Below are 144,179 nucleotides of genomic sequence, written 5' to 3'. Positions count from 1 at the left end.
CGAGTAGACATTTCCCAATCACCTGCTTCTTCCCCTCCCACCCCAGAAAAACAGCACATTTCAACACCCTAATGTAAGTAAGAGCCATAGCAACAGAGGACTTTCGTGTCTTACATACCAGTGTGAGTGCGAAGGTGGGCTTTGAGGTGGGAACTTTTGAAATAGGTTTTCTTGCACCCTGGAAAGTTGCAAACATAATTCCTCCGTCTAGAAAAGTCCATCTGGGGGGCACAGCTTTGACCAGAAGCTATAAACACAGGAGCAGGAGCAAGGGGCAGTAACTTGGTGCTCCCAACAGTCATTACTGTTTGTGGGCACTGTGGTGTCTGTGTGACAGCAGTCTGTGGAAGAACCAACATAACAGTCCCCTGAGGCACAGAAGGTCCCATGAGTACAGGCTGAGAAAGAGGAGTTGTCTGTGGTAAAATTGGTTTGACTGGAGTTGAAACTGTTGGAGCTGAAGGCTTGACATAGGCATTAATCATACTGCTTTGTCCATTTAAAGGGATCATTTGACAGAGAACTTGGGGGCTTGAAACAGGGACAGGTGTCCCTGAGGTAGCTCTTTTTTGCAAGTCGTTCTCACAATTCTTTGGTAAGTGGGTCTGTGGTGAAGCAGGCCGGACTGGTAGTTGTCCCTTATTGGTCACAATATCACTGGAGTCATGCACATAAGGTTGAGGTACTGGAGAGGTTTTGTTAATTAAACCATCAGCAGCATGCGTGTCCTGTGGCAGTCTGGAACATCTTCGGTCATCTGCTCCACACCAATCTTCGGAACTGCTGTAGCCTGAAGTTACCTTTGTCTTCTCTTGCACAGCAGGAATGTGTTGGTAAGCAGAACTGTCACCTGTGTGACGTATCACACTTGTCGCCATGGCCCTGCAAGGCTGAGGGGCAAAGGATTCAGATATCACTGGCTTCTGACTGCACTGTCTCTCCATGTTTATAACTGATGGCTTGGTTATGGGAGATGCACAGGTCGCAGATGTGACTGAACAGGCAGCTGTATTTGCCATGACAGTCCTCGGTTTGGAATAAGTGACTTGTGAGGAGAGGAGCATAGCAGCTGATATCTCAACAAAGTCAGGGCTGTGAGGAGGGGTCATACACTGCAAAAAAAGAAAATACCATTATACAACAGTGCAATGTTATAGGACAATTTTCCGCAACCTTACTGTGAAAATAAAACTATCCTCCTCAAGTTTCTGAAAGCCTGCATAGTGGAGAAACTATGATTAAAGCATACACTTCTCATCTGATGGCCATTCTGAACAGGTTCAAAACTCTACCAATAAAAGGAAGACAATGATGCAGATGTAAACCTGCATAAAACATTGCATGTCAACTCACTGTACAACAAGAAAACTCTCATTTCTTCTCCTCAGTAACGAGTGCAGCTTATTAAGATGCTACGACCTCTCTGCTGTTCACAGAAAATAAATTAGCAATACATAGCGATTTAAATTTCAAACTTCCATTGAGACCTAGATCTTTTATTAATGATTACCCAATGAACTGATGGCTACTGCTGAGATGAACACAACTGGAAATGCTCTCCCTTCTCTTATTTATCCATTTCTCTCTATGCTCTCTTGCTGCTACCACATCGCCTTCTTTCTTTGACACTGAAAATTCATGCCTATTTCCTATGCTGCTGGAGAGACAGTTCCAATACTAAGAGGCAGGAGCGTGACAAAAGAAGCCCATTAACCAGCTGTCATCCCATCTCAATTTTTTCCTCTACTCTCTCTTCTTCTTTTTCCTGACATACCTGTATACTAAAAGCCTACTGGTTGAAATAAGCATCGTAACCTTCTAAAGCCTGAATAGCATAAAGCCCTTTCTTAATATCTTCTTTTGTTGCACAAAAATTGCAACAAAAAAATGTGATTCAACTGACATTAGTCAGCAACAGTAGACCAATACTTTGGAGAAACAATAGACTACATGTAGAAACACATAGTACAAGTTACCATTATGAAATAGTAAAATTAGTTAGTTTTTATGATTTCTCATACAGCACTAAAGTGAAACCAAATGTCATCAAAAGTCTTCTTCTTATAGTCCTTGCAGGTAAATCAATGCCAAGTTGCTGAGGCTCATTCTGCCACTCTCTTACTCAAAGTACTCCAAGAAAATTATAATAACCATCCAAATAAGATTTCTTAGCACACTTGTCAAAGTGAATACCCTGGTGGTAAAAGCTTTCCCACTTAGACTTAACAAGAGATCAAAGCACTACATATGCTATTCAGGAGACAGCAGAAAAACCCAAACCCAACAATGGACACCTTAATATTCTATGTATTAACATACACACACAAACATACTGCTGGCTATACTGTACCTATTCCATACAGAAGCAAGACAAATGTTTTTTCCAGCTAAGTTAAAACATTGCAGGGATGTAATGTCAAAATGTCATACATATTTATTTGCATTCATGTTTTTCTTACCAGTGTAGATAAATAATCCTTTGGTAATTCAGACGTAGCTTCAGCGTGCATTGTGAAATCACCCGAATCTGAGAAGGGTGTAAGCGGTCTTATCTTTAATATGTCACCCTTCTGTGCTCTTTGACCCCAGGAGCTCATACAAACAAGCGCTTCAACGGCTTCAATGTCATTCTTCTCTAAGGTACTGCAGGTAGACCTTTCGCTGTCATGACGCTGTCTTTCCCGGATAGACTCATAGATATCAGCAATGTCAACCTAAAGGTAATCGGATTACTGGCTGTTAGGACAAGTCAGAAAACAAAGCTGACACCACCCACATACTGTCTGCTCATGATGAAGGTCATCTGAAATAGATCCTATGCCTGAGGCAAAACTTTTAACAATCAGCTCAACTCTCACCCTCACCCTCAACCAGAGCACGGCTTGTCTCCCCATCCCTGTTAGTCTTGTTAAAAAAAAAAAAAAAAAAAAGTGACTTGCAGGAAAGGAACTGATATACATAGCATGTAGTTCAGGTTTTCAGAGTTACTTCCCTGGATTACATTGCTGTGAATAAACACATCCCACACCCGCACACAAGCAGAAAGAAAAGAATCCCAACTTCCAACATGAAAAAGTGAAGTTTAAAACAAAGCTATTTCCTAGACCCAAAAGACTGTTATTTAGCAGTAATCTTATACTTGTAATAATTTAGAAAAATAAGTCTCAGCTGACAGTAAGGTGCTCTAAGGTCTGATCCCTGTTCTACCATTGATTCAGGGTACCACACTTTGCAAAGCATTTTAATCTTATTTTACCAATAGGGAAACTGGAGTGAGGGGGAAGGAAAAAAAGTCCCACTGCACTTTGAAGAATAATTATTTGTACTGTATCTTAAAACACAAAATACCACACAGGTGCTAGATATCCCTAAACGCACTATCAGTAACATGAAAACAAATTTAATCGTATTGATTTGTTTCCAAATTGGAACATCATAGAAAATTGGGGGGGGGGGGGAGGGTATGCATGTGCGTGCAAACCTCTTGACTTCTCTCTGAAAAGGGTTCCTGAACTTCACAAAGCCCTCACAGTGCATATGGCAGTGACCAAAAACTATGGTGTGTTGTTCGTTTATCACTCACATGCTAACTTCTATTTGCTTTCATCCCTCTTCAGTCTCAACTAAGCATCCAAACTTCCTCAGTCTTTACACACACAAAACTAGATGTAAAAGCTGGGATTCAGAAGCATGGACCAAGATTCTTGAACCCCATGCTGTTATACAGAGCGCTTATGTATTGCGGCAAAAGGGTTTTGATTATAAAAGCAGCAGTGAGCACCACCACACCATTATGGCCAAAAGCCCTACATGGAACTATGCTTGCTGGGTGACATCACTTACACACTGCAGTCAACAAGAGTTTTGTTACTGACATGAGGTAAGTGACAATGGATCAATCCTGGCCCAGCAGTGTCACAAAGATACACTACTATGGGACACTGCCTCCATTACAGAGATGTGCATTGGCAAATATTTTAAACACAATGAATCAAAAATGCTAGTATTGCATCCACAGAGGTCTTTCACCTAGAAGAGGTACCACATGTGAAAATGTCAGGACCGGGGGGAGCAAGGGGTTAAAGCATTCAAAAAAAAACAAAAAAAGGAATCTAAGAGATTAACTGCTCTGATAAAGACTTTTAAGCATTTTCATTGAAAAACAGTGAAAAGGGTAATGAGAGCAAAAAATTGTAGCCTGCAAGCCTAGACTGCCTATCAAATAGGAGCCATACGACGTGAGGTTCTGCACTGAAGCCAAACAGACTTTGAGAATCCCTTGACTGCAGACACCAAACCAATATATATTTTTTTAAAGTTCGCCTTTTAGGATATCAGTTTTCCCTAAAGAAATACGAACAAAATATATATGGGGGGGGAAGCAGGGAGAGAAGAAAGCCTTCTCAAAGCAAGCGTTCAAGCCCAGGCTCTCTCTGCTGCCAGGGAAATGGCTAACCACGCCTGACCGCCTGTCCTCAGATCACCCCGCCGGGTGCCGAGGCCGCAGCGGCTGTATGTGCCCGGGCACAGCGGGGGAGCTGGCTGGGGCGTGGATCCGCAGCCGGCGGACGGGAGATCCCCCACAGCGCTACAGTGCTCGGGCCTGGATCCTTTCCCCTTCCCCCCTTTATCCCTAGCTAGGAGGCGAATACATGAAGGCAGGAGGAGGCGAGGGGAAGCTCTCCTCGGCGGCCCCGCTTCCCCCGCGCCAAACCGCCGTTGGCTGCCGCAGAGGAAGCGCCACCCTCGGGAAAGGGCGGCGGGGCGTCCCCACATGCCCGCGCCGCGGCGGCCGCCCACTCCTCATGTCGCTCCGGGGCAGGCTGGCGGCCGCCGCGCCGCGGGAGGCCGGGCGGCGCGCCTCGCAGGGCGGGGATGGCGGGAAGGGGCCAGCCCCCGCCATGCCTCCCTCCCGCCTCCGCACGGCCGCGGAGCGACGGCCGCCGCCCGCTCCGGCAGGTGACCCGGGAAAACACCGACCTCCCGGCCCGCGCCCCTGTGGGGGCTCCCCTCGGACGGGTAGCGGGCCCAACGGACCCCCCCACACACCCCACCCCGGGAAAACAACGGTCCTAACGGACCCCCATCCCTCCACACCCCGGGCAGGCAACGGTCCTAACGGACCCCTTCCCCGGGCAGGCAACGAGCCCAATGGACGCCCATCCCCTCCCCCCCCCCGGCCAGGTAACGGTCCCAGCGGACCCCCACCTCCCCATCCCACCAGGCAACGGTCCCAACGGACCCTCCTCGGGCAGATTAACGGGCCCAGCGGACCCCCACCACCCCCCCCGGGCCGGTAACGGGCCCAGCGGACCCCCACTTCCCCATCCTACCAGGCAACAGTCCCCACGGACCCCCACCCCGGGCAGGTAACGGTCTCCACGGACCCCCCACGCCCTCTGCCCGCCCGCCGAGCGGGTAACGGTCCTACCGGACCAGCTGCCCCGTCGCGGGCGCCTCACGGCGCTGCCCTGCTCTGCCCGCCGCCCATCGCCGCGGCGCCGGAGCGCACGTGCCCGGCCTCGCCCCGCACTGCCCAGGCGCGGGGGGCGCCCACCCCTCTCGCCGCCCGTGCGGAGGCTCCGTGGAGCCAGGCGGCTCCGTGCCGCCGTTCGCGCAGCCCGGAGGTGCGGTGCTTACCGCGGGCGCATCTCCCATCTCCGAGCAGGGCGAGCCGTGCATGGTGCGGCTCCCGCAGACAGCAGCGATGTGACCGGGCTGCCAGGAACAGGAGCAGCAGCAGCAGCCGGCACCGCCTCCTCCCCTTCCCCCGCCCGCCCGCGGGGCCGGGAGCCGAGCGGCCCGCGCGCCGGGGGAAACACTCCGCAATACTCCATGCACCAGACAGCGCGGGCGGGGAGCGGGGGGAGAGCGGGAGGGGGGGGCCGCTCCCCCACCAATCACAGCGCGGCCCGGCCCGCGCCCGGCCAATGAGCGGCACCGGCCGGCGTGATCGCAGCGTGCCGCGGGGCTGCCAGCAGGAAAGGCGGCGCGTGGGCACGTTCCGCGGCGGCCCAGCCGGTGGCGGGCGGGAAAGGCGAGGGGCGGGGCGGGGCGGGGCGGGGCGGGGGGGGCGCGCCGCGCGCTGGAAACTAGGGGAAAGGTCGGCGCGGGGGGCGGGGCGGAGCGCGCGCCGCCGTGCCGGGCGGTGGCCGGCGGGGCAATGCCGGGCGGGCGGGGCGGGGCGAGTGCGTCCGCGTCCGCGCCCGCGTCCGCGCCGCGGGGAAGGCGGGAAAACGCCTCAGGGAGCCCCGGGGCCGTGACCGCGGAGGGAGACGGGGAACAGGCCGTATGGGGCGTGCGCTGCGGTCAGGACAGGGCGCAGAGGCCATCTTGAGAAGCCGGAGGAAAAAAAGGGCTGGGATTCAATTTAGGAGGGACGATAAACTAGGGCAGGCTGTGCTGTCTGCAGTACTTTTTTTGGAAACATCCTCTTCCCTGAGATTGCTACATTCCTTTAATTTTTTTTCGTTAAATAAATTGCTGGCTGCAGCGTGGAGCTCGGAAATGGGGCCTCACATCTGTCTGACTGTATAGACCCAGATCAGCAAACTGGACCAGTGAAGAGATCCAGGATTCAAAATAACCCTACCCCCCTCCCCAGAAAAAGGGGCATTAATATTTTTTTGCTCTTGATGGTGGATTCGGGAAAGGAAACTAGCCCACAGAGAAAGCACCCTGCCAGGTTAACATGCTGAGCCCAGCCCTGTGGGTCAGACGGGCACCGCAGCTAGCAGCGAGGAGAGGATGGGGCTGTGTGGCAGGGGCCTGCGGTCAGTTTAAACCACCTGCCGTGGTGCCATGCACTGGGGTCAGCGGCGCCTGACAGCTGGTTTCCAGGAGGGCTTGATGGCTGCGCAGGGCAGTAGGTGCATCTAATCCTGTCACCCCAATGACGGCAGTCATGTCCTCTGCTGGTCAGCCCGGGCGCCGGTGGTGAGCAGTGGTGTCTGGGTGACGCCATCGTCTCACGCCATCCTCGGCAATGCAAAACCGCTCTCCCCCATGGAGACAACTCAGCGTGCTGGGACCTCCTGTCAGTCCCCCACTCAGTCTGGCCCAACTGGACTTCTGCAATATGGGAAGATGAAAGCTTCGCTGTGCATGGGCAGTGGGGACTTGTTTGACATCTGTTCCGTTCCCTTTGCTTCTTGCATCTCCCGTGTTCCCCCAGGAGCTGCCTTGTTAGAGGAGCAGCGAGCGCCTGCTGGGATTCCCCACTTCGCGCCCCTCTCTGGCATTTTCCTGACCCACTTCTCTGAATTCACCTGAATACATCTGGATTTGGATTGTCCCCTTTCTGGCCTAACAGGAGCAGTCTTTAATTCTGGGCCAATGTCCCTCCACAGGGGGGTCCCTCCGGGAGGTCCCTGCCACAGTCATGTCATGGTGCTATTGCCAGCCATATTTTAGCAAATCTTCAAATTACAATGGCTCAAGAACTTACAAAATTAGAAGAAATGTGTGTTCTTTCTTTTTTTACTTTCTTGTCCCTAGCCCTTTCTTCCCTTTTTAATGGAAGCTGAAACTCATCAGTCACCAGTTGACAGCAAGATTTGGGGTTTTAATGAAAACACCAAATCCTCCACAAGGCTTCTGCAGACATTGCAAGGGCTGATAACTTTGCCACAGTGCAGAGGGTTTAGACTATCTCACCTGAGCTCCTGTCCCTGACAGTACTGGCCATCAAAGAGGGAAAGATCGATCTTCCCAGGACTGAAGTTCCTGCTGGGCTGATATCCCAAGTAATGTGCAGAGGGATGGAAAAAGTGATCGAGCTCGAGGGAGGAGGGGGGCTGCAAGGTAAAGCCCTTCAGCAAGCTCTAGCTGTCAGGAAGGTATCTCCAGACTTCTCTCTGAAGACACGGTGGTGCACATGCTCTGGTTTCTCACTTTCTTAAGGGGATATGTTTCATGGTAGGTGTTGAGAGAAGGCCAGGCCAGCAGCCCTCAAGCTAAAATGTGACAGAAGTGAGAAGATAAAACTCTGAAAAATGCCCCTCTAGGGACAGATAATTGCAGTGCACAGGCTAAATACACCTCCAGTTCAAAGGCTAGCTGTCTGCTTGGCAGAGCTGCTTCAAATTCCAGCTAACTGCCTTTTTCAGACATTTCTTCAAAAGTGCCCTGAAATAATTTATATGGTGCTGCTGCAAGCCTGCAGAGCATGCAAGCTGAGTCCTGGCGGGGAGGGCTGCAATGGTAGCATCCTAAACCGGAGCCCAGAGCCGCAGCAGCAAGCTGCAGTATGTCATCGAGGATGCGCAGTCCAAGTTTTAGACACACTGTTCATGATGCTAACCTTCTCCCAACCTGGTTGCCCTTGCGTCACCAGGGGGAGAGGGAGGCTATTATTATTATTATTATCATTATTATTATTATTATTATTATCTCTGGGTTTATTGCAAACAGATTTATTGAAGATGGCTATACAGTGTAGTCACAGCAAGCAAATCTTACTGCGCATTTGTTATTGCCTGAGTCTCAGTTTCTTACCCCTCCAACAGTTTCTTGTCAGAGGTTCTCTTAATTCCAGGAGAGCAACCTTGAGAGGCATCCCAGCTCAAGGGGAGATTCACCGCCGTGCAGCCCGCTGCCGTGCAGGAGAGCTCAATGGGCTCTAGGCTGCAGTGCTATTTATGGGCACGGAGTTGGACTCATGGTCATACAATATTTGGTGTGGAGATGTACCTTTTTTTGCTGATCGCATGCCATGTTGGGGAAAAGATACCCCTTTTTGCTGATCTCATGCCCATTTCTGGCCTCACCAGTTGCAACCAGTATCACCTAGTTCCTCCTGGTCAGCCCTGGGCGCTGTCAGTTATTTGCTGTCAGCTGGGGCCTGAGATGGGAGGGGTGGGGTAGTTGTGCTCCACCACACTTTGGGCCCAAGATGGGGGGGTGTAGTTGTGCTCTGCCACACTTCCACCCCATGACCATAGTCAAATCTCTGATGCTTTCACAGAGTGGTGGTGCGATCACTCTTGCCTCTGTGTCATAAATATATATGGTGGTTATTTCCTCTCTTACAGGTTTACTCTCCGGTAGAGCATTTTTCTCCAGTTCGGCTGGGGGAAGAGGCTGGTATGAGAGTGTGAGGACTTGTTTCACTATTACTGATTTCATACCTCTAATTGCTACTATTACAACAATAATGGTTATCAAAACAGTGAACAATAGTTGGAGTAGGCTTGCAAGCCATCCCGAAAGTCGGAAACCCATCAGTCTGAATATTTGATTTAGCCATGATGAGTGTATTGCATCCCGGATGCTTGCGGAGTTGACTGCTACTTGCCAGATTCGCGTAATTTGCAGGGACAGTGGCTGGGAGACGTTGGGAATGTGCATGCAACAGTTGTCACCGGAGATGTTCAAGAAGGCACAGACTCCTCCCTTCTTCAACAGCATGAGGTCCAGAGTAGTTTTCAATGGTAGTGTCATACGGGTGGTCGCATCTCCATGCTCATTTAGCAGAGCTAGGCTGTTCGCTGTGGCATTAGCCATTATTTCTACCTGATCAGTCAGTTGCACTAATTGCTCTTGGGTTTTAGCTGATGCAATTCCCCAGCCGAAATATCCTTCTAATCCCCAGAGCAAGCGCTTCCGAACCTTTTCTCCATGTGATAGGTCTCACCATAGAACTGACCTTTTAACTCATCCCCACTTTTGAGAGGAAGGGAGGCCTGGGTAATATGACTTAGGGCAGAGCAGTGGGATAGCTAATGAGCATTGTACCCCAACAAGCGTAGCAGGGAGCGGGGTATATAGCGTGCGATCCAAGCATGCCCAAACCATTCCCCTTGGGGCTGGCACAGTTGCCTTTTCACATTCGGCTACCCAGGTCCTTTTCCCGTCTGTGGGATAAAAATCATCTCTAAAGAGTTTCTCAGTGAAATTAGGTGCTGAGTTGTTGGCACAGAGACAACCTTGCATTAGCGCACGCCATAAGGGGGGAAAGGTCATGAGCAGATGGAATGAGGCATTACAGGGCAACGGGAGTGTGCACTTCCATTCAGGATTTTCGGGAGGGGGGTTGCGAGAGTGTTTGGGTCCTCTCCAAGCACACCCCCATAATGATCCTCTTCCTCCCCACTGACATGATTTTGGGCAAAGGGAGAATTTAGTCTGTTTTCCTTCTCTTAGCGTCCGCTGAGTTCCATCCCGACAGTACATCGGACACTTGTGTCCTTTGACTTTGGGTCGTACCGCACACCATGGGCAGGTTCTTCTAACCACTCCCATTTCAATGAGTGATCTTCTTAACTCCATTGGTCAAGAGCACAAGGGAGCCCCCATAGAGGGGTAGTGCATGGGATGGTGGTCTTCCTTCCCCATGCAGTACCATCTGGGTACACACCTTGGTCGGTGCAGGTTTTACCTTTTAGGCCCCAAAGCATTGAGGGCCAGCTATAATTGCGCCACAGTGGGTGCCTGGCTTCTGATTGGAAGACAAATGACCCTCCTTTAGCACAGCTATTATTTAAGTCTTCCTCTAAATTTGGGAAGTGGAGGCGGATGGGCAGTGGGTTCCCCTTGGTCGATACCAGGTTGTTTAAAGAAGCTTTAATCGAGGAGGTATTAATAAGGTGGCCAAAGAGTTGTATTTGTTTTAGGATTACATTGGATTCGAACTCCTCATTTTGTGGGGGTGTTCCTATACCATCAGTAACAAGTACAAGGGTTATCATTCCTCCCACTATCCTTATCATTTGGAATGAATTCATTTTACACAGGATTCCCTCCGGATGAATTTGACCTTTTTGGGGGTAGTACTTCCTCAGTTAGGGTTTAGCAATCTGGGAAAACGATAAGCAGTACTACCAGTTTCAGTCCTGCCAGTAGGATTCATAGTTTCAGGCCTCACTCACTGATCCTGTGAAAATAAGAACATTATGTCTTGGCGTGGTGAGTCCAGATGGGTTACCCCTTAATGACTGGGATATATCTGTCTTTAGTAAGCCAGAGATGACTTCTGCTCTGGCTAGGATATATTTCCACCCCGTGGCTGTACGAGGTAGGGGCCCCACGTAATCAATTTGCCAGGCGGACCACAGGGACTTCCCTGTTTTCAAGTGCAGCGCTGGTTGGAGAGCTGCACTTCCTGCTCTCAATCTTAATCTACGTTGTGGGCACTCAGTGCCTTCAGCTGCCACCTGGCTTCTTAACTGGCCACACTGGGGAGTTATATGGGGAATGGGTTTGGAGGATGATCCCTCTCTGTAATAGATCCTGTATTACGTTGTGGACCCCTCTCCTGGCTGCAGCAGATAGAGGGTATCAGGACACATGGGTGATTTTAGAATCTGGCAGAGGAGGAGCAATCCTCAGTAGCCTGACTTGGGTTGCCTTGCTGTCCTCCTCCCAGCCTGTCTGCTGGGGTCTCCCAAATGCCCAGGTACTACCATCTGGGAGCAACCACTGTCTGCCATTCAACACATCAAATCCCAAGACATTGTCCCTGCTCTCAGTGACAGCCAGCTGGCACAGGGTTGCTCGCTTCTCATCGGGGAGGCGCAGATAAGCTCTTGCTACCAGGCACACCTCGCTTCCGCTGGTGTATCCGAGTAGACGGACTTGGTGCCTCCCCACAGTGACCCCTGCCCTCTTTGCTGCCACCTTTGAGAGGGTGGACATCTGAGCCCCTGCATCAATAAGGAATTTGGTTGGGATTTGATGAGTCCCTAAAGGAAGGTAGATGTGGGGTCCCTCCACAGGATCCCGCTGGAAGGCCTCTATTCTCCGGACGGGGAGGCCCCAGTACCCATCCGGGGCCCACTGTTTTTTTGCTTCTACAGCCTTTAGCTCCTCCCAGAGACGGGAGAAGGGGTTATTGGCGCGCGGAGGTGCGGTGGGAGTAGTGCCCTCCTGTTTCCTTTCCCCTTTATCTAATCTTGTTTCCTGCCCTGCAGGGGACACATGCCAAAAGGCGTCTATTAGATTAGCAATTGTCCCTGTCGTTTGCAGCACTGTGTGCCATAGTTGATTTCTTCTTTCCCTTTCTGCCTGCAGGGTGGACTTTCCTTACCTCTCAACCGCAATTCTGACCACTTTCCTGACCACTTTCCTTATCTGGCAAGTGCCAGGGCCCTCCGGGGGCCAGGGCCTGGATGGTGGCATGGGCTCATCACATCCCATCCCATTTCCTGTCCATGGGTGACCACTTGGTGTAAGAGATCAGCCCACAGCCCATGTGGGAGGAGCCACGTGGGTATCTCCTCCCGCTGTTGAATTAAATACGCCTAAGTACGCCTTCAAGGTATGAGGCGATCCTCTTATCAAGGGCTTTAGATACGCCTGGTCCCCTGGGTCCCCATTCCCTGATCGCTTGTAGGCAGGTGGCCTCATTCACTGCTTCAGTCAATCCCATTAAGGTGTGGATGGGGACCACTAACGGCTCCCCCTGCTCATGGAGATTGATTCCTCCTGCCCAAAAGGCAACTCAGGAAGTCAGAGAAGGAAGGTGACCCTCCAGTTCTAACTGCTCGTAGTTGGCACTGACGTTCCTGGGGCCCAGTCCGAGGACTGGAGAGAGACCTGAAAGTGCTGGCAAAGTACTTACACAGCAGCCTTGAAAATAATGTGTTCTGCTCTTGTCTAAGTACTGAGGGTATCGCTTCTGGATGTATTGCTAACCCAATCAGCAGTGAGCCAGAAAGCTGTGGGCACAGTGGGGAAAGCTATTTGGTAGCTTTCACCGGCAATTCTGGATATTAATATCTTTTTTTACATGAGTTTGTCACCGTGAAAAGGTGATTCAAATGCACGATATAATATTAAGCAACCCACAGCCTCACCTGGAATGGCTAAGTGAAGTGATTTGCCGCTGGCTAGGCTGGTAGCACAGGGAGACCAGTGTCTGTCGGCTGACCACTGTTGTCTCAACATTTCCTTGTACTCACACCCTGGCCAGCCTGTATCTCTGCTTTGTGTCTTGTGTTATGCTTAGGCCGCAAGTTCTGTTTGGGTTTGCATGGTACCTACCATCATGGAGTTGTAATCCATGAGGCAGGGTCCTATGCATTGTGATAATATAAAAATAGTAATCATTCAAACCTCAAAGCCAGCTTTAACATTAGTTACAACCACAAAGGTAAACCAGTTGTGCAGCTGTGAGTGAAACAAACTCAGGAAAAATATCATCACTCAGTGACTAATAAGTGTGGTGGTGTTCAGAACAAAAAAGTGGGGGGTACAGGATACAGCCCTTCTTTAATATAAATTAGTGACTGTTCCTTGTAAGGCAATAGCCGCTCATACTCTCCCATATTGAGGAAAACATTAGGGAATTACAAAAGTATGAAAATACTTCACAGTTTTATTTTGCCTTTTTCTCAGCTCAGCTGTAGTTCAGAAGCAATTGTATTTGTCTCTTTTCTGCTTGTTGAAACACATGCAGTTTCTGCCTAAAACACTTGCATGTATAGCCTTAGTCATTTACAGCACAGATTTTTAGTTGAGTAATAGCATCTGAAAGAAATACAAAAAATTTGTCAGTGAAGAAACCATAGCAGGGAAGCAGATTGATTGTGAGGGGCTGTTACATCACTCCTCCTTGTGCCACATGCCTTTGGATGTTTTCCCATATAACATACCCCAGGCTGTGCTTACACATTCAGAGTCCCAAAGCACAAATTGCTAGACGAGGGGTCTTCTGTAGTCTATAGATGCAAGACGTTGCAGTTGAAAGAAGTGATGTTACAAGTCTGTACTCCTACTTGCACTATAGGGAAAACGTGGTTGACTGTTCCCTTTGCTGAGCTAAAAATGGCAACTTGTTCTACTGCTGCCTGCTAACGCGGTATTAGTGTACCAGTATTATAGATGGGGAAGGAGCATCTCCTTCACCCTCACGTTAGATGTCAATAACAGAGCATGGATCTGAACCCCACATAGTCCAAGTCCCCCAGCCATAACATCCTAGAACTTCTCATCTGTCCTGTCTTACTTCTTCCCCTTTTTCATTTCCTTTTCCTAGGCTGTACTCAGATGAACATTAATGCAGTTAATCTGATCTTGCTTTGTCATACTGCTGCTTGCATCCATGGACTTTCCTGTATGTTTCAACCACCAAATTCATGCAACAGCATAGTTTCCTAAGCAATATAATAGCTTGTTATTAGGTTAATCCACACTGGTGGAGGTTTCTCTCCTGAAGCTAACACCAGAGCTTCATAAAAGAGCACGCTTTTAAGCTGGTAAAGCTATTACTGAAATTTCTGTCATGATTATGTTTCTGAGTTGTCATTGATTCTGTCAATGATTATATCCTTAATCAATAGAAAGGGAATTAATGAAAAGTAACCTGGAACAAAACCCAAACATCCTTAATACTCATTTCGGAAAAGCTCAGGTGAGTCTACGCAAGTACATGCCTGAAAGGAAAGAGGGTGGCTGCAGGACCCTGGTACTCCTGCAATACCTAGCTGTGGCAGTGACCCCAGGTCCCAGCCCACTAGAGTTTTCCTCTGCCAGCCTGCCCTGCATATTCACTAATGCTCTGGTATCCTCAGGATTTGACCTTTTTGAGTACCATTTGGTTTTATAAAGGCCCATTTAACTCAAACCATTTGCAAACATTTCAGAGAAAAGCTTTCTTTGTCAAAGATAGACAGTGTCCTTGTTTTGATACAGGAATAGGCAGATGTAAGTTGCTTCAATGGAGGGTTGAGAAAGCTCTACTCCAGTTATCTTATCCTTTAGAAAGGCAGGGAAGACAACAGAAGAATCAAACATTGCATGCAAGTAGGAGGGAAAATATTTAAAACTATAATCTGAAAACAACCAAAGGACACATGGGCAGCTCTCCCCCATTCCCCTTTTGCAGATAACTATAAAGGGGAATACAATAAACAACACAAATCAAAAGAGAGTAGAAGAAGATTATGGGCTCAGACTCTACTCCTAATGTTTACCAGCAGTTAAAAATAGACCAAAGCAGTTGTCTTTGGTGTATCTTTAGGGTTAGAGAGTGCAATTTGGCAGCAGCATCTGGTCTGGCTGAATACAGCAGAAGGCTACTGTAGCAAATATATATAGCATAACTGATAAGGAGATTTAAATAGATACACATAATTACAGTCAGAATTCTCATGCAGCAGAGATAAGAAAATACATCAGGAGAAATGAAAGATTCGACATATGTGTGAATGTGTCTCTCCCACCATTTTCCCTCCTCCTTTACGTACTTTAGGGATGGAGCAACCTGAGAGCCAATGAGGCTCTGGATTGACGAGAAACACGCTTCATCACCTGAAATGGCAGCGAACGGAGAAGTCACCCACTGCTGAGCCAGTGAAACAGTCTGTCAGGTTGTGCGTGATATTAACTGATGGAAACAGCTGGTAGCAACCCTGACGGTGGGGAGGAGGACACCAGGGGATGAACACACCAGCCTCAGTGGAAACTGTAAAGTTATATAAGGCAGTTAGAGTTATAGAGTTATATAAGGGATATCCATGAAGATTAGGAGGGGGAAAGGGAAAAAAGAAGCAGATGGACCAACAGGAATAATTCTCATTAGAATAAAATCTGAATGCAAAATCAAATATAAATCCACAGGATTTTACACAGACTTTGGTCCAGCTTGATAGCTAGGGTCTGTGTGAACAACATTTTGACTGATTGTTTGCTTCCCTAGTGAGCTAACAGATGAAGCTGTACAGACCATTCAATATTCTCCTGTTGTTTAACTTTTCCTGTATTTATGGATATCACCATACCAGCAACAACACAGAGCTGAAGGGATGTGCTACCAATGTGCTGAAAGAGGCCAGTGAAGCACTAAGCAGTACATAAGAGAGAATAGGAATGCAAATAGACAGTCTGTCCTCACTGTCCTGCTGTATTTGGGACAGCTGCTGAAAGGGAGCCCTCGTTCATCACTGCGGGTTATCAAATAACACAGCAAATTCCCCTGCTGCCCACTGAGTGATGAGCCCTGGCCTGTATGAGCAAACTGTGTACATGGTCACTGGCAGAGACAGGCTGTGAAAGAGCAACCCTTGCCCAGAGACAGGATGAAGAAGCGCTGCCCCTTCCTCCATCCCAAACTAGCAAACGTAAAAAGTTTGTTTCTTCCTAGCCTGCATCTCTTGTAGCATAGAGTATTCAGTTTTGCAAACATTAAGCTTTAAGTACACAGATGAGTGGCTTGAGCACAGTGTCCAAGCAGTGGGGAAGCAGCCAGGATGTCATAAGGAAACACAGCCAGTTTACAGCAAAACAAAACTGTTAAAAGAAAGCAGTCACATAGACTGTTTCCCACTTTATTTTGGACCCTGGATGCTTACAGAATAAACACACACTACCAATTTCCAAAAACATGTTTCTACCTGAAAAAATATTGCCTGCATCAAACATTCCTGGCACCTGGCAGTACTACAAAGAGAAATCATCATTCAAGCAGATTTTTTTCAGAGTATGCGAAATATAATGTTTACTGAATTAAAAAAAAAATTCAAACTACAAATATTGATTACAGGTGAGGAGCCTCCAGAGACCCACCATAATAGAAATAATAAATTAAATGACAATAATAAGTATGACACAATAGAGCACCATCTGCTCACTCTAATGTACCATCTGTTTTTTCCATTGCTGTTATTTGTGCTCTGATCTTCTTTTGGTGACAATGGAAGATGGATTCAAATACACATTTCTTGAAGTTCAGCAAAAATAAAAATGGAATACTGTTTATTTATTGCTCTGAATAAATGCCTGGCTTCATCTTTTTCCCCTTACTATTGACCTATTACTGTTACCTAAACCCAAACATATTTTCTGACACACGGTATATTAAAGCATTAGCAACATTGACAGATGTTCCTCTCTTTTGGTCATCTCACAACTTGCTTGGGCATGTATCAAGCCTATGTGTAAAAATGTTTTTCATCATGAATCATCCTTCACATTTTGTTAACTCTGAAGTGTTTTTGTGCAGCACTGGGATGCTGGGAAGATGTCTTGTATGATTGGAGACAGACTTCTGCAACAGTGGACATTAACAGCTACAGGGGACCACAGACTTTTTACCAGACCTGCTGTAGGCAGGAGTGACCTTGCACATGGGATTTGTAATGCTATCCTAGCAGTCAGCATGAAGATCTTGTGGCACGAGCACTACCAGATCCTTTAGGACATTGTCCATATTCACCTGCATATTTGTACAGCACCAAAGCACAGCAGGGCTCCAAGCCCCAGTGAGGTTTAACCATATTTTGAGAGTCAAACAGTGCTGTAAGAAATGAAATAATGGAATCCTTTCCTCAACACCGCACTAGCCACTCAGTGGTGAGGGCAGGCATAGTCTCTCCCCCTCATCACCATGCAGGGCATTTAGGCGAGGTCACACTTACACATCTGAAACCTCAGGCTGCAACCCTTCCACTTATGGAGTGTGCATTCTCTCTGTGAGCCCTGGAAATGCTGCCTATGTGAGTGATGAGAAATATGGGTGTATATCAGGAGAACGTGTTTGTGGAACACAGCCTGGGTAAGCAGCATATCAATAGATCATGTCCTTGTAAAGGGAGCCAGCTAAGCCAATCTAATAGCATGCTGCCCATGAAAGAACTGGTCCTGCATCCTCCCATCCCATCTTACTTCCCTGGTTTCATTCATTTGGTGATTCATCCCACCATGGAATGAACTTCCCTCTCCATATGCCTGCTGCTCTCCAGCAATACAGGAAAAACTGAGGTCACTAGCTTATGTTTGGGCAACTTTTAGACCCCAGTGTTATCAGAGAGGAAAACCACCTTCAGTGTGTGTGAATCACAAGGCACCACTGAGGTATAAAGCGGCAGAGTGCCCCTGAGGACTCCTGCTGATGGGAGAGGTGAGCATGGCCCCTCATCTTTTATTACATGAGTGAATATTTCTCATTTCACTCCTGCCTAAAAGGTGAATGGGCTGATTTGTTTGATCACAGGCTTTCAGCTGTCTCAGTGTATTTCTTTAGTTATGTCTTCATTGGCTCTTGGCCAAGGCCCATGTGTGTTCAGAAGAAGTGGCTGATTCCTCCTGATGTATTCTGTCCATATGGCCACTGCAGCTCACAACAGGCCATTTGTCCTGACACCAAGTGGGGTTTGTTTAAGATCCTAGCATGTTCTGCTCCTTCTCATTTCTTGGAGGGCTTCTGGAATACTGAGCTGGTGTCAGACAAATCTTGTGCACAGGTCAAACATACAACTTTCTCCCCACATTGTGTTTGATAACCTGAGATAACAGTAGTGATCATATTCAAAGAACTCTCCCAACACTCTTTTTTGGGAATGGGCCGTTCTTATCTGTCTGACAAAGGCCATGGCATCCCAGCCCTTGCTCCCAAATGAATAGTTGCTGTCTCTTGGGTCATGTCTGTAACTCCAGCTGACCTTTAAACAAGCATCCATTTTGTTGCTTCCACTCTGCTGAGCTGGTGCCTTATTGGCATTTTTTTGCTACCCCCCCCCACTGACTCCTGCTCTAACCCTGCAGTATGTCCCAGCTCTGCTACTGATGTCTTCCTTCCTCTCCTGCTCACATATACTTCACTTCCTGCTGCTTTCCTTAGTCTCCCCACTGAACTAGTCTGTCCACACTTCCTCACTTTGCTTCCTCCTTCCTACAGCTTCTCCACTCTTCTCCCCCTCTTCTGCTTTCTCCACCCTTCCCTTCCCCAGCCCTGCAAAAAGAACTGTACTCTGTCTTCTCAGCCCTCTCCAGGCAAAACATTAAATATAAAGAAGATCCATGTAAAAAATAATGATCCTGGTTTGCGGTTAATGTCTGTCATTGAAAATGGGAAACACTAGGGGTCTGAGGAGATCCCTACATCCCAGGAGAGGCAGTAGGCCTGCAAGAGGATAGAAAAGAGAGCCATATTCAGCTGACTGATTGGGCACCAAACATCAAGTTAAGACTTCATTCTTGCTCTCCTGAATCCCGACATCCTAGTGGATACCTAGGATCAGTCCTGTTTGCCTTCAGACATTTCCTGAAGATAGTTCAGGAACATTGTTCTCCAAACTGCCAAGATGATAGGAGTGTGTGTCCTCTCCCACACTCACTGAGAAGAGACCTGGGATGCAGAGCAAGAGCAGAAAGCCAAAGGGAAAAGATGAGCTACCTATGCCTGTGCCCTACATACAGAATTTTGCTTGCTATTTCCTATTAGATGGTTTTCCTGACCAAGTTCCATCTGAGAACATGAGACTTGCTCTTGGTGAACTCAGGTCAGTTTTGACTGCCAGCCAATCCTGTTCCCTCCACGCAGGCATAAAATAAACTTGTTACAGCCACCGTGAATTTTGCTGTGTAAAGATCCTCCCCATGAAAGCCAGCTTTCATACTGCACTGACATCAGAACTCGGGTACGATCACTAATCTGTTACATTTACAAATAAATGCCTTACCACTATGGTGCCTGGCTGCGTTATCACTTTTTTCCAGTTTCTTTGCACTTTGCACTACACTGTTCCTGCTCCTATCTCTGCTCCTGGCATCTTGGCATATCTCTCCTGGTCTCCACCTGCACTCACCTGCCGCTTCTTACCTCTTTCAACTACCTAGGACTGTTTGGTGGGCAAAATAACAATGCTTTTAAAAACATACTGTTTCCAGATGAGCCAGCCCATGCTCCCTCAGAGGTTGTTGGGGTATGCGTTCACTCAATGTTGCCATCATGCCCAACTACCTGGGGTTTTCTGTGTCCCTTTATAACACCACCCTCTTCCTGTCAGGCTCTGACTAGGCCTGCACATCTCCTGGGTAAATCTGTGGCACCTCTCAAACAAGGACACGTCTCTGTTTAACAACAGCCAAAATAAAGGAAAGCACTAGCTGGGGATGAGATTGCTTGCAAATGGGGGCAGTAACTGGTCGCAAGATTTAAGGGACTTCCCAGAGGCCAGATAACAAACTCGAAGGCAGGGATGGATTTGGTCCGGGGATGTGTCTAGCTGGGAGGCAGGAGGAGTGCCGCTGGCTCATGTGGAGAAGGCAGCAAGGCAGGCAGAGCCAGCCTCAGAAGCACTTCTTGCTTGACCCTGACAACAAACTAAGGCAGATGGCTTCTGGGCAGAAAACTGGCTAAGGAAATGCTTGGGCCCATGGGGGAGGAAACTGTCCCCTGCTGGGAGATTCTCTCAGCCAGAGGTTTGCAATGTTGGTTTTGTTATTTGTATGCATGCTAACGGGCTTAACTATGAATCATGTTCCCAGAATGCTTGTACTTAAACCATGTGACTAATGATTATATTCCCATAGTGCCCTGCATATATATAACATTGAACTACTACAGTGCTCTAGGAATCAACTGTATATCAAGTGGATGCAATCAAGTATATGATTTTACAGCTGACAAACAAACATATTTTCCATTAAGAGCAGAATAAGCAAAAGCTGCCTATGTTCTTATGAGCCTTTAGGGGTTTTTTTGATGAAAGTGAGTAGCAACTGAGTCATTTAACAGTTTAAATCCGTGTTCTAGTCAACAGAGGCACCAGAAAGACAAATGTACAATCCTAGCTGGGGAAGGAGAAGGAAAAGGGGAAAAATCAACTGAGATGGGCAGAGATTATTTTCTAAGGTGGTGAGACCCGCAGGCTCTGTCCATCTTCTGTCTTGGACCAGCCAAGAAGCTGGAGCTGGCTGCCTGAGATAGAGGCAAGCTGAACGCAGCTCCCACCACCTCACAGGCACTATAGCTAATTGCCAGCTCAGCAAGTGACCTCTCCAAATGCTCCTGGTGCAAAACTGAAATTCCTATTCTTGTTATAAATTGCAAGTACCAGTACTGCTGGTCACAAATGACTCAGCCTGCTCCACCTCATTGCTCAGAAGCAGACATATCCCATACTTTTGGATAAAGTATCCCAGCATGCTGAGCTGGTGAATGTGACTTTCTGCTTTTTCTCATAACTTGTGGTTGCTTGCACTTACTTGCTGCTACAATGTTCCCTTTGTATGGAGGAGATCCTAATTCCCCCTTCAAAGGCACTTTCCCATGTAGTTTTATACTGTTTACATAACAAAAACAAGGAATCCCCATGTTTTTTCACATCATGGACACATCCCTACGTCAGAGAAAGACTTGGGCGTGCACTTCCACTCTGCTGCTATGGTACTTGAGGATGTTAAAAAATTGTAACAAGACGACTAATGTAAAGTAAACTCAGATTCTAATTCTGGGCTATGACTCTTTTGTTTTGTAGCTATGCTATTTCCTCTTCCCAAGTACAAGCAACGTTGTTTACACTGAATTTCTTTCCCCTGGAGTCTCGCAGTGCGCTGCTTTCCCCCAGACACTGGTCCTGTCTTGCCAGAGTTTTCATGAGAAATGTAAGTACGTGTGAATTCAGACAAACCTGCTCCTGCCCGGACGGCAAGTACAGCATGCCTGCCAGGTATGATCTAACACACCTTTGCTCAGCCCTCCTGGCTATGCTGTGATACTCTCACAGGCACATCCAGCTTGAGGCTCAGCCGGGGCTGGGAGCAGCTGCAGGCGAGGGAGCGCAGGGAGCAGCTCAGCCGCCCCAGGGAGCAAAGCTGTGGGCTTGCTTTACCTGCAGCTCTCCTGGCAGGAAGCACTGCCAGTTCGTCAGCTCCTCCATGCCACCTCATCTCTGCTTCCAGCTTTAGGAGCTCAGCACAGAGCCATCTCGTTGCTGGAGGCAAAGATTAGGCTGGCTGTGGCACAGGGAAAATCTCCTCCAAGAAATACCAGTTCCCAGCCTCATCCCTCCCACGGGCATGGATGCAGGAGCAATACGTGAAGCCTGCTTTCCGACTCTTCCTTCCCCAGCACCCCCTCTCCAGCCCCTTCCCCAAAACTGGATGTTTTGAACTAGCTCAGATCTCTCACATTGAATAGGGCCTGAGGTTAGAAGGGAAATGAGATCACATGCCAAGCTGGTTGCTCCACTGCAGATATTTGGATGTTGGCCAGGTGGAGCTCTGGGCTGGGGTACAAGGAACATGAAGGGTCACACTTGATTTACTGTGAGAGAGACGCAGCATGGGGCATCACCCAGGCATGCTCTGTGGCAACTGGCTGTAAATTGAACTGAGCCATCTGAACCTTCCTGGACCTGCTCCTGTGAGACTGGTGGGAATAAATAAGAGCAACTGCAGAAGGAAGATTGCAGTCCTGTTTGACTTTCCCATCTAGGAGTCCATGAAGACTGCCCAGAGCAAAAGGAGTTCACAGTGTTGTCAGAGGCACCTGAGAACCCAAGAGACAGAGAACCCCTATGGAAAATATTTAAAAAAATAACAGACTGGCTTTAGTTGAGAAGGAAAAGTGATCACAGTTCAGCCTCGTCCTGGCTGCGGATGTGCAGAACACATGATCTCTGTTAATGCCTCCAGGCCTTTTAAGTATATCTGAGCAGGAGTCTGTCCTCCCCCTTGCTCCAGGCTCATCATAGCATGGGAGAACAAAATATTTAAGGGGGAAGATTCTCTTGAGCACCTCACCCTTATCCCTGTTATGGGAGGCAGCAGGAGGTGCTTGAGGTAGGGCATTAGGGTTCAACATGTCCTCTGTGTCCATCAGACTCTGGTGCCAGCTCTGTAGTCTTTTTGGATGCATTTGATTTTCAAGAGAGAGTGAAATCACCGGGTGTCCTACCTGCTCTGACAACACAGCACAGAAATCAACCAAAGTTACACGTTGCAGAACTTTTTCACAGTGTGCGTTAAATGGTACCTTCTAGACCTTTTTCCAATCTTCCTAACAAAGGCCCGTCTTAGAAAGTCAATCCATATTTTGTCATTTCCTGCTAAACATTCAGAGTAGCTGGGTTTGTCCCAGCTGCAGGACAGTGAACATGTCTGCCCACACCGTGTGAATCAGGCTCCTAAAGTTCGCCAGAGGGCCTTCTCACTCCGGTCATAAGTTAGCTGTTTTTTCAGAACAACACATTTGAAACAATCCATTGCTTTACACATACAAATCTGATTACACTCATAATCTGACGATTATACTTACAATCATTATTAGAGTAATGCTTCCGTATTAATCGCCTTGACTCAGCTTCTTAATTTGTTTGGTTTATTAAATCTGGCCCTCAACAAGTGAGCAGTCTGTCTTAATAAAACAGCAATTCTTAATAAGAAATTCTCCTAGCACTGCACCAACTCTAGTCCTAGTCACCATCACTTGGCTTTTTACTTTGCTTTGTTACTTAAATGTACTTCCCTAAAGCCACCAAACAGCGCTTTCAAGAATGAGCCCTCTGTCTTCCTCAAACTTGCGCAAAACTTGTGCTGTGTTGTTCTGCAAGCAAGAGATCACATCTGCCAGCTGAACCAGGGAAAACACGGCTCTCCTGAATGCATGGCGTTGAGCAGCTCTGTCACCACCCAGCTAAGCTTTCCACATGCAGAGAGACGAAGGGAATTACAAATAAAGGAGCCAGAGGTCAGCCATGACATGCAATTCCTGTAAACACTACCAGAGTAAATCCAGTCCTTATACAACTCGAAACTGAGGAAAAGGTCAGCGCGAAGGAGGCAGCAGCTGCCAAGTGTAGGAGAACCTGGGAACAGCAGCTGTCTCATCAGGAAGGGGAGGCTGTTCCTGATGGCCAACAGGCTTCGGGCCTGGAGTCAACAGGCTGGGGATTCTCGGCCGTGCAGATATGTGTGACACTTGGCACGGCCATGTCCCAAGAAAGGGGTCAGGCCAGAAGTCACATTACCCTGTGCAGCATCTGCAGAGAGGCTCGGTCCAAACTTGATGCCAGATGAGTTCTACCTCAGGGACCTGGAAGGAGGCCAAGTCATTTCTGACCACTAAGAATTTAGTAGCAAATGAATATGAACTGTATTTTTCCAGTAATACTTTGAAATAGCTAGCTTTTCTGTTTGAGGGTTTGTTTTCCAAATCCTTTCCTTGTGCCAATAGTTTGTGGTATCAGATTGCAAGCAGATTCCTTCTGAAGCACTGTCAGCATCACGGGGTATCTTCTCAGCACTTACTGCCCTGGGCTGCCAGACCCGGACTCCCTGTTTAGCCCATGGAGAGCAACACTAGTGACCCACACTACACAGACTGAATTTCAATGCCATGACATCTTCTCTCCATTAACTTTGTAGGGCACTAAGGTCCATCAGCCCCAGAGAGAAACTAGTTCAGATGCTTCCTTGCTCTCACAAGCTCAGACACTGTGGTAGGAGGTCTGGGTACAGCCTCTGGATATAACTTACAGTGTAAGCGTAGCCTGATATAACCCATCAAGGTTTTTTCGGAGCTGCTCTGCCCTTCAGCTGGGGCACTCCAGGCTTACACAGAGCCAGACTAGACTCCTTCCTGCTCAAGGAGTGGGGAACCGCTGGTCAACATTGTGCAATATCACTGTGATAGAGCAAATTCACAACAGAGTACGGATCACCCACCACAGACAGGCAGGCGAATGCAGTCCACGTAACAGGGGCCACTTTTGACAGGTTAAGATTACCTTTGGGGGAATTACTGTGGCACAGCAACAAGGTCAGCAGGGAAGGGGCATATGTCAGTGGACTGCATGCGGGTCTTGCGACTGCAGAAACCTGTGCCTTCGCTTCTGCTGCCTTGGCTCGGGCTAGGTCAGCTCACTTGCTATCTTACAGCTGGAGACTACCATAGACACCTCAAGCCTTATCGAGGCTTATTCAGGCTCTCCAACACCCCTGACAAGGGTAGAGGCAGGGCATTAACTAATGCCAAAAGCTGCATTTCATAAACCTTGTGCATTTCAGTCCCAATATTCAAAACAGTCCAACTTTCTTCCTCTGTTAAACAGGTAAAGTATTTTACACATTCCTGCTACACTGAACTTTTGCAAGGCTTTATTCATTGATATTTTCACAATACTTTCAAGCTACAGAAGCAAACCCCTCCTTCAGTCATGTTCCTTCAGGGCCAGCAGAGTCGGTACGATGACAGGGTATAACTACCTGGCACAGCGCAACACAAACACTCAGTGTCACAGTCATTCCTGATGGCAGAGAGCAGGAAAAGGAAAGGCAAAAGAGGACTAAATAATAATTATCCTACGAGGCTCCTGCTGTCCTTACAAATAAGCAGTAATTAACAGCAAGAGCTTGCAGAGACCATGAGCTATGCAGAAAAAAACATTTGGGAACAAACCAAAGCTTTCTGCTGCTTTCAGCAGGTCTCTCAGGGGGCTGGGAAGTGTTTGGACAGGGAGAGGACCAACTGTCCATTTAACACAACATTTAACATGTTCATTTACAACGTCACAATATTTACAGTGTCTAGGACTTTGGCAGAGTCACCAAGCTGAACCCCCAGCAGCACCAAAGTTGGGTGAATATATAGGAGTGCACCTGGCTGGTACGCATGGCAAATGGGAGATATCCAGTGATCTCAAACTAACACATGGGATCTTACACTGAGGACTCTTTTTACTCTAGATTTTCTATCCCATCAGCTTGCACATTGTGTTTGTCTTTCTCTGTAAAATTTGATCATGCTTTTTGTTTAAAAGTACAATACAACTCCTGGGTACAGTAAAATCTCTTCACTGCACAATGGGTAACCCAGTCCTGCTGGGATGTTGCAAAAAGGAGAAAGTGCAATAACTTTGAAAGAGCTGCTAATCATGAAATAAGCTATTTCCCACTTGGTAGCTTTCTCCACTCCAGTTGCTTGGGCTATTTTGACTCCAGGATTGTTTTTTTCTCTTCCAGCTTCCTTAGTTTTGTTTTAATAAGATTTGCAAGTAAAACCAGTTAATATCATATTCAATACCAAGCCTTTTCTTAGCACTTTGCATTTTAGCCTAAGAAAGGGAAAGCTGGGAAGGGGAAAGTAGCATAAGTGACTTGTCCAGACCAAAACCCTGAGATCCAGGGTTCTTCTGACCTCCAGGAAAGCTTGACCTTGGATCCAAACTCTGTGGGTTGGACCCCATGTCTAGATAAAATTGATGGTGGCAGGAGCAGAAAAATTTTCATCTTACTGGGAGATGGCTGAGCTCCAGGATGTCAGCAAGGGGATGTCTTCTATCACTCAACAGAGATTTCTTTGGCTTAGTAAAGATGTATCAATGGGCTACACAAGAAATTATCCTCTGAGGCTGACTGGAAACTGCAAGTGTATGTGCGGAAATGAGGCTCTGGGGCTCACAGCGTGGCATCTGGACATTAAGCTGTAACACTTAGTGTAACTGTCCTGCTGCTGATCCTCTCTTTACATCCCATGTTCAAGTTCCTTGCCTCGTCTTCAAGGCAAGAGCACCCTTATTCATTCCCCATCTTTCCTCCCACTCAGGCTCAAGCCTCAATCCTAGTTGCTCTCTTCATCCCTTTCTGTGACTCTCCCCTTTGGGCTTTCTCAGTGCTGATCGCTAACCTTGGATGCCACCTCCTCCTTCTCAGTGCTCCTGCACCTTTCCAGCCCCCGAGCAGCCCCGTCCTTGCCCTGGTCAGTTCACCCCAGCAGCCACACCAGCTCCTGGAGCCCAGCTGCAATGGGGCAAGACCTGGGTCTTTGCTAAACCTTGCGCCCTTAATGCTCTACTGGAAACAACATACACAAAAGCAAACTACCAGAATGAACTTGCAGAGGGAAATGGTCAGGGACAGAGACACCTGGTTGCCAGTGGGGGAAAACAGTATCTTTTATTTATGTACTTACAACAAAATCACCACTCTGTCTCTCTGATCTCTTAGCACCGTTTCTTCAGGAAACCTACCAAATACCTCCACAAGAGCAGCCTGAGGACAAGCATTCGTAATTCTGCTAGATATGAAACCTTACAGACTCAGGAGAAACACTGTTACCACAACACCTTGAAGTCTTCCCCACTCACCATCCCAGAAGACTCCTCTGTGTTTCACATCTGATAATTACCAACCTTGTTATCGCTCCTATGTGGAATTAATCGCCTCCCTCCTTTGCTAACACCTCCTTCTGCTTCACAAGTGCCACCCCTCATTTTCTCTTAGCTGTCTAAGCGATTAACAGAATTTAGGTAAACTTTGAATAGCCTGTATGTAACCTGAAATTTCTTGCTTCTATTTCGGTGCTAAAGGAAGACTTGCCTGCTGAAAGCTTGCCTACTTTTTCCTAGCTTTATTAGTCCCAGAACAGATACTCCTTCTCCCTTCACCTATGCAAGAAATCCCAATCCCACTACAGCCAGCAGGTTTTCTGTGGCCTGTCGGTAGGGCTGGGGTTTCACACATTATCTCTGCATTTTATGGCATTCACATGGTCTGTTATGCTGTATTTTGTCTGCCTGAGCTCCGTTGTCAAGGAGCTTTCATATACATTTTTAAAGTTTTGAGATGTACCTTTGATTAACAACAGGGTAATAGATGTATGTAATACAGCATGAAGAAAACTTTGAAGATCTCAGAAATAGAATTTTCAAAGTATGGTGATTTGGAGAAATTTAAAAATTCTGTCAAGAAATTAAATATTGCAAAACTTGATAGTGTTGAACAGTATCATTAACCCCAAGCATTTAATAATTGGAAGACAGACCTGAAAAAAATTGCAAGGTGATGATCGTCTTCTAGAATAAAAAGTGCAGCAATTTTCTTCACTTAACTTCCTGTTGAGACATTTTCTGACTTTTCTCTGCAATCCTGAAGGGAGACTCAAAATTTTCATTTTAAAAAATGATAAAGGAGGCTTCAGTTCCCATGTAATTGTATGGACCTAGGAGATGAAGTTTCAAGACAAACGTTAAATGTGAACTCTTAGTAGTATCATGAGCACTTGCTACCTTTATACATATACTCAGTTTGCCCATTGCTGAAAAGTAGCCACCTCTGCAGTTAAATACTCTTTACTTTCACAGCATTCAAGAGAAGCCCAGGAAAATATTAAGGCAGGAAGAGGAGAATATTGACATAACAAGGAAAAAATATAGAATATAGGATTAAAAGGACTTTAGGGGTCATCTGACCACTTTCCCAGCCCAAAGCAGGGCCAGCTACACATAAGTCACTGCCAGCAGAGGTCTGTGAGCTGATTTCATCAGGGATGGAGATGCCACACATTCCCCAGTGGATGCCTAGCACTTCGCCCTCACCTTTCCAGCCCTGCTCTGGTCACGGGAATCAGCATATCCCTCCCTTTGCCCCTGCCTTTTCCACAGTCAAAGACTCCTCTCTCTTCCACCTTTTCCCACCACCCTCGTCTTCTCCAGACCAAACCAGAAAGTCTGCTTTGGATTTTGGCCCAGTACATCATGTCAACGTATCTCATTTCCCCCAGAGCTTCATGGGCCCTTAAATGACCTCCATCCTGTAGCCACTGTCTTGTTTGAGGGCCTTTTGCTGGGCAGCGGTCTGCGCTGAGGTGCTCCAGCAGTGCCAAAACGGCTCGCCGTGCCATGCCATGCCTTGCTGTGCTGGCACTGCAGGAGCCGCACCCCAGGCCCTGAGCTATGACCGACGCTCGCCAGCCCTTGAGGCGGCTGGCCCCGTGGGGCAGGAGTAGGTCCGGCCAGATGCTGCCCCAGTGGAGGCCACTGCAGGAGTAGACATCTGTGCGGCAAGCAAAACTCCCTCGCCAAAGTGGAAGGTGATACCAAGCAAGAGACATCAAGTTCTCAGAAGTTAGAAGATTGTCCAAATTAGGGTTTCCTCTGGAACCTAAACCAGTTTATTTTTATGTAGGTGTGAGATAGTCTCTAATGCTTTTCTAATGCTTTTTAAAAATATTTATTTTAATGCTGATCACATAGTATTTTTCCACTGGGCAGGTGCAAACTGAGATTTTTTAGAGTTGTAATGTGATGTAAGCATGGCTGGAATTGCATAGTGCAAGGCATTCGTGTGGCCTGTCCTCCCCAGACTATCAAGACTATTATCCAGAATAGAAGTAGAGCCTCTAAAAATATTTGAGAGACTTCTTTTTGTGTGTGTTTTTCCTGCTTTGGCTGAAACTGTCTCAAAAATTCATCCTAAGGAAAAGAAGCAGCATGGAAAAATTCAGCCCAGATATTTATTTTAAGCAATTGGGGGGAAAAAAAAAGTCTTATAAAACACATGTCCAGTAATTTGAATAAAAAGCACTCTTTTTTATTTACAGCAATAAGCACTTACTGCACTTCTGGGCTCTCTCTGAATTTATCACCTGCCTTCCTGAACAGTAACACAGTCTGGCTCTTCTTAAATTATCATTACTGGGTCACGTCCCGAAGTGCTATGACAAGAGCGCAACAGGGGTATTAAAGAAACTGTTTCAGAAGACAAACTTAAGGGAAAGAAGATGCTGCTTCACAGTATTAACGCTTTTTGCTTCTTTTCCTTGGATTAGCAGACTTTTTCTGAGAGAGACAGGCCAGAGGTTAGGTTGGGAGCATCCCCTGGAGCTGGCACGTTTGCCGATGGTTGGGAGCTGGGGGCAACCGCACCTGCTCAGCCCGAAGCATCTGCCCTACCTGGAAATACTGACTTTTACCTTGCAGTGGCTTCTGGAAGCGCCACACCGATTAGCCCGAAGCACCGCACAAACACACTGCGAAAGACAGCGCATCTGCCGCCAACGCGAATTCGCTGACCAGCCAAGGTGAGGGCAAGGAGCGGGGCACCGCGGTGGCTCCCCTCGCCCCGCACACGGCGACCCGTCCCCAGCATCCGCCGCCAGCGTGCCGGGAGCGGGGTGGGGACCGCGCAGGTTAAACGTAAGCTACTGGTGCTTTAGACTTCCTCCGAGGTAGGAGCAACAAAGGCTGTCGAGAGGCACCAGGAGATTGTTTCCTCGTGAAGACAAAGAGGAAATTATCATTTTTGCACCTTCAGCAGGAATTTCTTCTCCCTCCCCTCCTCCCAGCCCAGAGAGGCCAAATCTGTCTGCTCGGACGGACATGCACAGAACGGGGCTTTGGCAAGCGGGATTTGGCACACTGTAATTGCTGGCTCTCCCCAGTGCCAGGCTCTGCCTGGGGGCAGTCGCAATCAGGATCGCTTTCGTCTCACGCTGGGCACGTCTGCAAGTCCTACACCCTCCCTGCCAAATCCACGCGCAGGGTACAAAAGCAAAGAAAGCTGATCTGGGGCAGAAGGAAGAGGGACAATTTACCAGAGGGATTAGAAAAAAAGGATCAGGTTTCTCCACTGTTTTCCCACAGCAGTTTTTCCCGGGGCTTTCTGGCTCGGCAGGGCTCCACAGGAGACGGGCGGCTGTGCAGCACCCCTGCTCACGGCCGCGCGCAGCATCGCACGGGAGCAGAGGCACCGCTAGCGAGACCAAGGAGGAATATCCCGCACGCACAGCACCGACCGAAGCGGGCAAAGCATGGGAGAAAAATGCTTGTGAGCGCAGGCACGAGCACACGAGTGCTCCTGCAGGTGCTTCTGGCCGCGGCGAGGCTCACACGCGGCCCGCCCAGGTGAGGGAGCCGCTGGTGGACCCGCTCAGCCGCCACGCGCAGCCACCGCGCTCGCCTTGCAGGCGGCAAACGCTCGTGCTGCAGCCGCAATTGCTGCAGCCTCGGGGACGACGCATCCAGAGGCGCCGCTGCACCGCTGCCGAGCAAAAACCCAGCGTAGAGCAGCTGTAAATGTCTGAGCAACAGCAGCCCAACTGCGGTAATCACACGTCTCGTGATAGGCGCCCCGGCCGGCACCGGCCGTGCCGCGGCAAATTAAGAGCAAAGGCCGAAGCTCGTCAGAGCAAGGGTCAGCGCCGTGGTCACAGGACTGCTTGTTCGCCCGCGCAAAGGCGAGGGGAGGCCGGGGGCGACCCTGGCGGCGCCTGGCACCGGGGGAAAGCGGGGCCCGCGCTGGCTGCTCCCCCCCTGGCTGCGGCCCGGGAGGGAGGCAGAGGAGGCAGCTCCGCTTGAGACGAGGGGGAATCCTCGTGGCGCTGAGAAGATGACGACGCAGGAACCCCATCTCAGCGACAAAACCAAGCCAGCTAATGATAGCTCCCCAGGCCGGCGCCAGCCTGTGCTGAGCAGCCTGGCGGAAGGGATCGCACCGGGATCATGCCGCCTGTCGCCGGTGGGCAGTGGCACACAAGAGAAAAACCCCAAGGGACCAAACCGCATCCTCGGAGGAAAGCCAGATGGGCAAGCCTGCACGCAGCCCTCAGCCTCGCAACGCGGCCTGGCTTGGCGCCGGCTCTCCTCCGCGGCCGCGGCACCCCGCCGCCCCTCGCGCCGCTCCCTGGCCGGGCTGCACTGTGCACGGTGGGGAAGCAATCGTCCCCGAGCCCAGCCATGCCACGTCGTGCCGCATGCGAGCCCCAAGCCTGCAGCCGCAGCGCGGCACAGCTGGATGAGCAGGGGAGAGCTGGGTCACCTCAAACTGCACGTGCATTTAGGCCCTTCTCCTGCCGAAACCATCCCCCCTGTTCAGCCTCTTAAAATCCAAATACAAAAGTCACCCTGTTAATGTTTTCAGCCTCCGTGCTGCCCCTCGTGGAAAAACACGCAAGGTCAGGCTCCAATTTTCTTGCTGGCAAGACTCGGCAGCAGGACGGTAGGGAGCTGCTGTCCCATTAAGGGGGAGCAACCTGGCATCGCAAGAGGCAATTCAAAAAGCAATAGTTTTTACAATGTTTGCCCTCACCGCTTTTATGACTGTCTCCTTTTGTCCCACGCAATTAACCACGTTATCCTGACCTGAGGCTTTTTAAGTGGCGAGTCTCAACCAACCCTTTCTACAAGCTGCCAAGAGCTTGTTTTTAAGCACAAGGAGCAGAAGCGAGGGGGAGAAGGAGGCTTGGTTTTGGGATACGCCGGCAGCAGTCCGGGCAGGAGCAGGGCCTCGGCGGGTCGTGCCATCTCCTCGGCCCCGCGCTTGCAACACAGGCCTCAGCACCGCTGCTCCCTGGCGAGCTGTCACCGGCTGAAAGGCTTTCCTGGGCTCTTTAAAGCAAAGCTTTTCATGGAGAAGAGTCACAGAGCAACGACTGAGGAGACGTGACCTACAGAGCTGATCATGGAGCAATCCCTTTTACTTTATTTACTTATTAATGTTTGCAAAGCTCATGTAATTATTTACTTCAAAAGAAAAAATAAGCAAACTTCACCAGAACAAAATTAAAGTGCCATCGCACCAGCTCTTGGGAGAAAGCCGGCCATGCTGCCCGGCAGAGTGGCACTGGGCCACGCGCAGCCGGTGCCCGGCCACCACACTCCCACGGTCCCTGGGTGCTGTGGTGTGGAGACGGCACCCTGGAGCCACCCTGCCTTGGGTCCCCCCAAGCCCTCCTGCCCCCAGATACCGTCTGCAGAGTCTGGCCTCGCCGGGTTTCCAGGTCACTGCTCCAGAAAGAGAGGAGACGTGCTGGCTCCAGCGCTTGCAGCTTCCCAAGGGTTGCCAAATGGCTCTGCTCCTCACTTGAGGGAGAGACAGCTGGTCTCGACAAAACGTTCTCTCTGGCATTTCCCTGCTTCTTTCCTCTGCAACCCAAAAGCAACGTGGGCTGAGATCAGTCCTCCAGGGCACAGATCCTCTGGCTGCGGCTCATGGTTTCTCCTTTTCTCCCTGTGCTCCAGGCGACTTGCTGGTTATTGCAGCTGGTCCCATCATCGCACAGAGGCAGGCAGATGGGCAGGACAGCTAGTGCCAGACCTTCAAGGATCACAAACCAACCTCCAAAAAGTTTATAAACCTGTGTGTTGGCCCAAAATGCTGTATGATTTTTACACTGGGTGTTTGCTGACTGCCCCAGGCCCCAGGAGATGTCAGCCCGGCTGCAGGAGCTGCACTTCTGGGGCCTCACCAGTCCCGCAGTCACTCCCAGCTGTGGTTCCTGCCCTCCTGGCTGCCCTCTCCACATCTGACCATACTGAAGCTCATCCTCACAGGCCCCTTGTGTCTCCTCCTGCTCCCTCTGCCTCAGTTTCTCTCTCAAACCCCTCCTTGCCCTAACTCCCAGGTAAGCAGCTTTACTGAGCGCAGAGCAAGGCCCTGTCCCACAGGACGTGCCAGGGGCCAAACCACTGGGGTCTGCCCTGTTCCCACAGTGCGAGTCTCCCGCTGAAGCCCTGCCACAGCTTCACCTGTGAGCAGCAGTTTGGGCAACCGCGTCTCTCACCAGGGCATGGCCCCAACCACAACCAAATCCACGCAGCTCTCAGGAAAATAACATGGACGGAGCATCCCCCTGGGCGCTGGCACGGAGGAGCAACCAGCAGATTGGGACATCTGTGGCCAACTCGCGAGTGGTGACTGATGCTCCAAAACTGCTGCAACATGGCAGGTATCTGTGCAGGCATGAAGCTGCTCGCCTGTTGGCAGCTCTGGGCCAGCAGCCGGGCTCTGCCCGGAGCGGGCAAGCCAGCTCAGGCAGGGCCGCTGGCAGCAGGCAGCAGGGCTGCACCCGCTTCACCCCACTGCCGCCGGTGCAAGCTCAACGGCTTTATGAAGGCCAGGGCTCCTGCCACCTCCTCCCCTTGCCTGCCGGGGAGCACCCAGAAGCACCTTCGTGATGGAAGAGGTGCAAGGCTGCAGGTCCCATGGCATGGTGAGAAATAGTTCAGTGACCTGGAGCCAGAGCCCTCCCAGCTCCTGTCAGCTGCTGGAGTTCAACACTTGAGCATCTCCTCGGAAGTGATCCAACACACGGACTCAACACCATCGCTGGGGAAATGCTACACCCTGTTCACCTTCCTTTCCCCACATCATTCTACCCTCCAGATTTCACTCCAATTTCCACCAACCAACATGGCTGCAGCAGCAGTCCAGACACTGTGCTCCACCTCCCCCTGCCTTCACCCCTGGACCCTGTCCTCGTCCTCAGCTCCTGAGTCCTCCCAAGGCCAGCCCAGGGCTCTGCCACCCCGAGGGTGCAATCTCCCTCGTGGAGATCTCCCTCCCTTCCCTGCTCAGACAGCAGCTGCAACCAGGCAAACAGGGACCCAGTTTTGGCACTCGGACACCGGGGCACCTGCTGCCCAAAGCCTGCGCTCCTCCCTGGGTGTCACAGCCCCCAGTGGCCTGGGTGAGCTGCGAAGCTCTCCTTGGACCCTCAGGAAGGGTCTCTGCCCTGTGCATGCTTCTGACCAGCAAATGAAAGGCTGAGTTCACCGCTGTGCAGGCCATCGCCAGGCACCTCTATTTACTCAGGATGCTGCTCAAGACTACCAGCGATAGAGCAGGAGCACCGCAGTTCAATGCAGTTGACACTGGTCACCAGATTGTTTTCTCAGGTATATTTGTGCATGTATCTGAAGCCTGCAGGGTGGACACATTTGAGAGACTGCAAAATAAATAACACTTAATCCACCAGGCATGCCATCAATTCAGAGACTGTGTGGACAGGAGAATGGATCGATGGGATAATGGAATACAGCCCTGAACAAACACGAGACCATGAACTGTGACAGCAGCCCCACAGCTGCACCAGCCACAGCAGCTACTGAAACTATCCAAAAAGGAAAAAGCCAAAAAGCCTTCCACGGTACCGTGAACTATGCAAAGTCATCCGACCAAGGAATGAGCAGCACTAGGGGTAGTAAGTAAGGTAGTCCAAGAACAAAAAGCAAAACAAGTTGGTGGGGGAGACCTCATGCTTTATTAGACCAATTCATTTAGCTGAAGAAAAAATAAACACAAACCACACAGAGGGGCACATAAGCTCTCAAAGTCTTGAAGAAAAGCTCCTGCAATTCATTTTAATAGACAAAAGATCCATGAAGGAACTGAAGACTGCTGCAGAATTCAGATTTTCCCTATGAAAAGAGATGAAATCTTAAAAGCTCAGCCAACTGTTTGTTATATTAAAGCCTCAAATCATGCCCCAGGGATCCCAGATCTTCCTGCGAGGATGACTGGTTTGGGAGTTCAAAGTTGCATCTTTAGGAATTTACCTTTGATCCACTATGATTCTCCTCTGCAGATAAGAGCTACTTCAAACACACGTTTTCCTTTAATTCACTTGATGAATAAAAAAAAGGACTGATGGGGTGGCAGGCGGAAGAAGGCAAGATTGTGAAGCACACATGCACACACACAAGAGCTTTGGAGGAGGACGTTCTCAAGTGCCCAGGGAAGAGGCGGTAGCGCTGGCTGCTATTTCACAGCTGACAAGAAAGCACCTGCAATGGGTCCAGAGTCGTGCTGAAGTTTTCTGCAAGGCACCATCCTGCTACAGCAATCTGACTGTATGTAGGCTGAACACCACTCAACCATGGTACCTGTCAGAGGGTACCAATGCAGGAGGAGATGAACCACGCTGCATTGCTCAGCACTTTAGTGCATTGCCCTGTGCCTCACCCAGGGCTTCCAGGATTCACCCTTCAGAGCAGGGGAGATGACTAGAAGAGCTCGCCTGCCGCCTGGCTGACAACACGTTTGGGACTGGGTGAGGTCCTGCAGCATCTTGCTACACCTAGGAGACAAGCTCTGTGAGTGCAGCCCATCGCACAAAGAACTAAAATATTACATACATTTTCCTAGCCCAGTGAAAATTCTGCCACCCATGCTGTTTCACACCAAGCCCTGGGCATGCCTACACAAGCCCAGCTATTTGGAGGATGTCTGAGGAACAAAAGCTAGCCCAGTGGCAGTATCTTAAAATAACTGAAGGGGTGATGATACAGCTGGAGAATATATGGAGTTCAAAGGCTGTCACAGCTGCACTAAAACAAAAGGCTTGTTGAGACATTTTTCTGAACAGTGAACAACAGAGCAGTCAAATGCCTCTTCAGACACTAGAGCAATGGTAGCGATAGGATTATTCTCAAGAACTAGTTAGGACCTCATTCAAGTGGTCTCACCACTGTAAAGTCAATGTCTGCAACTTCGTAGGCGATGCCAAGTACTGCCCTGGCAGGAGAAGGGGTGTTGTTTTACCCACAGCTCCTCCCAGAAGGCACCAATCCTTCCTGCTGCATGAGCTGGCGATTACGGGAAGTAATATCAAACTGGTGGCAAGAGATGGAGGCTGTAATCACTGCAAGTGTCTCAAGGAGAGACCCGTAAAGGCTGCTGGCATGTTACATGACCTCTCAGTGCTGTTTGCTGCCCACATGCGGGCCGCAATCACAGGGACCCAACACAGGCATCCAGCCATGCACCCCGTCTGGCATTTGCTGCTCTCCCAGCCTGTTCACAACCTCCATCACCCGCAGCTCACCCTCCCCACGCAGCCGTCAGATACCTCGTCCGCTGCTGCACAAAAAGGCAGCGCCCCTGATGCTTTTATTTAACCTTTAACGGTCTGGCACTACAAACTCACTACACATTTGAGCTTACTCATGGGTTTCCTCTTTGGTGAGTTTTTCTTCCTCCCACTTTTTTTTATTTCAACACCAAAGGGAAGAATCCTACTGAAACCAAATGCCACACAGCTTCCACATACACACAAAAATTAAGTAGGTAGCTTGAAATCAAGCAGGGAACAAAAACAATCTGGCCCTAATTGTTTCTTATAAGGGAATAGCAGCCAGCCTGGTATTAGGAATGCTTCTGTACTTTGCATAAGAAAATTAGTGAACAAGATCACTGGGTTTTTGTTTTATAGATCCCCTGTCAGTCAGAGGAAAAAAAACAAAAGGGTGAAGGGAAAAATGTGTTTACTGTATAAAACTCATCATTAGAAATGAACATATAAAATTTAATAGCTTGGTTTAAAATACATTTTCAAATAAAAAACAGCAGGCAAAACCAAAAAAATCAGTTTCATAAAACATACATGACATTGCTGCTACTGTTATAAGACCCGTGTCCCAGAACATCTTATATTGGAAAACAATCGTCAAATTTAGTTCACATACTTCATTAAACAGTAAGAAGAAATAACGTTCATGTCAATTCTACCTCTATGGAGACTCTAAATCTACTTCCCTGACCCTAGACTGAGTTTCTGTAATAAAACTTCCATTTTCAATAAAAATGTGTAAATATATATATATGTATTTCTATGTATCACGTTTAAAAAATTCCCTTGCCATAGTAACATTATTCTCTGCAATTCATGAATGGAAGCCCAAATGGCAGGTTCATATCTGCTTGGTATATGTCCAGTTGCTGCTCTGCAGACCATGGATTGCTACATGGGATCGCATCTGTCTGCACAGTCTCTTCAGTGCTGTGCTACAGGCTCATTTCTCTCCTTAGGTTTCAAACCTACAGGCTCCTTCCATGAGCTCGCAGTCCCCACTGTAACCACCCAGCATTGCTCAATGCCAGCCCAGGGAGTTCATCACACAAACAGAAGAACACATGGTGCCCAGAACTCAGCAAACCTCGGAGCTGAACAATGAATGGAGAAGAGGGAAGGAGGGGGAATGAACTGGTGTATGAAAGCTCAGGACTGGTCCGAACACAAATCCCAGAATACTATATTTCATGCAAAAATCATTTTAAAAAGAGCAGGGAGGGATTTCAAGTGGACATCTAGTCTCAGCATCGAGGCAGAATCAGCTATACTTGCGACAGTCCAGAGATACGTTCATCCAGCCTGACACTAAGGACCTCCAGTGTTAAATTCCACAGTCTTTCTAGGCAACCTGATCTTGTTGCCGGGGGAGGGGGGAGAAAGAAAAAGGAAAAAAAGCTTTCCAATGTATAACCTGAATTTCTGCAATCTAAGCCCACTACTTCTATTTGCAATGGACTAGGAGAACATTTTCACCCATTTGAAGGCTTTGCTCTCCCCAACCTTTCCTTCTGAAGATGATCCATCACCACACAATTCATCCAATCCTTCCCTCATGGGCCATGTTCTCTAGAGTATCAAGCAGTCTGGCCACTCTCCTGGGATATCAGATAGGTCTGCACCCTGCTTGAAGGGCAGGGCTCAAAACTGGGTACAATACTCCAGCTGAGGTCTTATTAATGCCAAGTAGAGCAAAAGGCTGGTCTCATATTTCTTGCAGGCTATGCTCCTGTTTATACAACTCAGTGTGGCATGTGCCTTCCCTGCCCAAACAGCATCACACAAATGACTGACATTCGGTTACGATTCATTAACTTCCAGATCCTTTCCTACAGAACTGCAACCAAGGCAGTTGGTTTTCAGCATGCATTTGTGCCAATTGTTCCTTCCTGGAAGCAGGATTCCACACTTGTCCTTTTTGAATTGTATCCTACTTATCTGGACCATTTCTCCAGCCTATCCAGATCAACACTGACATCCTAGGCAATGTGGATGCAGCTCTTCCCAGCTCTGCATTGTCTGAAAATTTTATAAACCTCTTTCACTACCCAGATCACTGATGAAAACCTGAGTGATACCAGACCCAGCACTCATCCTTATCTGTGCATGTGATGGTCGCATTCCACCCTGTGATCCAGGTTTTGCCTTAGAGATGAGCTGCCATTTACTTCTTTATCTCTCCCTTGCTACTAATCAGAGGGTGCCTCTATTTCATAAGCACAAACACATGATGAGTAAATACTGTACAATCTACTGCACAGTGGCAGTTTTTGAGGTTTTCAGCAATGCCTGCTGCCAACTGGGACTATACTCAGGACTTCTGCTCCCAGCTGCCCTTTTCTGGTCTCTCCCCCTCAGCTTGATGCCTTGTGATGTACACCAGGAACTGTGCACTTGTCTGCTTGCAGCCCCCATTTCCCTGCTACTGCTTGGCCTACTGCACTGGGATGCGGCTTTCCGTTCTCAGAAGTCTTGCCTGTGCATGTGAAATTGCTGACATCCTAGAACCTTGCACATGGGAACAAACCCATAGGTTCACCTAGCCTGAGCTGCTGTGGCTGGCTGCATTCAGTGCCAGACTCCAGGGAAGGTATGCAGGAGCCTGAAATATGCTGCTACATAATAATTCACCCTCCAGGAGAGTTTCTTTATGACCCCCAGAATCTGAACTCAGGTCAGACCCAGTTTTCAAGTAACCTTGAGTACTGAGATTTCAAGGAAACTGGACGTGCTCCTCTTGGGACCAACCTCTCAGACCCGGACACCCAGATCACCTTTAAGAGTAGCAGTAACACAGCCATTGCAGAGCTCAAACTGGCAGTTCACAGCAGAAGCCAGAACTGCCACAACCTTGCTGTGCATAGGAAAACCCATGTTGAACAAGCAGGTCTCTGTGCATTCTATGAACATACAAGCGTGTGCTCACCTTTGGTGCATGTTAAGGGTTTGTCCGTTTTTAAATAACTACATTAAATATTGTTTTTCTCTGTATATGGCATCCTTTTAGATGGGCTTCATTGTATATAGTCACGGTATATACATGAACACCGTATTTTATATATATTATATATCACTTGTATGTACACATTTACAAACCTTCAAAAATATATTGCACTTATATACAATATAGCTTCATCTGATGAGTTCACACAGTTACTAATGCGAGTTCTTCATAAGCAAGGCAGTTTTACATTCCCCCCCAAATTAACCAAGTGATTTCAGTCTGCCCTGTTCAAGAGTAAACATTATAAAGTCTTTCTCCAACCTGCATGCAATTCCTACTAGTATCAATTAGTAGTTTTGCAGCTGTATCTAGCAGAAAATAGTCCAATACAATGTTATTAGCTGACAACAGGCTCAAACATGGATACGGAATAGATAAATAAGATATCACCACTCTAAAAGGCCACCATCCAGGGGTTTTCCCCCTCCTGTATTTACTAGTGTTTTATACGCGCTCTATTTAATTCCTGATCTTTGCTCTCTCATTTCAAGTGCAAATAAGGCCACGAGCATTACAGTGTTCCTTGGAAAGAACAGAAACAAATGTATTAAGCAAAAACACTGCTCTGATCCCCAGAAGAAGTCAACACCTGGCTATCTTCTGGAGAAGGTGATTAGTGTTTTACCCAACATACTAAATTATGGGAAAATGTTCACTTGAGACCTTCGTTCAAAATCCACAGAGGATCAATGATCTTAAATCTCAGTGAGAGTGAGCTTGTAAGATCCTCCAACTTCTTCAATCTGCAACTGGAAGGTATCTTCATTAGAATAGTGCTTCACAATGTTATCATCCATGTTGACCAGAATTCTAGAAAACAAAAATAAACCAAGAAAATACTAAAGTTCCAAATGTAAAAGTTTACAGGAGTACATTCAATCTCAGAGAACACTGACTTTCCGGAGGTAACTCAGGATCCCTGCTCACACATCTCTGACCCATTAGTTCCTAACAGATCTAGCTGATCTTATCCAAAGTAGCTATCAAGGCTTGCAGCTACTTTTATGATCTGATAGAAAGCATCAAGTCTAGCTCCTGGACCAGGGAGGGAGACTGAGCTCAGAACTGGCAGAAATCCTTTTGAAGCTGGAGGCACTCAGACAACCCTTGGAGCTCTGGTTTGTTTGACTGTTATAAATAATCAGCACAAATCCCTACAGAGTTTGCAGTGAAGCTGCTGATGCCCAGTCACTGCTTTTGCCAGAACAGTCAACACTTGTGTGTTTGTCTGCATATGCAATGTTCACATGGGTTCGCACCCCCCACCATCCCAAGACAAGCTCTCCTTATCTTAGTTAGAGGTTTAGTTAACACCAATTAAAAGCCTTTGCAGCTATTTGGCAATTCTGGCTTGCTAGTTCTGCTCTGAATGCACAGCTCTGCAAATTACATTCCAAAGCTGATTAAAGGACTTATTCCCCTGGCCAGAGGGGCTTCAGGGAAAGGGCTAAAAAACTGAAGTGAGTTCAGAGAACTGCCATGAAAATTAGTATGAGATTAAAAGGAAAACCAAAACCAGACATGTTCAGGAACTCAATCCATTTTCATTACCACAGAAAAGGTAACCAGGGGAGGATGGCCTCTGTGGGGAACAGGTATTTCCTAAGTAGAGTTCTTTCCAATTTATCAGACAAAAGAATAACCAGATCTAATAATTGTAGCCAAATGTAGACATAGTCAGTATAATCAACCATTGGAACAATTTAACAGAGGTTTTAACAGGGTTGAAGTAGGCGCCTTTAAACAAAGCTAACTCTTCCTCTCTCACAAGATCAACTCTGGTTCAAATAGCAATTAACTCAGAAGTCCTATGACCTGCATTTATACAGGGAGTCAGACTACTTATTTCTTTAGGACCTTTCCTGTCTTCTGCTCTATAAGTTACACTGGAACAGGATTAGTACATTTGTATACGCGTGTGTGCACACAATGACATTTGTGCATGTGGAGCATGCGGAGGGATTACAAAGCAGATTTGTCTTGAGGCTTGAAAAAAGGGGTTACATTCTCAGACAGTTGTTGTATAGGTACATACTCACCCTTTTTTACATTTTTTGAAGATTTTTCCTATTTTATCAAAAGGAACATCATACTTGTCAGATATCTAGAACAAAAGAAAGCATTTGTGAAACAAGGAGACTGCTGGCACTGTCTTTCACTATGTAAAGGAACAGTCAAAGGTCTGCAAATCAAAACTACTGCTCCACCCTAAGGCCAATACTAAATCCTGAACTATAACATGAGCACAGAGATGAGAACCCATCCTCTGTGGGGAGTTTGCCAACTTCAAGGCAAAAAAAAAAAAAAAAAAAAAAGTGTTCTAAACCTGGCCACTCACTTTTCATACTGCAAAATGGTCCTAAAAAGAAAAGAAGAAAACAAAAAACCCTACACTGATTCTCATTTTCTCTTGGTTCTCCATGCTCTTAGCTCATTGAAAACCATTTTTAAATTCAGTGTCAGAGAGATCATGTGCAAGCCAGTCATTACAGTGGCCAATACAGGAAAGAAAACAGCAAAGTAAAGAAAAGAACTCTGCTGGTAAACAGAAAAAGATCAGAAAGGCCTGCCTTGCCCAGCAGTCACCTCAGTGTGAAACCACAGCCACTACACGTGGCCCTTGACTGTACAAACCTCCATAATGTCATAAGGTCAGTGTCCTAGGTCTGATTTGCTTTGGCAAACTGCTCTGTCACACTGGCAACAAGCACCAAACCAATAGGCTGGTTCAGGATACAAAGGCACAGGGGGTTTCTCCAAACTACATTTGTGAGCTCTTGATTGCCTGCTTTAAGAAGTCAGAGTGAAACAATAAGCTGCAGCTTCACTTAAGGACCACAGGGAAAGGGAGGACTTCATGGCCTTCATTCCTTCCCCCCAGCAGCCCCCATCACAAGCCTTCCCGTGCTGACAAAGCCTTATGTCCCAGCACAAACAGAAACAGCTCGCAGCTGCTGGAGCTGTTCTCAGCAATTACACATCAATAAATTCTTCTTCTACCTCTTATTCCTCACCCAGGTTTTTTAGGAGAGCGTGATCAAAAAACTTTGTAATCCAAAGCCCCACACCTAGGAGAATCTCAGGTTACAGAGCCATCTCTGGGTCCCAAAGCTATCAACAATACCCAGCTGTACGGCCCTAAAGCCTCTGTCCTCCGAGCCGACAGGCATTAGTCACAGAAAGAGACAGCCAGAAACGTCAGTTTTGAACTTGCGCCAAACATTACACCATTCCTCAGAGTTAAGTTCTGTATTTCCTTTGCAGTCTTGTAGCAGCAGGGGTAGTGGAAGGCTATTTTGGAAGTCAAGTAGCAGAGAATAATTTCACGCACGTGTGCACAGATACATAAAACCCTTCAAGTACACTGAGAAACTGGGACTTAAGAAGAGCTCTTCATAAAAGAGCTCTGCAAGTTAAGAAGGGAGAGGGGTGGGTACCCAAACAAGGCTTGGAAAGACCAGAATAAACCCATGTCACTGAAGCCATTCTGGAAAGCATTCCATCTTCTAATTAAAATATTATCTCTGACATGAGGGATGTTCAAAGTACGAGTCTGCTAACTGTTTTTGACATAACTAGGAAGAGACCAACAAAGCTTCGTCTGCAATTTAGCCAAAAAAAAAACCCGCATGACAAGCAAGCCTAGAAGTCTATCTTTCCAGTATGGAAAGACATTCATTTTGGAGTAATTCAGGTATCCAGTACTCAAGCTTGATCCAAGCCTGGATTTTCAGGAAGCCTGAGAAACATCTTCCTATAAGCTCCTATGACTGCTTGGTGTATAAGGACTGAATAGCCAGGAATTACATAGTCACTGTTTCCCAAACCAGAGTCAAGGAATATAAAACAACCTTATTACTTACAGCTTCCATTAAACCTTTCAGAGACGGTGTCTTCAACATAAGTGCATCAAAGACTTCCTCTGACTCTTTTCGGACATATAGCAACACTGAAAAATAAATCAGAGAGAGGAATTTACTGCATAATGGCTCCTCAAAGATCAGCATACAATAGTGGCTAAGTACAGAGTAATATACATTAAAGATGTCACAGAAAACATGCATAGCTAAGCTAGCTCAAAACACACTTTTGCACATAGAAATACTGCATGTTCATGCATTGAACATCTTTATTTGCAGAACACTTTTGCATTTTTCTATATTTGTTATTTTCTCTATTATTTCATAAAAGGCTATATCTGAAGCACACAAGAAAGCAAAACACAGCGCTTTGAGCCTCTAGGGTCCACCATATGTCACAGGTCATCTGCCATAAGACTTTGCACAATAGAATAATCCAACAGATGCTATCACAGCGAGCAAAGCCAACCTGGCCACCTTCTCATTTCTTATCCTTTATTGGTATGCTCCCCCACTCCTCTTATGCTGTCCCATCTCTCTTCTTCCCCTTGTCATGTTTCAGTAATACTCATACCATCCCAGCTGACACACAACGCAGACTTAGTTTCCTGCTAGGAAGGGAACAAAAGAATAAGAAACCCAATCAGGTAAGCATCCCTAGCATTCTCAAGCTAGGCAAGAGTCACTGTACATAACCATCAGCCTTACTAACAACTGCATTAAGACTGAGGAATAAGTCAGAAGAGCAAGGAAGTTTGGATTTGAACAGCTTTGCTGTCCTTAATCCATCTAATGACTAGGTATTGCAACTTGGATTGTTTATGAGGGTTGATCAGCTACAACTTTGACACACCTGTGACATGAAACAATTATTGGGGTATCTAAGTCGAACAAGGTGAACTCAGGACAGTACAGCAACCTGATGAATCTCAGCTACTAGAGAAGGATTTGAGGGAGGACGACAGCACAAAGCCTCTCAGTTACAACACAGGTATGATGATACAGCAGCCAAAAGAGAGATAGTCCCATAGGTCTCATTTTACGGCTTGCTGCAGCAAGAGAAACCACAAGGTCTCATTTCCTTTTACAAAAACATGAAAAAACAACACACAACCCCAGAAAACCACCAACCCACAACCCTCTATCCTTCCTTATTGGTGTATCTAGATGCAGCCCATTAAGACTGGGCTTTCTAGTTCCAATTTTAGTCACAGGCACAAGTTTAATTCTTGGCTTGGCATTGTCCTTCCACGTGATTGTCACCAGGCAGGTAATCCTCTGCATAATCTCCAAAGGGACCTCATCTCCTTCCATGACACCATGGCAACATCCAATTTCATATCAAATTGCAAAGGCTGACAACACATTTAACAAACAAACAAGCCATTCAGTTTGGCTCTCAACTAGGAATAGCTCCTTTTCCAGCACCATGATAGATGCAATAGTTTTATACCTAGAACCAATTATTGGCATTAATCACTCGGAGTCCTACAGACTGCTTCCAAAGTACTTTGTACTGGATTAGGTGATTAATTTGCTCCCCCACTCTGCCAAGGAGACAGTGTAAAGAAAGAGACACAGAACAGGTAAGCAGTTTACCAAAGTTTAGAGACAATTAGTATCTGGGCTGGAAGAAAAACCCAAGAATTCTCACAAGACAAAAGATTTGTAGAATTTAACTACATCCTGATATACATGATCACTATTACTACTCAAAGCCAGGGGAAAAAAAAAAAAAAGCTAAACTATATTCCAAATTAAATGTAAATGACCCTTTTAAGTCTCACATCCATATCTCCATCATGATGGACCAACATTCCAACAATTCAGTCTTTGAATGAAAAAAAAATAATACCTCTTTTTGGTTCTTCTATTCTGGCCATCTTATTTGGAGTAGTAATAAAATCCTCTTCACCAATGTAAGCCCCTCTCTTCAGGTTGGAGCTGTCATTATTAGGGCAAAAAGTTAGCAGCAGTATAGTTATGGGGACTTAGTCCTCTGACTGGAAGCAAGACTTCAGCAGCCTGAAGTAGTACAGCTCTTACCTTTCACCCTCCAATTCTTCTGAAGCAACAGGAAGGACCTTTTAAAACAAAGAGGAGATTTTCTTGACATAGGCAGGAAAGTGAATGCTGATGACCTAGGTAGAACCTCACGTGGTATTCAGTCCTCTAAAAACATTAAAGAGGGCTCTAAGTTCTACAGAACTAAGTCGCATAACGCAACTGGGGTAGCACAGTCCTGCCAGCAATACTCTTCGATCCCTCTAGGCCCTACCTGTTAATAGCAGCTTAGCAACAGCTTTGTTTGCTTTAAAGATTCACTGGCATAGAACAGCAGCATCAAGTTGTTGTTAAGGGAGAGGGAACCTCTGAACCCATGACAGGAGCTGCGAGGGACAGATGGATGGTCCACCCACCTGACTAAACCATAAGTCCATTAATACATGAGATGGTGGGGAAAAAGAGGCTGTGAGGTAGAGAGCCAGCCAGGATTATAGTGCTAGAAGTTAAGATGCTTCTACCCAAACAATAGCATCATCTTTGTTTTAATAAGCAGATGATACTTTTGCTTAGCATTGTGAAAATTTTATCCAGAACTGGAATTCATTTCCTCTTATTATCTTTCAGCCCTATATCAAATGATACTGCCTCGACCTTCCAAAAGCCAGTAGGCATCATCATTACCTCCTTCCAAAAACAGAATCTAAAAGGGTCCAAAATGCCAAAGATAGAAAGCCAGTCAGCTCTTGTATGTTCCTATACAGGCTGGTACAGAGTCCTCTGACAGAGTCAGTAGTAAAACCTCCATAGACTCTACTATGGAACATACTGTGGATTTTCTCCACTATGAAACATGTGGTAAAGCTTGCCTTGAAGATACAAAGCTTATTCTCAATCCCTGTTAGGAGATTAGGCAATGCCCTTAAAAAAACTAAGATTTATATTATACTAGAGCATGCCAGAACTCTAGACGCAGGAAAGTTCAAGATTTTGAAATTTGTTTGCACTCTGATTTTTTTTCTCCCTTTCAGTTTCTGTCAGCTGGGACTTTCCAGGAATGCTGAGGCAGCCAATTACACAACTGACACACTTGCCAGTTCCATAGTATGGCTTTTCACTGCAGCAGCAGGTTGGAGAGCCCAAGGTCTACATTAGTTCACCAGAAAACTAACAGATTTTACAAGAGGAAACCAGTCTGTAGCTAAATCAAATTCTGAACTGGAGATGCTTTGGAAAATCATTTCAGGTTCAGGGAAATGGGAGCTTACAGGAAAACAGTTTCTTCAGAAAGTGTCCCCCAGCTAACACCAGCCAGTGCCTTTAGGAGAAATGTCTGTCACTCATTTGAGACTTAGCCTGTAACTGTTTACAGCACCACTGCAGACAGTCTGGCATTTCATACTTATACATACACACAGCACCCTAGACTTTTTACAAATACATTCCATTGCCCTCCTCATCCCCACACCCACAGGTTTACATACGTGGGCACCACGCTGAAGATTTGCAAAGTGAACGTCAGGAATGAAAAGGACTGGCTGAGTGTCTAGATCCATGAAGGGCTTGAAGACGGTGATGTCCGTACGCTTGTGTGAGGGAAGCATTGGCACTTTGACATCAGAAACTGGCAGGGGGAGACCAAAGATTGGAATACAGAATAGCAAAGACATTGACAGGGATGTGGCTTTCCTACATCATTTAAAAGGCACGTAACACTGTTGAACAAGGATACACCATGGTCCAGGTCAGAGGGAGAAGCCCCTGTGGTAGAGGAGGAGTTTGAACCTGGGTCTTCCACCAGGTGAGGGCCTGGACCCTGAGTAAACAGCTTGTGTTAGAAATAAGCGGGAGTTTGCTCCCTCTCTTTAACTGGGCTGCTTGACCTTATTTAAATATTAAATTCGGCTGGAGAATTGTCTGACCACTCACCCCAATACAGAATCCCAGGTCTTCCATGTACCAAGTGAATTTTCCAAACAGAGGGTAAAAACAAGTCCCCATCTCCCCCCTCTTCTCCCTATCCTTTCTCTAAAAGGGTCTCTGAATTTTCCAAATGAGAAAGGCAGAAAGACAACAAACAAGGAGAAAAACTGCATCCCGCCTAGTTCCAGTTGGGAGTCTCACAACAGACAGTATCACAAAAGCATCATCACATTAAAGAAATGGTAGTAAATACTGCATTTCTTGTAAGATGCAACATTTAGAGTTACATTTCAATTCCACCTTTTCAAGTTTTAGGTTTTTGTTTGTCTCATCATTCATCCAAGTCACCCCAAGCTGCTGCTAGACCCCAGTTCATCCCCACTAGCCCCATGAGGATGAGCGCCGGCTCCCATGACATGCAGGCTGAAGTGACAGAATGCATGAAGCTGACAGACTTCACCCATAAATCCCCATCTGGGAGGGAGGCAGAGATGCCCGAACTGCAGCTCCTACAGACCACTGTCACACTTCAAATGTGCTCATGTCAAACTGATCCCAGTTAAAGACCTCCATTAATTTCCACCAAGTGGAAACATTTAGATTTTGGGTTAAACCAACCGCAAACAAAACACTTCACTTCTAGTGTTCCCAGTGCAGCCAATTTTTCCTTGCAAAACTCTGATTTCACAAAGACCAATCGATCCCTGTAAAAATAATTTTGATTAAAAAAAAAAAAAAACCCACACACCCCAAAACCCACCAACTATTTCTACTACTAATCCACATGCACATGGTATTTTTGTTCCTGGAAGTGGGTTTAACAGCTTATGGCTTAAAACAATAAAAAATTCCCCCCCATGCAAGAGCTAAGCTGCATTGGACTGTACTTTCCAGGAAAACAAAGGTCACATCAGGCTAAGCCCAAGCCTAGGAAATTCACACTGGAAAGCAGCTTTTGTAAAACTGTAAGACTGGAAATCACTGTTGAAACTGTTTGCCCTTTTCAGGCATTACACAAAGTGCTGTGTGCAGTAATCTTTTGGGAGTCATTTGGGACTACTACGTTTGTGAAATGCTAACATTGTGCCAAACCCACCTTTTATGATGTATGGGGGCAGGGGGAGGGGGGACAGAAACCCAGCCCTTTCTGCAACTTTCCTTGAGCAAATTGGTTCCCTTATAGCATTATCTTCTTCTGAAGCTGCTCCAGCAGCTGGTACCTGCTGTGTCAGGAAAATCCTGCTCAGCAAGCTGTGAGGTGAATGCTTGCTGAACCAGTTGGACTGTTAATAGCACAGTTCTGACAAGCACACCAAGCAGAGCACGGGAGAGCACGCACCTGCCCCGTGCAAAGGGAGAACAGGGAGATGCACTTTCCTCTAAGCAACTCTGTTAATGAGTAACTAGTCATCAAAACACAGAATCTGTTGGAGTCAAAATACAAAAGCTTCATCCGCAGCAGCTACAGGAAAGATGCTTGAAACGAAGTAGCTCAACAGCCTTTATGACCTAAGAGTGCCGCAGCCTCCACATCACTTTGACACATCTAGAAACTATTTCTATTGAAATTATTTAATAAGGACCATTTTTCTCTAGAAGATTGAGCACAGGGCTGGGAGATGAGGGGCTCAGTCCAAAGTCTGCTGCAATCTTGCTGCACAGCTGTAATCACATTTTTAAATGAAGTTAAAACTAAAGTTTAGCATCAATCTGGAAACATTTGGAACAGTTCTAGTTCTTGCTGACACCCGAAGCTGGGGGGGCTTCAACAGTTCCCAAAAATCTCACCCTCACCATGTCACTTCAGCTGTTATAATACATACCCTAAATAAATAGGCAGCAGAACCCTGTTTTGGACAGAGAGAACTATGTAGAAGTGAATACTAAGTGACCCAGTATGTTGCAAAACACAATTTATGGCTCCATAAACAATGTCTTAAAGCAAAAATTATTCCATAGGGGGTAAAGATTGACTTATTTTTATGAGAGAGCTACTGCACAGACTATTTGTAACTGAGATAAAACATTTAAAATACTCATAGAATAATTTCTACTTACAGGCATTCAGTTGAGAGCTGGGGTCACTGCACTTGCCTTTTCTTTTGCTTTGTTTTCGTTCTTCATCCCTGATCTTCCTCTCTGCTCCCTGCCAGATGAGATTAAGGGAGAAGGAGAGAGAAGGTCTTTTCAGTTTGTTTTTTGGCTGTACAGACAAGAACAGCGATCCTTCCAGAGCCACATTCATGGAAGTCAGCTCCACGGCACCTGAGCTTCATGTTAGCCAGAAAAGCCATTACTGAGATCTGTCCAGTGTTTTTTGAAGTCTTGTCATGTAACAAAATCCAGCAACCATTTCCAAGATGCAACCACTGCTTTTCTTTCAAGCCAGGCAGGGATACGACAACAAAAGATACCCACAGCTTTAACAACTGTCCACACACGGGATAAAACATATCTGAAGTGTTTAAGTGTTTAAAACAATAAAAACCTGCAAGTTCTCTCTAATTAGAAAGTTCACTAAACAATCATTAAATCTTGATCTGTAAAAAATCAAGCCACACATGGACCACCTCTCCTCGTAAAGCTGCAAAATACTTACCTGCATGGTGCCGCTGGAGCCAGTGGAAGCTGTACTAGCCTTCACAGATCTAAAGCTATAGACATTTAAAGTAAGTAAGTTTAAAGTAAGCATTACTTTTTCTCCTTTTATCAGTGCCAGGCTCCTGTGGAATCCACAAATACCTAACTGGGTTCTTGCCTACATAGTTCCCAATCCTCCAAACCAAACAGCAATGGGGAGAGAGACATATTTTCTGCAAGGCACAGGCAGTTAATTATGATGGAGGGGAAGAGGGAAGAATGTTTTGTGTCTGGGGCAATGGATGGTAATTCCATATGCTGGAATCACACTTGTTCCTCCAGTTCTGCACAGGCCTCCTGTGTGACTCTGGGTCACATTGCCAGCTGCATGAGGTGATAAGCCCATAGTAGATCCCTACTTTGCAACCTCCCCTACCAGCAAGGCTGCAACATCTCAGCCTGACAGCAGAAGGAGGTGGCAGAAAGGCCAAGTTTAGCTGCAGCCCTATGTTTTCTATCTTTCACATGGAAAGAAGAAAATTCTGCCACTCAAACATTGTGCTACAGAACATCACCATCTTGGTAGTGGAGAATATACAAAACACCAACACTACACATTTCAGGAAAACCTCCTTGATCCTCCCATGCCACACAGTCAGAGTCTTGTTTTAAAGTCAACTTATTCCAGGTTACAGGGGCCTAGGGAAGAACATTTCAAATCTCACATGAAAAACAAAAGCCATGTTTTGATAATAGGCCTTTCTGCTACATCTAGCACAGTCAGCAGAGCCTAGCTTGTATCTGATCCTGACTCTGTCAGCGAGTTCACAATTACAGAAAAAAATAAGCTAATAAAAGTTTTCACAACTTCATCATCCAGAGGATGGTCTACAGCCTGGAATGCAAGATTTCACATTCTTGTCAGTATGTTAAATGCCGCAGGTGATTTTGTTTTTTGTTTTTGTTTTTTTTCCTCCCTCCACCCTCCCTCTCAAATCTCTGGTTCTGTAACAGATTCTTGGGCTGCAAAAGGGAAGCTGCAATCTGGAGAGCGCTGTCATTCCTCCCTCCCCCAGAGAAACCCAGCTTGATAAGCAGCAAGTACATGCAGAGATGGAGCAAAGCAGAGTCACAACAGCCAAAATGCACAGTCAGACCCAGGGTCTTCAGGGCACCGTGGGTTACCTGGCTTCATTACACACTGCCTAAGACAGACTTGCTCTGAAGATGGGAGAGCTGCTCTCAGGCCCTGCTTTACATTCACTTTGGCTACAGCTCTGGCACTCAGCCTGCAAACAACTGGGTGAGCAGTTGTGGTAGCCTTCCAGGTGGCCTGACTTGGAGGGCTCTTCTCAGCAAGCAGCTCACAGCATACCTGCAGCTGAGCCACCAGAAAGACTGCCAACAGGGCAGAATAGGAGAGCAGAGGCTTTTTGTCCTCCAGTGAAACAGCCGGACTGCCTGTCAGTGCGTTTGATGTCTCTACATTTGAGAAAACAGCCAGGGTGTTTAGCTGGCAGGGAAAAGTCACTGCAGGCAACTTCCACTCCTAATACTCTCCCATTCATGGAAACTAGGGCAAAGGGGCTTGAAGACGTGAGGGTGTCAGGGGACACCAAACCAAACAAGTCTAATTACAGCACAACACTATTGGAAGCAAGCTGAGCTCATGACCCACAGCGTGCAGGCTGCCCCAACACTGGTGGAGGCAGACGCTGAAAAAGCAATGCTTTTCACAGATCTGCAGGACTGCAGCCTTGAAGTCTTGTTTCTTCGCTGTTGGGTTCACTATGTAGGTCAGACAGGAAAAGGACTGCTGTAAGGGAAGCTGCTCTTTACAGAAGCTTTAGCAACTTCTAGGATACATTTACTGGGCTGAGGAAAGCAGGACAGAGGGATTTCCCTCCTCTCTTCCCCTCATCCCACTGGGGCAGTGTAGCATGCATTTTGCATCATGCAACAGAAGAGTCTACATTATTACGCATCAACTGCTGTCTCCAGCCACCTCACAAGACTTCTCTCCTCCCCGTAACGCCTCACTCTCCTGTTCTGACCATTTCCGAATACCTCCCAACAGCACTGTCTATTGCTGTAAAAATAAAGACAGGTCCTAGAGGAGAGGCACTAGCTGTGACCCATGAAACCCTGTATTCAATCCTCTCCTCCCTGCATGGTGCTTAGCTGAAACACCGCTTATACTAGAGAAGGAGGTCTCTCCCTGGGACAGGTCAGCCCCTTCTCTGCATCTCCCGGGTACTGTCAGGCCAAACCTGGACCAAGCTTGTGCTGTAACTTGCCAGACAACACTATTACACTCAGATCTCTTCCCAGGCCTCAAAACCACCTACAATTAGAGGAGAGACAATCCTCCTGGGCACAGGTAGACCCACTTCTATACAGAGAGTGAAGGGGAGAGAGAAACACACAAAAATACTTAGGCTCAGGGGCAGCAGCCAACAACCAGAAACAAGCAGTAGCAGTTCCCCTTCCCCAACTTAACCCAAGCATGGGAAAACTCTTCCTTCACTCCATTCCTACGCAAAGGCCACCACATAACATTAACCAAACTGTCTGACCTTCTGTTAGATACTTATTGATTTGTGCATAAAAGCATAGCCTGTAGAAGATTGTCTTCCAGTGTCCGGGTTCAAAGGCAGTTCAAGCATGCAGTGTAGAGCCAGCCTTAATAGACAAAAGATTAGAACGGGTCTGCACAGAGCTGTTGGATTTAGGTGGCCACAGTATGAGCATTTTGTGCTGTTTTTTCAAAACAGACCTCCACAGCATATAGACTTGGCTCCCTGTTAATAAAACAGGGATAAGCAGCACCTCTACAGAGAAGAGTGGCAACATGAGGACAAATATATTAAGGATTGCAATATGTGTGGATACTATAGTAACGATGGTCCTATAAGCATTCAAGATAAGCTGACTGATTATTTCAGATTCCAAGCCGGGCTGTTGCTGGAAAATGTCTGCTCTTTCTGAAATGCTAATACTCTTACACAAGTCTGAAGAGGAAAGCCACCATTAGGGTTTGTGGGTCAGTATCTGCAGTTGTAGGAACACAGGGCTGCTCACTGGAGCACTCCCCCAGTGCCAGACTGGGCACAGGGCATTTGCAAACAGAGCTTGATCCAACATGGTGACAAACAGCATTCAGCTTGTCAGCCTCTGTCCCTGGCCCCCACTGTCTGGTCCAGGCCGGATCTGAAAGGCCACAAACTTCCACACCATTTCTATAAAAACAATGGTGCAGAACCATCAGGCATCCACCTCATGTTGACTGCATGCTCACAGCATGCACAATAGGCAGATTAAATACACAAAAGTAATCTTCCCTTGCCCTCCCCTTCCAATTCAGGTCAAATTGGCAAAGTACCCTGGGGAATAGAGCAGGAAGAAAGGTAAAAATCCGAAAGGAAAATACGGGATACTGTGGCGTTACTGCTTCACTGAACTTGTTGAAACTTATGGTATAGATTCAAATAGTTTCCTTTAAGCTATGTACTGACTACACGTCTGCCCTTTTATTAACCAACTTGCCTTATTAGAAGTGGCACAAGCATGTTAGTAATTTTAGCACCATGTCAGAAATTGACTGGATAACTTATGAGTAAAAGACCCCCCCTCTTCCCCAAAGCAGGTCTACACTCACTAGTATTCTAATGAATAAAGTTTGATAACACATGCAAGACTCCAAGATAATCAAAGAGCTTTAGATGACACACACTGATCTCCAAGCTCACTTTAAGGGAGGGGAGTGGGGGGCAAGAGACCTACAAGACTTGGGCCTGAAGAACATCTGTGAGACCCAAGTCTTGTAAGCCTCTTTGTATTATAAAGAAAAGAAGAAGGAAAAGAAGGAAAAAAAAAAATCAAAACCCACCACACCACAGAAAGACTGGCAAGTCTTTAAGACTGGGCCTATCTACATGCAAGATAGGGGAGACACCATGACAGAAGAGCAACAGAGAAAGGACAGCAACTCGAGAAAAACATTCATAACACTCCAGTAAATTCCTGGTAGAATTCATCACAACAGGAGACTTCTCAGAAGACATGTGAAGGAAGATGACCAAGGAACTTTATACTGAAGACTACAGGCAGCTTCTCCCAGCCATGAAGGAAAGCAAAGAGACCTCTTTAAAAACATAAAGATGGACAATAAAACTTGGCAGAATGGGTCAATGGGATGCTAGAGCAGAGGCAAATTGGAGAGGGCTCCATTTTGGGATGTAAGCAGGGGCAGAGCAATGGCTTTGGGAGACTGACCTTTGCAGCAGTGTCCTGGGGGATGACACTGCACAGTAGGCGACCAGTGCAAAGCTAGCACAGGAATCAAGAGGGAAGGTGATAAGTCTGGCTGAGAGCTGCAGCTGCATGGAGGAGTATTAGAGATCTCACTTGTGAAGAGTCCTTTTAACAAAGACAGTCTGGATGCAAAGACTGAGAAGCCCTAATCAAATATGATGCCAGCAAAACAGGAAGCCCACATGGTTCCCAGAGATCAAAAGAGGGACTGGGGAAGTTGGGGGCAGTGGTCATCCCAGCTTAGAAAGATCTTGGTTGTTCTGGAAATAGCAACACTGCACATTAATTGCTCTGGTCCTTCAAAAGTCTGCTCAGATGGGAACAGGTTACAAAGGCTGGAAAAATAAGTGTCCTTTCTTTGCAAACCTAGTTAGGCTTCTACAACTGCTTCCAGCTCAGCTCCTGCTGTGCTTCTTTCACAGCATCAGGTGATCAGTATCTCTGGAAAAGGTGTCTGTTCTCTAGGTGCTAAACAGAGCAAAGCAGTCAAATTACAGCACCCACCTAGCCTATAAATGGGCTTCATTATACTACTTCTGTGTCTCACAGGGGCACAATGAAAACAGTAACATATTCCTGTTTGCAAGATGTGCAAAGCTTTTTTCTTTTGAAAATGAACATTGTAAGAACACACAAAGAAATATGAAAGGAGCCACACAATGTAGCTTGGGCAAAAATGAAAGTCTCCATTTGTTCAAATCAATTGCACTGATTTATCCGTCTGCTGAAGACTAACTCTGTAGAGTCTTCTGGTGTCTGGAGCACCAACATTCACTGTCTTCCTCCACTGACTGACCTTTCTCCAAAGTCAATGTTGACACGGTGCTCAGAAACGTTTCTCAGTGCTCCAACGTTTTGAGAGCATTAAATTTATCTGAGGTCATCTTAACATCTCCGAGTCAAACAGAAGGGGTTGAAATTTTTCCTTGCAAAGGCTGAACACACAGAGTTTTCAATGAGCCAAAACAGTAAGTGGCAGAACAAGAAAGGGGTAAAAGTCCTTTAAATTGGGGAACAACCTTTCCTAAAGTGTAATTGCAGACTGACCCCAACCTTACCTTGTCACAGAAGACTTTAATTTGGCAGTAGGCTCTGTGGACAGGTTTGTTACTTCTGTTATTGTAGCTGTAGGTGTCGATTTGAAGATTCAGGGGCAGACCTTTAACCCCCTTCTGAGAGGAAAAATCTGTGCTGAGGCAGTTCACAGAAATGAAGACCTGCAGAAGAGGAAACAGGTACCCATCAGCAGTGACACACAAACACCTGGCAGGCCACTGAGCAGCAGACTACTCAGCGCTGGGATCTAAATGCTGGTCTGCATCACTATAAGTAGGACCTCCTGAGCTATCAGACAAAATCCACAAAAAGCAGCACTACATTCTTAATTCTTTATATAAACCAGTCATTAGAGGGAACAAAAAACACTTTGCCAGAGTGAATTTAAACAAACTGCCACACTTCACAAAGACCTCCACCCAGCTTTCCTAGATACTTCTGCCCAAGAGATCTCATTTGTCACGATCAAACATTCAGCAACAGAAATCCTCCTACACCCAGGCTTCACTGGCCGGTGTTTTACCATCTTGCTATGAACACAACCAGACTTAGAACAATTTACATTAATCTGGACAGAGGAAAACAAACTTAGCTCTGTGAGTGCAGCTTAAGCTTGAAACTACTCATCTGGTCTTTTAAAAATAATATTAACAACTATTATATAATATTAGACAAGTACTAACTTTAAACACAGGAACAAGTCCATTACTTCAGTGGAAGAGCTCCTGGACTTTACAGTTAAAAACATGAACATCAACTTGAATATTCCTCAGTAAAACCTACAATATCCTGTTGATGTTCAGAATAAAAGGGAGAAAGTAATATTTTCATTATTCTAATAAAAAATTGAATTATGGAAAAAATTAATTAAGAGTGATTTTCAGCATGTATAATTTCATTTTCGTAATTGCCTGAAAACCCAGAGAACGAGTTTTGCACTGCTTAAGAGGGAAGAAATTTTCTGATGTGGATATGAACAGCTAGACCAGAATACTTTCTGTCCAGAACATGTACTTGCATTGTGTCAAGCTTTCTCCCGATGCAATGCACATTATAGGCATGTCTCAGAAGAAGCTGCAACAATTAATTACCAGGAATTTATGAGCTAAGCTCATCCCAAGACCTGCAATGGCTCCTCTCCTCTATGCCTCAAGAACAGAGGCTGGGAACTCATGCCTCAAAAAAGCGAAGCCTTGGGAGCCAGAAGTATCTTCTCAGAGATTTTGCAGGAATAATGTCCCATCACCTAACTGCTCACTTATTTTGCATTAAGCACCAGTTTGACAGTCACAGCAGTAAATCAGTGCCACCTTCTGGAACCCTTCTAGTATTACAGAGTCTCAAAGTAGATTTTGAAACGCTTACAGGTTTCATTTCGATTTGTGGTTTTGCCAAGCGCTTGTCATGGGCTTCTTTGCACAGGTTCTACAATGTCCTTTACACATTTTAACAAAAATGGGAAAATGGGAATTTAATAACATTCATCAGGTTAGTGATATAAGCTTTTCTTTTTCTTTTTTTTTTCTTTCCATACAGTATTATAAAAAGCAAAAAGAAAAAAAAGAGTGTTGTAAGATAGGCACCTTCCCTCTGAATGTTCAAGATTCATATGCAACTTGCAACCCCTCTGCGCATCACATACACCAAGTTTGCATTCCCAGTGCAGCTACCCAAGTCGGGAGCTGGTGTACACAAACAACTTCTCGCAGACCTGAAAACACCCCACTGTCCCACTTGAGCCCCACTTGAATGGAGATAAATTGAAACGTGTGAAATAATATCTAATAAAATGTCAGTACATCACACTGGCAGAAGCCTTCCCCCCCACAACCATGACTATCTGCATTTCAAGTTCTACAGCCCAAGATGTGAAACTGCATGAAAAGCAACCAGGGCTGAAGCAGTACCTAAGGTGAGCAATCGTTCAACACTCATTCTGCCCACTCGCCTTCCCGCTTGCGTGTCAACATCCTAAAAACCTTGTTGTTTTAAGGCAACGCCTCAACTTTTTTGAGACAAGTAAATACATCACAGTCACAGTCAGAAAAATTATTTTAAAATAAACTCAATCTTCAACAGACTAATCCAGATGAGTGCTTTGCCAACTTCTACTCACCCCCTCCCCTTTTTATTGCTTTCAATTTTAAAATGGCATTTTGCTTGCAGCACTGGCACACCTTAGGGGAAAGCTTCAAGGAGTCTGTGGAGCTGCTTTCACCCTTTTCAGAACTGTGTAATCAGATATGCACAGCCTGAATAATAGTGTTTCTTGAATAGGGGTTTTGTTTTTTTAAGAGCCTCAACTCTGATGTTTGCATGTTTTTACATTTTAAATTTTAATTTTAAATGTATTTACCCATAATGAATATTCACACACAGCCCTTATATCTGTATGAAAAAAACCCTCTGTTCTTTAAAACATGCATGAGCAGCCACTCCAAAAGGCTTAACACAGCCTCAGAATTTCTGAAAAGTGTCTTCACTGGAGTTTCACACCACTGTACTCCAGCATACTCAAAACAGCACATCAGTTATCAGTTCCCTAGGACACAGTGTCGCTTCTCTTTTGGAGAATTGAGGTCCAAGTTTTCAGCCTTCTCTACATCCTGGTGATAGCAAGGTTCCCTGCAGCCTAGGCGTACCAGCTATGCAAAGCATGTAGAGCACTCTAGGCTAAAGGTAGGCGCTTTGGTCTCAACATGAGATACATGCTATTACAGCAGAGCTGCATGGGTATCCCACGAGAATTTGGGATAGTCTGTCAGATGACAAAGATTATCCTCCTACTTTAAATTCTCCACATTTGATTAGTTCTGGCTTTAAACAGCTGACTTAATTTTAATTCTATTTTAAGTGTTCTGGATTCTAGGCAGGAGATGACAACTAAAACCTGATCACCTCTTGTGTACCTCTCTGAAGCAACAGAGACCCAGCCCGTCTTCACCCGTTCATACAAAGGCATTTCAGTTCAACAGATCATCTACTTCTCCCCATTCATCCTGTGACCCCATGTCCTTTTCTTGAGCGTGAAGTTGCCTCAAATTCTGCAAAAACAGAGTTTTAGAAAACAGCTTTTCCAGTTTGGGCTACAACAGTTTCTGCCAGGCGCTTTTCTTGAGGAAGATTTGATTTGTGTTCTTAAAGAAACGTAAGCCCAAGTTACTGAGCCAGCTACATCCCCACCCCAAAATTGCCAGAAGAAAGAGAAACGTAACCGCAGAAGTTGCTCTGCGTCTTCAGCCTGCTGAGCAAGATTCCTTTTCATGTGTCCAACCTATTTTTCTAAGGGCAGTTCCGCATTCTCAGCTATATTAAGATCTGTTGTTACTTTTAAAAAAAAAAAAATTTTTTTTTCATCTCGCCTCCCAAGATTCAGCATAAAGACAGCACTTAAAAATAGAGTTTTATCAAGCCCAAGCACCTAAATATGAGTCAAACTCTCAAAAGTTAGGGAGATTTTCTTTAAAATGGAGATTTTTTTAAAGGATTAGAAACCTATTCTTGAGTCATTTTGCTTGCTTGGCAGTTAAGCCTTTAGTCTGTATTTGAATCATATTTCCAGGCTTTTCTCCCCAGTCAAAGCCAGACTTTGGCGCTGTTTTCTCTCTCTCTATTTATTTTTTAATGAAAGCTGAGATTCTCATCAAGACAAATGGGTCCACAACAGCGGGGTTTGAGTTAAAACACCAAACAGTATAAAACCTGAGCTGGCAAGGGCTTGAGCACCCTGCTAAAGTCCCACAGCTAGCAGTATTCACCCCAGCACACTACAGATGCTTCTCCACCTAATAGTCTCCTGACACTACATTCAGTTTCCTGCAGCCTTTGGGGTAGGTAAGTAGCAACCCAGCTTTAAACAAAAGGAAGAAGTAAAGCAGAAGGATTGCCGTAACTCTTCTGAGATCATCATGGAAGCCATTGTGGGAAGAACCCAGACCTCATGACTTCTTGCTCCGAGTTTTAACCACCTGACCACTCACACCCCTCCGCTCATAACTCGAAAGAAACGCACTGTGCCTATGTTCAAATCTACAAGAAACAATCTTCAATTTTAATAATGCAGAAAAAATTAATCCGGCAGCTCTGCTGTATGCCCTCAAGGAAGGGCAGCAGAGACAGCCAAGTTCTTTCCACACAGCACCTTTTTCTAACAAGATCTGCCTTTCAAACAAACCAGGAAAAACAGGCATAATTAAAGGGCAATCAAAGCGCTGCAGGAACCTCGCTGTCAGCAAGATGAAAGATGCCTTTTTTAAATGAAGGCTTGCATACCCAAATCTCTCCTCCTCAGTTTATCTTGGACGCCATGCTCTTTTGTCACGCAAAGAGCGCCAGCAATTTTGATTTAGTCCAAAGGCTACGTATGCAGAAGCTTTAGATGAAACGTCACCTTGTACAGTCTCTTCTTACTCACTGAAAAGTAACGTTGAAAAGGAACCATGTGTAGGAACACATCAGCAATATCTGGGGTTGCCATAGGCAATGGCCAGGAACTCAGATGGGTATTAGCACACCATATTTCAAAGCCTTGGCCAGTCCCTGTCCAACAGAGGCACAAGTAAGACCTGAAGTAAAAGCCACTTAACAGATTGCCTTGTTATGCAGTACTTGAACATCCTTCTGCACCACTGTGATAAGTAAGACCCTGCACAGATGGTCTTTGGGACTATTTGAGTCCAACCATCTTTTCCTCATGGCTGTATTTTCAACAGAATACAGCTAAATTGAATTCACCTCTTTCCATATACCTCCACTGTATTTTTATACCCAGAGGACAAAGACACTACTCCATAATCCAAGTACATTTCTTATTTAGATAAAATTTCAGCTCTTTTCTAGTACTCCCAAGTAGGCAAAAAGCCCCTCATTTTAATGTTATAGTTAGCTTAAAATTGTCAGGATGATTTTGAATTGTTGTATTTGGACAGAACATGACGTTTGGAGTTCACAACACACCAGCCAGGAACAGATTAAACTGTGATGAGCTTCTTTTTAAGGAATGCAGTTAGATGCTGTTTTTCTTGACTTTGCCTAAGTAATTTCAATGTTCTGTCCAACAACACAATAGGCAAAGGGATTCCTGTGCATCCCAGGACTATTTCCGTAATACACGGACACAATCCCAGCCTGTGGACAGATTACCACACGCATATCCTACTCAGAGCCAGCCTGGAGCCTCATGTGGTCCTCATGCAACGGGATCCATTGGATCTATGGTGCACCTCCCTTTGCTCTCTCTAGGAGCAGCAAGCTCACGTCTGTGGTCTCTGGCCGGGAAAGGCAGCAGTCCTTGTACAGCTGACTTTATCTATGCGTTATTCTCACTTTTTGCAGGACATAAGGCCACAGAGCCCCTAAACTGAGCCAAACTAAAGCGGAGCCTTTAACACTTATCCACCAGATTAAAAACCAAGGGAACGCATCAGGGAAAGGACCTAGACCTAAGTAAAAGAGTTTGGGTATGGACTAGAGGACTCGAACCAGCTTCTCCTCTGCCTGCACCGATTCCCTCAGAAGACGGAGATGTGCACTGTCGAACATGACAGAGGTGGAAGCTAGACAGCTATCACCACCACATGCACAACCGTCACCCATCATAACGCAACTGAGCTGCCAAGAGGAATTCTGGGAATGTTAATGTAAAGCCCGACAGTTGCCGGTCTCCTGTAGATGCGTGCAATTCAGGGGTATGCCACCATTTGGTTACAGCCCTACTTGCTGGCTAGTTGAAGGAGCAGCTCCAGGCCCAAATTCCACACACAACTCATTTATCAGCCATCCACTAAAGAAAAATTACCCGGAAGCTCAAGGGTTGTTATTTGAATGCTGATGGCCCAAAGCATGTGGTTTGCTCTAAAGGCTTTGACAAATATAAACATAAAAGGGAAAAATAAAGGGTCTTCTCTAAAGATATGTCCACATGGATGCACACAAGATAGGCCTTAACACGCTTTGTCTGTGCTGCGAGCTGGCTGGATGCAAATCATCTCTCACCCAAAAGCCTTACAAAACTGTATCAGTGCCACTCCAAGCCCTTCTGAGAGGCAGGGCTGTCAGCTTGGGCACTGCATTGTGCTAACGCAGCTATGTGGCTTCCAGGATCAGAGCTGGGTCACGGCCAGGTAGCTTGGAGTGCAGACAGGGCAAGCACAGGTCTGCCTGCACACATCCACAAAGGCATGTCCTAAGAAAGCAGTGCTGGGAACACAGTTCTGTCAAAAAAAGAGCTTGGTACAGATCACCTGAGAGGTCACTAATCTTACTGCTCTCACATTCATTTCTTCACCTCCCACATGCACCACAGGTTTTGCATCAGTGGGAGGCAAGCCAGGAAACAGAGATAAAAATTGGGCAACTTATGCACCTGTGGGCTCCCCAGCCACCTCCTGCCTTTGGGATCGGACATTCCAAATAAGGCTTGTCTGCCAGATCTGTGATAGAGCTGCATCTGTTCCAGCTCCGTTCTGGGGGAGCCGAGCGCCATCCTGCTCAGAGTCTGTGGAATTAGTTTGCATTTAAACCTCCAAAGCTCAATTTGGGTGACTGACACAAAACACATCGCAGGTTCTACACCATGCCAAGGAATGCAGAGTGGGAAATATTACCCATTCCCAGATAAAAGAACATCCTCATAGCAAGTTCAGTCCATCAACAAAACAAAAATGAATGGTAATGAAAGGAAAATACATAGTCCTGCTCACAAAGAGCAATGCAGATTGTTATTCCAACATGTTCTGAGGCAAGGGAATACATGAATGTCTCTGTTCACAACACGTGGGAAACACAGGGACAGAGGTTCCCATTCCTAACAATGCTTTTTCCCCACCCCATGCTCCAATAAGATAAAGATGCAAGCCAGGTGTCAGCTTTTGTTGGTTTGGTTTCAAAGACAGTAAAAGCAACAGGTTGGCAAAGAAGCAGCAACATGGAAAAATAGTATTGAAAGACTTAAGTCTACAAGAGCACAAGAAGTGTCTGAAATTGAAGTTTTGCTATCAGGCTCAAGAGGAATTGAGAGGGGAAAAAAAATCTCCCAGTTTTCCCCATAGAAAAGATAACTTTAGGAAGATACCCTTTTTGTTTCTGTTTTAAAAATTATGCTACAAGTTCTGCAGTTGGCTGGAAGACCAGAAGGATGGCAGAGTTTAGGACACCAAGTCCAGAGGCGGGGGGGGGAAATCACATTAGCTGAAAAAAATGCTTCTAATTTGCAACATTCAAAAGCAAGGACAACATATGCTTGTCCTTAGAAAACCCAAGAGAGAGAATGGAAGGGTCTGTATTAGAGGCAGGTAAGCAATATTCGCTTTGACTTTCCTATGTCACTACTCCAAATGTTATATGTACTTGTGCCTCAAAGTACTTGTGGTCTGTAGTCTTGGCTTCAAACCAGTATCTTTCTTTTAAGTATGTTTGACTCATCACATTTCATAGTTTCATTTCCAACTAACCAAACCTGTACCTCCTTAATGCTGCTGAAGGTGGCAACACCTTATTTAATGAGACATATGACTGCTGTTTCATTACAATGGCATCCATGTAAATACATGCAATATTCATCAATCAAAAGCTAAAATTCTTCCTACAGTGAACACCAAACGCAGTTTATGCTAGAATAAACTCTTAAAATAAATCAGTGCTGTACAGCCCAGTCTCACTTTAAGTAATAGCAAGAGATACACCCTCTCTAAAAATTGAGCTCACCTGAATGACAAAATCCTGCCCAAGAACTGCAGTCAGTATGCATGAGAATCTGCCAAAAGACCACCTTCATTGGGCAATCTGCTATTTCAAAAGACCAACCCAAACTAGCCTCAGATTACCTTAATACAGGACTGTTTCATCTTTCTTGGACAAAAAAAAAAAAGCAATATTTAATTGCTCTGTCATTCAGGGTGTCACTTAGAGATGTTCCAGCACATTCTCTTCAGTAGAAAGAGCAAAAAGTTCTACCACAAGGTCCTCCATCTCTAAAGGCTACTGTTACACCCTCACTACATGTCCCTTTTGAGTAGAGTCTTTTCCACACACAGTGCTTCCAACACTCTTTTTTTTTTTTGGGGGGGGGGGGGTGAAGGAGTGGGAGAACACTAGAGCCCTTAATGTGCAGTGACATCATCTTTGGCTACAGTCCCACCAGCCAGCCTAAAGCGAGCAAGATAGACGACCTCCATGGGGCACTTCTCTGGGAGCTGCAGGAAGCAACACCATGTCTCAGAGGCAACCCAGGAGGAAGCATGGAAGCAGTGCTCCAGAACAACAGCAGGGTCCTTGCATTGTCAAAACTGCAAAACCTGGCAGAGGCACCTGTGATCACTGTAAAGATGATTTTTTGTGTTCTGCCCAATTTTTTTTGCCCAGTTGTGCCTCTCCTAGATCTTCAGCTGAAGAGAGAAGCAGTAGAGCTGCTGTCTAATACATGTAACCAACACCTGCCAGCCACTCCTGAGGAGGGGAGACCAGCACCAGAAAAATCATCCTGCACCTATCCAGCTTCATGTAGAACTGCTCCTAGGTGAACATATAAGCCTTTCTGCCTCTCACCTGGCATAAAAGCATGCTGGCTTGCCTTGTTCAGATACGAGGCCCTGGCTGAACCAGGGTCTCACAAGGCAGAAGCTCAGACAGGATTTGAGCAAAGCGGGATCCAGCAAAGCCAGTTATTCCTGGGGAAACTGATCTGTCCAGATTGTTCAACTGTCACTGACCTGAGAGCAGGTCATGTCCCCAGGCCAAAGTTAAGAGATAGAGAATTTGCTTCACAACCTAACCGGTAACACAATAGAGCTAACAGGACAAAGGCCAATGTTACGAATAGAGTAGCAGGCAACACTTAGGTGGAAGCGTACATTTACCACGCACATAGTGGCAATATTCATTAAACAGCCTTTATGGGTACTAACCAAGAGCAGGAAAACCAGGCATGCTGTACAGAACTGGTAAAAGATGCTTCTCAGTCTCAAAAACTCATGACCTGAACCTACAAACGCTTCTCCCAGGTGACATATGGAGATCAAAGGCACAAAACTGGGCCCACAAGGAGAAGATTCCTCTTCCCTAACTTAGGCAACTGACTTTAAAGATGGTCGAGCCTACTACAGTTGATGAGGAGAGGCAGGCACCTCCAGAGAGAGCTCCATTCCAGCCACAGACACCCCACCTCTACTGGAAGTAGTAGAAGTGGAAGATAATGAGCTTGGGTTCAGACATCTGAAAACTGTTAGTAGGAAAAGAATCCTACCTCAACTGTCTGCCCAGCATGGCAGAAGGCCGGGACAGGATGGGAAACTGTTTGAAGCCTCCACAAGCCTCAGGGTAACTCCAGCATTACCTGTTGCATGCAAGTGAGTGCATCAGCTACACATCTTTGTCAGACTCATCAGATCATGCTTGCACCCAACTAGGACTCCTCCTAACTTAGTAGTTGCACTGGCTTTCCTAAATACCCAACTCAACAATTCACCAGTTCACCACCACCCTCTTCCTCCTCACAAAGCATAATTCTCTCCTGTCCAATCCTTCCCCTTTACCTGGTCCCTCAGGTGGTAAAGTCAGACCTCACCTCTTAACATGGACCCCTGTAAGCCCATAAGAATCACCACTTTCCCACTCTGCAGCATTTCCTTTCAAGCCTTCTACTCCATCCTCAGGAAGAACACTTAGGGGCAGTCATTCCCCCCCCCCCAAGTCTGGCCTTCCTCCCCACCCTCAGCTCCCTTCACTGTCCAAGATCAAGGAGCATTTAGGCATTGATCACTTTTCCAGCTTGAACACACTCTTGCAGAGCTCAGAGAATACTTAATCCACCGCTTTTCCATAAGGTGGCCACATCTAACAACTCCTGTGTTGTCTCAAAGGAACAGAAGAGGGCAGAGAGGAGCTGCAGGAAAGTACACACCATTTGCTCTAAATCCCACAGACACTGTGGGATACTAGACTGAAAAATGCCTGCTGTGCGTGCATTACTCCTGTTTTTACACATACGTACTCACAAATAGTGCACAGACATAGCCACCTGCATGATGACTCCATTCACTCAGAGTAAGACCTGTCCACTGTGTCCTGCACACACAAAAAACACCCTGGAGTGGCACTCAGCTCTCCCAGCAAAACACAGCTGGGAGATACTGGATGCCGAAGGGAGCTCAAACTTCCTCCTTTCCCTCCCCAACTCTACAGCTGAAAAAAAGTCTGAAGTTTCCCTTTTATGGAGTGCAATGCAGCAATATTAACACCTGAAAAGAGTATTTTTTTCCACCAGAAATTGTATTTTATAAAATCCCCAAAGCGTCCCAACTGACTGGCAAAGCATTCCCTTGGGCAGGTGACATCCTTCAGAGCTGACAAAGCAGCAGAGGTCTGATACTCCCATACACCTCCACAACCAGGGCTAGGGCTAGTGCAAGAAAGGCAGGCAAGTATTTATAATTCATTGGTACCAGAGCTGCTATGGGCAGCTTGTGATAATATGCTATTTCTCCTTTAAGACATTTGACACACACCCAGAGCCCTGGGTGCCTGAATGAATAATTACATCAGAAATTCAGACACAGAGACTCATCGCCTCCCATTTCACACCATTATACTACACTGCACAGGACTAAATCATTACCACAGCAAACTGGAATCAAAAGCAAGAGGGGAAAGAGGAGAACCAGCAACCCCAGAAGAATCCTTCAGCTCTGGTCCTATTAACACCAGGGCTGGGAAAGCAAGTTTCTGATAATCAAGACTTGCTGGCTGGTTAAACATACAATCTATGCAACACTGCTGCTGTTATTAAATATAAACTGCATTTATTACTGTAGAGAACTTTCTGTAGCATCAGAAACTCAGCTCTCTCTTTATTCCCTGCTCAAGAGAGAGAAAGAAAGAGAGAGAATGCAAAGTAAATGAACCATGCAATAAAAATTGTTGAAATTGGCTCAGGCATCTCCTGATAAGATCATAGGCGTTGAGAAAGAATTGCAGCTCTGCTGATGAGAAATCCAATCACTGACAAATGCATCCACTCGGGGTGGGGGGGGGGGGGAGAGGGGGGAGAGAGAACAGAACTTAAATGGATACTTAAACATGCAGAGAACTTGCTACAAATGAGAATTCTTCAAACACTGAAGTCTAGAGTATTTTTTTCCTAGTATGATTCTGATATCAGGAGCCAAGTTTTGTACTTTGGTACCAAGAATGCCTCTTGGCAGCTTCATACCACCCAATACTCGAAGCACATGGATCTCTCAGAGTGAATCTGGAGGTAGTCTTGTCCGTGGCCACAAAACCAGTACAGGTCGTGTTTTCCTGCACCACCTCATCCCGTACAGCTCAGTCTTGACCCAAGATACCACTTTGAGAGTCTTTGGACATTTTCAGGCTGCTACTGGCAATTTTGCTATGGACCTGCAACCTCCAAGACCACTCATTCAGGTGAATGTAGAGCACCTGTGCAATAAGCAGCTATACCAGCTTCATACAGATACACGCAGGTTGGTCAGCCATCTCTTGAAGAAACTTTTCAAATGGTTTGGTTCATCTTTTGGAAGCCCTAGATAAATACTGCTTGCTCCACTAAAACCAGCCCCTCTGCCTTGACATGCCAAGGACAGTGCAGAGGGGCTGTCAAACAATTCAGTCCTCCAGCCCCAGAAGAGGTTCTCAACCTTTAGCATCCTTTGCCTGCTTTTTGCCCACTTAATTGCCGTGACTGCCTTCAGAAGTAAAAATTAGGAGAGTGGCTCTGGGCTCTGTCATCTGGCAGTGGGGTGGGGAGTAGCTTTCCTTGGGGCAGCCACTGGGTTCTCAGCAACAGCTCTCAGCCCTGCTCCTTGTTTAGAGGCCTGTCCCCACTGTGCAGGATGGCTGAGCCAGCAGAGAGGCAGCTGCTGAGCTGTCAGAGTTTCCAGGTCCTTAGGGACCTAAAACCATTACTGTCTCTGCAAGATCCGTCCCTGCGTTCAAGTCCAAAGCCTTTGAGTACCTCACAAACACAGACTACCCAAGTTCTTCAGACAGAACAACCTTAGCCTGGTTACAGCAGTTGGGTAGCATTCTGGGAACATATGCTGCCTCCTTTTGACAGCCTCTCTGAAGCCTTCTCTGTTCGTTCATACAACGAAGTGCTTCAGGCCTCAAAAAACGTCAGCCTTTTAATGTGCTTCAGCAGGTAAAGCCCCCTGCCATCATTCTTAGACTGACTTAAGCCAAACCCAAGTACTGAGTCTGGTGAACGGGGAAGCCCTGCATCCAACACCAGCTTCACAAGTGATATTGCACATGCTTCAAGGCAGCACTTTCTCTAGTCATGCAGCTCCTCACTGCTGTCTATCACACGCTCCAAACTTCTCCCACAGAGTTGAAATTCAGGGGAGTACCCAACACCAATGTCCATGCAACCTCCCCCTGTGTCTTTTCTCCAATGCTCTTTTGCAGCACAGAGCAAAGTTCATGACAGAAGGCTCTGTGCAGGGACACCATCCCTTGTGCCTCTTGCAGAGCACAGTGGCATGCAGAGCTGTAGAGAAGCACTTTTGCACACTCTGCTGAGAGTTCCTCTGTTCTTCTCCCCCAGCTAGGGCTCTCCCTGGGCATGGTGTTCTGCAGCCTTGTACCAGCATCAGTTTTCCTCTTGAAGCTGGTACAATGTACTAGCAAGGGAGCGGCCAGTCTCCAAAAATTAAAGGAAATAGTCCCCAGTTTTTAAAGAAAACCTAGTATCACCAGCCCTGGGGTAATCCTTGTTGAACTGACCAGTAGAGCCAGCCCAGGTACTATGGAAAACCTCCCAAGGGAACTGCAGCACTTCAACTCCAGCAACAAACTGATGGGAAATGCCTTTGGAGTGGGGGGTGACTCCATTCTTTCCAGCTTGCTATCCTGGTACCTGAAGATGCACAGGGCTTTTCCTAAAGCTGGAATGGCTTCAAACAGCTGCAGTTAACTACAGCTAGGAAATCTGCCCCTACTTAGGTACCTACTGTGGTGCCCAAAGTTCTGCAAAAGGATCAAATCAGAGTTCACCAGGGGGCTGCTCTGACTGAAATAGGTCACTGTGTGCTGCGATCTGTGGTTTCAGCAACACGTTCTTTGCTAGCTCAACAACAGCAGCTACTCCCTCTTCTGCTTAATACAATCCCATTGTCACAGTTTCAACTCCTGAGAAATTGCCCCCCACCTCCCACTGGGATACACCAAGAGACTGTGCTAACTGCCAAGCCCAACTACACTCAATCACATCTTCAGCACCAGCTCATCACTGCTCTGGGAAATGTTTGGCGCTTCCTTTTGTCAGTACTTGTCTGTCAGGCAGACAATTCTGCCAAGAATCTTAGAGCAGTTGCAAAGCTCTTCGCAGTTGCACATGCAATCCCTCTTAAGAAATAGCCAGAAGGTTTTGCCTAATACAAGGGTGTAAACAAACTTGTTACATGCTAATCACCAGGTAGGCCACACACCCTTCCCCTCCTCCCCCCATCTACTGAAAGGACAGGAAACATGATTGTGGTCACATACCTTTGCTTCCTCATTGATGTCCCAAGTGAAGGATATGGCATTGTATGCGATCTCTTCGATGTTACTGATGGTGTTGAAGCTCTCCTTGTAGTCAGCTATTAAAAAGAAGAGATGAGGGAGAGGAGAGACGATACCATCTGGACTTCTTAATCATACAAAGCAGCTAGCTAGCAACTGCGACTCCTCTTCAACCCCTTAGGGGTGAAGGGAGCTGAACTGTTTTAAGAGTGGATCATTAAAAAGGCCAGAAGTGGTTCTCACACACACACAAAACCCCACAAACAAAAAAATAAAAATAAAAAACAAGAGAGCCGAAAACAAGGGACTCAACAGAAAAGTCAAACTAGAAATTGCAATGAGAAGGGCAGACATCCCAGGTATTGCACATCTCTGTGCCATACCCTGCTATGTGCGGGAAACACTATCCTGTATGGCAAGGGTATAAGCTCTCAGTAAAACTCCTTCAATAACAATGATTTGCATGCGCGTCTGCTTTAAGTGCCAAGTGATTAATCCCTACTTTTATTCACAGAAGGAAGGGACTAGGACTATAACCCAGTCTTCAGTCAGAGAAGTCTGGAAGCCAGCCAGCCACAGCCTTGTCTGGAGGCAAGTGGAAATTTGCGGGGGGGGGGGGGTGTTTTGTTTTTTTAGTGAACCATAGACCAGTTGTGAGCAAAGCTGTGAGAAGGAAAATGATTACTATCAAGGCATTTCTACGAGGATCTTATCCTTTGAAGAAACACAATGCTTACGACAGCCACAGAGTCTAAGCTGCAATTTACCTACAACCACCAAGATATTCCAAAGCAACAGTGAATTTTAATTCCCACTCGAAGACCCTAAACCCAGCCTGTTCACCAGGCAAACAAAATCCTCCAAAAATCAGTCCCTTTAAGGAGTCCTAAAAGCTCAAAGCAATCAAAAGCTCTCTCTGGGCTTCCAGCAAAGCTATGGACAGCACAGAGAATGATCCAAAAGTTCCTAAAAATAACAAAGCATCAGCATAAAGCCAAACCTGGCCAAGAAATTAGGTTTGGAGTTTGACATCAGCAATCAAAACGTTTCTTACCTATGTCAATGCATCTTTGTTTGGCTGTGTGCTGCCTTGAGTGCCAGTATTTCCAGTGCCTGAGCTGATCTTCTCTTGTTTTGTCTTCAGCAAACACTACCATGATGACACTCTAAAAGAAGAGGGTGAGAAGATATATTTAAAAAACACAAACATGTGAAAGAGAAAAGGCCACAGACTGCATTTGTTTTGGAAGTTCTCCTTGGTATCGGAAAGCATTAGGCTTTTGAACTTAACAGACCCCAGGACACCTGGCACACTGCCACAGAACAGGAAGGCAGACAGCACTGCTTTCTGGGTTATAAACAGAGATGAGCAGAATTGCCCTCCTAACTGGAGTTCAAGGACCTCATTCCAGGTGTTGCATCATCTTTACACAAGTGCTGACACCACATCTTAACAAACTGAGCCAGGATGGGTTGGTCTGAAAGTAGGTGGACAGCAAAGGAACGAACACTGATGTAACAGCGTGGGTTAGCTGGCTTTAGTGCTGGTGCTATGGTTTAGGCTATTGCACTTTGGGGGATTTTAAGGCTACCAGTACACACACACACCCTCTTTCCCAAGAAACCATGAGAGCGTCACTTACTCGGACTTTACTGATGGGGTGATGGATTCCTTCACTGCTGCTGACTTCTTTCAGTGTGATTGGGTAAAATTGACCCTTATTTAGGTAAGTCATCGTGCTGTCCCCAGGCTTCTGTCGGAGGGACTTGGAGGCTTCCAGAGTGTATTCAAAGTTATTCCTATGAAGTGAAGAGGGCAGTGATTGCTAAGGCATTTTCCTGGAAAGCCGATTAAAAGATCTACATTTAATTTGGAGAAATTCCAAAGTTGTTAGTTGACTCACTAAGCCTTCAACAGGTGAGGAAGTGGGAAAACAGGATGAGCCCCTTTTTCAACCATTCCCTTCATGAATGAACGTTTAAGAGAAGTTCTTGGCAATCCCAAGACCTATCAGCAGGCAAGACTGGAAGCTCCCTATTCAGACTCAGAGCAACACGCTACTTTCTTTTAATATAGAAGTATATTAGCAATTAAATTAAATACACAAGTTAATAAGCTATGGTCTTGTCTTCCCTCTTGGTCAACTGCAGCTAAACAAAAAACTAGCTTATCCCCTCCCTTAGAGCTCATGTACGAGTTTTACGCATCCTATTTATGCTTTATGCTGTAGATTTCAACAGGGAAGCAGCAAGGCTCGCAGGCTAGGGAGTGCGAGGCAGTTGGAAGTTAGCTCCAAGAGACTTCTGCAGAACTGAGAGACAGCACTGCATCTTTCTACAGGACATGGGGTTTAACCTTGTAGTGAGCTATAAGGATAGCAACTGAAGCGGGATGCTATTTTCAACCAGGTATTTTTCTTAAAAACATAGGTAGAATTTTCAACTATGAAGAGCATCCACAAGCCAAACTCAAATGAGCAGACACTGCTGTGCTTTGAGACCCACAGCCTCACAGAGATTCAGTGCAGAAGGGAGTAAGCTGTACTGCTTACTCATGAACAAGCCAGCTATAAGAGAACAAGAGGATATGGACCATCATGAGCTTAAAACATTACCCAGAAATGCTGTCAAAAACATAATCTTCTGAATTCATGTTGGCCATCCGGAGATTCAGTTCAGCAGGAAAGAAAACCTGGGACAGACACAAAACAACACAAAAATTAACATAGCAGCAACAAGAATAGTTAAGATTAAACAGATACTTGTTACCACAGAATTTCTGGCAGGCAAATTGATCATCAGATAACAACTGATTTTGGTTCTGTACAAACAGGATGTTTGAGCAGGGCTTTAATAAAAAAACTGTTGGGTGTCAACTATGTACATCTTACAATCTTTATGAGCCAGCTTATGGCAACTTTTTAAAGCTTTCCCAAACCTTAAAGAGGAGGCACAGTTACACAGCTCCCTGATATCTGGCTTAAAACTTAAAAAATGACCATTAAAAAAAAAAGTGACCATTAAAAAATGGTCACTGTTATTTTCAGTTAATACCATAGAACAAAACCATGGATCTTCATCCAGCTTTAACTCTCATCTAAGCCCCTTAATAAAGTGATTTTTTTTCACATGTCACACAGCATACCTACAAACTGGCTGCAAGGAAGCTTACAAACCTAGTCACTTCATTTAGGTGCTTGCAAAGGCATACTGCTGAGTGCTGAACTCCTGCAAAACCTAGCTTGGTGCAGTGGATCAAGGTAATTTCCATACACTGTCAAGCCAAAAGCTCTGTCACTGGCAAGACTAGTCATTTACTTCTGATAATGATTTCATGTTGTAGAGGTTTTATTTACTAAGTTATACTTCTGTACCTTTCTGAAAAAGGTCTTCTATTTCTAATTCATTGGACAGATTTCAGGCCTATATAACAATTAAAGATGGAACCGTATGTCTCCATCCAGACTAAAACACGCACACATGCACACAGTGACTGTCTTTCTTGGTACCTCTTGCACTCCTTCCTTAAAAGTCTCTGAGAAGGTGGAGTCTGGCGTTCGTCTCTGTGAGTTTTGAGGCTGAGTGTTGGAATTGAACTGGTCAGGATTCAGATTCCTGTCAAACACCACCACCCGCTCAGGGGGCTCAGGGTGGTAGACGCTTGGAGGGATGCCCACTGCAAAGCCATGGGGCTGAGTCTCCGTTTTGATGGAATGGGTGGGCATTGTTGCAATTGAAACTGTGACGGTTGTGTCAGGGGTTGTCAGGTGACCTCTCTTGTCCATGCCCATCTGGGGCGTGTGTGGAAGGACAATATTGAAAGGCACATTTTTCAGAACCTGGACTCTGTTTTCTCCAGCGGAAATGAGTGATTGTTCTGTCACATTTGGGATGCTGTTCCTTCAAAGTGCAAGGAGAAAGACACAAAATTAAACGGTTGTTTTTTGATTAAACAAAAACTAGAAATACTTCTCAGCCTTTTGAACAAAGTGAGCTAACACCAACTCCTCTGCTTGTGAGGACCAGCTCTATCCCAACCAAAAAAGTTAAGGTACTCGTTCAAATACACACCCATTGTTAAGGGCCCCATATTGGAGATGAATCACCCTGGAGCAGAGCTAAGTGTTAACAGCCCACGATTCTGACCACCTGGAAAACAGCAGACTGATACCCTTCTTGCCAAGCAGCAGCACAGGCAGACTCACACTAGGCTCCCTGTGACTGCTTTTTTGTGGACAGAGGGGGCTCCAGAGCAAGGTTGCTGCCCTTCTGCGCAAGGACTGTGTGCCACCTGGGAAGCACTAATGAAGAAATTACGGCCCTCTTTCACACACACATCCCCCCCAAGAAAAGACACACTGAGACTCTCTGGAGTGGTTTGCATAACTTCACACTCTCCACCCCACCACACTCATTTCTGTCAGGATGACACTTACATCTGTGGCTGCACTGACCTAATAGCTAGTAGCCACTAGAAGAGTCAGCCCTCTTTCCCTCCCAACAACAAGATCCTGCCCTCTCCTTTGCACCATTTCTGACACTCCCCTGACCCCTTGGCAAGCCGGTTCAGCTTGTTCAACTGGTAGGAAACTAGTCACTTTTTTTTCCCCCTGCTGGGTTATGGGTCAGCGGAAGACCAGAGCTGGTGTAAGCGGGAGCAGCAGGAACACATGGCTGGGAACCAGACTGCTCCTCTCAACAAGTCATTTGATCAGCTCAGCCAGACCACAAAACCTTACCCTGAGTCCTTAAGATGTTCCAATCTGTCCAGAGGAACAGGAAGAGGATAGTAGGAGTGGAAGCTTGACTTGAATGAACCTCACATTTGTAGTGTTTACTTAAACAGTATCTTTTTCTGCTTGGGCAGAAAAAGAGGGAGGGGGGAAAAAAAAAAGTTCCCAGACAGAAGTCCACAAAAACAAAACTATAGTCACAAGCACTTTGAAGTCTTTCCCTATCAGCCCATACCAGCTGGTGTCTGAGAACAAGGAGAAGAGTGGTGAGCAACTGAGGCAACCACATGCAAAAATCAAACGGTCAATCTCCTCTGCACGTCTTGGGAAGGGCTGCCTGTGTTTCCAGGCTGTGTTGAAAGTGAAAGAGGGCAGCTTTGGCTAGGCTAGCCATCTGACACGAAGAAACAGAAAGCATATGGATGGGGATGAGAAACAGTTTGTGTGCCTCAGATCTCCACATCACACCTCAATCCCTGTCCTGTTTCTGGGGCAGCACAGGAACGTGGGGCAAAGTAAAAGCACACAATTTCTCTCTTCCAGCATAACACTACAGTGCAGCAAAAGTAACTTCTCAGCAGCTCTGGTGGTCTCAGAAGGAAGGGAAATAAGCAGACATACAGTAATAAGAACTAGTACCTTTTGCTGTGATCTTGGTCAGCATGTTCTACCTCTGGTTTAGCTGTTGAGGATCTCCTCTCCCTTGGAACCTGGGAAATACAAGACATGCTGTAATTATATTCTTCCTCCTACACAAAAAGGAAAAAATTAGCTCCTTATAACACAGCCATTAGAGCTCTTTCACCTATTTGGTCAAATTAAGAAAGCATCATTCTCTGATACCAGTCATTATTAGTAGTAGTGCTTGACTGATGTTAACATTCCTATTGCTTTGGAATGTCAAGCCTGTCCTACACACTGCTCAGAAGATCCTACAGTAACCAATCCAGCCAGTTGCACGAGGCTTGAACGCCTGCCAGCGTTAGACAGTGCTAAAACTGGTGTGGCCAATGGGACTTCTTAAACTGAAGTGTCAGCATCCAAGCGAGCGGGATCAGAAGATCTCCAGAGGTTTGAACTAGCAGCTCAGATTTTCCTTTCTGAAAACAAACCGAGTTCAGTTTGCTGGGTGAGCTCGGGGCTTGTGAGAGGAAACTGCTCCACATCTCTGGAGAGTAAAGCCCCTTTCTCTGTAAACAGATTCTCTAGACCACTTTCTCAAAGACAACTCAAGGCTTCCTCCCCACCCTCCCCTCGAGACCAGGGCATTTGGGAAGGACCAGGTTCAGATGTATTCCTGGAAGATTGTTTCTCTAGCCCTCCCCCGAGAAGCAAGTTGTCCCCTTCCCCTGTGAGGACCAGAGGAGAGGTTAGCAGCCTCCTCCTCATGGGTTGGGAGCATTCCCACCTGGAAATCACACCCAGAGCAATTCTTTCAAAGCTACACAGCAAATTCTGCACAGAGCTAGGATGATTTTTAGCAGCTACAACCGACCCAGTCATATTTTCAGTTACAGTTTACAGGAGTTGAACAGGGCCAAAAGTAAGACAATGAGAAGCATATCAGGTTGCTACACCTAATTATCATACGTGACCATTTACAACACACTGGCCCAAACTATATTAATCCTTTTAAAAGCACAGGGCAACCACCTCTCACTAGATGGGTACTTTGGATTTAAGGCACAAAGCAGCTCAATACTGCTTCTGGCATTTTGTGCCACGAACAGGATTCATCCCACAAACGCTACACACCATAATACCGGTCACATAAGCCACCCTGTTCCCCCTGCTGACAACTCTTTCCTGTTTAGTAGCTGAACTGGATTTCCCAGTCCCAGCCAGCAGGGACTCCATGGGTATTTCAGGGCAGAAAGCAGAGGCTTTGTAACACCTTTGCTTAGCAAAGGGCCACAGTGGTTTACAATGCTCCTTGTCCCACATCCATTTGTGACAGCCTGTCTGCCTGACTTTGGCTGTCCCACAACACAACACACACTCACCATGGGTGTCCCAGTGCACAGCCCAGCTGCTTCACTTAAACTGATGATGGAAGCAGGTTTGAGCTTCGCCTCAGACACAGCGCAGCCGAGACACGCATGCATGTGCGCACACACACACACATTTTCCTGGCTGCACTGCAGGGCCAAGCCCTGCACAGAAGGACAAACCCTTTGAACCACAGCAGCCAGGTTCCCCTGCACACGCAGCTAGCGTTCCAGCAACTCTGAACAGCTCCCACTATCAGCAGCACGAGCCCATGGCGTTCACATCCCCACAACCGCACAGCAAGTCCACACAGGTTGCTCTGCAAACGTACACGTGGCATTCAGGGCTTTCGCTACCCTCAACATGTCGCCCGAATGATTAGAAGAAACATTTTCCTATATAACAAGGAATTAACTGCCACCACTTTCCTCTGCTGATGCCGGCTCAACAAGCACATTCGTATACTGCTTGCGTTTGCCAGCTCAGGTGCAATGCAAAGGGTACTGGAATCACCCCTTTACTGATAACAGTAACACTAAGGCTGATGACCTAACTGCACAAAAAGCATACTTCTCTAAGTAGCTCATGATGAAAACCTAAATCCTGCACCTTTTACATAATACCATGTCTCTAATAGCATCAGAAGAATCGCTGGATTTTTTCAGTGACCAGCAAAATTCTGAGAGCCTCTAAAGGACTGATGCTAACTATTCACAGAAAAAAAGATTCTTCCAAACTGCATTTGGCTGAAAGTCCAACACTTATAAAACTCTAGATCTTGACCAAAAATTCACTTCCTGTAAAGCCTTAATTACGACAGTTGAACCATCAGTCAAATGGCAGAAAACTCAAGCAGTTTTGTTTGTTTTATACAAGACATTTGAAGGTGAACTCATCAACTGACTTTAACATTTGGGGGGAGGGGTGGAGAAAGCATGTTCCAAATGCCTTAACATTGTCCCTCTAACAATACTTCTAACAGCCTTCAATAAAGCTTTCAATCTCTAACCGTTTTTCTTCACACAACTGTGCTGAACACCTTTTTTTCCCCCCATTGATTTTTCTATACAACTACTGATACACAAACCAAAAGGAAACCCTGAATAAGACCTTAATGTACGGCAAATCCCTTGTGCTTTGCCAAGCATGAAGGATCAGCATCAACATTCTCTTTGTAATCTGCAGTTTTAGAAATCAGAATTGATTCTGTGGATTAAAATCGTTCTGGTGAAAGTATTTTTTCAGGAGCATAGCAAGTGTGGGCATAGACTAAAGCAGAAGGCCAATTTTCTCACAAAACTAGCTGAATAACATCCAGACCAATGAGTTTGGGGCATTTTATCATATGCGTGGAGTACTAATCTCTATGTTAAGCATTACAAGAATATTTTGATACAGAAGGCCATGTTCACCTCTTAAAAGACAGGCAAGGATTTTGAAGATAAAAGGCAACCCCTCCTAGTCTTTGAAGGATATACTGAGGCTGATAATTGCACTCAGTACTGTTGGAAGACACTGACCAACAAGTCAGCTATCTCAGTCAAGTCAGCCCTCTGGCTTCCCTGCACACTCAGCATAGAAAAAACTGGCACTTCCACCAGGTGATCCAGGCCACTGTAACACAAGTGTCTAACCTAAATAGGATGCCTCCCTACCTGGAGATGACTACTGGTCTCCACTAACTTGAACTGGGAATGGAGACAACTACCCCGGCCTAGGCTTCTAATACTTAGCAAAGGAAAACTCAGTGAAAGGAATCCCACACATCCAGAAAGCTATCTGTTTGACTTTATTCGATACACCTGTGAGCATCCAGAAAGCCAAACATCTCCGAAAATACCTCAAAAGCTAGGGAAGACAACTGCAGTTGTCAAGGGGCTAACAGATTCTGGCAGCCGATGCTCACTAAAAGTCAGAGTGATACAGACAACAGTTCTTTCAGGCTGACATTTTCCTCTCCACAACCAAAAATCTGTAGCATCTCAACTTACACTGAAGTAGCACATTAGAGTTCCAGTAAAAGCCCAGAGTCCCACCAGAACAGGGATCATGTGAGCAGAAGAGAAGAACTTTCTTTCTCCTTATATATTTAAATTCAGGCATGGACATGCTTCAAAGTCTCATTCTTCATGACTATTAAAACATTGCCTCCCAAAGAACCTAGAGTCAACAGGTTAACTGCAACTGAAGCCTTTGACCTATTATAGTAAGATCCAGATGATCCTATTTTACCAAATTAAAATAGACCAATTTTTAGAAGAAAAGACCAGCATTTTTTTTTAAATGCTAGAACTATATAGTTCAGGGTCCTTATGATCTATTCATGGTTTCTGCAAAATCCACTAACAAATGATGCTTTATCCACAGGTGGAACAAGAGCTCTGCTGGCTGTCAAAGCACACCTGTGACAATCTACCTTGTAGTAATCATACAGCAGTCCAAGGGCAGCTGCACTGTCTTCATCACCATTGATGCTCATCATAGCTTTGGTAGCTGCTGTAAGGGGATTTTCAAGAAAGGATTTCCAGGCCTCATCTTCACTGGTATAAGGACGTCTCTGGGAGTAGAGAGAATCATTCTGAAGAACCAACACAGGCCTTTTACTAGAGAGGAAAAAAAAAAAGTTGTTAAAACACATGGAAAAACGTTCTCAAAATCTGCAGCACTTCAAAATTAGCTGCCCCAGTTTAACTGGGTTCATATTCTGATTCACTGCATTGCAAAGATTAGTCAAACACACAAAGCCCAGAAACCTAATTCTGATCTCACTCACACTCAGCACAAATCAAGATTAATTTGACCAAACTCAGTAGGATTATATCAGCATATATAAAATCACAAAGCTGTTCAAGAGCGCAACTGACCTGCTAACAAACACTCTGAATCCAACCCAGCAAAAGCTATATGCGCTTAGAGGCTTACCACCTGTGCTTTTAGCACATCCTAAGTAATACTACCAAGCCGTAACCTGCTCCCAATCCTTTGCACGCCTGCTTACACTCTAGAACCAACTGTGCTGCCTTCTCATACAGAACTAGCAAGCGTGAATTAACAAAGCATCTTTCTTACAGAGCCTTCAGAAGGCATCTTACTTGTCAGAGTATATCTGAAGGTAGAACCTAGAAGCAGCTGATTAGGTGTAGGCTACACAGGGAACATTGGCCAAAAGGACTACAGGTCAATACGGCAGCAAATTTTTCTGGCAATGGAAGCCAAACCACTTACTGTCTGGTTATCACAGAAATCACCTGCAACACTAGTTTGAAACAATGTCAGGATATGACTGGGAAAACCAGAAAATTTTGACTTTTTTCCTTCATGTTGTACTATCTGGAAAAAAATTCCAAGACACACTCTGAACATCATGTGCCTGCTGTGAAAGAGAAAGCTCCAAGACCTGGGCCCTCAGCCCATAGGGGAAAGTGGGTTGTCCATAGGAAATGCTGTTCTACCAGCTCAGACAGGCAAAGGTATTTTGGTTCTATTGATAGAACGTACGCTCCATCTCTAAAGCCAATTCAAGCTAATACTGTTTAAATCTGGCTTTTAAACAACGTTCAGTTTTCTGTCCAGCGTAAGCATAGCATTAGTTTACCACAGATGGGGGGGATGCCAATTTTCATCAATAATCCAAAACTCAGTATTTTTTTAATGAATTGATAATAGCTACCAAAAAAAAAAAAAAAAAAGGAAGGAAAGAAAATCCCTATCACCACCAGAACACCTCTACCCTGGAAGATAAGCATCCTTTTCATCTGCTATTTACCCAGATGCATTCAGAGATTGAAATATACTACAAATACAAAAAGTTGTGAAATACAAAGTTGTGAAATACTCTAATCACTATAATCAGCTTAACAGTATCCTACATTTATCACCGCCTTCTACCAAAAAGATTGCAAAGCACTTTGCAAATTATGTGTTCGATCCTTTATCAGTTACACAAGCAGTCTCATTGAGCTTCAGTGGGACAACTTGCCCGAGTTAAAGACACTTAAAGTGAGTGGGAGTTTCCAGGATTTACAGCCACAAAGTGCTCTTATAAATCAGTACTATATAGTTGGAAAAAAAGCAAGCAAACAAACAAAAAAGATAAGCTTTTAGCCAAACCCCTTTTCAGGTCTTTCTACATATTTATGTATGCACTGACACACAGATACTAAAATGCATACTCTCTGGTATCCAGGACATCCACTTTCTATTAAAGACTGCACAGAGGAAAACAAAGCTGAATTTTCTTTAGGGAGACTGTAGAAGCCCCTGTTCTCATGCAATGCGATAAGAGAATCCTTAGATATCCATAGAAAATGGGCAAGTCCTCAGGTAAAGTCACTTGTAAGAAAAAGGCAGCCAAAGTAACCTGCATGCAACTCTCTTTATCCATCTTTGCAAAGCTGAAGGGCTAAGACAGCCTCACTTGGAATTCAGGAGTTCAGACCACTAAGCTGCTTCCCTCCAGCAATGCAACGTTCACATGGAAAAAGAATGAAGGCAGAATCAAAAATACTCAGAACTGAAACAACCACTAACCCAAAATCCAGCAAACGCAAAAGCCATATATTGTTGTGTGATTTCTTTCTCATCGCAACACCCGAATAAAACGCACATTGCCCTAAAGGTAATCTATCTCCTCTAAAAGTAGCGTAGAAAGAATTATCTTTAGAACTATCAAGATAAGTGTAGGGTTTGGCAGTAACTCAATCCCTTAACAGAACTGCAGGTTCTGTTAGGAAAATGAGAACATATTAGTAAGAGAAGGCAAACATGTATTTTTCTGACAAATCAACTTGTGATAAGTTTTGGGTTTCAAGAAGACTATTGGCACATGGATCTGCTCGTAAAGCAGTGGACATTACCCGCAAAGGCTGGAAATACGTTTCCTACTGCACATTTAGTTATTTCAGAATTTTACTTTCTGCTTGACCACGTTGGAAGTAGAAAAATATTACAAAAATAAATATTCCCTTTGTTTGTAAGGATTCCGCCGTCTGCAGCGCTCCTCGTTCAGACAATAGAAACTATCCCTACTTACTTCACTGATCTAAAAATTCACCCTTTCTCTCCCGTACCAAAACACCGATCTGGCTCCTTGCATTAACAGACCATCAACAGCAGCTCACATAGTATCTGCTCTTTGCGTGTATTTGATCTGGTCTTTGTACATATTTAATACTGTCGCATCAAAGAGGGTTTCTTTGACTTCTATAGGCGAGAAAAATAAAATATCTATCTAAATTGCGACCGCCTCATCCATTAACTTTCATTGGAAGCAAAAATACACGTGAAAAATCCTAATCGCAGGGTGGATTTAGCGAGACCTTCCATTATTCAGAGCCCTACGCGTAAAAAGCAGGGTATTTAAAAAGAGTGCAGAACTTCTAAGAAAAACAAAAAAGCAAAGCGAAAGAAAACTGACGTTTTCCTAGGAAATGAACGCATTTCACTTAAGTGACCGATCATTCAAGCTACAGTAATTTTACGATCGGCTCCATAGCCATGCTGGCGTTAGCCACATCCTCCGTTCGCTCCGTGTCCGTCACCGCCGCGTTTGGACGAACACGGTAAGAACTCTGAATAAAGACACACGCGCCACTAAAAAGGGAAAAGCCAGTTTGAAGAGCACGCATCAGCACTCATCGCCTTATAGGAAAAAAAAAACAAAACCCCCCACACTTCGCGCATCGTTTTTGCTCTTTCAATGTTAAGTTTCCTGTAACACAAGATACCTGCGCTTGTAGTCGGAGGGGAGAAAAAAGGGGGGGGGGGAGGGGAAAAAAACCAACTTATCGGCGTTACAGCTTCCCACGAGACGGCCAAAGCTGCCGCCAGCAGCGCGGAGAGGCCGGAGGCGCCGCGGGTGCCGCGGCAGCGCGGGGCCGCGCGGGGGGAGCGGAGCCGCCGCCGCCCTCGGGCCGCGCGGGGGGAGCCGCCGGCGCGGCGCGGGCCGCGTTACCTGGCGAAGTCCACCTTGCCGGAGGGATGCGCCTCGTAGAAATCCATCCGAGCGCCGGCGCCGCCCCGCGGCCGCTCACCGCCCGCCGCGCCCGGCCCCGCGCATCCAGCGCTGCGCGCCCGGCGGCAGCGCCGTCCCGCTCCGGCTGCCGCCCCGGCCCCGCTCCCGGCCCCGCCGCGGCCCCGCGCGCTCCTCCCGACAGCGCGGCCCGCTCGCCGCCGCCGCCCGCATTTAAGGAGCGGCGGGGGGCGGACGGCCCGGCGCGGACCCACGCCTCGCCGCCGGTGTCGGGTTTCAAAGGCGGCCCCGCCGCGCCGCGCCGCCGCGGCACCCGCCGGGGATACGGGCCGGGCCGGGGGCGGGCTGCCCGCCGGGCCCGCGGGGTCGCCCCGGCGCCGCCGCCGCCAGCTGGGGGAGGGCGCGGGCCCCCCGGGGGGGCGACCTCCCCCCCTCCCCGCCGCCCCGCGGAGCCCGCTAACGGCGGCGAGCGCCGGCCGGCCGGCCGCCCCCCGCCCCGCGGCGGACGGAGGGGCAGGGGCAGGGGCAGCGCCACCGGTCGGACCGGCGCGGCGCGCCCCCCGCCCGCCCGGCTCGCTCACTTGTCGTAGTCCTGTGTCATGTCTGGCGAGGGCGGCGGAACTGGCCCGGCCGGTCGGGACGGCGAGAGGCGGCGGGGGCGAGCGGAGAGAGCAGCGCGCAGCCCGCCGCACCGACGGGTTTTGTCGGCTTTTCTCGCCCGCTCAGGTGGCTCCCGCAGCCGCAGGTGGACGGGCGCCGCGCGCCGCCGCCCATTGGCTGCCGCGGCCCGCGGGGCGGGGCCGCCGCGCCCCATTGGGCGGCCGCGCGGCGGGGCGGGGCCGGCGCCGTTGCGGGGCGCAGGGCCGCTTCCCTGAGGAGAAACGGCAGCTCCCGCCCCGCTGGTCGCAGCTTCGCCCGGGTGGAAAAGGGCTTTTCCCAGTCGCTGTGTGCCCGCCTGCGTCGTGTTTCACGTCCCCGGCTTTCGGTCATCCCACCTGCCACGTAGCGCGGACCCCTGAGGCGAGGCCGCGCCCGGTACTGCTCCCGGACTCGCCCACCGCGACCCAGGCCCCGCGGCGCGGCGCGGCGCGCCCAAGCACACGGGGCTCCTCTCCCTTCTCCCACCCCCTCCAAACTCTCTTACTAGTTGCTTTTCTACGTTAAATCCTCTAAAGGTAACAAATAAATCAGTAATTTACACGAATGCTGCCCCGCTGTCGAGTCTCGCTGTATCCTAAATACCCTGCCGAGGAGGCGGAGAGGGAGGTTTACAATAGACCTATTGCTGGAAATAACTCGAAATCATCTGGTTTTACCACCCCACAACATCACAAATACACTGATATATCCATCTTGGTGCATGTGAATTTGAATCAGAAATATCTGAAGTTTCTCCTTGAGAAATAAGGATGGGAGGTTTCTTGTTTAAGTAACAAGTTAAATCAAACCCATACGGCAACAATGCTGTCTATCCTATGCTGAAGAAGCTTCAGATAGCTACTATAATTTAAAAGTATGTACGCTAATAAGAGGTCTCTCTTCTAGGTCAAAATTCCTTCCCTATTTGCATAAGACATACTCCAGTGCAAAACTATAGAAAGACAATTCAAGCAGTCAACCAAAGGAAACATGAAACTAAAGGGAACAAGCTTTCACTAAGGGTCTAATCCTGGAAGTTGCTTAACATCCTCTGACTGGATTACAACTAGCATTCTAGAAATAAAATGCTTTGTTTGGATCTGCAAACATTGCCATTAGGATGGCAAAAGATAAAAATCAATCTTAAATTGGATCTCGCTCTAAAAAGTGAAATGAACTGATTTAAGTTGTTCTTTAAGATATGCAATAAAAGGTAATCTATGTTTAACACATTTTAAAATCTAGTTCTAGATTACATTGAAGAAAAAAATTTATCTGCTTGCAATTTTTCCTAAAGAGTATGAACCGACTGGTTTCCAGTATAAATTACAAAACCAACTCAAAATGAGAAGTATTGGAAAGGATTGCTAACTTTCTCCAAAGCTATTTATTCTTAACACTCATCACTTCTGTTCTTAGAATCCCGGGATGTGCACACACCATCACTGCTTTTTGGCACATGGGCATACTTTTCATTAACAATAAAATACAATACCACCCTGTAGCTCTAAGTGACCCAGATGCTGTCTGTGTTGAAGGTGTTTACATTGCACATGAATTGCTGAAATCTGAGTAATATGCCATGTTTTGTTTAGCCAGACTTTACCAAGATTTTTTTCCAAATAAATCAAAACTGTTTCCTCTGCTTTTCTTAACAGCCTGATTCACTGATGAAAACTCAGTTATCGACATGGCAATCACTTCCACATTCAGGAGACAATGATATAAACACTGGATTGTGACACCACAGACTAATCTGCCGGTCACAATCTAGACTCCGTAACACCACTTGTAGGTGTATTTCTGTGATGTCACTAACTGGATTGCATCATCACTGAATAAAATCAGGCAAGAAGCACAAAGGGATTTAAGAAAGCTTTGGCTTGGGCATAAAGCCATCCCAACCTGATGTGGCAGCACTCTGGCAGGACTTTCCTTGCCCTGTACTGACTGGCATTCACTCCAACTTCTTCCCTTTCTCAGCCCTTTTACCTCAATCTCACTGCTCTCCTCCACCTCTCGTGTCCTTCCTTTTTTTTCCTCTGGCTTTGTCCTGTGTTCAGTTTTTTCTTCCCCTTCTTTATGTATTCATCCTCCTTAAAGTGAATCCCACTCTACACAAGTAAGGAGCCTTAGAGAACTCATATGCCATTTGTCACCACCTCGCTGAGCACCCTGTTGATGTGCTACACCTTTTTCTCTCCTGTCCTTTGACATCTTTGTGTATGGAAACTGTGAGTTATTCTGGACAAGGATTATCTATTGCTATGATTTACCTAACAAATAAGGTTTTAAAATCTCATAGATGATGATTATCATCACAAGCCATTCACATCAGTCAAATAAACATGCATCAAATCTGTTTTTGATACTTGACAGCAGGGAGACAAGGCAAAGTACTTTCTATTTAATCTGGACCCCTAAAACTTTAGGACCAAGTAGCAGGGCTGGCTTTCAGGAGTACTGAATCTTCTATACTTTTCTTCAGTACACAGCACACTGGACAAGCTTTTCTTTTCTGCAGTAGGCCTGTAGTCAGTGACTATAGGGGTGGAAAAGTAAGCTCAAAGTTGATCACTGCCCCTCTCCCCCCGAATTAGCCTGAATGCATCAAAGGGCTGGGAAATGAGATAAAAGCAGGAATGGTGCAAAGAAACAGAAAGATAAGCAACAATGGAAAAGGAAGCTTGAAATGCTTTATAGGAAAGGGAAGATGGAAAAAGCTGGGAAAAAAGAATTAAAAAATAAATGGAAGCACTATGTGTGAAATATGAAACAGGAAAATGAAAGAGAAGCAGTTTGCTTATCATGTCAACATTATCCCAATAGCTGATCTTGCAGGCATTCCTTAAGGATCTGATTTCCCCTTTTAATTCTGTATTTACCCCTGTTCATAAGGTAGAAATTGTTGAGACATTACAGACTATTGAGGGGGCAAGAGATACAGCTTCATCAGCCTGACTTAGGACATTTGAAATGATTACAACATCAATGAATCTATTTTGCATTATCTACAATAAAAAAAAAATCTACATTAAAAAAAATCAACTTGGAAGTCTAGAATTTATCTACAATAACGTCTTTGGCATGCTAACTAGTCTCCCTGAATACTTTTCATCTCTGCTCAATAAAGCACTTCCTCTGGATTTGATTTTCTTGTACATACATCCTACTGCACAGGCTGATAGTGCAGTGGTTTTCACCATTCTGTTGGAAGCATAGCTACAGATCAGCATATGTAATTCGTTTGTCACAAGCTGTTCAGTGCTTAAGGTTTTGTGTCTAATCCACTTTGCCCTACAGCACAGAAACCACTCAGCTGCCCAGGTAAAGTTATAAACACCACAGATCTCAGTGACAAACTACCCTCCATTAAATGAAATGTTTTGTTGCAATCTTTTATCAGAATAGCACAACTTACTATGCTTACTATGATCAGGTAACAAGCAGTCTCAAGAGAGATGAGATCCAGGGCCAGATGAATTCAATTTACAACATCTCAGAGTCAGACGACATTATCAAGCAACTAGGAGAGAGGCCATCATCAGGAGCCTTGCAGGTCCACCTTGCAGGACCACCATCAGAGCTGTGCTACAATTACACTGAACCCAGACATGAAGCCTGCCCACTTTTTGAGGAGCTGGATCGTTCACCAGGAGCTCACTAGCTCTGCAATCTAATATCCTGACCTTGATAGCTGAGGCCCTTGGACCCTCCTCTTCCTTGTATATGTAAGAAGGTGGCGTCTTCACCCCTCTCTCTCTTGCAGCAGCCACTTGCTCCACACCACTCAGGCAGCCCTGTCAGAGGCAGGACATGTTTACTTGAACAGACACTGCTGGTATCCTCTGTGAAAAGGCAGCACAGAAGCATCCTGGGACCCAGACCGAGCTTGTTAGATCACAGCATAGGTGCTAAACACGCTTGATGAACCTCTCAGTAGGCAATGGCAGGGTCTGCAGCCGATAAGCAAAGCCACTGCTAGGACAACAGGAAGCCTTGGAACAGGCACAGACACTGCTACCATCCAGAGCAGCTATATCAGATTATCAGAAGAAGCTGTAGAAAGGTATTTCAATGTGTATTTTCTTTTACAACTACCTGATTTACCGACAGAGGCAGATTTTAGATGCTGAGGATGGGGGAGAGTGGAGGAGCGCTCTGGCTCCTTCAAAATGCTGCCATTAGTAGTTGCAAAAGGGCAGCTACAACCTCATGTGAGGACACAAGCATTCATCATCTCGTGTTCTGCCAATCCTTACTCAGTCCCTTGTTCACTCTTTCAGCAGTTTCCTAGCACAAGCAGCTATGAGGAACACTCTTTCATGCGTACCTGTTTCTACATGTTGGCATCCCCTTTATGCTCTCCCTCATCTAATCTGGCCAGGAACAAAGGAGTTTCGCATCTGAGGGACACAAGACCAATAAATACAGAGGAGAGACTGGAAATTAAGCATTCTGCATTTAGCACTAGGACAAAAGCACTGAAAGACACTGCTTTGGCCAATCCACATACTAACATGCTCAGCCAGGAAATACATGACCCATATCCACTGGGAAGTACATTTCATTTTGGACTGAAATATGAGATTCATTAAACAAAATTGTCCTGACTCTTCAATGCCTCTGAAACAGCATAAAACATACTTAAACTGATGTGAGGAGCAGATGGATGAGCCAGAGAGCAGACAACTATTCAGAGATTTCACATTTTTAGACCTTAACTTTCCCCAAAGGCCTGCAGTCCCTGCCCTTTTGCTCTCAGCCTTGCTAAAGCATCCTCTGACAACTTCCCATAAATATCCTGAAAGAACCTTTCAGGAGCATCAGCAAACTCTTTTTCTGCCCAAAAAGGCAAAGAAGTCAGTGTTAATTATTCAGAAGAGAGGATTTTTATGAGCTTTCCAGGAAGTTATGAGACAGTGAGTTACTCTCTTGCATAGCCTACAACATTACATGAAGCTTTCTCAAATCTTCCAAACACCATTGTTTCAGGGGACATGCTAGAAATAGAGCGTTAGGATGCAATTACAGTGAAGACCACAAAATGTGACCAATAAACTGGACTAGTGCTGTGTAGAGGCACAAGGCTTCCCTGCTTCTCAGCACTGTTGTTTAATCAGGTTCAAGGCCCTCAGCCTTGCAAGAGGTCAAGGAGAAAGTCAAACATCACCCATTCATGTCTGGAAAATGGTATAAACTTTAAAAAAGGTATTTTATGTTCTTCTGTATAACAAATGACTGAGTTTAAGTTGATATTGAGAATGTAAACACACTGAGGTAGTGAAAAACTAGTAAGGTAGAATTCCAATTCTGTTGAAAGCTGTAACTTTCAAATGAGAAGACTCATATTTCTCCACTAAATCAGTAGAGAGAAAGGTTGCAGTATTTAGAACAATTCATAAAATGAGGTTACACTGGTACTCTTAGGAAAATTTGTGTATTAAAATATAATATATGAAGTACAGGAAAAGATTAAATTCACTTTAGAAGGCATGTCACGATCTCAACTGCTATGTAAGGTATCTGCTGTTGTGTAAGTTGACAAAATCATTTAACTGTTCTAAATCTTCTCAATATATAATGTTTTTAAATTTTTATCTATACAGCTTTAATCTATAAACTGTAAAATTATCATTCAACTTTTAGAGTATGAAACAAAACAAATCAAGTCTCTACTTAAAATTTCCAGAGGAAGAAGTACAAAAAAGAGATAGTATCAAAAAGTTGAGCTTTCCTCATACATTTTCAGCAAACAGTTACAGAATGGAGCTATAACTTAAAAGTAGATAGAAAAGGTAGTTCGAAGTGCTGGGCTGAGGCAGATACCCTACCCTTCGGCTATCCACCAGTAGCTGACTGCGTAACCAGTGTGGCTCCACCTCAGGGTTACATTAACTGGACTCAAAGTAGTTGTCCCAAGAGAGCTCAACTACACTTCACTGAAGATAAGGCACTCTTGCGGTTCATCAGTTTCTTAAACATCATTACTCCAACATAAGTGTTGATTGATTAAACTGGATGGAACTAACATTAAGTATTTTAGAGGCACACCCTTTACTTTTAAATCTGACTCTTAACCTCTGTGTCCAAGAGGCACATGGCTCTTGATGATTAATTGCAAGCTTTATTCCAGTTTATTAAAGTACAACTTTAATTTATTCTAACATCTAAGGGAGCTTTGTTACATTTGTAACAATGAGCAAAGTAGTTTTAATTTATAAAACACAGATTTTACTACTACAGTAGTTTTAAAAGAAAGGTGTACTTACAATTAAGTGTGTAAGTCTTTCAAATAAAGACTTCTGAATTAAATTAATCCTTTACGTATAATAAAGTGTCTTTTTGATAGGTAACTCAAAACTTTCACAGATATAGTAAAAAGAATCAGATACTTTTAGTATTTTGAGCAAGGCTTAAAAACAGTGACAATGTATATTATATTTCTGTAGAATTTTAACTACTGATACAAATATTCACCTAGAACAAGAACAATGGATATTTTTTCCGCAGACCTAAAAACTCTAGTCCATCACTCAAGTGATGTCAAACATAATAGGTAATAGGTAATTTTAAAATACAAAGAAAAACACAAAACTCAAGAGCTGATCCAGATTGGTATATTTTGATCACATTAGTGTAATTACCAGTTCAAGACATCTTTTCAGAAGTGTTTGAGGTACCTAGCACAATGTGGCAGTAGATTTAGACATACTAAACTCTACCACTTATGAAATATCTAACACATACAATAGGTAACAACTCAGTCTGCTCTTTCCTCTTCCTCCCACCAACACCACTGTTTCGTTCTGTGTTGTTAAAACTATGCTTTCTTGTTTGCATCATAGGCATGTTACAACCACTTTATGGGACCACTGCACTGAATCCCTGTTCTACGGTGATATTAAAAACTACTTAAAATGTCTGTAAAATTGAAAACTTCCACCCAAACCATATCTTTCCTGCGGCCATAAATCAGGACACCACTTTCAATTACTTCCTGCCCCTACTTCAGTGTCAGTGAAGTCTCCTGGTTTGCCAGTATTTCCAACTATTACAGCTTGCCTTTAATAACTTACCCTCCCTTGCTTCCACACCTACCTGTCTGCTCTACCCATTCTTGAAATACTGCTTTTTCACTTTGTTCCAGACAGGTAAGGCAGCACACCACCTCTCTTATCAGTCACCTGTTACCAGTTTTTGAGCAACAGCTTCATAGTTTGAATAGATTTAAACCCCTTCCACCATACCCAGAGTCTGCCACTTCACTGAAGTCCAAGCTCCTTGCTCAAGAAGCAGGATATTCTTTTTAAAGTCTGCACACACCATTTTTCTTGTCTGCAATAATGTTTAGAAACAGCTGTTGATGTTGTTGTTGATCAAATAAATTTAACAACTTCTGTATGCTTAGTGAAGGATAGAGTTGCTGGATTTTATTTCATTCAACTGAAAGTAGTATTATTCATCTGGATATCTACTCAACACCTCTGTTCAACATATGTATATGTTTTGGTGTCTTTAATGTAGCGGTAGCACTCAACTTCATTTACACATTGTCTGGGATAGTTTAAAAAAAAAACAAGTGCATAAATAAGACTGAGCATGAGAAACTGGTGTAATGGCTGAGGCTCAGGCTGCTGAAGATGCTAAATTATAAAGTTATCAGAAGAAATGAAGTGCAATTCAAAAAACAGTAGCCTGGCAAAAGAAAAACAACAGGAGGACTTGGCAGTTACTGTTGCACAAGAAGCAGGATGGGGAGTTCTAGGCGTTGAGAATACCTGCAAAAGAACCACGAAGCCTGGAATAGGACATGCTCAGAAAACAAAGAAATGTAGAAAACAGTGCCAGAGTTTCTCCAGCACAGACTGTTTAGAAACAATGACTTAACAAATCACCACAGTGAAAACATCAACCATCTGTTCCTTTTATTTGGTAGCACACTATTTCAAAGAAAAGTAAATATTACTTTCTAGAAATGTATTTGCTGTCATACAACAGTAGGTAACAAAATATATAGCATTTTAATTGCAAAATCTTACAATGTAATTAGATGCTAACGTGCTGTCCAGTAAACTCAAACTATGTACAATTATGCCAAAAATGCTAATTTCATAGCTTTCTCTTGGCTCTGATGCAAAATGAGGAAATAAATTTTGGTAAACAGTTTCCTTAGCAACTCTCCCATTTGGAAACTGGTGACTTTAAATTACAGGTAATTGACACCACAACTAAAGTGCAGTAGTATATCTCAGCACTACTATCTTATCAGATTTCTATGCAGGCAAAAGGATCAGGATAAGTTTAGATGCAATGTCATGGTTTGGGATGGAATCAACTCCTAATTTACACAGTCTGAATACTACTATTTTTAGACCTTTCTACTTCCTTCGGCGTGGGTTTATTTTGGCTTTTTATAGAGCTTTTTATTAAAAAGCTTGTGTTCTATCACACACACCTCTTCATGTATATAAGAGGGCTGTATCCTCAGAAGAAAGGAGAATAACCTTAGTACAAAATGATAACTCTGGGGAAAGTCCAATTCTCTGTAATGAGCCAGATGACCACATAACCTGAAATGAAAGAAAAAGCTCTAAATTAGAAGTGTATTTAGTTAGCATTTAGTTAGCATGTATATACTTAACCGTAATTAGAGGAAAACTCTAACATTTTACCTACACCATAAATCGCAATTCTGGCCTACAATGTCAATTCTGTAAAAGGATCCACTCCCACAAAACCTGAAAGGACTGGGCCAAATCACGTTCAGAGATGGTACAGATACGGTATGGGAGAAAAATGTGTATAGCTTCTTGCACTGTGAATCAGGATCATACTGAACCAGACAGACGATACGTTCTTTGCCTTTCAGAACCACACTGAAACGGTATTCTTTCTAGCAGCTTTTAACAAATATAGTAAAGTGCAAAAATGGCTATCTTAACCTATTTTTAAAATTACTAAGACTATCCAATGCAGACACCCCAGGCTCCTTCCTCTTCTCTATTCTCCTTTGCACACACTCTCCCTCGGCTCTGCTCTCTCCTTCCTGCCACTATGCCATGTGATTGTAATCAGTTCATTTCTTGTCCATTGCCTTTGTATGCTAAATATAAATCTAAAAACAAAAAAGAAAAGCTTAATTCAGGCCAATGGAGTAACACAGGAAACAATGAGGCAAACATTGGTCAGGTTGATAGAAAGAGGAGTGCTATAGCAACCTTCTGCTATTAGCTATCATGGCAAAGATTTTAAGAAGAATGAGGAGGTAATTTTACTGATGAAGTATATAATGAAAATAGCATACTGGTCTTACTGGTAACAAGCATCAAATTCAGACTGAATGAAAGATGACTCAGAGGACAGACTAGGTAGATAGCTCTGTAAATGATCAGTAACAGGGCACTGTTCAAGTGCAGTATTATTTCTTGGTTCAGTGTTTTAAATTGAAAAAAAAAATCTGACCCAACATTTGCTTTTATTAAATGTGGTGAGTTTAAAATAACATAAGATCCAGCTATTTCAATTAAAAAAAAACCTTTTACATTCATATGGGGACTTAGGTGCTATTCACTGTATAAGCCCCACACATCATCTAGCTTACTAGGACATTGCCTTGGGATATGGAGAACTAGAGTTTAAATTTCCCCTCCGTCTGATTCAGAGCAGTGGTCTTAAATATTCACCAGAACAAGGACCGGGACCTGTCTGTCCCAATTTACGGGCAAGTGTGCTAATACTAGACTATAGAGTCATTTGCTCACTCCCTCTGGCCCAACAAACATTTACATTTCACCTCAAACTGGAGCAACAGACAGACCCATTCCCGAGTGTCATGCAAGCCACACTTTGGGGAGCAAAGTCTTTGTTTAAATCCTTCCCCTGAGACAGGCAGAGAGGGAATTTGAAAGCAGGTCTCTCACATCCTAGGTCCATCCTCTGCCCTACAGATCTGTCCTCATGTTCCATGAAAGTTGCCAGTGGCCTCTTACAAAAACTGAATTAAGTTGTTCATTCCAGCAGTGTCAAAAAGATCGAGCTGACTCCACAGCCCAACCCATGTTTTTCCTTCACTTCAAAGCATGTGCGAAATTCAAGCTTCATTTCTGAAAGATTTTGGTTGAACCAAATCTGCATTTTCTGGCCAATATGAATTAAAACAAACAAACAAACAAAAAATCCACGTTGTCATGTCCCAGCCTTAAACTTGAGATTCAGCAATTATAGCTCTTATAGCAATTTAGGTGTCAGATTTCAGCTTTCAGTGGGGAGGGGTGGGAAGAGATGATACTTTATATTTGAGGCAAATGCATTAAATCGATACTGTAAAGCACCTATCTGATTCATTGGAGCTACCCTTTCCACAAGAGCACCTAAACACACACATACATGCATGTACTCTTTTTCCCATTTTGCACTATTTTTTTGAGCTGTTTACTTTAAGAGCTCTAAAAAGAGCTAGTAAAATTGCCAGATGGTTTTAAATTTAGATGTAATACGGGGGAAAAAAAAATCCATTTTTCTCAAAATTTCTCATACATTATAATGCATCATCATGTATTATCTCAAACTAAAGATTTATATACCTAATGAATTTAGAATTAAATTTAAAATGTGAAGCTTTACAAGAAAAGAAAATATAAAAACACGTTACCAACGATTTTATGAACCTCAGCTTTGCCCACAATGAAATCATACACTAGCCATAGGATTAAAGTATTTCAGTGGTCCCAGTTAGACCACACTGATTTTTAGAGAAAGAGAATTTCTAAGTTTGTATTTAGTTCTATTATACATACACACACTTAAATAGGATAAAACCTCATATCTGAGGGAGTAGATGTTATTTTCCAAAGTTAAGTAAGTGTCAGATGTATAATTAACTACTTGCATTGCAAATGATATAATGGGAAATCTAACTGGTAAGAATTTAAATTCAAATCTTGTTTCATGAAGGCTATGACAGTTTGCCATTAACATTTTAATACATTACATATGAAAATGTAGGCTTAAAAACAGACTTTGCATGAAAAGATTATTCACACAAACACACTGAAATATCTACTCATTCAATGTGTATATAAGGTTTACGCAAATTTGTGGTAAAAGGATTATTACCCCTCCTCCCCTTAGAAAAGCTTCTTGTTCATACAAAAGAATGAATCCATACAACCAAAGCTCTTGTAATATAACACTGTGTTTACATTATTCCAACCCATTTCTGTCATGGTGGATACGTGAAAGGTAATGTGAAAAGGAAAATAAAGATAAGCAAATAAATCCAGTAAAAGACAGAAAAACCTGCACACATGTAAAACCCAGTTATTTTCAAAGGGAATATACAATATTTTAAAAATCAGAAATGTATTATTACTAAGTTTTTGTAGGAGCTATTGCTCTCCTAAGCACGACATGCAGAAGTATATATCAGATAATGATTTAAGATGTTATTTAACACACTAATGTGAAGTAAGATTTCAATAACATAGCCTGACCTCCTTCCTCAAATTGCACACACCAGAAATTCAGGAGAATTCAGTCCCTCTGCAAAGTCCATCTTTTTCAGTGAGGTTCACCAGTACATTCATCTTCTGGATTAGGATTTCATGATACAACAATGGCAGACCCAAGAACTGGCATACAATCCAGTAGCATGATCTACACCACCAAGGGAGTTTGTGAGAAACACTATTTTAGATGCTTCCTATTCCTTGCGGGAAATGCTCTTGAACTCGTACACTCCCTCACTAGGGCTTTTGTTTTCTATCGATAGACTGTATTGGCCACACTTCTCTGCCAGGACCCACCAAGGGGAATAGCCACCATTTTTCGCAAAATTTGACACAGGAGCAGAAGGTATTAAAGGAGGAGTGACAAGTCTGACACAAACCAGGCAGACAATGAACCATCCATATGGATTTGTACAAGGCTGGGTTAGCTGGGCTATCATTCTCCTTTCTATTTAAGTCCCTTAGTTATATAAAGAAAATAATTATACGAAAAATATCATGACTGTTTTGAGATACACTTAGTTGAAAAATTAAAAGATCAAATTCTACTTTGCTTGTGAAGTCAAGATTTGAGAACAGTTCTCTAGTAAAGACAGACATTAAGTGTTCTTCATAGCATAAAACGTTTCCTTTTCCCCAATTTCTTCTTTAACTATTCCAGTCTGCTTGCAAAAGATATAACTGTTGATAGTTGATATGTTTAGATGAAATAGCAATGGTGCCCTTTTCACTCCCAATCATTTTATTTTGAAATATATTTTGGAAGCATAAATTGCTGCTTAATTGAACTCCAATCGCTAATTTCAACATTAATTTTGATTAAGGTCAGCACAAAAGCAGCATACTGATTTAGAAAATGAATTCCTATGCTTTTTTTGGAGGGGCTGGGAGGTGTGGGGGGATGAAATAGTTTCCCCATTCTCTGGAGAATTGTGGTGCAATAGCTTTGTCTAACATACTACAAAGAAGGAAGTGAATATTTCTACCTAGCTGCTACTCTTGCCATGTGACTTCAGTTGTTGATTTTGTCTCATCTCCTCTCTTCTCAAAAGCTCACTTTGATCACTCTTCATATTACAACTTATCTACACCCAGTCCAAGACTAACCATTGCACATACGCCCCTTTCTATAAATGATTTTAACTATATGTGAATACATAACTGTGCACACATCCCTTATTTGTCATTTATAAAAAAAAAAGGTACTTTATTTGCAGAACTTTCAAAAAAAAATATATATATAATAACAGTTTAAATACTTACTTCTCAGTACATAGTTTAACTGTACACAGCCAATAGTCAGGGTTTATGGCTGTAAGCAAGCCACATTTTTCTTGCAAAATTCCCTTCAGGCTATGCCCATGAAAACAACTCCCATCTGTGTTTTCTTCAGACCAGTTTAACTGAAAACTTGAAGGATTTGGCTTTTCAGCAGGTTGCACTGAACCAGACAGCTTGCCAAACTGATTTTGTAAGTTCACAACTATTTCTGTACAAATAGAAACAAAAAAAAAAAGACAAAAGTATTAGAATGCTGTTTAGAGGTGATTTACAAAGGAAAAAAATTGGATATTGGTGCTTTTTTCTCCCCCCTCCCCCCGCACCATATACTGAGAAAGCCTAAAGGTCTATATGTTCTCTCCTCCTTTCTATTTAATATTCAAGTCTGTCATATACTTTAGGGAAAGATTTTGAAAGACTAATCAAAATACCATGTCTTTCATACCTAACAATATTAGCACAGGGGTACTCCCAAAACACGCCCAGTAAAGCCAGTAAAATCCATTCAACACTGCTGATATTTTTTGTTCTGATAGCACACATATGCCAGGATGCCTTTCACTATATTTAACTGGTCATATGCTACCACTCAGAGTGGACAAGATTTACTGAGTAGTTTCCTGTGAAGCAGAATTAAGGACGTCTGGTTTTGTACACATGTGGATATAAGGTTAAATTTTTCACCATGCACATTCCCCACTGGAAAAAAAAAAGAAAAAGAAAAAGAAAAGCACACCACCTTTCCCTATGGCTAGTGAAATACTCAGAAGTACCCTTTCTGTTGTCTAATGTGGGTTAAAAACAAAAACAAAAACCACACCACAGTTTTCCTCTTAGTGGGAGTATTTTATGGGGTCTCTCTCTTCTCCTTGCCTTCCATTTTCAGAACCCAGTAGGAACAATATTATCTTTGAGACCTCTACCCTTCTGTCAAATGTGACAGATTATGATCAAACTTTCATTAGTTATTGAGGCAGATGGAGAAGGTATGATGATAGACCAATACACCCACATTACAACCCCATATGCTTTTTTTCGTTAGGATAAAAAGCAGGCTAAAAAACACTGTTGGAGCTTCAATTTCTTTTTATGAGCTGCACCAAGAAAGCTGTGATCTGAATAATCCCATTCATAAACTGGAAAAACACAGTGAAGAAATCCTGAAGTGATCTAAGGAATGGGAAGCTTATCTTTCAAGAGGACACTAAAATCCATCGTTAAAAACAAAGGAAGGTTTCTGAAAACATTTATCAGACACATAAGTGTCTGATAAACACCAGGAAGGGTAAAAAGATATTAAGTTAAAGGAAAGTTCCAGGACAAGAAGCAAGCAAACTGCCCAAAAAAAAACAATAAGCCAAAATTAGAAAATGTTTAAACATCAAAAGGAGTAAAATTCTGGAGCGCTCTTTGCATATGTATTTTTTGTCTCTATTATTTTAAATTTGTTGTAAGATGAAACTTGACCAGTTGTAATGGCATTATATAGTATTCTTGCTTGCAATGGCCAGTGACAAAGTTCAGCGACCTAGGCTCTTTCTAGTTCTGAGAGAAGCAGAACCAGAAGGGGACTCTAGAGTAGAACAGAAATTATGAACAATGAATGGTTATTCACTTTTTCTTATAAACACAAGACTAAAGGGCATCCAAGTAAATGATCATTTTGAAATAAAAAATATATATTTTTCTACAGAACATAACTGCAGGATCACTCCTACATAATGTTGAGAAGAGTATAAATAGGTTCAAAAAAACAATTACATTCTTGCAAGAGAAGTCCAACAAGAGTTATTCAAACCAAATATGATGTTATAGCTTGTTTAGAAGTCCCTGAACCACTCACTGCCAGAAACTGGTAGAGTATATCAAGGGAAAAATATCACTTGCCACACTTCTTACCATCTCTCTCCCAATATCTCCCACTTACTAGATAAACAGAATGAAGAACTTCAGGTTTTATATTTGGCTGAAAAAAATTCTGGTCTCCCATATTTCCATAGGTAATTTTTTAAACTGATATATATATATATATAGGAAGGAAGAAAAAGAAAAATCCAGTAATTCCTTATAGGTATTTCTAGAACTACTAAAATAGGACAGATGGACCTTCATTCTGACCATATATAGCTATCTATTTAAGTAAAGTCACATTCGGACAAAACTTCCTCACTTTCTACAGGAGACTGCAAGAATGAGTGGGAGAGAAGAGAGATGTACAGGATATACCAAAGGACATACTAAGGCAGTGATAAGAGGAAGTAAAGGGGAAAAGGCATACAAAAGCCATGGGAGAGCAATAACAATTCATGAAAAGCACAGTTATCTAAAGGCAGCTGACAAATTGGTGAAGATGAGGCCAGAATTCTCATTCTAAGATTAGGTTAAGTAGATCATTTAGGGAGACTGGCAAAGGCAGTTTGAGTTAAGCTTGAGGAAAATGTCTGACTGAAGAATTCCAGCCATAGGTTGTAAAATAGTACATTAATTGAGCCCAGAGATAAAGAGAGAGAAGGGAAAGTATTTTAGGATGTAAATGTTATCATGGTTAGGGCTTGCAGATTTTCTATGATGGGAAAAGTTGGAGCAGATTTTTGCATTGATTGAAAGAGCCAAAGTTTACTCACGCCTTCTTTTAAGAACTTTAGATTTCTTCTTGGCTGAGTAAAACAGTGGCTTTTCACATCTCCACAGATACCTACCAGTAAGAAAAATGAAAATTGTAAGGAAAAAGACAGTTGGAGCAAGCCTTTAAAAGAATAGTAACTTCTTACAAGTAGTGCTAGAGCTATTAAAATAATCTAATGGTTAGTGCCATTAATACCCCCTCCACACACTATGTATACAGGAAGTCTTTTTTCAGAGTAGACAAACTGAGGCATGTAATCATAGATTTACTGTAATCAGTTAATTGTTTGATTGTATAAGCTACTTGTCACAGAAAGTGAGCATTTAATTATTATGCTGGATAAACATTATGAGTGTAAATAGAAAACTAAGATAGGGATTTAACTGTTTCATTCACCCAAGCTTACTGTATCGAATTATGTGGCAAATTTCTAAACTTTTCAACTTCTGTGAGGAGTTAGGATTTCACATACGACTATCAAAAAAGATTTTTTTTAAACTTCTTACTTGGCTCTTTCTTCGTCCAATTTCTTTTGCTCCACATCCAACGAACTTTTTATAACCTTGCACCATTTTTTAAACTCGAAATATGGACCATCTGAAGAAAACATTCAACATTAAAATTTCAGGTTTAAGAAGAAATGAAAGAAACATGTAATATTCAAAAGGTGGCCTACATGCAGTCAGACCTTGTTTCTTCGGTCTGTAAAAAAACCTAAATTGTTTATGCCCATAGAAAACATACTTGATCTGGCAATTCATCTACCAAAGAAATGAAAAGCAGAAATTCAGTAAAAGAGCAGGATGTCTTAAGAAGTGTGGAGGAGCTCCTTAGCTTTGAATAGTTTTCATAGACTTAGTACAATTCAAACCTTCCCTCCTTTCCAGCAGTTGAGCCTAAAAGCTACCTCCTTGTCTCTACCAAATGAACTAGATCTCTACAAAGCGAAGTCAGCTTTCAAAAAGATGAAGGCCACTTCAACGTATTAATGAAACTTTACAGATCAAGTTTAAATATGAACAATTAACTTCTAAAGAAGCTCAGACGTAAAATTTCAAACAGTTTGGTCAACTCCACAGTCTTTCCTACCGCCTATGAAATATTACAGGGCAGGAAGGACAAACTTGACAACTGCATGCACTTCATATCAGCCTCCCACATTTTTGAGTACAGGAACTTCATTCACTGATATGCGAACAAGTATTTACCAACACATGCAAAAACATGAAGGCAAATGGCATTCTAGCAGCATGTTTATCATCAATGCTCCAAAGAGGCACAGGACAGAAGTGAATCAACAGGGTACAGCGGGTATAAGAATCCCAGACAGAACCATATATAAGTACGGAGTATAATTTTTAAACTATAATCAACTCTTAATACCTATGGGTGAATTATCTGCATTGCGAATTAACCAGGCGTTGCACTTCCCCACCACCCCAGCTGCACTGCATGTGATGCTTGCATCATGCTTAGCTTTGCCAGCTAGCTGTTTAAACTGTTTTGAAGGTGACTATACTGTTCTTTTAAGCAAGCTTATATATGTTTTGTAAGATCTATATTTTTGCTTTATTCAAGTCATCCTGCCACAGGATGTTTTAAATGCTAATAATATAGATGGATTCAAAAAGTGGTAGAGAAATGCAGGGAAGAAAAATCCATCACTGCTTTTTAAGACTCAAAGGTGTGGATACAACTTCTTTTATGAACTCCTTAAACCATGGTGTGCTGGAAGAGCAGTCTAGGGGAAGAAAAATTTTATATTTATCTTAATTTTTACTCTTCAACATCTGTCACAAGCAAACACACTGTCAGAGGCACCATGCTAGGCTATATTAACCTTTTATCTGACCAGTGCTGCTAGTCTTATGCTGATATAGTTGAGTCAACTGGAAAATATACAACTCTGATACAGAATACTGTTTATGTTCAAATAAAGTATGTGACTGAGATGTATATATGTATGCATATATGTATGCACTTCAAGAACATATACACAGAGAAGTACTAGCTAACTACAACTACCTACTGTGCAGCTTTCAGTCTGTCTTGAAAAAAATATAAGAGCCAAATGCCTTTTCTTCCCCCCTTAAAAAAAAAAAAGAATACTAGAAAAAGAACTGTTCAACTGAAAATTAAGTTAACATAATCTGGACCTTTACAACTCAGAATTAACCATTATTCATTTCAGTACACTAACTTTGCCAAAACGCCAGAGGCAGTTTTGAGCTTTGGCACTAATCAGTACTCTAACAGAAATTCTCACATCAGCTCTTCTGTACAGCTGCTCACTGTCACTGCAACATTTTAAGAATAGGGGCAACATAATACAGCATGGAGCATTTTGCACCACAAGATTTCAAGGTAAAAAAAATGGGCAAAGAATGAGCTGGTAACTCCCAAAGGCAATGAGGCTTGTTAATAAGGGAGAAACCCCATTAAGACATTAACAGCTTTGAGCCTCAGCTTGTAAGGAATTGTGCAACTTCTACTTCTTGTCACTATCACGCATTTCAACTATTCAAGGCAAACTGAGAAGAAAAACAAGATCCAAAATACGTTTGTGTAGCTATTTGAAAATAAGTTACCTTTTTTTTTTTTTAAGTTAACAATGATGACTGTCTCTAGATACAGCAGTAATTGTGTTTGCACACTGCTAACACCGATTTCGTTATTGACTTAGATTTTTAAAAAGTAATGCAAGGGTCAAAATGAACCCAAACCGGATGGAAAGTTTAAAACATAAATCCTTGTAACACACCTTTGGTTTTATCTTCAACTGTGATCTGGATAAGACCAATGGAACATCTTCCTGAAGATTTCTAATCTTTGATTTGTCTTTTTGCCCTCAAAGAACCATGTTCACACCATTATCTCTCCTATCTTAATTGCTGCTAGCTTTTCCACACTCTCTCAGGAATATTTAGACTAAGAAAATAGATTACATCTGAAATATGTTACACACTAAGACATTTTATTTAACGTGACTAAACAAGTTTGGATTTTATCACAAATGTGGTTTGATGCCCCTAATAAGTATCTGCTATTTATGATCAAAGTGTGCTCCCTTTTTACTGTGTAAGCATTGTTTTACCTAGCTTACATAAAAGGACAAAATTCTAAACAAAAGAGGTAAATGCGCAAAAGTAAAAGCAGAAAGGTATCTAGCAAAATATGTACATAATCCGCCTATCAAGTACAATAAAAATTATACAGGTAAGCTGAGACAATTTAAGGCAAATAACATCTACTCTTTTCTTTAAATAAAGGTTCTAAAAGAATAACTAATGAAAAAGTATTAATGAATGCTAAAACCCACGTTTTAATGACCAATAGCTCTAAACATTTCAAGCCTGATTACAAAGTTATTTCATTTACAAAATCATAACAGACTGCTTCCACTAGAATATTTATGTACCTTCTTTGTTGTTTTTATTTCTTTCTTCAGCAAAGTCTGACAGTAGCCTGAAAAAAAAAATATCAGGTTGACTATTCTGTAGATCCAAAACCTGGACTTTTAAGACTTTAAATATGAATTTCAAATACATTTGAAAAAACATTGTACCCCAGTTTTCATTCCAAGTTCCACATTTAAACTGATGATTTCAAAAAATAAGTAACATTTAAGGACAAAAATACTTTCAAATCTATATGTTTTCCGTTACTGAACTCAATCAAAATTCAAATATATAAATTAAACATTAATAAAGGAAAAAAATTATTTAACACTGTCATTTGCACTATTTGAATATTTGGGCTCTGATACAGATTTGCCTGTACACTTACCATTCATAGTGATCATCTAGTAAAAACAGTAATTTGAGCACCACTACAATAACTGCTGCAGCAAGAACATCATATTTCACTTTCCTTGTTGACTTATTTCCAGGCTCAAAAGTCAGGAAATCTGCTTCTCCTATATGGATCTTTTTCACCACTCGACAAGTCCAATTATGCAATTCATCTGATTATTATAAATAAAAATATAAAATGAGTATGTTGAGACAAGCTAAAAGTACTTTTACAATGCAAATATGTTAGCGATTTGAGGAAAAAAAATGCTTATAACCTTTGGGACCATCAGACAATTTTTTCCAGCTGAAAAGCATTTTTGGATATTTTTATAAATATTAAGTAATCTTCATTGTATTTATATAAAGAAACAGTTGCAATTTACTACATATGCACAGGAAAAAAAAGGCACACTTTTAATAGTGTTTTGATGTTATTCTAATGACATTATTAGATCATCCTGAACACTGTTCCAGGAAATCATATCTTAAATCTACATTAATACATTTAAACTCTAACTTCAAAAACAAAAACCCTAAACCAAAAACTCTTCACAAACTTTTTCCTGCATTCAAGAAAACTAAGCACACATGCAAGAACGGAGCTAGACTACAGCATAGCAGACACACACATGGGCACTAGCAACAGCCTAGCATGGCAGCACAGCATTTGGCAGTTATCCCGACAAAAAAGTAGTGTGAAGCACAGACATTCCCAATTTAGATTAAAATTGGCATTACGCTGTAAAGGCTAACAACTTTGCTAGTGCAGTGTATATTTAAAAAAAAAAAAAAAAAAAAAGACACAACTACAGCTCCAAAAGAAGCAGTATGATATCTATAGTCTCTCATTACTTTATGCTTATTTTTCACACATACAAATCCCCTAAATTTCTCACCTTTCCTGTTTAGCAAGAAATACAAGAGTTGATTACATCACCATCAGATTCCACAAAGGTTAGCAATGTATGACTAAGTACAACGCTAATCCATCTATACTTTGTATTCTCTTGCTGCTTACAAAGAGTTCAGTGCGAACTATTTTTTAATCCTTTCATATGTTAGTAAAAGTTAAACAAAAACTGAAAACCATAAAAGTACTTCCAATATAAATAATATATGTTTTTACAAATTTTGTCAGTATACTTTCTTTTACTGTAGATACTTGAAACAGACTTTGTTATTATTTAACGTCCTAAGAGGCAGTGCCAATTCATTGCTTAATTTACTTTTTTTAGGAGTTGCTATATAACAACAGCAGTTCTTTTTCAAATAGTGAATAAAATGTTTCCACGTGATAAAATTGTTTAGTTGCAAAGGAAAAGTAAAGCACAAAATATTCCTCTTTTATAATATTTTCCAGAGTATTTAGCTTTGTATTCCTTTGTAATAAATCTGAATGTGCCAAATTGCTAGACTTTCTTTGATTCGATTATTTTTCAGATTTTGACGTATCAATGTGATTCTACATAGGCTCTAAAAGAATAAAATCAGCATTTCTACTCTGGAATTTTAGCCCTAAATCTGAAGGCTGTCTCTTCTTTATAAAGTTGTGAGCATATATAAAAGCTATGTAATTTTATTCAGTGTAACTCATTGCAAAATAAAACAATAAAAAAACAAAACTATTAATTGCTCAAATGTACATGTTTTGAGGAAAAAAGTAATTTACAGGCTATTTTCTTCAGAAGTCATCTTAAGTGAACGTGATATGTGATGGGAAGTACGTCAGCCCAGCAGACAGAGTTTTCATAGTAGGACCGATTTGTGTGTTAGATAATTAAATATTCACTACTTAATTTTAGGATAAACAACAAGCATTTAATACTCATACAATATATGATTTCAATGCTAAATCAGAAGTCAAGTGAGACAGAAGCTGATCTGTCACACATTATCACTTGTTAATACTAAAATTAATGCTAATAATTCAAGTAACAAAGTTACTTTTCACTTCCATTTATATATATGGATTGCATGATGAGTTGGATTTATTTTAATTCCTCAGACTAGCTTTTAATAGAAAGGGGGAAATCAACACAAAAAAAATCACTGAAATTTACTGTCTGTGCAGAATGCTAGGATTTACAAAGGAGTCCTTTAAAATAGTGTCTTAGCAATTGTTTGCCAAAGCATTTACATTAAGTAATAAAAGAGTGAAGTAGTCAAAGCTGGAATGCAAACCAGTTTTTTAAAGGTGCAGATTAAGGAGAACTCTTTAAAATAGTGACATTCAAGACGACCTTTTCATTAAAATTAAGTTTATAAAATATGTATTCCAAACCCACTCAAAAATAGTACTATTTCGGAAGACAATCCCACTTGTACTGAGGTCCTGACTTCATCAATCATTTATCTTAAGTTAATAAATCACTTGACTTCAACTAGTACCTCTTATTTCACATGGATCCTCAGAGATTTGAAATGAAGTATCTCCTCAAGAGGTTTACAGAGTGAGCATCAGAGTGCTCAAAATCTTGCATATCGGGGCCTATAATATGTACTTTAAATGTCTGATGAAGGCACTTTCCACAGAAATTATCTTTCAGGTTCAAGCTTAAATGTGTATAAATCAGAAGGAAAAGAGTAGGAAATTTTAAAGTAGTAATTCAAGTCTTTTTACTAGAGTTTAACATACCAAAGAAAAATTTTATCTGTTCAGGTTTGAGAAAATATTTACCGGGTAAGTTAGCTTCCATCAAGTACTTCATGCACAACATGTCTGGATGAAGAAAGCAGCTGTCTGTTATATCTGGAAAACGAGGCAGCTCTAAAAATGCAGCAAGTTGAAGCATTTTGTTGTACACTTCTTCATATACAGGCCATGACTGAAAGACAGGGTTAGAGTGTTTTATACATTTGTTCTACTACTATATTAGTTACTGATTTAAAATACTGTATTATTTAAAGCAGAAACACTGCCTCTGTTAGCACCCTATATGAAGCAATCATATCTGAAGTTGCTCATCAGACCTGCAAACAATGCACCACCTTTTATGTAAAGTGATCAATGTGCTTCCAGATGCTCCAAAATTGAAAACACATCTTAAAAAAAAAAAAAAAGTTTTAACAGAACATCAAATCACAGAATAGTTGAGGTTGGAGGGGACCTCTGGAGACCGTCTAGTCCAAACTCCCGGCTCAAAAAGCAGGGTCACATAGAGCAGGTTGGTCAGGGCTGTGTCCATTTGTGTTTTGAGTATCCCCGAGGATGGAGACTCTGCAACCTCTCCGGGCAGCCTGTTCCAGTGTTTGGACATCCTCAATATATAAAAAAAAATCCTTATGTTTAAATGCAATTTATTGTATTTCAGTTTGTGCCCATTGCCTCTTATTCATTCACTGGGCACCACTGAGAAGAGTCTGACTCATCATCTTTACACCCTCCCATCAGGTATTTATACACATTGATAAGATCCCCTCTCAGTCTTCTCTTCTCCAGGCTGAACAGTCCCAGCTCTCTCAGCCTCTCCTTGTATGTCAGATGTTCCAGTCCCATCATCATCTTCGTGGTCCTTCGCTGGACTCACTCCAATACATTTGTCTCTCTTGGACACAGCACTCCAGATGTGGCCTCACCAGTGCTGAGCAGAGGGGAAGGATCACGTCCCTCAACCTGCTGACAACACTCTGCCTAATGCAGCTCAGAAGGCTCTTGGCCTTCTTGGCTGCAAGGGCACATTACTTGCTCATGCAACTTGGTGTCCACCACGACCCGCAGGTCCTTCTCTGCCAAGTTGCTTTCCAGCCAGTTGTCTCCCAGCCTGTACTGGTGCATGGGGTTATTCCTCCTCAGGTGCAGGACTTTGTACTTCCCTTTGTTGAACTTTGTGCAGTTTCTGTCGACCCATTTCTCCAGCCTGTTGATGTCCCTCTGAATGGAAGCAGGCCAATCTGGTCTATCAACCACTACTCCCGGTTTTCTATCATCTGCAAACGTGCTGAAGGTACACTGTTCCACTGTCTAAGTCATTAATGAAGATGTCAAACAGTATTGGCCCCAGTATCAACCCCAGGAGGACACCACTAGTCATTGACCTCCAGCTGGACTTCGTGCCACAGATCACAACCCTCTGAGCCTGGCAGTTCATCCAGCCTTCAGTTCACAAGACAGACCACTTATCTAGTCTGAACTTCAGTCTGTCAATGAAGATGTTATGGGAGACAGTTTCAAAAACCATTTTTTATTTAACCCTTATTTAAGTCAAGATAAACAACATCCACTGTTCTCCCCTCATCCACCATGCCAATTACCTCACCGCAGAAGGCTATCAAAGTCGGTCAGATATGATTTTCCCTTCATATATCCATGAGGACTACTCCTAGTCACCTTCTTGCCCTTCTGTGTTTGGAAGTGGCTTCCAGGATTGTTTGCTCCATCACATTCCCAGGGATCAATATGAGGCTGACAGACTCAAATTGTCCTTCTTGACCTTTTTGAAGATAGGGTAGACATTTGCTCTCTTTCAGTCTTCTGAAACCTCTCCTGATAGCCATGACATTTCAAAGATTACCAAGAGTGGCCTCGTAACAACACTGGCCAGCTCACACAGCATTCATGGGTGCATCCCATCAGGGCCCACAGACTTATGTATGTCCAGTACGTTTAAATATTCCCTGACTTGATCCTGATCCACCAAGGTAAGTCTACCTTGCCCTGGACTTCCCCACTGGTTTCCGGGACCTGGTATTGCTGAAGACCAGAATTACAAGTAAAGACTGAGGCAAAGATGGCATTCAGTACCTTGGCCTCTGTGACCAGGTTGCCATTCCCATTCAGCAGCGAGCTCACATTTTCCAGTATCTTTCCAAAGAACCTTTAATAAAGTTTCATGCAAAAAGAAAAATCTAATTCCATAGTTGCCCAGTTACTCACAAAAATCAATCTGCAACTCTTTTTTTTCAAAATTGTTGACTATACAAAGAAAGTTCTCCCTATTTCTACTGAAGCTTTTTTGCTAGAGAATGTAACTTACAGACATATTCTGACATGCTTATTCATAATGAATTCAGCAGGATCTGGTAAAGTTTACTGAAGTAAAGTAAAGTTTGGACGGCAAGGTTTGACCCTCGTTTCTTAATACTTTAACTGTTTTATTAAATATTGTTCTATACTTCCTATTTCTTTATACTTTAAATGATTACTTGAATTTACCTGTTAAAATGACGATTTTCAGTTGTTCAGGCTACTTCACTATTTTAAATGTATAATAACAGTGTATTTTCTGCCTGTTTGTCATTCCAATTCAGCACTTCATCATGTATTCATATTTATCAAGTCAGTTATGTTCATAAGGTACTTTCCTTATTAGGAATTTAGCATGGGCTTAGTTCACGAATTTAAAACTTTTCAGAAAAAAAATGAATTCAGGCTTCTGTTTTTATAGACCAGTTGAAAAACACACAATATTTACATTTGCAACAACAGTGAGACTGAAATAATGCCTTTTCATTCAGTTATTTGGTTTAATCTATTTTAATACAAGCTATGCAGCCAGTGCTGAAATTGTATAGGTTTGAATGATTGCCAACATTCCCATTTATTTTTTAAATGATCTCCCCTCAGACTGCAGTCAAGACTTGCTTAATTGCATGAATACATGCTTAAGCAAATAAGTAATTCTACTGTCACTTACTATTACACATGCATCTTTTTGTAACAGTTAGGAAGTTGTAGCATGTTCATTATAGTTTCTAAACAATGTTAAAGAGTGGCTTAGACTTCTACAGGACTATCTTGAGAAACAAGAAAAACATGCATTACCAGACTTCTACAGAAGCCCAAGCTTAGCAGCGCTTTCCATTCCTTTTAAAAAGCAGTTCTAAATTGAATACCAAAACAGTCTTGAAACAAAACCTGAATGGTATGTAACTTCTCTTGAATGTATTTAGAGAAAAATTAAAGTCACAGATAATTCAAATAACAATGTCACACAAATAATATTCCTAAATGGATATAATGGAAATATGGTTTTTTTCTTTGATAAAAAGCAGCTGAATTACCAGTTTCTTAGTAACATATCAGACATGAAAATGAAAATGAAGACACTAGAAATTCGGTCATTGAAAGCATTCCCATTCTCAAACATTAAAGTACCACCAGTGAAGTTATTTGAACATTCTCATTTAACAAAGAGGTACTTTAAGGAATATAGCTCCTAGTTTGAGGACCTAGGGTAGATAGCTTATGTCCCTTTATAGATGAGCTTCTCTTACTGAATCAGGCTAAGGAGATAGTTTTCCTGTCCTAGGTACTAGTGAATTATCCCTTCCTCCTCAGTGCCAACACTGACTTTTGTATCAAAGTTTTTAGTATCCAATCCAGGCTTTGGCTTGCAAGTTAGAGAAGTAAATTCAGATCTTTTTTAAAATGAATATAAATGCTCTTTGCTTCACAATGGCAACTAATGCCTTTTTTAATAGCAAACACAAATGATGTAAAAACTACAAATAAAAAATGAATACTGACAGCTATCCTTTGGCTTATTTTAAAAAGGGTGTTAACAGACAAAACTATTCATAATTGATATGTGTTGATAAAGAGACGTTAACACAGTTGGGACATGCAGATCTAGGAAGGGCATACTAATCCACCATAAGGTATCACCAACCAATCAGCTGCTATATACCAGGGCTTAACCACCTAAACGTTCACTGTAACGCTGGTCTTTCTGTAACAGAGTGCTGAATCAGCACAATGCAAAATTAACTGAATGACGCATTTCTAGGGGTACACAGTAATCTCTTGAACTGTAAACTACAAGTGGAAGCTGAATCAAACGTAAGACCACATCTCAGCAGGACACATCACAGCGAATGGCTGAAGGCTTGAAGGGTGAGGGCTGAAGACTGTAGAGTGCTTCAGTAACCAAGCACTGAAAGTTCTTACCGATCACTACGTACATTTCATACCCTGTTTAATTCTGAAAGAGGCATAACTTCATACAGTAAATCTCTTATTCCATACTCACTGGAGGCCTAAAACCAAAGAACACCCAACTTTCATACAATGAACATACTAAATATTAGTAAAATACATTAAGAAAAAGCAAAATACCACAAACAAGCAGCCTCAGAGATAACAAAATTTATCACCTTCCACCTAGCTACATCTCTCTCCCAGGAAAAGAAAAAAAAAGCACTGATAAAACAAGTTGTACTGAAAGTCAACCAATGAATCAACCAGGAAAGCAAGCTCCAGAGCTGCGGCCTCCTTCAACTGAGAAAAGTCTGCCTCCAGCACCTTGGGATTAAACAACAAGGGAGGAGTACTTGGGCAAGAGGGGACAGTGTTATATCATATGCCACATGTTCTCCAAGTATAACTCTCTTATCCAATCACAAATTTAAAAGTTTTGCATTACATTTTTCAGTTGTGCTTCTGAGGAAAATATTAAGGACGACAGCCCCATCAGTGCAGTTACTGGGCTCTCACCTTCTGCTTCCAGAACTTGGGAACCATTCAATGCATAAACCTTACCTACAAACCTTTGAGGGCACCTAATTCCAGGAAGACTGACAGAATGCCCTTGTAAAGCTGTATCATCTGACAGCCTTTTCAGGTGTTTCACAAGCTGGAATTCATTCAAGACCGATCAACAATGACAGAGTCTATAACATGTCTAGATTTGGATACAGAGGTTATTGAGGACAAACTTATCTCAACAGTTGCATCTTTAAAGTCTTTGTATCTTGTTCCCACACATAAAGAAACTTCAGGTCTTCTCCAGAAAGTAGTAAACAAGCTTAGTACTATTTGAGAATACTTTTTTTTTGGCCTCCTATACTAAGTTGAAGTCAAAACACACACTGCTCAGTTGGTAAAGAAGCATCTAGAATAAGATATTTATGATGATAAATATATGTTACACTATTTAAATCAGTTAACTTTGTCCTTCAAAGGTACAATGAAAATTTTCACCTGTATTAGAAAAGAACAACCTGGTTTTCAGAAGACAAGGAGCCAAACTATTAATACGCTAATCAGATCACAGTAACAAGTAAATGTTTCGGGTGAGCCAAGATTGCAGCCTCTCATACTTGTTTGGACAGTATCAGAACGTTGCTGATCAACAAGCAGAAAACTGTAGACATTGGCTTGCTTTCTAGACTCGTTTGCAGCCTCCATAACTTTTTGTTTCAAATTTGCTCTGACTCTCTTCTTTCTTATATGATTGTATAGATCATTTCCTTTTTCTATATCATGACGACACCCCAGTAGTAATTATTTACATATTTACACATCAATTTATTTTATTGCAATGATGTTTTATCCTTTTTGAAAAACTGATGTAGACTTGTTTTAAATCCTCCCTTTTATCATTTTTCTCCCCTACATACGCCTCTCCTGTCCAGTATTTTTACTCAGCACAGTTCCTTTCCCCTTCATCCTTCTCCCAGTGAACTTCCATCTAGAGATTCCTTTCTTCCCATGCCTGCCTGTTTTTTAAGACTCTACATACTCCTGGGCTACTGCTGTTCAGCAGTGGCCATATTTTCTAAACAATTTTTAATGACCATTTAATACTGAAGTCTAATAAGAACTGATGTCACTTTCTCATTATCAGCTTTCTGTAGGTCTCAGGAAACCTCTTTGAAATTTACAGTTTGGATATGCTTGGAATTCTCTGAAGACCTGCAAGACAGTCATCTTTAAGACTATCAAGCTAACCTACACCAATTTGGAAAAAGAATGTGCCAAACTTCTCAGAAAATAGACTAAAAAAGTGATTATTTAAACATGAAGTTCTGGAAAACATCAAATTATAAGGTTTGGAGGTGGGTTTTCTGCAATACTATCCAGAAGTTGGTTCAATCCTTGTCATGTCCATAAAACGAAAGACATTTATTGTAAAAAACAAAACCAACCAACCAAAAAAACAAACAAAACCCCCCCACCCTTAATGTATGTTAACATCTCTGAATAAAGCCTGCATTGAAATATACATTAATGGGAACCCAAACTAGCTTTAAAACTATGTAAGATGTTTAGTTTATCGTTAGGTATCAACAATGAGCTCAGCAGCAAAGTGCTCCATAGAGTCTGGTACACCTTACTTTGCTTCCGCTACTCAACTGGTTCAACTACATCAGTTAGTCTACAGTCTGCAGCATAAACACAGCCTAGCAGACTGGTGTGGGATGAAGCCAGCAGTAGCACTTGCAGGTTATCTAACAGAACTGACGGTAAAGACAATAACTGTACCAGCTATGAAATTTATACTCAAATTGGTATTCAAAACTGAATGAAATGACCTTGTGACCCAATCTTTATGTAGTAGATATCTTTAATGAAGTTGGCAAGACAAAACTCCTGTATTACAGACTTTTTTTTCCCCTTTTCTTCCCCCCGCATTTGTTCATGTTGCTCCTCATCAGTTCAGTGCTCTCATGCTGTTCCACCAATTTGGTTACTTCCCATATAAGCATGCACTAAAGCACCTTGCTGATGTTTATTTTTTTAAATGTCATTTTCTCCCCTTGCCTAACCTTTATCCACCTCTCAGGGACCATCACCATCCCACCTGGAAGAGCAGGAAGTTAACACACAAATTAAATGTGCTTAAACACTGTGTACTATTACTTTTAATAGTCTTTATCAATAATAATAAGTGCACTTACTAATACTTTTTTTTCCCCCAGCTAAGTTAGACTGCAAGAATAATGTAGTCAGCTTTGTTGCACAGTTTGATTCTATGTAGTCTCAAGTTAAGTTTTTAATGAGTGATTTCTTTACCATAGCATAGGGTATACAGCAAAGACATATGCAATGTAAGGGATGGGTATCATAAGCACTGTTACCATTGCTGTGTAGAAACGTTCCAGACTGGGGAACTGCTGGAAAGTACGAAAGTAGGCTAGGGAAGAACCATTATACTCCACTTGTACATTCTTTCTTAAGTCACTATCAGAAACAGGAGACCAGATTCAATGGACCTTGCATCTGACTTGGTACTGTCATTTTTATGTGGATTGAGCGGATACATTTTTTCAAATCCTGATATCCATGAATCACATCCAGCTGCTGATGTAACCGTGAAAGGGTGTGCCTGGCACTGCTGAAAGGGAACCACATGACAGGAAGAACAAAGAAGGGTGAAACTCCTACGACTCCATTTAGATAACTGCTAAGAAAATGTATAGCTTCTAAGAGCTCTTCCACTAGAAAAGATATGAAGAGATCAAGCACATCTTCAAACTTGCTGCTTTACAAGCCTCCCATCAGGCAGAAAGGATAACTGAAGTAGTTAACACAGGACAATATAATCAACTTGTCCATCTTGGAGCCAGGCAAACATGCTGTCCATGCTATCTGCTTGGCAATAAATGGACAGGAAAAAAGCAGCCAAGATATCATTTGAAAATCATGTGAGAAATAACACTGGCAGTCTCTCTCCCTCCCTTGATGATTGCCCTTTAAAATCTCAGTTGAAACAGCTACTCAACTTAAAATCCCACAGTACTCCTGAATGTTGTTGCAGAGTAAGTGAAAAGGATCTTCGTACAGAAAGGAAAAAAAAAAAGATTCATTTAGAAGATGACTCAAACAATGTTTATGCATTTTTTGAGAAAAAATATTCTAGGCGTGCTAGGATGTTTGACTGCACTGAATTGACACACATGGGTTTTACTGGAGCATTCAAGACGGCGGGCAGATGAGCCAGTGAGCCACACGTGAGAAAAGGCTAACTGAGCATTCACAGACAAACTCTTTTCCTAGACAAAGGTGAGAGATTTTATTTGGATGTATGGGTGACTTTTTAAGTATTCTACTTTCAGAGGAAGACATTTTATTCATTAAATGATTCCTGGCCAAAGTGGTTTGTGAATAAATGAGTTTCAATATTAAACCAACAGAGACATGTTTGAGCGCTGCCCTACTCATACTCACAAGGTAAGTCTGAATGACAAATACCACTTTTCTATAAAACGTGAAGTCTTCTTACAAACAAAGACAGTAATCCAATAAGGAGCTCAGCTGACCTAATGCATTGAAATTTAGGAGTTTAGGAACAAATTTTATTGAATTTCATAAATATTTTGGTAGGTTTGTTTTCTTTCTTCATTAAGTAATGCTTTAAGACAGGTATGGACAAGCTAAAGTTTCTGTTACACAACAGCAAGCTCCCGTGATAAACTTGATTACAATAACCCTTTCAGTAGTGAACTTCCTCCTCAGCTTTTTTTTTTTTCTTTTCTTTTTTTTTTTTTTAATAAAAGCCTCACCCTTATTTTCATTCTGCATTATTTTCTAGCCTGAAAAAGTACTACATGCACCTGTTAAAATGCACAAAAGCACAAAGGGAGAAAGAAAAAACCCCACACATATAGAGAGAATCCCCCCAACCAAATAAAGATTACAATGCAGCCCAAAACCCTTACAGACCAAAGCAGCAATTGCTGTTTGCTCTGGAAAGTAAAAGTAGCATAGTTCATTAGCAGAATTTGTATGGCTGGAATTTTATGTCTCTAAGATTTTTTTAAATAAACAAGAATGACTGGCTTGTGCTTTAATTTGAAATTTTTTTAGAGAGTTACCATAAAAAAACCCCCAAAACATGGCAGTTAAGCTTATTCAAATTTTAGTTAGGAAAAGAAGGTTCTTCATGATCCTTACACACCAGACCTTGAAGGGGATTTTAAAGGATCTCGGCAAATAGATGAGCTTGTCTGAAGGCAAGTCTTGGTGGATACACTTTCCAGGGAAGCAGAAAGACATTGCCATTCCAGTTTGAATTCTCTGGGAAAAAGCAGAACAAGCATTTTGACCAGTATTAATGAGCTAATTAATAGATTTAGTCAGGAATGATGTAGTTTGAATCAGAACAAAACTAAAATATAAACATACAATCCACCAAAAACTGGTCTCTGAGACACTCCAAACTCCTGCAGTTTCCTATAAGCTGCAAGATTACTCGAATGGATATTGGCAGGGATATTAGTCACCATCAGACTATTAAGTGATACAAAATCCTTTTGAAAAGCCGGTATAAAAAAAATATGGGGAAAAGCTTACAGGCTTTGGGAAATCTTCAGGTCTATTTATGATAGTACTACAAACTCACCCTGTTGCCTCAGGCAAGTCTCTCTGTCCCAGTTTTCCACCTTGTACGAAAGTACCAATATACCATTTCTCACAGCCCAGTCCTAAAGAAACATTCCCCAAATAAGTGAGGGCGCTATGACTGGGCAAGCGTTAATGAGGAGCCTCAAAAGAAGAAAAAGAACCAAATATTCTGCAGTTGTTCTGGATTTACATGGCATGCACTAAAGCAGGCTTAAACTCCCACATGAAATTAAGAAAAGATATGCTGAACAGCTCATCACTCCCTCCATATTAAATTAAGACGCTATCTTGTTTTAGAAACAATATGAGATAAATGATTAATGACTACAATCGAGCACACTCATACATCAGTCTCAACTAAAAGTAATATCATTCCAGTAATTTCTAAATGCTGTATACCTAACTTTAAAACCTTAATCACTATTCAAAGACATGAAAAGAAGACAGTATTAGCTTATCTATTCACAAATCCAAAACCTGTGCTTCCTTTTAGGCCAAAGAAGAACTGCACAGAATGGAAGCCTGTTTAGAAATATTACAGATAAACAGCAAAAAAAAAAAAAAAAAAAGTAACCTGCTATTTGCTGGGTTTGCCATTCCAGGATAGCTCCCACGTGACCTGTTACTTACTCTCGCACGGTTTGTCAGGTGTCTCCTCTTGTTACATTTCTAGGCAGGGATTCCTGTAAATGTTCCTTCTTGCTCCTGGATCTGGGACCACCAAAACTATTCATCACTAGGAAGTTTTGCAATCAAAATAAAAAATTGGTAAATTTTTAAATAAGCAATTCCCTTAGCTGCTCCACCAAAAATCCAAAAGGATCATTAGAAAATACAACCATGCAAAATTTCTTTCCAAAAAGCAGATTTTGCTTAGGAAGGCTTAGTATTTTTCATTACCTAAGATTCTTTGCCACAGGTTAGAGATATCCCTTTCAAGCAAGGATTTAGCATACTTATCATTTAATCATCTTTCAACCTTTTTTTTTTTTTTTTTTTTAAGTTGACCTGAATAAGAAACAACCCCAGATCTCAAAAAGGAAAATTTAAAGGACATCATTAAGCTCACCTAACTTAAAGGCTGGAACTATGAATTTTTTTAAAAAAAGTTGTTGTTAGATAACTAGTTAATGAAAAATGAAGTTTTACAAGCTTAAAAATCTCTCCAGAACACAAAAACCACAAACTGAAACCCAACTGCAACCCTAGAACATAAAGAGTGGTTGTACAACATCAGGCCAAAAAGATCTATTTGGCCTTGCATCCAGCAGCGAGCCACCAGGATGAGGAGGGAGGAATTCAGCAGCTGAGCAACCCCTAATGACACTTTTCTGAATATTTGTCCAGCTTCACAAAATTTGTGGCTGAGTCAGCAGTGAGGTCTCCGAATTTATTAGTCTAGCTACCTTTTCTTTCAAGGCTTTTGTCCAGTCATTATCAGACTCAACATCCAGAACGTACTACAGCAAGGAGTTTCACAAATCACCCACAAACTGGATAAAGAAGCATTTCCTGCTGTTTGATTATGAACCTGCAGACTAGCAAGCTTTATCTGAAGCTTCTCAATTTTTGTATTGAAAGAGACATTGAACAGTTGCTCCCGAAGACTTTCTACAAACCATCTCTGCCACATCTACCGCTAAGTCACCTCTTCATTACGTTGAAATCTATTCAGCTATCTCTTGTAGGAAAATTGTCCCAAACATTTAATCATCCTTACAATCATTCTCCCTATCTTTTTTAGTTCTTCTGTAACGTTTTGAGACGAGGGAGGGGAAGAAAAGGGGGGAAAAACAGAATTCCATACAGCATTTAAAACATGGGGGCATGATGGATTTATACATTAACATAAAGCTGCTTTGTGCTCTACCCCTTTATTAGAAGTCAGGAATTTATATTGTTTATATTTAAATTTAAAATGTAATAAATTTAAATCTATATTGTTCTCTGAAAGCTGGTGTTATCAATGCTACTATGTTCTTGTACCAGTCTTAATTTAAAATTCTGCATGGTCTTAATTATACAGGTCTCCACAATCCCTTCATGATGCTGTTTGTGAACATGCAGCTGTTATTAGCCCAGCTACAACATTAGAATTATTTCTAACACTAGCTTTCAGAGACTAATATAAATTTTGTACATAAATGAAAAAAAAAAAAAAACCACACGCACACACACACACACACGCTTTAAGCATTTTTTTGGTCAAGAACTAAAAATCACCGCCTATTTAACAACGCACATATTTATCTGTTGACAGGTACTTTGCAGAGGTACTGGGACACAAAGGAGACATTGGTGTGAAAAAGTATATCTGTGTGTTATAATAGCAGCTCACAGGTCAATGAACTATAATCTCTTTTAAAGAAAACTAAAAATTGAGTGCAATGCTTACCCACTGTAAGGATGCCAAGAAACAAAACTTGCACTGTATCTGACTTGAGTTTAAGCTCTCCTCCTTCCCACTCATTTTTTTTCCTACTACTTTTTTTCTCTAAATAGTCTCTTAAGATACTTTTTAGTCAGCTGTTGGACAGAATCAAAATCTGAGAAAATTCAGATTGTATTTGCTTCATCTGTATCCTCATAACTGTGGAGCTTGGAAGATGAAGTATTTCAGTATATGCACAATGGGGCTGTTTTTTGCAAGCAATCTGGTTAAGAGGGTAGCATTTTTCAAGACTTCTTTCAAATTGCTTATAACAGAGTTAAAGATTTTTTCAAGAAAAAAATAAGAACAAAGGAATTCATATGTACCACTTCTGTTTACACTGGGCTTTTTAATTTAAGATTAGGATTCTTCAAAAATGACTTCTGCAAGCATAAGTAGTGTTTACTTGCATCAATGGCATGAATTTTACTTTTTCTACAGTGGTTTATTCATCAGAAATGGTCACTGGATGATTTTATTATAAAAAGCATCTTCAGACTAGAAAATGGCTTAGCTTATTAGCAAGCTCATTTTAAGACTGATTTCAAAACAGTAATGTTTATTTAGAGAATACATCTTTGTCACCTATCAAATTAGCAATACCAAAGCAGTCACCAAATAGTATAAATCATTTCCATAATAAGAATTTCAGTAGAGTGACCTCATGCAGTATTCAGAATACAAAAAAATATATATACAGAGGAATTTCACTCCTCCTTAGAAGGTGGGACAAATAAAGCCCTAAAACAGTGATTCACTTCATCTGCCCCTCCTAGAAGAGTACTATAATTAGGACACTAAATCCACACCCACAACTAAAGAAACATGAGCACTTAAGAAATACTGTCAAGTTTATAAACTTCTATTAACATATCCAAATGCTGTAATGAAGCAAATGCTAATCTTTCTGCTTTTAAGTTGATGAAATCATACACCTGTAAAGAGCATCTTTGATATAAAATGATTCCAAAGCATGAAATACCATTTGCTGTATAAAAGTACTCAGCCACACTGCATCCAATTTAGGGTACAAACCAAAGAATGATATAAGCAGTCAAACCTGAAAGAGAAATCAGCCAGAAGAGCAGGACAAATAATACCTGTGACACCAACAACAGTTTATGTCACATAAGCGTAAGCCACCACTACAGAGTTTACCCAGAATATCTAGCCCCTGGCTCTAAGTACCAAGGCAGGCAGGTACGAGTAGCCTTGCTAAAGCCATTCCTAAATAACAACATCCTCACGGACACTGTGTGGTTTCCTATGCATGATTTGAGTATAGACATCATTTTTTTCTGTGCTGCGATAGAGCTCACTGCTCTGTTACATGAGAAAATACTCATTTTTCTGCATCCAAAAGAATTATGAAAAGGTGCTTATCCTTTGTTCTCAGAGCAAAGTGGGAGAATTACCAACTTGAGTGAAAACAGCATCCAGATTATACTAAGCTTGCCCAACCCTCAGGGAAAAGAACTGAATGTAGACAGGAAGAGAGAAGCATCAATACTCTAATAATGTCTATCTCCTAGACTCTCTCTATCCTTCTTAAGTACTAACTTATACTCACCTTTAAGGTATCTAATGAAACTTCACTCCTAAAGTAAGTGGAGCAGGTAGCTCCTTTTCAAAGCCTCCAATGGAATATCCTATCTACCTAATCTTAGACACTTCAAATGCAGTAAAATATTTTATCAATTTGTGATATGTGCCTAACTGCAGCAAACAAAATAGAAACAGTTCAAAGTATATACAAAAATAAAATTTAAGCAATCGTTTCCATCATGAATAAGCCAGGTAACATACTTGGATACATAAATGATAAACATCTTCCATGTGTTATTCTGTGCTGCAAACTTGAAAACTAGTTTTCAAGAAACCTGTAATACTGATATAATACTACTTCTGCTCAGAACATATCTCTGCTGCTCAACTAATACTAACTGGACATACTACATGAACCCCAGACTTCAGAGCAAGCTGGCAGAGATAATGAGAAATTAATGAGGACTGAATGTCAAGTTACATCTAAAATTGAGCCATTAGCCTTCAAATCTTAAGACTATAGTCCAGTATAGTCCCAGTTTCAGTCACATATAGCAGGTAATCATCAAAATATTGAGCAATCTTCTTTTCTTAATCCATGAGAAATCCTCCAATTATGTTTTCCTTCAGGCTGACGATTCTTCTGCCCCCAACATTCACAGGGAAACCAAAACTAGTAGGAGTCTTAAACTACTTTAACTGACAATTTTAATTTACAGAACAAAATGGCTTTTACTATGCTAGAACAATGTTAAATTGGTTCAACTACATTTTTGCAGCACATTTCCATTTAATTCAAACTAAACTGAGCAACCAAGTTATTAGATGGGCACAAGGCAGAAAATGCTTATGGGACACAGGCATTAATAACTGTATTTCAATTGCAACTTTGACTATAATCAAGAGAATCATAAAGTGGGCCAAAATCCAAGGACAGACATCTTCACCCTCCTGACACAGGGAAACTCAGCAATGTTTCACCTTATTGTAACACCCATGATTAATATTATAAAACCGCTTTGAACATGGAAGAGAAGAGCTCCAACAGTTGGTAGTGTTGCACAAGCTAAGTCCAGAGTTTAAACCTTGCTCTCAAATAGGATAGTAAAAGATACAAAAACACATGTGAAAGCACACAGTTTAGACCTCTCCAAAGACAGTCTCAGCAGGTCACCGACACTTCCAGAAAGTGCTGCCTTATCCCTCTTTTTATGTGGGATAATGTGATAAAGGGAACAGGGAAAGGCACAAATGGAAGCAGAGGGGGCCTGGCTGCATCCTGCTCAGAGAGACAAGCTCCAAGATAAAAGAGGCAACAAACAGCAACTAAGTTGTAAGCAGCAAGGAAACTGCCAGAAAAACCTTTTAATTTCAATGCCACATGTAAACAGTTAAGTCATAAAACAAATACTAAAAAAAAAAAAAGGAAGTTTGTTCTGTAACTGGAAAAAGAATATAGATCCGTCTTGTAAAATGGTGTGCAAGGACAAGAAAATTCATGTCTGCAAAAAAGCAGAACAGCATCTGATAAAACTGAGTATTTTAAAAATGACAGGCCCACGTAATTTCCACACAAGAAGCTTCAAGGAAATAACTGAGGAACTCTCTGAAACACAAATGTTGGTTCTAAATAATCTTAGGAAATTCTAAAGATCAAAGGACTCTCAACATTAATATTAAAAAAAAAAATGCAAAAAGGGAAGATTCATGAACGATCGAATAATTAGCTTGGCATGGGTCCTGGGCAAAATAATACAATGACAATGGGAAAAATGGAAGCTAAAAATACCCCGTCAGGCAGGCAACCTTCGTAAGGTCATAAGAGGAGAACCTAAGCGAAGCTTCGGCGCCAACAGGGAAGAACGACAGCACAACCTACAAACAGGGCTGCTCGGAAAAGCCTTTTCTTCTTTGCAAACTAGCTAGCTGATATAAGGGGGTCAAATCAAAAAAAAGTTACCAGACGAACTCAGTGGAAGACAGTAACTCTTAACAATACTCAAGACTCAAAAATAGGTGCTCCACTGGGAAACAAAGCAGGCCAGACAGAGGAGCAAAACAGAACTACCCCGATACCGGAGAAAAGCTTGGCAAATTCACCTCAGAAATCAGATCTCTAAAATCCTCAATAAAAGTGAGATTTGATTAAATCTGATATAGAAAAAAGGGTGGTGGAAGGATTAGCAAGAGAGAAATATGGACAGAAAACTGCTGCTAGGAATGAAATTAGGCAAGAAAAAAAACACACAAAACAAGGTAAAGAAAGAAATGGAGGAAAAGAACAAAAAGAAAATACAAGCTACAGAAAACTGTAAAAGAAAAAAGAAAAAAACCCAGAAGAATTAGAGGGCTTCCAGGCAGTGTAGAGAAGGGAGATCATCTATCAATGTTTAAAGCATGCCTTTCACTCCTGAATAAGAGTGGAAAGAAATTTAATAAAGCTAGAGAGAGAGTGTGCGTGCATGTGCGCGCCAGGTATATACTCCTCCAGCTCTAAGAAAAAAAAAAAATCCCAAGGCATCATACTCACAATAAAACATTCTGAACAAAAGAAAAACTTTCTGAAAAGAGCTAAAGAGTCTTCCAGTCTTTCTTTAGAAATACGTATGGTACCTATTTCAACATCTGCCAGAGGCTACTTTAAAGAAAAGGAAGACGCTGGATGAACTACGCCTTTTCTTATGGCAGCATATACATGTGGGGATTGCTTTCCAGACTTGCCCTTTTTCCCATCAAAGCCAACATCACAGCGTAAGGAGTACGAGGAATTAAAATTCTGCCCAGAATTACAGGCCAAATCTGACACAGATGATAACAGACAGCATTTTAATGTAGAATGATAAACTATTAACCCTGAAAGAAAGAGAAATACCAGGGGGACAAAAGCAAAGGCTAGAGGCCAGTGTCACAGGACTACAGATACTCTAAATAAATTCAGTGAGCCTGAAAAATAAGAAAGGAAAAATGGAAGAGAAAGCATCATACAAATAAAGAAAAACAATGCTTGGAAAAAAAAAATGAGGAAGAAAAGATGTACTGTAAGGAAAAAAATTCCGGTAAGGGTAGAGTAAGTCTTATCAGTACAGTACAATATAGCAAGCAATGGCAAAGGCAGAAGAAAGGGGAGAAAATCCTGAAATGCTGCTGAGTTTCGGGAGTCTTCTCCCTCCTCCTGTCCACGGTGCTAATTTCTGACAAATACAACATACTGCTGCAACTTTACCAGGCTGCACTCAAGAATTTTCCACAGGCAAAGGTAAGGAAGATGCTAACACCCCTCTTATTTGGAAGGTTAGAAGGAATTTCAGTATCACGGAAACCTGAAGAATAACCTGAAGAATAACTGTAAGAGTTATCAAGAGACCAAGACGATTAGGCAACAGAGGTAGGTGAATTATACAGAGCAGAATTCAAACTGACCAGAGCTTCTGTTAATAAAGGTAAGTTGAGGTTAGGATGCTTAAAAGGAAACAGAAAGAATAATAACGTATACTAAGACATCCAAAAAGTAACCTGGATATTAATTTTTTCATGTTGCAAGGAACACAAGCTGTCTAAATCAACACACTTCTTGCTGTAGGCAACAATACTCAATGGATCATACAAATAAGTAGAAGGCAGCAGAGAGGGATGAAATTAAATCTTGAAACAAAAAAATGTGTTTTAAAGGTATAGTTTTCAAGACTGCAAAGGTATATCAACATTTCTATAAACATTATAGAAATTAAAGTACTTGATGGCCCTCTCAGAAGACAGGAGGTTTTAAATAGACCTAGAATTCTGCAGTTACTCCATTCTCAGTTGAAAAATAAAAGAAACTCATACGGTGAAGCCATCCCATGACGACACACCAGGACATCTGGGCAGAAAGGAAATAGCAAAGCAAATTTGGTAAATATGCGTTCCTTTCGTCTTCCAGGGCAGGTTGGTGGACACTTCCTGAACAGAAATCTAACAGCAGCCACCTTTTAATGTTCGCAACCATGCTCAACTTTCTCCTAGTCCCCGTAACCTTAAAAAAGAAAAAAAAAAATCTTAAGTTTTAGGGAGAAAGGAATTATTTTAATGTTGGAGGAGAGAATTAAAGAAGGGAACTTCACTGAAGTCATACATCTTGTTCCTTCACAAGTCCAGATACCTGTGAATTAAAAAAGGAGACTATTCCAGAAGCTTTTCAAAAGAACATGATCTGAAACATATTTATGAGACTACCCCTATCTTGTTACACACAGCACACATTCCAAAATGACATGTTTGTTATCTTCAATACTTTGGTAAATCAAGTTGCCCAACACCCATGGGAGTGATCTGCTTACCTATACATACATACACGTATGCATACACACACAAACACACACACATAGGTATTAAGAACGTGAGAATCAAACCCAAACATTATTTATGGACATAAATGTTCTACAGTGCATTAAGGGTAAAATATGCCATAAAAAGTAATGAAAGTTAAATGTAAACTTAAGACAGCAAAGCAGAACCAACTCTAAGGCATAAACAAAATAATTACCTAAAAGATAATAGGGTATGTAGGTCCCCAGTCAAAAATATAAGGAAAAAAATAAATCTATGGCAATGAAAAGTTGCTGCTAGCTCAAGAGAAAATGGATGCTTTTGAACAATTTTATACAAAGAGACAGGTAAACCTCTAAAAGCAAAAGTGGAAGGTATGTATCTTAGGGATGTATCCCTACTTCAAACAGAAAGGGAAGAGTGAATTAGTGTGTTGCTCCATTGCAAGACAGATACTATTAAAAAGAACCTCAGATAAAACAAATTAGCCACAGAACTTTATACGTAGTACTACTCATTTACAAATTAGTTTTAACTTCTACACTAGTGGGATTTCAAAGCAAAATATCCTCTGCATTAAGAAAGAAAGAAAGAAAGATGACTTTCACCTAAAAGAGAAAACATGACTGCTCATCAAAGATTCATTAACTATTGACATGTCTCTGCATCAGAAGCGATTTACTGCTGTTAAACAAACTGCAAATAGTGAAGAGAAACCTTGACCTCTTGCCTAAAACGCACAAAAAACAAAACTCAAGTATCGTATTCTTTCTTTATGCACAGAAAAAGCTTTCATTGAATGGAATGAGAATATGTGAAATCTGCTTTAGAAAAATACAATTTTCTGGAATAAGATGAAAACTTGCTTTTCTTCTATTATAGCAGAAACTTAAAGCTTCCGAACTAAAAACTAAGTGGGAGCAACCTGCTACTGCTGCTCTTTACCCCATGAACCCTCCGATCACGCATTTAGGCACAACCTTTTTATCAAAGGCTAACTTCAACACAATAGTTGTTGCATTTCTTATTTTAAGCTATGACAACTTCAAGTTGTGCAATTCCAGTATATTTTGGGTATATGGGACATTGCTACTGATTTTTTTTTTAATATAATTCACCAAGAGTGGTTTTATATAAGATGTGTCTTATCAAGTTAGGTTTCGTCTGTATTTTACTGATAAAAATGATGCTTAGTATAACTTTGAGTCCTCCAACCTGTTACCACACGACCTGATAAAAAATTTTGCTACAGGGAATTAGCACAGGATACAATTAAATGCACTAAATATTGGTTCAAAAATATGAAGAGACACATTGAATACTTATGTCCATTATCTAGATTTTTGATAATGTCTGCAGCTTAGATTCACCAAAGAAAGACTCAAACAATAACCAATAATAAAGTTAGAGCATTTAACTCACCTGGTTATAACAATCATAATCTGATAAAAAGTGTTTGAACATAACTGACTACAGAACATTACATACAGGATATCAAGGAGAAAAGAACACAGACTGTATTTTCAGGATGAAGAATTACACAGCCTAGCCTCCTGCTCCACCACAGTTACCAAGGCTCTCAAATTTTTCAAAACTCAGATGTCAAAACTGGACACAGTAAGCTATTGGCAATCTCATCAGTGCTGCAATAAGCAGCGAGATCAGTTCTGAAACCTGATGTGTAGGGAACAGCTTGTAGTTATTGTTTGCAATTCTCAGCCTAACGATATAGTCAGATGTGCTAAAATAAAATAAACCTGAGGATACATTACTGAAGGACCAATTAGAGTATGGAACAGATATTGCTCAAAAGAAAAAGCAACAATAATACTCCAGTGACTGAAAAACCAATTGTACAATATTAGGCTTAGAGAACTTAATCTATGTATCTTAACGAAGAAAAAGGTAAGAGATGACTTGATCATTATGCATATGCACTTACACATGGAGGGGAGGGGCTTCAGTATCACAGACAAGGGATTCTGTGCAGAAATCAAGTTACACGAATTCAGCTTTTAGAACAGATGCAATTGGCTATAAGCTAAATAACAGACCATACTAGACAAACTCATCATAAGCAATGTTAAGACAAAAAAATATCAGATGAAATGACAGTTTTCTTCCTGTTTGTGAAAAAAGAAAGTATGAGCATGCTATGCATGTAAGAGGGAGGGTGAAGTGGGTATACTCCCTCTTTTATATAAAAGGGGAAACTAAACTAAAGTGGTGAAGTCATGGCTCTCAAGCTGTGAAGTACAACTCCCAGGTCAGGACATTATACAGTTAATAGTGAAAATGTGCTTATGGAGGAGTAATTGGGTAATCCAAATCTGCAGTTTTGAGGGAAAGCAAGCTAAAAGGGACTGATGAAATCAGCTTCACCAGGAGCTGCCATCAGATCATTCTGCATGCCCGAAACAGCTCCATCTCATAAGAAAGCAGTAGGATCCTGAAAGGACAATTGCCATCTCCTCTCTTTCAACCACATCTCTCACCTTCTGAGGCGTGTGGTACAAGTTTTATGGCTGTAATTCATATGAAAATTTTGGTGTGTGTTTTGTAGGGTCAGGCACATTATTATTTGGTCAGCCCAAAATATAGGTTCTATGTAACCATTTTTGAGAGGCAAAAATATCTCCAAGAGATGGAGGCAGAGAAAGACAGAGAGATGGAGAATATATGTAACTAAAACAAATGAACAACAAAAAAAGAGATAGAGAATATATGTAAATAAAAAAACCCAAACAAACGAACAAATAAGAAGGCCTAGGATAACTCGCTGGGAAGTTTGTGTCTGCATTTCAACTTGATGCACCTCTTCTGTTAAGAAGAGGTCTAAGACAGAAATCAAGAGGCTTTATACTAATTATGTCTCCTGATTTTTAAAAGTTGAGGTCAAAATTATTAGTTACCCAGGCAAGACAAAAAAAACAAAAGACATAAACACACCAAAAAACCCAAACCCCCAAAAATAAAGCTCACCGCCTATTGAATACAAGCTATGTATTGCAAAATAGCAACATTACTCGCATCATCATCACTGAGGGCTTGAGCACTTTATAGCAGACCAAAATCTAGCTTTTCATGTTAGCAGAATTGCTGCTTCCTCCTCTTAAAAGCTAACATTTTATTTGCACACCTCAGAAATCTATAATTAACTTCTTTTTCTGGAGAACAAATACCAATGGGAAGTCATGACCAAACTACATAGCAACCCTAAATAAGTAACAATTTACATCGTACTCAAGACTGTCCAACGTCATTCAGTTTCTAGAAGATCCATAACCCTTTATGTAGATTCTAGGTTTAATCTATTTCAACCAGTAAAGCAAGAAACAGAATGAGACAGTAGTTTCTAAAACATAGTTTAAAAAAGTAAGTATAAACAAATTCAAGAGATACTTTAAATAAGCACCAAAAAAGATAACATATTGCCCTGACAGAGGATGAAGCCAAATCCTATTTACCAATTTTCCAAGAACCTGTTCTGAATATCTTTTTTTCACCGCAAGTACTTATTGATTTTGTTTTAACTTAGTTAATCAGCCTAATAAACACTGGTTAAAGATTAAGGCTGACTGACCCACTAAGTGAACTGGTTTCTGCACAGGCTCCAATAACGTGAAACACAAATTTTACAACATAAAAACAGATTTAATCAATGTGTTAGTACAATGACCAAAAAATTAAAAATACCACAAGATAACTAGCTGTGTTTTTTTTTAATCTTTCCCTTTAAGAAAAAAAAAAAATTACCTCTACACAAAAGATCTTCAGATCAAGTCCATATAATTTCATCTTCTCCGGAAAACATTGAAAAACATTCAAATATGGAATATGACCTTCAACAACAAACCTGCATAAAAAAATGAAGATCAGATCTATATAGTATTTAGCATGACAAAAGCACATTTATTCTAAAATTACTACATAAAACATATCAATTTCAGATTTGATACAACATCAGCATTAAACTGCCTAAGCAATTCTATCTGAAGTTACACAATCTTAAATGCTCCATTACCATGAAAACCAGCTCAATCATTCAGTGGGCCTTTAAAATCAAGCTCAGGTATGATTGACAAATGATAACATTATGGCACTAAGCTTACAATCAACACACTTACCTACAGCTTGTTCTGCACATTCTTTATCTATTACATTTTTGAACTTGCTTAAAGACTCCTTAGAGTGGTATGGAATTTTTCTTTCAACATCCTAAAGCTTAAAGTCAAATTTTAAAAATTAAACACACACTTTCCACTGGAGGAGTCAGATAATGGGGTTGGGAGGAAAATCACAGAATTATTAGCATATACACAGAACTGAACCCCTTTAATTACATTCTGATCAAAATGTGTTATCTGGGTACAAACAGAAGCAATTTTGTATACTAATAAATATGAAATCATTTATTTTGTATTTGCACCCAAATAATGCATTTTTAGTTAAAACCTGGCTTTGCTAAGAGGTTGGTAGTAATGCTTTGGATTTTTTTTTACTTTTTTGTATCTCCATGATGGGATTTAACAACAGCTACCAATAAAAAAAAAAAAAAAAAAACCACTACCACACAAAACACCTGCTCTTATCTAACATCTCAGCTAAGATTCACATCAGGCAAAGCAAGCACTAAACAAGTAGGGATCCTCACAAGGAACCAGACACTACTCATTCCAGACAGAAGCATATTAGTGGTCTCCCACAGGATTAAGGTAGAACTGCCTTCCTGTCTCCTTTTCTCCAAAACAGTTTTATTAAAATACTAAATTAAACTGGAAAAAAATGACACTTCAACAGAGAAGTCCCTGCTCTTTAAATAACGTTACAGATTTGAGAACAATTTTCTGTCCTGCCAGCTGTGTCTTCTATACAGCATCCCTCCCATCTTGCTACGTAGACTAGCAACTTCTGGGCCTAAAAACTCTGCAAGTCCCTCCTGGGTTCCTCCGGTGTTTGTAAAGCTTGGTTTTATATCTGTTCCCAAGGTGGGGTGAGATCTAAACACTTATATCGCCAGTCAGGTCCGATTCCACAGACAGAAGCACAGAGTTCATCATAAAGCACAGCAATCAGTCACTTTGATTCAAAACATGTCTGGAGAAAAAAGAACAAAAATAAAGTAGAACAATGTCTTCACAGTTAAGAGTATCCAGTGTTGAAGAGGATTCATCTCCCTCCTGAGCCTAAGGCAGTTTACAAACTCACCTTCCGTTTCTCAGGACGGTGCCTTAACCAACCACTTGCTGCATATTATTTAGCATATATGTATGAAAGTTGACTAAAACTCTATTTAAAGGCCAGTTACTGCAAGAGAAGGCTATGCTTACATCCTAAATTTGTTTGAAAATGTTTTTAACTGAATTTTCTGTTTAATAATAAAAAAAAAGAATCTAAAGTACCTTTAAAATGAAAAGTACATTCTCACTCAAAACCATTTCTCAACTAGAATTAACCCAGCACTTAAAATGATTTCACCAATCTGAAAAGATCACTTCACCCAATACCTTTTATTCAGAAGCTCCATGCACTGGTTTCTTAAATGAAGAGGTAAGAAAGGCTCTTGTAGTACCATTTTATAACAGACTGAGAGATGTACATTTTTTGATAGTGAAATGTTAGTAGTTTTCTCAACTAGTGTAAATTGCAATTCCCCATCCCAGCTGGAGATATGCACTGGTTCACATACTTGGCAAGTTATCATCCAAAGCCAGCATCAGTTGCTTGTCTTTGCCACCCTGCCACACTTGCTAGCTAAGCAGCTTGTATGGCAGCTCCTTAGCTCCTTTTAGTCAAGGCCAGCTGTGATAAATTAAAGAATTTAAACTGGAGGTATGTTTTCATAAAATGCATTAAACCAACCTCAAAGCCCAACATAACTAGGCTTACTTCCCTCCTACCCTTCTCCTGGTCTGGCTGTGTGCTCCTCTTACTTACCATCCTCTTCCACAAATCAATTTAACTCGCAACAGCAGAAGACTACCCTACAGCAAAAAAAAAGAGGGGGCTGTTTCCTGTCATTTTAACAAATTGAGTGGGCTCGCAGAAGGATCTAACAAGAGCCGGAGGTAGCAGAGGGAAGGGGACACATCACACAGCCAGGAGGACAGAAGAAAGGGAAGCAAGACCTTCCCCTTTCAGCAGCAGAGAGCCATTACCAGCGCAGCTGATTATGAGCTCTGACTGACACATGTTAAAGAGCAATCACACAAACGATTAGGTGTCAGATCTGAAGAGGTGGCACCAAGAAACTGAGAGTCGCAACCTCCTGAGCCAGCACAGCAACAGCTGGAAGAGGACAAATAACAAGGACCTCAGGGTGTGGTGGTGCTTGCAGCTAAGCCACCCTCCCAGCTAGCTGCTGCTGCGCCAGGAAATCCCAGCCTCCCTTCTGTCCTCTGCCACAAACTCTGGTCTCCTCCCTTGCTGACAAAAGCACTTGTGTGACTTCTCAGCCAGAGGATTAGACTGAAAACTGGCCTTTTGTTTTCCAGGGTTTGTTTTCAACCAGATAAATTTCCAGACTCAGATGACTGCAGGGACACTACTGCTAGCACAAGGTGGAAAGGACAGCGGTGAAGCAAATTAAACTGCAACATTAGTTTTTGCAGAGGTTAGTCTTTCGCAACATTAGTTTTCTGCAGATTTACTTCTTTTGACTAATTCACGACAGGCTGGATAAAGGCTTGTACCCAGGGCAAGAGAAAGGGCAGGAATGCTTAGGGGGGAACACAGCAACACAAACTCAGATCAGCTTGAACTGAGCACAGAACCACATCCCTACACTGCAAGCAGTGCCCATAAAACCCCTTAAAAAAAGGAAGTTTTCACTAACTTGGCTGTACCAAGTCAAAGCATTCTACATGTTAAAAAAAATAAAAAATCCTAACAATGACATCTTTCCTAGCCTGAAATTACTGTCTCCATACAAAAAAGTGCTCTTCTCTGTCATGTTAGAGTTGCTTTTACGTTCTAAAAAATACATGAAACATTATAAATGCTGTCATGAATAAAATGTGCTGATGATTCAGTTTAATATTTACTCCTCAAATCCCAGATTTGGAATAGCTTTTCAGAACAATTTCTACTGTCTGCTGATTCTCCCAAACCCTCTGCTGAACTGACAGATGATCAAAAAACTTCTAAGAGTATGTTGTATCACTGAAGCACTTGAAAACTTGAAAGGCAGATAAAGTACAGAGTCTATATTCTTTTAATTATGGCAGCAGCGTACATTAGTCAGGTCCAAGTATGAAAAAATCTTAGTCCTCTGCATACTACAAGGAAATGATGCATGTGTCAAAGCCACACAGTAGTGTCACAAACTGATTACAAGTTTAGTCTTGCCAGCATAGCTAGGTATCACCTCATTTGAAAAGTATTAGTTCACAGCCTCACAAAGTCTAGCATCTTGAAACTTTTTCCACAAACCAAAAATTTTATTTATTATTTAGGTAAATAATATACAGCATACTAAATATTGTGAGCTTATTCACAGTGGGAAAGGATTTAATGCGTTATGTAGACTTGAGTGGCAGGTTGCTAAAAATGTTATTTTTAAAACAAAACATCCCTTTCAGATGAGCTAATTGTAGCGTTTTCTGCTAAGTGTGTCAAATAGCAAGGAGGAGTATATTTTTGGTGTTGTAAATCCTTTAAAAGCTGGCAGATTGCCCAACCACGGTGCCTAAGCATGTATCACAAGGGAGGAGCAGTAGTCAGCTGACTTCAGGGTAGGGAGAAAACCAAAGCAAGGGAAAAATAGGGCAGAACTTTAAGCACAACTGTAATTCAGGTGGTTTAAATAAAACAATTTGCCTATAAAGGTTTAAGAGGTAATGCTGAATATTTAATATTTTCTCTGCATAGTTTTCATCTCTCATCTGTCGTTATTTTGATCTGTGTATCTTAACACATGCAAAAATGTTAACACTGTCTGATTTTTAAACTTAAATATTCAGAACTTAGAAAACAAGAGTTTTAGGGTAGTTCATGCAACTTAAAATTCTTCCCCCTTCTTCATCAAACTTGTGAAAGGCACAGACCTCAAGGGTAGGGAGGGAAGCATGATAATGTAATGACAGTCTTATATAACTATCGGATCATTGTAAAACTTTGCAAAACAAATGACATTCTTTTAAACATCACTTTCTGCATTTAATTCAGTTCATATGCTCAGTGCATTTAAAGCCACTGGATCATTCTGATCCTCCATTAAGTCTACCCACTTATACAAGTATTGAACCCATAAATTGTATCTGATCAAATGAAATCTTTTAGAAAGGCATGATTCTAACAGAAGAAAAGGTGGGAAACACACCAGTTCCCTTGGCAATTGGCTCTGGTATTTAAATTCTTCTTACGGTAAGACAGATGTGCCTCGTTTCTCATTCAAATCATCTTCAGTTTCCAGTTACTGGTTTCTGATTATGCCTTTCTCTGCTAGATCTTTAGTACCTAATTTTTCTCTTCCTTTTTCTTTTTTTTTGCTGTTTTTACATTTCCTCTAAATCTTTCTAAGTAAATGTGCTGAGCTCTGAATATATCAGTATGAAGGAAGTTCTCCAGGTTCTAAATCATCTTTTTTCTGCATTGTCCAATTCTAAAATGCTGAATGCAACAATATACTGTTAATATTCAGTCAACACAATCCTTCTAATTACTGCCCTGTTCATAGAACTGTGGACTTCGATAATATGGTGCTGTGGTTTAAAAAAAAAAAAAAAAAAAAAACCTAAAACAGGCATTCCTGAAGATGTACTTGCCTAGTATGACCCCTAAATGCTTTCCAGAGACAGTTTAGTTTCCAAGATGCAGTAATCCAAGAACAGGATATTAAATTATGCATTTCTCTCCAAACAGGATGGGCTAAGCAAGAAGTCTTTATTACTGTGTACCATTTGCTCTGCCCCAATAACCGTGATTTACCTCTTTGATTTTTGCCATATACAAACATTATCAGATATGATTTAATTATTTTCTAATTTGATAAAAACACAGAGTAGACTGTGATAGTTCCGATTTCCGCATTCCTTAGGAATGTATTAATCAGCAATAAATCTTGTCATAGCAAACTACTTTTGAGTTCTAGTATTTCTTAATCTAATCAGTATCTACTTTTGTATTGCAGGGTGCTAGTTTGAACTTCAAATGCTGCAGCATTTTAAGCTGAACATTTTACAAGTACTGTTTATGCAACAACAGCATATCCAAATGTGCAATGCTGCAATTTTGATTAATGAATGTAACAGCAGTCCCCTAAAGTTAAATGAAAGGGTTAAACATGTTTTTTCATAGAAATAAGTTAGCTAGCATTAACTGCTGTACTTCAAGACATACAAACCTCCCCCTTCTTAAAAGTACCTGGAAAAGAAGGGTCTTCAATACTCACCATTCTCAGAAAACTTGTGCAAAGTTATAATTAGAGAAGAGGGGGAGGAGGAGAAAAGGAGGCTCCAGAGGCAGAGAGGCCATTGGGGAAGGTCAGGCTTTGGGGTAAATGTCCCTTATATTAGCCAAACATTCAGCAGCAATACCAGTTATATGCATCATGGGGGGGGGGGGGGAGGCATGTACTTGTTGCCTTGTTTGTTTTGTCTTTACTTTGTTTTTAAAAAGACCTGAAATCTACCATATCAACTGAATCTTGAATCAATGTTTCCTTTATTTTGTTCGAATCTGACATTCGGACTGTAACCAACTTACAGTTACTTAAGTCTTCCTGTTCCTTAAATTTGGGGGGGAGGGGGAGGGAACATTTTTCCCCATCTTTTATAACTATCCACTATTTCAACATCTGTTAGAAAGGAGCATCAGTATACAGAAGGTGTTTCAAGTTCTCAAAAAGCAGTTGCACAAATTCTGCTGCCACAGAAAAGATAAGGCAACTAACTATAGAGGTCATCTCGCTATTACTGAGCATATTAGTAAGAAGGCAAAGATAAAGATCCAATTTAAAAAAAAACAGTTTATTATTTATAAAAGCAACAAATATTTCACTAGGAACTATCCATACCTTAAGAGATCAGATAATGTCATTGGTTCTCTTAGCCAGAGTAATGCCAAGTAACAAAATGAAAGGGTCACTGGCATTGACATCCTCAGTTTGTCCTTTTGGTTCTTCATTAAATGCAAGCTACCATCTACCGATCCAGAGCAGACAGAGGTGCTTTCTTTGGTGTATATTAAAAAGAAAAGAAAAAGGGTATCTGATATGACATACATATGATACATGGTATGCAGAAAATAATATAAAGAAACATACATGGAAGCTTGTTTAGCCACTAGGAAAATTTTCAAATCACTACTTTGGGTTAGTGTGTTAAATAGCTTAACTTTTCAATTTATTCTTCCACCAAGATGTAAGATGACTAATTCATGAACTGCTACTTCATTTGACTAGGATCCTGGATTATACGAAGAGGCAAAACTCACTCTGGAACCCATCAAAACAGGTCTTTCAGTAGGACCTACACTTAAACCTGGAATTGTAGAAAGCTGTTAATTCCTACACAACACACAACCAATAGCAATTATGAGCTGCAAATACTATTTTCTATTTGAGAGATAAAGGAGCAGGGGGGAAACAAGGAGGAAAGAAAAGTGATATGCCTAAATTAACACCTCAGAGTTGACGATTAAAACACAGAATTTAATAGTTCCCAAATACTGAGTTTTAAACTTCAGCACAGTCAGAACTATAAAGAGAACATGATTTACACTATAGAAATTTTACTGAAGTATGGATACTGTATAGCCATCTGCCATATATTCTCTAACCACAAAGAAGTTTGCATTATTTTTAAAAAGTTCAAAGAAACATCTTCAAAATACAAATGCAGCAAATGGTAAAGTGGGTGAAAAGAAAAAGAACCAGCCTATTTACTTACTGCGATGAATCAGTAAAAACTGAGAGAAGCAGAAACAAGAAGTTTAATATAGAGGAGTGATTTAAGAGTTAGAAACCTTTTCAGCAGTGAAACCTGGGAGGTCAGGGAAGGAAGAAGAGAAGAAGTCAAGTCTCTCTTCCCTACATCATAAACCAGGACAAATGAAAACATTTTGTACACCAGTGCCAAACGTCAACAGGGATTCGGTAGAGGCTTTCTCACTCTCTTTAACCAGAGGCTTTTCACCTGTTAAACCAGGAGCATGGAGGGCCAAATCTCCAGCTGGGAGCTGCAACCCACAAAAAAAGCTGCAGCTCACAGAGTCTGGCGGGTCCACAGTTGTGCTGGGAGCTGTTAACCCAGGGGCTAGAGCTCCGGCACCCACTGGCACCCAGTATGAAGACACAGCTACAAATACTGATTTCCTGAGCCACAATTGGTCTTTGATGCCACCTACTGGCTTCAAAAAGGCTGGTGAGTAGGGACATTGCAAAAGATTAAAGGAACCAACGCAATCATACACCTGGTATAGACTAAAAGAGGTCTACATGGGAGCATCCCAGAACAGCTACTGCCTATAGGGATGTCGGAGAATAAAAGCAGTTAATCCTTTCCACAAACAGTTTCACCTTTTATATGTATACATGTGCTTAAAGGCAGCTTCATGACTGAAGCTTCATTATTATAATTTCACATTCATCCCAATGTAAAATAATCCTCATCATATTTGTGGCCTTAATGATGGCATGTAATTTCCCGTACTTCTTCCACCTTATTCAAGGCATGACAACACACAATTACACACATCTAACAATTTGTTTCATAAGCTTCTCTAGCAATATCTCAATGCTATACTTGGTGCAATTCACTATCACAGAATCACAGAATCACAGAATCGCTGAGGTTGGAAGGGACCTCTGGAGATCATCTAGTCCAACCCCCCTGCTCAAGCAGGGTCACCTACAGCACATTGCACAGGATTGCATCCAGGCGCGTTTTGAATATCTCCAGAGAAGGAGACTCCACCACCTCTCGGGGCAACCTGTGCCAGTGCTCTGTCACCCTCACAGTGAAAAAGTTTTTCCTCATGTTCAGATGGAAGCGTCTGTGTTTCAGTTTGTGCCCGTTGCCTCGCGTCCTGTCGCTCGGCACCACTGAAAAGAGTCTGGTCCCATCCTCTCGACACCCTCCCTTCAGATACTTGTACACGTTGATAAGATCTCCTCTCAGCCTTCTCTTCTCCAAGCTAAACAGGCCCAGCTCTCTCAGCCTTTCCTCATAAGAGAGATGCTCCAGTCCCCTAATCATCTTTGTGGCCCTTCGCTGGACTTGCTCCAGTAGTGCCACTTCCCTCTTGTACTGGGGAGCCCAGAACTGGACGCAGTACTCCAGATGTGGCCTCACCAGGGCTGAGTACAGGGGGAGAATCACCTCCCTCGACCTACTGGCAACACTCTTCCTGATGCACCCCAGGATACCATTGGCATCACCCCTACCCAAAAATAACAAAAAATGACTGCACATTAGACAAGCCTCTTAGTGGGGGGGAAAAAAAGGTTTTAAGGTTTCCTGTGTGTAGCAATAACAACTCAGTAAAAATGGCACAGACAAGGAAATCTATGAATCTTCACAATAATTTACGGTTGACTAAAACATCAATCTAGTATTACTTGTGTCAAATTTCACTATACAACACAATTGCTATGTCTGTCTAATTTCTCCAAAATGCACTTTTAGTGTCACTGAGCTCTCATCTATTTCAAGGGCTTTTAGTGAAATAGGTGTGACTACTTAAAGCTGAATTTAATCTCTGAAACAAGAGACTAAGAAAAACGTGTCAAATAACTTCCCATCTTAAGACTACCTGTCTACTCTAAAACTCTTAGAAACATAACTATAAAATGCAAACAAGTACCAAGGAAGAAAGGAGTTGCTATAGACTTCAAAAAGGGAAAAAAATTCAGTGGAATATTTTCCCTGGAATTTTTTTCACTAAATTCTTTCTCCTTGATATAATATATATTTGTGCAAAACCCAAGCACTGATATGTATATGAACATACAGCAAACCTTCACCTGAAAATCTTGTCATTTTAGTATAACAGTATAAGGATGAAAAGTGCTTGCATCATATTCACAGAAATTTGCATCTCCATTTCTGTACCTTTTTCCCCTCGCCAAATAGGAGGCATGGAGCAATCCTGTTATAAAAAAGAACTTCCTCCTGCATTTCCCATTGTATTTCCAGGCCCTGTTCAACATTCATCTCCTTTCGGGGGGGGGGGGGGGAGTGTCTTCTGGTGGTATATAAAGTACTCCAGTGGCAAGTAGGACTGAAAACACTACACTTCCCAACAACAGGTCAAGTTCTTCCAATTCATACTAGGTGAATACATTTAAAACATATATAACTACACAAAAATGGTTTCTAGATATTTTGGTTCATTGCTCCTACCTGAGACTTTGCCAATTGATGAGCCAAAGCTGCAATCAGTCAGTAGATCCCCGTCACTTTCAGAGAGAGATAACAAGTGAAGGAGGCTAGGTCTCTCTGGTTCGCTATCCAGATCTGTACTGCTATCACATCCCTGTTTTGTGTAAGTAAGTCATAGTATTATCTAGTGTTATTTGCTGTTTTAATCTGAAGAAACCAAGTAAAGTATGATAGGTGTAAGATAACAGTCTGTGAAGTTTAAACCGGAACTGTTCACATTTTCAATTGTTCTATCAATCACCAGTAGTTTAAAAAAATCCTGCAAAATATATTCTTATTTTTAAGGATTTCTCAAGATGAGAAAGATTCCTAGTGTTCATGTTGCTTTCTAATCTGCTATAGTAACCAGAAAGACAATATATAGAATCAAACTTTGATGAAAACTTTGATGAAAACTTGAGGAGTAACTTGAGGAGAGTGGGGGTAAATGATGATAGCTGATGACACATTTTGTATTATAATTTCTGCTCTGTCTACTCATAGAGCAGTACGGTCTACCTATGCCAGAACAAAGCAGCATTTCTAAATAAGCAATTTCCCATACTCAGAGAAGCATCTTTTTTCTTAATAATGGGAAAAAACAAAACAGATATTTGGAATCCAGTTTAGAAGACATTCTTCATGCTGAAGCGACATTAGCGCAAGTTAGATATATAGCTTGAACAAAGAAGATTTCTGTTGTTGCAGTTTAAAAAATATGCAACTGCTCACAGGATTTGAGCTTTTCACTTACTGATAATACTTTGATAGCTTCCCCAGCTGGTCTGTTACAATATGCTTGTTGGCTCTTCTGAAGGTAACGTCTCCAAAAATTGCACAGAATTTCATCCTGATAAATATAAATAGACAATGATTAGTCCAAAGTATACAAGTTCATTAACTTCTGAGAGAACAGACTGTAATTTACAATTTAGGAATCTGAAAAATGTTCTGGCTCCAATTTTATTAACTGTGATTTATAAACTATGTTTGAAGTTACCAGGGAAACTAAGTTTGTTTTCATATGCTCAATGCTTTTAAACAGGGAGTTATTTGACCCACTTTAAAAATCACAGTCTTTTAAAATAACCCTCACTATTACTCACTTACAGTGTATAGACCTTACCCTGAAGTCTACATACCTTCATTTGTGGACATACTCCTAATGCTTCCAAAGCTTCTGCTTGTTTCCTGAGTACAAACTGAAAGCCTTCACAAACATACCATTCCCAGCCTTCATCTACGTAACAGAAGACAAAGTTTGTTTGTTTGTTTTTTAACCTTATGCACACTTATTTGCACAAAATATTCTGTTGTCTTGGTACCAGAACTAAGATGTAGCTCTGTATTTAATAATTTCAGGTCCAAAGACCAGCTCCAATATGCTAAATACCCCAATAACTCTCATTTATATTTGTAGTCCTAAATAAGAATAAAACTACTGAACAAGAGCTGTTCTCCGAACATCTTCCAAGAATAATATATTTCACTATAATTTCTAATGTGACACTTGTAATCCAGTGGAGAGTAAAGTGACCAGTTTTAAAATCACTGAAAACCTGTAATAAAAACAAGAACTATTATCATTTCTCTTCCATCCCCAGCACAGAAAACTGGAACACATTAAAGTGGAGAGTCAGGCAAAAAAAAACCCCAAAACAATATCACCATGTTCTTCACCGTTCTCTCCCACAGAATCATACAAATTTAAATGAAAGAAATCTTCTCAGACATTCAGAGCTTCTAGCAAAGCTCAGCACAATATGAATCCCCTATAGAACAGGCCTGCTCCAGTCTCCTCATTATCACCTCACTGTTACAGGTACTCTTCACCTTTAGCTCTCCATATATACAGCTCCTTTCTAAAGGCTTTTTGGTCTTACAGATTTTCTCTGCATTTCTCAACTTCCTTTTCATTTCCACCATACCTATACTTCCTTATGTTTCCTTCCAATTTACTATTAGGTAATAAAATGTTCTCCTCCTTTACCATGTATTTCAAATGTCTGCTTTAGCAACTCTCCTTGAACCTCACCATCTTAAAGCTTATCTGCCCAAAGTTTCTGTCATGCTTTAATGATGTTGGTTTTAACTGTTTACTGTAGATCTCGCTTACTCATATACATGTAGGAAAATAAACTGTAAGAGTATAATGTAACTGCACTCACAGAAGGGACTGCATGATGCTAAGGATTTCTTTTGTAGGAAGCTTGGGGGATGGCTAATGACATCTCTCACAGGAGAAATAAAAAGCAAGAAATGGTATAAGGCTCAGACTTTAGGAGCAAGACAGGATAAAGACAGGCGGAGCTGTTAAGGTTGTTTCCCTTTTCACTCCTCCCTTCACCTCCCCACAATAGTTCTTTCCAAAGGAATGCAGTAATCTACTGTCATCACAGTACAGTGAAGATACGGCAGCATATCACAGAGACAAAGGTACCCCCACGCTTTATTTAGCATTGTAATTTATTTTTGCTTTTTCAAGGGAAGTGACCACAACACTAAAACATCTATCCAGCCATCTCAGTATACATAGTTTCAGCAGCAGCTTTACCATAACATCCTTACAGCTTATTATCCTATGTAATGACTACCATTCTTCTGAATCATGAAATAAAAAGCATGGAAGTAACTCTGGATGAAAGATGTAACGTTTAACTACATGATTTTAGCTACTCTAACTGTATGAAAACTCTTACATGTAGGTTGTGTGTAGGTTACAGGGCCAAGTACCTGTAACACAAGCCAGACGTATTCTAAGAGCGGGACCACTGTTATACCTCACCTATGAACACAGACAACTTTCCTGTTTACAGTCATCACAACGAAGAAATAAAGGGATCACCACAACTGAATGAATGCCACAGATATCTTCAATGGGCTCACACAAATCAAACTGACAAAAGGTAACATATAGTTATGTTCAATGAAAAAACCACCAAGTTCCCAGAAGTCATTTGCCACTCAGGAAGTCCCTGCAGTTGGATCGCTGAAGGTGCTGACAGTGTTTGCAGGGTGTACTACATTCCTGTTCTTACAGTCTTTCCTAGCTACCTACTTTTGGCTAAGACATAATTTACTAGGTGAACTTTTGATCTGACCCACTACAGCCATTCTTATGCAAAAGAGGGAGAAAAGCATATACATACCATTTTTTTCCTGCTTTCTTAAACCTTTGGAGATCGTCTGGACTCTTGTGTTTGAAATAACATCAGTATTTACAACTTCTCTAGTTCTCTGCAAAACAGTAACATATCGCAGCAAAGAAAAGGCCAGGCCTAACTTGCACAGATTGCCCCACCATAAAACAACAGAGGAACTTGTTCAAATCTCAAAATCAAAAATGAGAATAATTCACAAAACATTCTGAACCTTCTATTCAGGAAAAGCAAAAATAGAGAACTACCATCCCGGACAGAGAGATGACATGCATCAGGGTTTGTCTACATGGGCACTGCCATGAAGTGCAGCAATACCCACACAACACTTCTGGTGCATCTACACTGCATACTGGCACTCTAGCTACAGTAACACACTGCTTTAAGCTAGTGCAATTTAAAGTTTGTGAGTTTTCTGAAACTGTCGCTGAACGTTTTGATTTGAAGGAACAGTAGTTTTAAACAGCATTAAGTAAAGCATGAAAATGGGAGATTGGCAATACTGCCTTCAACTTCTAATGCCAGGAGAAAAATCAAACATTTTCTTAAAAACAAGAAACAATCAAAGAGGAATGCCTTCCCAAAGACAGTAGCTTGGCTTTTTACCTCTATAACATTGTGGCAAGTTCTGCAATAAAATCTGCCTCCATCAGTAAGACCCCAGTTTACTTCTGAACACTGTACACAGCGTTCATGATAATCTTCCTAAAAGAAAAAAAAATTAGTTTCATATGTGTTCAACTAGAACAAATAACACTATTACTGGGCTACTGCACAGTTTTAGAGATTATTTACAGAACAGAATATTTCTGCCCTTTATGTTAGCTGTAACTAGATAACGAGTAATCATAGCATTCACTATCAGCTACAGATAAGAGAACAAATAACTTTTTCAGCTGACAAGCATCAAATTCTGTGCATGTGAGGATAAGGGTAATAATCTACACCTAGAACATATGACGTGAAAATAAAAATCAGAAATAGAAGAAGAGATGAAAAGTAAGAGGTGGGTGAAGAAAGTAATGTTTCTGGAACAGTGAAGAAATATATGCATGGCAGAAAGCCTGCACAAGTACGTGGAAAGACATACCCAGGAAAAAGGGAGATTACTCAGAGAAATTAGGGTGTCCCGAATGCAGGGAGGAGAAAAGCGGGAAACCAACAGGGAAAACGTTTGGTAAAAGCACCCAGGCAAGTGGGTTCGGGAAGGGGCAGCTGATTTCGGGGCCGGGAAACGGCTCTGGCGGCCAAATTCAGAGCAGGGAGAGCAGCAGCCGCGTCGCGGGCGGCCTCGGCCGGGCCCCGCCACGGGCGGCTGCAGGCAGGCCACGGCCGCGGCGCCGCCGCCGCCCCCTCCCCCCCGCGCCCCCGAGCCGGGCCGCCGCCGCGCTCCGCTGGCCTCCTCCAGCGCAGCGAAACCAGCCGCCCCCCGCTCCCTTCCACCGGAGCCGCCCGCCTGCCCGCCCCGCACCGCGGCCTCCTCCTCCATGCCGGCACCGCCGCCCCGGGGCCTCCACCATGGCAACGCCGCCGGGCGCCGCCGCGGCGGGCCGCCCCCCGGAAACAGCAGCCCTCGCACTCGCGTTCCGGCCCCGCCGCCGCCCGTCTCGGGAGCCTCGCGGCGGACGTGCGCCCCCGAGCCGGACCAGCGCGGCCCCGGCGGGGAAGGCCGGCGCGGCCCTGCCGCCCGCTCGCCGTGCCCGGCGCCGCGGCCCCTTCCCAGCCCCGCGTCCCGGGTCCCCCTGGCAGGGCGGCTCCTTCCCTTCCTTCCCCCGTGTCCCCGCGCCCCAGAGCCGCCGGCCGGGGTGGCGTGGCTGAGCCGAGGGCCGAGAGGCCCTCGGACACTGAGGGGGCGTGGGGCCCTCAGACACCGAGGGGACGTGGGGCGCTCAGACACCGAGGGGATGTGGGGCCCTCAGACACCGAGGGGACGCGGGGCCCTCAGACACCGAGGGGACGCGGGGCACTCAAACACCGAGGGGATGTGGGGCCTTCAGACACCGAGGGGATGTGGGGCCTTCAGACACCGAGGGGATGTGGGGCCCTCAGACACCGAGGGGATGTGGGGCCCTCAGACACCGAGGGGACGTGGGGCCCTCAAACACCGAGGGGACGCGGGGCACTCAAACACCGAGGGGATGTGGGGCCTTCAGACACCGAGGGGATGTGGGGCCCTCAGACACCGAGGGGATGTGGGGCCCTCAAACACTGAGGGGACGTGGGACCTTCAAAGACTGAGGGGACATGGGGCGCTCAAACACTGAGGGGACGCGGAATCCTCAAAGACTGAGGGGACGTGGGGCCCTCAAACACCGAGGGGACGTGGGGCCCTCAGACACCGAGGGGACACGGGGCCCTCAAACACCGAGGGGATGTGGGGCCCTCAGACACCGAGGGGACGTGGGGCCCTCAAACACTGAGGGGACGTGGGACCTTCAAAGACTGAGGGGACATGGGGCCCTCAGATGCTGAGGGGACATGGGGCGCTCAAACACCGAGGGGACGCGGAATCCTCAAAGACTGAGGGGACGTGGGTTGCTCAGACACCGAGGGGACGTGGGACGCTCAAAGACTATGGGGACGTGGGGTGCTGAGACACTGAGGGGACCTGGAGCACTTCCCTGCTGAGGGGACACAGGGACTGGAGAGGACCCAGGCTCCTCCACCCCCAAACTGCCTTGTCCCTCCCCACGGAGCTCCTGTGGCACCCTGGACCCGCACTGGCTGGATGGCCGTGTGTCGTTGCTGCTGTGGCTGCGCTGAAGCTGCTGAAAGGGGCACTATTATTCCTCTTACAAAAGGAGACCATAAGAATTCATTCAGCTGTGTAAAGTGCTTGGAGATCCTTGAATGAGGGAAACTATGATTTCAAGTCCACTTTCAATTAAAAAAAACCCCAAATCTCCAGATCTTGATGTAGGTCTCTAATTTCTTGTATGCTAATAGTAATGTTTAAAGATGTCTGAACACTGAGATGTTATTGCAATGAATTTGCCCACAAAACTGGAGAACAGGTTTAGGTCCCTTAAAAAAATAGTCCAATAAGTGAAAGCATGGGAAAAAAATAAAGCTAAAATATACATAGAGAGAGGTGAGGCTCCCTTGACAGCTGTGGTTGCATTGATGTTGGAGGATATGTACAGAGCTAGAGGGGAACTCTTTATGTTCAAGAAAAAACTTATTACTCATACCAACTGTGATCTTTTTTCAGTGTGGGATGAACATTTGTAACACCCATTAAAGAGAATTATGCATATAATTCCTGACATGCTAAAATGGTGATTGTCAGCCTCTCAGAAATGTAGCTAATACTTTGATGAAACAGATCCTACTTGTGATTTTGATTTCCATATTTTTTGTTTGTGAAAATACTGTTCTGGGAAAGCAAGGCCATTTCATTTGATGGAAAGAGTTTGATCTTTTTCTAATGAATTTCTAAGATGAAATACTATCTTGAAAAAAATCAGAGTAACTACATTATGATAAAACAGGAAGACTTGTGTTGTAGTTTGGAAGATAAGGTATTGATCCTACCAAGAGCTGTTTTCATGTTTGACTTGACACTGCAAATAGTCAATGGGCCTACTCAGCGCATTTATCGAGACTGAATAACTTGCTTAAATTAAGCAAGGCAATAACTGTTTTGATGAGGCAGGACATTGGAGTTAGGACCGTTTTTTCTAATTACAGCCAATCAACACTGTCACGCCACGAAACTCACTCGTCAAACACTATTGCAAAGAAAGCTTAATCATACAACTTTGCCAATTTGTCAAAACTAGAAGCCTTCATTTCAGTGATAACAGTTGAAGCTAAACGAGAAAAGAAGAAAAGTATGACCAGCTATGTGGGGAGCTATACCAGTATAATTATGGGCTGATGTAACATGCCAATAACGTTTCGAATGGGCAAACACTTTCTCAGGTTTTGGACCATCCACTTAACTTTTCTGAGCTGCGTTTTCCATGAAAATGAACTAGAGATATAAAAAGCTACTAAACTCTGGAAGGTGATTTAAGATCCACAAAGAAAGCTATACAAAGACTGATATTGATATTACCAGTTATGTATTAGTATTTGGGGCTATATATAAATGCAAAGCTTGTATAAGTATTTCTTAAATCCATCAGGTAATTAGTGCAGACTAGTAATCTAGGAGCAAAAATTCTAAGTGCAATGGGGGTAGCAAGTCATGTATCTGTTTCTTAAATATTTTTTGAAATGACATGTATAAAACCGGTTTTTCAGCATATAAAATTATGTGTAACCTTTGTCCCTAATTACAAGTTACCCAAGCATACTGATAGGGGTATGATAATTTCAAAGCTAGGAGACAGACTGTCTTCCTGCTTCAGCTCAACTTTTCTAATTAAGATCATTATGCATAGTAGTTAGATTGATTCAAAGCTTAGATAAATAATAAGTCCTGTTGTTTCCATTGATTTGAATTTGTAATGAACTGGGTTCCATTGCTGGTATCACATTTCCGGTTCTTGACTGCAGATTTTCTACATGTGAACAAGCAAAAACTGTACATTGAACTGAATGATATGTCCTTTAGCCTGTCCCCCAGGATACAGCACATGAAACTATGTTGGTTCCAGGATGTGAACTTCTTTAACAGAGATTCTCCCAAGAGTCCAACACACACTTTGCTCCTTGTCAGACACCTACTGCAAGGGGGTTAGAGCAGAAAAGCAACCTCAACTGCTCTGAAGATTGTGAAGATTAACACTGGGCAGATCTACCAGAAACTGGTTTATAGAAAAATGTGCATAGTTATTAGCACCTACAGTTTGATTTCTGTACCTTCAGAAAAGGGAAGTCTCTCCATGGAACAACTAGTGTTTAAAGAAAACAAAAGAAAATTAGGAAAACAAGAAATAGGTGCTTTTAGCCAAACCAGATGAATTCACTCTAAGCAATCTTTAAGAGAGACTACGATATGGAAAGGGTCAAGGGGAAAAGCTGTGCCAAGCAGAAGTGCAGAGGAGAGAAAGCCACAGAGAAGCAGTTGGACAAGAAGCTAACATGAGAACAGATGAAGGTGGGAACAGTAGTGGAGAGCAGGGGTTGCAGCAAGCTCAACAGGGGAGGATAACCAGGGAGGGGCTGAGCTGAGCAGAGCTTTGAAAGAAGTGACAAGAAGCTTGAATTTAATGTTACAGGTTAGGCACACCCAGCATTGCCTTGTGATATTTAGTGTTTATTTTACAGCTTCAGCTCTCAAATTTTATTTTTTAAGTACATTTCTAGCCCTGCTGTGAAAAAAAAGAAAATATGCCCCTGGCCATCTCAAGCAACAGAAAGCAGGTAACATTTTCTTCAAAGATTACTCGGGTTTTCTTAAGCCATTTGTAGGATTTGAGCAGCATGAAGCTGGATTTTTGGTAGCCGAAAGTGGCAGTAGTGCACACAGGAGGTAGGGCAGACCCATCCAGTCAGATGCACTGAGTATGGGATTCACACCATCAGCTTCTGCTTTGCACATATGCTGCAGCCCGGCCTGTCGCACACAGGAACATGGCATGTACCACAGTGCTCCAGTTTCACATGTGACTTGCCACACCACGGGGAGCTGGGGACCTGTGATCATCCAACTAGCTGTGTTTGGAGACACAGACTACAGGGAAGGATCTCACATTCGGATGAGCTACTCTAGAAGGTAAAGGTCTCTAAGTGTAGCCTCACGTGACCTGAAACCATGCTAGCTTGTGGTCAGCAATATTTGGGAGGTCTGCCTCCCAAAGGCCTGGCTGGAGCGGTGAGGCAAGTAAAGACCTTGTTCTGAGCCTTGGCCACCTTCTTCTCAGATGCAATAGTGGGATATCTTTCCTGATGAGCTGCTTTCTCTCTGTCCATATTAGCAGAAATTGCACCTGCCAGCACTTGGTGACTATGCTAATGTGGTCCTTCAGATATGCAGAGCAGGGGTAGGACATGTCTAGAAAAGAAAGTAGTCAGCAGCTGCAGTTCAAATGAACAGAGCAGGGAGTGGGTGTGTGAATGTCCTGTTTCACATCCCAGGCATGTATAATGGCCATTATTTTCTCCTTTTTCCTATTTTATTAAACAGCTAACATGAAACATTCCTTCAAGTTATAATACTTTTAATTGAATCGGATTTTGTCTAGTTTCCGGCTTTACTGTAAGCAAACTGCAAAGCCTACTAGAAGAGATCTGCAGTTCCACAATCGCACTGCGCTTCTGTAGAACCCCAAGGATAATTCTCAGAAGTGTTTAATAGACAAATGCAGTGGCATTTTTAAAGGAATAGAGAGCCACCTTGTGGAGCTGGGATTCATTAAGGGGTTCAAAATAATATTACTGGGAACAGCTACTCACAGATAGGAATTCAAATCTAAAAGGATTCTGTAGGTTGTTAATCTGGTGAATATGTACATGCTTGTGCATATTCAATAAATGCACAGTGTATCACATAG

The 144,179-nt window shown here is 42.9% G+C and overlaps 3 protein-coding genes across 3 annotated transcripts in view; all 3 read right to left on the bottom strand.

Annotated features, from left to right (window-relative positions):
• KLF11 (KLF transcription factor 11) overlaps positions 1-5,712 on the bottom strand; it is a 10,735-nt gene extending 5,023 nt beyond the window's left edge. Inside the window, exons 1-3 of the mRNA XM_067294285.1 lie at positions 5,641-5,712; positions 2,460-2,714; positions 119-1,112 (exon numbers count right to left, since the gene is read on the bottom strand). Coding sequence (XP_067150386.1) covers positions 119-1,112; positions 2,460-2,714; positions 5,641-5,682 — 1,291 coding nt within the window. The 5' untranslated portion in view covers positions 5,683-5,712. The remainder of the gene's footprint in view (positions 1-118; positions 1,113-2,459; positions 2,715-5,640) is intronic.
• A 33,437-nt stretch (positions 5,713-39,149) lies between these two features.
• On the bottom strand, positions 39,150-81,051 carry GRHL1 (grainyhead like transcription factor 1). The gene is made up of 16 exons (XM_067294834.1): positions 81,005-81,051; positions 77,468-77,654; positions 73,702-73,772; positions 71,839-72,229; positions 70,945-71,021; positions 69,973-70,129; positions 69,384-69,495; positions 68,312-68,406; positions 54,811-54,969; positions 48,917-49,004; positions 46,420-46,559; positions 44,978-45,015; positions 44,787-44,875; positions 42,935-43,020; positions 41,111-41,175; positions 39,150-39,881 (listed from the first exon to the last, which is right to left on the bottom strand). The coding sequence occupies exons 1-16, from the start codon at positions 81,049-81,051 to the stop codon at positions 39,767-39,769; spliced, it is 1,917 nt and encodes a 638-aa protein (XP_067150935.1). The 3' UTR covers positions 39,150-39,766.
• An 8,508-nt stretch (positions 81,052-89,559) lies between these two features.
• Positions 89,560-139,305, bottom strand: TAF1B (TATA-box binding protein associated factor, RNA polymerase I subunit B). The gene is made up of 15 exons (XM_067294284.1): positions 139,208-139,305; positions 138,343-138,441; positions 137,728-137,815; positions 135,721-135,818; positions 135,333-135,428; positions 134,561-134,693; positions 131,233-131,389; positions 124,974-125,073; positions 103,550-103,697; positions 100,865-101,042; positions 100,497-100,543; positions 97,585-97,675; positions 97,077-97,147; positions 94,435-94,660; positions 89,560-90,234 (listed from the first exon to the last, which is right to left on the bottom strand). The coding sequence occupies exons 1-15, from the start codon at positions 139,223-139,225 to the stop codon at positions 90,063-90,065; spliced, it is 1,722 nt and encodes a 573-aa protein (XP_067150385.1). The 5' UTR covers positions 139,226-139,305; the 3' UTR covers positions 89,560-90,062.
• Between the last annotated feature and the right edge of the window lie 4,874 nt (positions 139,306-144,179).

The sequence above is a fragment of the Apteryx mantelli genome, chromosome 3, assembly GCF_036417845.1.
Source record: "Apteryx mantelli isolate bAptMan1 chromosome 3, bAptMan1.hap1, whole genome shotgun sequence".
Taxonomy (NCBI): domain Eukaryota; kingdom Metazoa; phylum Chordata; class Aves; order Apterygiformes; family Apterygidae; genus Apteryx; species Apteryx mantelli.
Note: the sequence above shows the minus strand (reverse complement) of the source record. Positions and strands in the feature narration are given on the sequence as shown.

Excerpts from the sequence above, each read along its gene's own strand:
- TAF1B (XM_067294284.1), bottom strand. Across the intron at positions 135,429-135,720 it reads GAGTATGTCCACAAATGAAG|GATGAAATTCTGTGCAATTT; the intron begins GTATGTAGACTT and ends TATATTTATCAG. Across the intron at positions 90,235-94,434 it reads GTTAAACTATGTACTGAGAA|GTTATGTGGTCATCTGGCTC; the intron begins GTAAGTATTTAA and ends CTTTCATTTCAG.
- GRHL1 (XM_067294834.1), bottom strand. The coding sequence starts at position 81,051 with ATGGATTTCTACGAGGCGCATCCCTCCGGCAAGGTGGACTTCGCCAG. Across the intron at positions 54,970-68,311 it reads ACATCAATGAGGAAGCAAAG|GTCTTCATTTCTGTGAACTG; the intron begins GTATGTGACCAC and ends CCTCTTCTGCAG. Across the intron at positions 39,882-41,110 it reads TTCAAAAAATGTAAAAAAGG|AATTCTGGTCAACATGGATG; the intron begins GTGAGTATGTAC and ends TTTGTTTTCTAG.